General features: G+C 36.6%; 3 protein-coding genes across 4 annotated transcripts; 2 read left to right on the forward strand and 1 right to left on the reverse strand.

Annotated features, from left to right (window-relative positions):
- Window positions 1-5,735: 5,735 nt before the first annotated feature.
- LOC124356554 (mitochondrial basic amino acids transporter) lies at window positions 5,736-19,201 on the forward strand. Its single transcript, XM_046807621.1, has 6 exons — window positions 5,736-5,872; window positions 7,299-7,403; window positions 12,912-12,955; window positions 13,465-13,548; window positions 14,288-14,484; window positions 18,077-19,201. The coding sequence occupies exons 2-6, from the start codon at window positions 7,370-7,372 to the stop codon at window positions 18,909-18,911; spliced, it is 1,194 nt and encodes a 397-aa protein (XP_046663577.1). The 5' UTR covers window positions 5,736-5,872; window positions 7,299-7,369; the 3' UTR covers window positions 18,912-19,201.
- A 4,617-nt stretch (window positions 19,202-23,818) lies between these two features.
- On the forward strand, window positions 23,819-56,868 carry LOC124356555 (glyoxylate reductase/hydroxypyruvate reductase-like). Of its 2 annotated transcripts, XM_046807623.1 has the most exons (11): window positions 23,819-25,513; window positions 26,126-26,139; window positions 30,632-30,712; window positions 32,382-32,518; window positions 32,616-32,805; window positions 33,817-33,983; window positions 35,627-35,791; window positions 37,791-37,916; window positions 41,196-41,314; window positions 41,865-41,900; window positions 56,701-56,868. In XM_046807623.1, exons 1-9 carry the CDS (start codon window positions 25,448-25,450, stop codon window positions 41,312-41,314), a joined length of 1,065 nt encoding a protein of 354 aa, XP_046663579.1. In that variant the 5' UTR covers window positions 23,819-25,447; the 3' UTR covers window positions 41,865-41,900; window positions 56,701-56,868. The 2 variants fall into 2 exon arrangements, with proteins under 2 accessions (XP_046663579.1, XP_046663578.1); XM_046807622.1 differs by lacking the exon at window positions 41,865-41,900.
- LOC124356519 lies at window positions 48,289-115,821 on the reverse strand. The gene is made up of 19 exons (XM_046807573.1): window positions 114,896-115,821; window positions 112,081-112,248; window positions 96,344-98,242; window positions 89,896-90,120; window positions 87,670-87,857; window positions 85,898-86,040; window positions 79,049-79,151; window positions 78,515-78,748; window positions 78,033-78,283; window positions 77,336-77,461; window positions 74,283-74,491; window positions 73,080-73,350; window positions 69,922-70,049; window positions 66,702-66,879; window positions 63,912-64,783; window positions 58,238-58,375; window positions 54,596-55,649; window positions 52,142-53,210; window positions 48,289-51,764 (listed from the first exon to the last, which is right to left on the reverse strand). Exons 1-19 carry the CDS (start codon window positions 115,307-115,309, stop codon window positions 51,668-51,670), a joined length of 7,767 nt encoding a protein of 2,588 aa, XP_046663529.1. The 5' UTR covers window positions 115,310-115,821; the 3' UTR covers window positions 48,289-51,667.
- Between the last annotated feature and the right edge of the window lie 28,358 nt (window positions 115,822-144,179).

Consider the following 144,179-nt stretch of genomic DNA (forward strand, 5'->3'; position numbering starts at 1 on the left):
TCTGGTGTGATCAACCTCTTTAAAGCAAATATAATTATTCATCTGTGATTATGGTCACATTTACAAAGTTTTCAATTGAAGCCATTAAAGTTAAAACATAAAGACAGGTACAGTACTACGAGGGTCATTCAATAATTAAAGAGACAAACAGGTCCAGAGAGGAAAAAATTGATTTTTACAAAACATTACATTTACTACTTTTCAACATAATCCCCTTGAAAAATTTATGCACTTATTACAACAGACCACAAGCTTTTTTATACCAGCTGCAAAGAACTCTTTATCTTGGTCTTTGAGCCAATTTCTCATAAACTTCTTGATGTCCTCGGTATCCTGGAACGTCTTTCCACGCAATGCCTCCTTCAGCGGAGCAAACAAGTGGAAATCATTAGGTGCTAAATCAGGACTGTAAGGGGGATGAGGCAGTACTTCCCAGCCCATTTTGTTGATGGTTTCTTGGGTTAGTTGAGCAGTATGAGGACATGCATTGTCTTGTTGGAGAATCGCCCTCTCCTCTGAGATCCACGACGTTTCTCTCTCATGGCTGGCTTCACTTTATTCAAAAGCATATCCAAGTTACTACTTTGCCAATACTTTGGCTGTTAATTGTGTATGCTGCTCTTCAAGAGAATCACAAAAATCTGAACTTCAGCATCCCAAACACCATCAACATGACTTTTCCTGCTGATGTTTGGGTTTCGAATTTTTTCCTGACAGGTGAGCTGGTGTGCTTCCACTCCGTGCTTTGCCTTTATGATTCTGGCTCATAATAGTGAACCCAAGTTTCATCATATGTTAAAAGTTTGTTGAGGAAGTGCTCACCTTCTCTTTCATAACGTTCCTGTAGCTCTGTGCACACTCTCAACCTTGTTTCCTTGTGTAACCATGTCAACTCCTTTGGGACCCATCTTGCACATGTTTTGTGGTATTTGAACTTGTTTTTAATAATATTATGAACTGTACCCATACTCACATGAACTTTCTCAACTATCATTTCCACAGTGACTCGGCGGTCAGCACGAATTACGTCATCAGTTCGACTTTCCATTGAGGAAGTTGAAACTTCAACTGGTCGGCCAGGACGGTGTTCATCAGTTACTGAGTCTTGGCCATTTTTGAACTGTTCTACCCACTTGTAAAAATTTGCACGATTCAAACAATTTTCACCGTACACTTCAGTCACTCTAGAGAATATATTTACTGGTTTTTCACCTTCAGCAAGTAAAAAAAGGAATAACAGAACGTTGTTCAACTAAAGTGGAATTTCCAATTGAACTTGGCATAATTAAATGTATTTTTGAGGTTATAAAAATATCAATGTTAATCAGGTGATCAAGGCTTTTCCAGTGATGCCAACTTACAGCTATAAAAGTACCAGAAATTACCCTACCAACAGTTTTCTCCTCAGACCTATTTGTCTCTTTAATTATTGAATGACATTCGTATATATGCCCAATACCATCCTGAGGATACCAAGTTAGAGCTGTTGCCATGTGTTTAGCTAGATACCATAGAAGTTGTGCACAAATTATTACATCAAACATATCTTTACAGACTTTTATGTTTACAGGGTTGTAATAATAATTAAACACTTGTATTTTAAAACTAAACCAAATTTGTAAACAATTTTCACGTCTTACTTTGTTTACTGACAGATAGGCCTATAAGAATAATGAACACGTACCTGAGCAGTGCAACATTATCATTGTCAAAAGTTAGGATGAAGTCCAATGAATGCCATATGTTCTAGTGTGAAGTCATATATCTCTACATATCTCTACAAGCATTGTCATGTTGGATCCTAAACATTATTACATGTTTTTGAACTTTATAATCACAGCAATACATTGAAGTACCAAAATCAAGACTAGGGGGGGTAAGCCATGATCGTAACGTTGTAACATTTTATAATAGAAAAGTGAACGAAATTAAATTGTATAGAATTATATCAATGTTTGTATTGTAAATATTGTAGACTTTTATTTTAATTATATGTAGGCTATTTGTGTTTTCTAATACTAATACAATTTTCTTGGGTTTGAAGAAAAGTGGTGAAACTTTCATTTTAACCCAGTCCCGATGCTCATCAAACACAATCCGGCCAAATCTGTTCTTTTTCATTACTTCTGAATAAAATGTAGGTTTATAAAATGGTAAATGTAGGTGAGGTCAGTTGGCTGATCAGTTAAAAAATTAAACTTTAACTGTTGCTACCACTTGTGAAAACATGTGAATTTGTTGACTATATTGCATCACAACAATATTTGTTCCCTATGTCTATTACTGGATCTAATGTGTTTGTTGAGTTACATAATGTAACCTTATTGCTGTTAGGCAAAACTGATAATTATTCGCAAATAATGCTCTAAAACAAGTACCCATTCATTTAGATACAGGCTGAATCGCAAATACCACTAAGTGTTCTTACAGACAAACATTCATTGTATTCTCCTAGTTCAGCGCATCATTAGCATGATAGGATTATGACCCTAACTAATATAATACTATATAAGTTTCAAACATTGTCATTAAAATATATTTTAACAAAGAAGTTTCTAACAATAACTTGCTATCCTAATTATTGTTTATCTTTCCAAACAATAAAGCAAAGTTAAATAAGGGGGACATAAAAAAACCAGTAAAATGTAAGATCTCTCAAATAAGAAGTTAAACAATCACCTTATTTAAGGGTTATAGTTGTCTGAACCTGAGTTTTCTAGGTAATTAACTCGTATATCAAAACCTTCACAAACATGTTATAAAACACATTGCTTGGTTGTTTTTTTGTTTTAACTTTCAATAAGTACTTTGATTTAAACCAGAAATTACTTTGAGTATACTTTAACTGTCAAAAAATGTATTCAGCTTACTAAATTACTATATTATATATTACTTAGCATCTTTACTAATTATAAAATATTACTTACTTTACTAATACATTATACTGACTGGGCACGGGTCATAGAAGCAAACACAGAAACTGGTTTTGAAGCATTCAATGCTGCTGTAAGGTTTGCATATGAGACAGCATGTCCATTTAAACAAATCAAAACAAACCGGAGTAGGCCTAGTTAAAAAAATATTTGGGACTCTGAATGTATGACTCTAAAAAAAGCTTACTCAGAGGCACTTAACAAAGAAATCCTCACAGGAAATGAAAGATATAAAAGGGAAACTGCAATCAAGAAGATAAACTATGACCTCAAACTCAAATCGCTCAAGAAAAGGCAAAATTATGATTTTATTGCACAAGCCGAAAATAAATCAAAGGCTCTGTGGAAAGTAATAATGTAGAGAAGAATGTCAAACCAAGTACTGCACTTTCAGAGAGATATAGACATAGATAAGATATTGACAATAACCTCAATGTACATCCGTGAAGTAATCCTGCATGCTGTACAATCAGACAAAGCCAGGCTGGCGGACCATCACATGGCATGGGAATTTATTCGCACTACACACTCATCGGCTGACCCTCTATCAAAAGAAGCCTTCCTACTGTGATGCGGTTGCCACATGCCCTATAGCAATTACCTAAGAAGAACTTGAAGACTGCATTAATAACATGGCTCCTTGGTCGATCCATATACACAGTCAAGGAGTTCCTGGACTGGAGGAGCCAATAGAACACTACTTGTTATCTTGACTCAACACTGTACTCAATGTATATGTGATTAAACAATGATTTGGTTATATTTTACCATGAACTGACTGACTCCCACACCGACATATTGACAACATTCGATGCACTTCTTAATGAGTTAATATGAAATTTGGAACTTTAGAAAGTATTTTGGGGGCAAAAGGGTTACATTGTATGGGAAATCAAGAGATGAAGTGGTTTTTCAATCCAACTTGAAAAATACTAACATATTACTAAACTGGAACGCTTATAGAAATTATAAACAGGTACTAAATAGTTGATTTTGATATTTCCAATATTTAATGTTTTGTATTGAAGGCTAAAAAACTAACATAATAATACAAAACAATTGTAATATTTAACTCTTATAGTCAATATGAGTATAAAATTAAAAGTGTTTCTTCTTGCATCTGAAAGTACACAACAAATATATTTAAAAAATATTTTATTTACTTTCAAAAAGATATGAAATGCTCTAGTTTTTGGGAAAACGTTGCAACGTTGTGGCCTTGATTATTAATCATTCTGAGGAGATAAATTATCCCTACGGGACGAGTATGAACAGCTGGTGTATGCAATTTTATGCAGTTTGCATACTCACCACCAAAGTCGCAACCATCGCCTCACCCATCAGCCCCCCTCTTCTTGCCCCTCACCTGTACATAAATGTTTGGGGCATGTCAGTGGTAGTCGGAACTGCTCGGCACTATCTATCTGCTCTTTCGCTACAAGCTGTTGACCGTTTCAGGTTTCTGAAACAATATTCTAAACTGCACATGCTGCACTAGTTCTACAACACTCTGCTTGGTGCTAGGTGGCACATGCGTCGGGGGATTTCAAACGAAGACAATTTACAACACTGACAAGTTCATCTTCTCAGAAGGAGTCACAATCAAGGGTTGTGCTTACCAAACCATACAAATGCCAAATACTCTATTTTGCTATATATGCATAATAGGGAAAATTTAATATTTTCAGCACATTCAGTAAACTTCTAATGGAATGTGTTACAAATAGTTTGTTTTCAAACTTGAAAATCTTGTACAAAGGATTGGATTTGTTAAATGCCAACAATTCCACCTGTTAAAAGTTCAAAGGAATCATTATATCTTTAATTACAATAAATTATCCCTTTAATTAAGTAAGTGCTTATATCCAAATTTCCTAGACTGAAAACTTAATACATGTAATAATGTGTATGTAATCTTGGTACATTTATATCGCACAAACTGAGCTAGAACTCTTGGCTTTTAGCTCACTCTTGTACTTTGTTGTTGTTTGTGCAAGGGTGGTGTAGGTTGTAATCATATTGGAAGGTCATTGATGTTCCAGTTGCAAACATCCATTATTTATTTTGTTCAGCGCTAATTCTTTATATTTCACATGACTGCATCATATGTGCATGCGTTATAGTTCATTCACACACTTATTTACTACTGGTTGTTTTTTATACCTATCTCACATTATGTGTTATTGTGGGATTTTGGTGCACCTACTCACACCCCCTTCAATTTACTTATGGTTGTCTATGATATCCACACATATACCAAATCAATGATAAAGAGATTATCAATCCTATAACTTGTAACTTTTAAAAAGCCTGTTATACTAATAAATGTTTTAAGACATTACTATTAAGCTATAAATAAAATAAAACTATATTTAATAATTTTTTGTTTGATTTATTTGTTCAGAGATTATGATTTTATGTCTGACTCAAAAGTGGGATCATAAATTATACATTATGAAGTAGATTATAACATTTTTATAATAAGCGTTATGTAATAAATATCACTCTTTGAATACTTAAATTACTTTTAATATATTGAATTACAATTTTGAAAGTATTTTTTCAATAATTTTAGGCTGGATTCATTTCATTTGAGAAAACCCGTTTTAGGACTCATCCTCAAAGTATTTTGCAATACACCAAAACATTCCACCTATGCTGAAATTCATAAATGGAGCAAATGAATACGTCTCTGTTTACGTTGTATGATGATGACCCCAACTACGTCTTTGATGTATCAGCGAATGGTTACACAGAGAGGCTTGTGTTCTCTGATCGCCACCGAGATAACCGAGCATATATGGTGAGGTCAAAAGATAAGGTATCACATTCAGGACACGTCAGTGTGATGGTCAAGTTTCTTCTCACCGAAGCCGAGTTGTCCGTTCTACACGGCTATAGCTCTCCGGACCAACGCAAGTGACACAGATATCGTGTTTGTAAGTCAGACAGAAACCAGATCTACTCATTTAACTGACTTAAAATATGTGATATTGGTAATGTTTATTGGTACTGTATTAGGGTAATTTTGGATACAATAAAAATAAAATGTTCAGAAAAGAAATCTACTAATAATTTAGGTAATAAAGTTAAGTTAATTAATTTTTTTTATGGTTACATTACAAAAGTGATTAAGTTTTTTTTAAACACCTTTTTTTAATTTCAAAGGGGGCCAAGACTCTCCATCCTGTATTTGCTACTGAGGCACATATCTTTTTATGAAGTGGTACACATAAAATAAATTTGATAACAGTCATTGTTTTTAAGATTTTTACCCTAAAAATAAATTTAAAACACAAAATCAAAATCTGTTATATGATTTTTGAAATAATTTTATTAACAAGTGATAATCAGTTTTACAACCGTCAAACATTTTTTGAACTAGTTGGGTGTAGGGTTGTCAAAAGTATGTTTTCAGGAAAATGCTTCTAATACACTAACTGTTGTCAATTGCTTTGGCTAAGTTACAGGTGGTAGCTCCACTTCTTGGCAGAAACATTAACATCATGTTATATATTATACTAATAACATTCTGATTCTATTTAGCTACTTCAAACGAAGAATCTTATAGCATACGCATTCTGTCTTATCATTCAGCTATCTTTTTTTGTTATAAATAATACAAAAATACTTATGATATGTCTTGGTCAAATACATACAAAAAGTACAATAAGTACATACAGTCAGTAGTCTGTACAATAAATATATGAGTGAGTGTACAAGAATATATTTTTGCCAGGAAATAATGATTGTGGTTTATGATTCCGTTTCCATTCTATTCATCGGCAACAAAAATATTATACTATGTATGTATTAAAAAAGTAACAGCCAAAATGCTAAAGTTTTATTGCCGATTTACTTTTCTATAATGTACAAATTCTCTCGCAGAGCTTCAGTAATACTTTGTTGAAGAAAATGTTTGATATTGCGTTTATAAGGCAAAATAAATTTCAAGATGGTAACCGTAACCGTTTGTGAACATTTAGTCACAGCTGCTGCACAAAACAGAACTATAAGAAACTCAGAACTACTTCCAATTAAAAGTGCATTTTCAATTTGCATTATATTTCAAGATGATAGCCACACATAAAATCTACATATTTTCTGTTCTACCAGAAGTATTATTAAATTTTATCTTTCATCTGTTACCGTATTCACTTAGGAGAATAGTAAAGCATATCCTGAACTTGGTTGTAAGACAATGAAGATGTTCTACACCAAATTGTAAAATATTTTATACCAGTACATTGTATGCAGTGTTCATAAACTATCTGTACTTGCATGATTATAAATGTATTTTTTAAGTTTATTTCTCCTTCATGAACAAAATCTAAGATAAATAATAGCACATTTATGTTGTAACAGAGTACATCAGGACCCTCTGGCAGGAGCGGAGAAGACAAGTTATCCTCACACTCCACGAACTTAACACCATCATGGCTCTGGATTTCTTTGCAGGATGTGTGGGAGGTAAGGGGATAAATTGATCATTTATCAAATGTATAGCATACATAATATGGAAATCCACTTTCTTACAAACTACAGTACATGAGGTCACTATTAGGACATAGAGAACATAGCTTAACACTCAGTAACGTTAAAATTGTAATTGTATTGTAAATTTATCACATAGCTTAACATACTTGTTGTTACTTTACAGATTTCTTAAACAAGGATTTGATTTACTCCTATTCAAAGGTTTCCTCTACAATGTTTTTTTACCTGATAACTTGCAACAGCAAATTGGTTAGCAATTAAAACACTGACTGTGACTGTGACTAGTCAGTCTCACTCAGTGTAGAGCCGCAGTGAAAGTGTTGAACTGTAATCATATCGACAAAGTAACTTTCATACTCATTCCAGTTGAACTATTAATAAATTATACAACCAGTTATTATACAACAACAATAAAAAAAAACAGTACTACTCAATTGTCGCAAACTTTCTCCTGTTCTTTACAAAATATTTCAGTACCTACAGAGGTGTAAAAAATATGAGAACATCGTAAATTTAATATTTGTTTATGATTCATGGTATGTTTTTAGTAACTCAATTAACATAACACGAGCATTTCCACTAGCTCCACGTACTTTTTCTTGAGCCGAGTCCCGAAAAAGGCTTTTAAGAATGTTTCACTTGTCAGAACAAAGCTACTTTTAAGTGTATTGTATTTTTGTATTGAAACATAAAATACTATTGTATTCAGTTCTCAGTTCAACAGTCCTTTTTAATACCTTCCATAAATTGCTGAATGTTTCTTTGACTCAAAACATACAAAGACAAAAAAAATACTATGTAGAGTATTTTTGTGATAACATGTATTTAATAATATTTTGGGAATTAATGTCCAATAATCTTCTTGAATTATATAAAAAAGATCCAATATTCAGTAAGAGAAAACTGTATAATGGAAGAACTGTATTACTTATTTGACATTATCTTAATTTGTTGTTTAGTTGTTGCTGATTGAAAAATTCTGGTAGTAAAGTAACTATTAACTATGGAAGAACTGTATTACTTATTTGACATTATCTTAATTTGTTTAGTTGTTGCTGATTGAAAAATTCTGGTAGTAAAGTAACTATTAACTATGGAAGAACTGTATTACTTATTTGACATTATCTTAATTTGTTTAGTTGTTGCTGATTGAAAAATTCTGGTAGTAAAGTAACTATTAACTATGGAAGAACTGTATTACTTATTTGACATTATCTTAATTTGTTTAGTTGTTGCTGATTGAAAAATTCTGGTAGTAAAGTAACTATTAACTATCTATAATCATTCCTTTCCTGTAAAGAGACAAAAGGATTATTTAAACCAAATAAATTATATTATTGGATTATTTGTCAGCAATCATAGACATATTATGTTGTGTAACTGTTTTGACAAATGAATTATTATTATAAACCCATTTACTTGACCAAAAACCAAGGTAATTCATATGGAATGAAAAGAGTTTTTGAAAACAAAAGTAGAAATTTAAGTTTAGCTCCAGTTCACCTTTCGCTTAGTGCACCGTCTGAAATCTGACACGGTTTCAAATTTGACTCCTGGAATTCGGAGTCATATCTCTTCGGAGAAATAAACTTCTCTTCGGAGAAATAAACTCTTTTATTCAACTATCAAAATTACAAGAATTCTTTTTTAATAACAATTTAATCTTAAACGCTCAAAAGACTAATTACATGTTGTTTACAACAAAACAAAATAGGAAAGATAGCCAAGTCCAAATTCATATTGATACTGAGGTTATATCCCAAGTTCCTAAAACCAAATTCCTAGGTATTTATATTGATAGCCATCTGAGTTGGGATCAGCATATTGACCATGTCTTAACTAAAATTAATTCTGGAATTTATGCTCTAAAAAGGTTGTCTAACTTATGTAATCTAACTGTATTAAAAAGTGTATTTCATGCTCACGTTCAATCGCATGTATCTTACGGAATATGTGTGTATGGAGGTACATCCAACCAAAATCTCCATAAAATTTTAATTTGCCAAAAAAGAGCTGTAAGAGCAATGTTAAATTTACATAATGATGACTCGGTACGACAACATTTCTTTGATTTAAAAATTTTAACAGTTCATAGCCTGTATATTTTAGAATGTATTATTTATGTCAAAATTAATTTAGGAAAATTTTTAACACACAATGATATTCACCATTACGACACACGTAATAAAAATGAAATAGTTTTGGATAATCATAATTTAGAATTGTTTAAGAAGAAAACCACATATAATGGTGTAAAGTTTTTAAATCTTATTCCAAAAGAAATTGGTGAAATAAATGATCAGAAAAAATTCAGGTTATTGCTAAAGAATTTCTTGCTTAAAAATGCTTTTTATACATTTGACGAATTTTATAGCCTAAGAAACAACATGCAACTTAATTAAAATTTTAAAATGTTTTCGACAAGGTATTAAAGCATAGATTTAAACATTTTAAGGTTTTAGATAAAAATTATATATGGAACATACTTAGATATAGTCTGATGAATTGTGACACTATTTATTGTATTTCAATGTACAAATATGAATAAAGATTATTTGAATTTGAATTATCTGTCTGAAGAGATCCAAAGTAATTAGAGATAAAGCTCTAAACGAACTCTTTGCATCGTTTTGATATCAGAGACATAGACTATGAAGTATAGTGTAATCCAGGAGAAAAGCTTTCTCATCAGGTACATAATTAAGTGCTCTACGATGTTTCTGATAAGATCTCAAAACATGGCGGAAGAACTGAGTCTTCTACATATATCATAGCTATGGGTTAATTCAATGTTAATTGTTATTGTTAATTAATGTTAATTCATTGTTGAGTTTTACTACAGTTCACCTTCCACGTTGTGTTCAAAATTCACATTTAATTAGCCCTTCCCACCATACCTATGTTATGTATAGTAGACATTTCTAAAAATATGTCTCTTAATGGAACAAACCTTGAACATATTCTATTTCATATGTTGAGTTTGTAATGTAATACATGGGAATAGTGATACCCATTTAGTACACAATAATTTGTGAGCTAAAAATAATAACAACCATTCTGCCCGTATAAAATCTTAAAAAATAGATTAAACATTTATTGGGAGGTTATTGTATTGAAGAATTCTCATTCTGATTTTTAAATTTTTCTTAGACTTTCAACATATTAATGTAACATTTACAAAAGAAAGAAATACTATGTAGTGAATTTTTATGTTCGCAAAATATCTCAAAATTATTTTCTGTGGATATTAAATCAGTCTCTTGGCTGGTTAAAAGTATGATAATTTTACTGAGTTACATAAAAAATTATCAATAATCAGAAAGAGAAAACTACATTATTGAAATATTATTATTAATTATTTGATAATATTTTCTTAAATAAATTTCCCTAATCTTACCTTTTTTAATCTTATTTTATAATATAGAAAAGATAATATGTTGTAATATATTGTAGCAGTAGATCATATTTTAATGAGAAAACTGAGAGATATTATTTAGAGATTACAGTTTATACAAACATAAGCGTGTTAATTATAAATTAATAACTGTTTTAATGAAGGACAAAACTTATCGATCTTTTGTCAAAAGACTGGTTACTGGAATCTACCACAGACAATGTGTTAAACTGTGATACCTTTCTAGATTCAATATATGTTGTTCACACCTTCACACATAATTGAGGTCAGAGCTAGAAATATTCAAAGGTCTAATACTGTATTGGAGTTCTCTCTGTTAGTGCTGTATTGACTCCCCACATTATTCTGTTTGATAAGATGTCACTCAAGTCTTTATCTCATGCTGCAACCATCTGGATAAAAAGGGAACCATCCTCTCTTTTATACAAAATATCAGCATGAAATGCACTTCAATATAAAATTGCAGATAATTAGAAACTGTAGTTTTCAAATATACTCCACACAAACTCCAAAGCTATTAATTGGTGACATTGAGCAGATAATAATTGCTATTAACTAGATTTCTGATGAATGTGTACAAACATCTCTTTGATGTACTTCTCTAAGACTCAGTAGTTGAGATACATGCAATAGTTGTTAATATCGTGACTGATAACTGTCACAAGAGTCTGTGTGTTGCATAACCAATCATTTATCTTTAACATTTCACAAGAATAATTTTAAACAAAAAGTAACTATTATGTCACATAACCAATGTTATAACATACAATTTACTAAATTTAAAACTAATCAATTGTGCAATACCACATTCAGGCTGAACTAATTGGTTTTATTATGCTTTGGATTATTCTTAGCTTTTAACTTTATTACTGCTAATATACATACGCTATACTTGAGCATGCTTGAAGATGTTATGTAAGTTATGTGTTGTGTGGAGAATGCCTATGGTATGATGACACAAGTACTACAAGTACTTGCTCAGGCTGGGGTGATCTTGAATGATTTCCTCGACCATCACCAAGAAAGGCTAGTAAGTAAGGGTCCTACATAGTGATAATGGTGTCAAAACTTAACATTAAATTGGCATTAAATTTAACTGATCAGTTGAAATTAGGCTGCTTTGGTTGCCAATTCTGAAAAACGAACAAGGAAACCTAAAGTATCAAACAGATTAAAGATTTGTAACTAACCAATGCAAAGCCACGTTATGGTTTTAAGAAGTTCGTCCAGGATGAAAAAATAATAAAAAAGGCCCAGTCTCGTTTCCTCCTTTTTTGTCACCATCTTGTTTCTGCCATGACAATCGCCATTTACTATTGTCCTCTTGTCTCTTTTCAGTTCTATGTGGTTGGTCGGTGAGTGCAGACCTATTGTGACCTGTATTCTGTAGTTTAGTTTTAATAGTTAGCAAGGACGTAGCTAGCGAGGGGTCCGGACTCCCTCAAATTTTTAATTACTTTTTAAGCAAACGATTATTATTATCTAAATAATTCATTATTACTGACATGTACTGCTAAGAGATCGTTCTCAACATTAAAACAGGTCAAGAACCTTTTAAGGAACAAAGTGGGATTAAGCGGTTACTGCACTTGCCTTACTTTCTGTCCACTACACAGCATGGTGGTTATGAGTCCTGAAATAAGCGTGTCACAGCGCTCTGGTATTATTTGTGTACTTTAACTTAGATTTTAGTCATGCTTAGTTTAGTAATTTACCCGAAGAAGAGATCAGATGCAGGTCGTATGCAGACAATTTAACGTAGATTGTAGGTATGTGTTAGGTTAGTTAAACACTTAAGGAAGAGATCAGATTGCAGATCTCGAAATGTAGTGTTACGGATTTTTGGTATTACTTACTGAACAATGGCAAATGTCAGGGAAAATCCTGTTTCCTTCACAATCCTTCCATTGTCAAAAAAAAACTAACAAACTTCAAATGAAGAAGTCTAAATTTAGTTTCGAATCATATCAAAATGTACGGTATGAATTCCATCTAACAAAGGAGATGGCAATGAATGGCCTTCTGGTTATGAACCGATTACTATTCATGTGTTTATTTTCTTTCAGGTTGTGCAGGTGTCATTATTGGCCACCCATTTGATACTGTTAAGGTAAGAATGTATACATTAAAATTTTAATTTAAGTGTTTCTTTTATTCGCTACAGTACATATATATATATATATATATATATATATATATATATATATATATATATATGTACTATATAAAGTTATTTCAGATAGATGTTGGAGATGTATTATTTTATTTATTTGCCAGGAAGCAATTATTTAGTGAAAAATAAGGAATCAATAAAGTGTATATTATAGAGATGTATGTAGAGATGTTACAAAAATAGTATGTCCAATAACCATAAATAAATATATTGTTCTATATAAATATGAAAATATTACTGTTGTTATAAATACTTTATATTTAAATTTATGCTCAAAGAGAAAGACTTATTATACAACAGAGCTAAACTTTAACTGTTTAGTTTTTTAATATTGTTTTAAAATCTTAATTATAGATTTTTCCACAAAATCTTAAATTTAAACCCACTTTTATAATCATTCCACTCACTGATTTCTTCTTACACTAACGGATATGTATGATTTTTAGGTTAAGCTCCAAACTCAAGATTACAGGAATCCAGTATATCGAGGAACGTGGGACTGCTTTACAAAAATATTAAAAGCAGAATCGGTAAGATAAACAAAATTAAAATATGTATTTTTATTAAGTATTCATTTATTTAAATATAAGTATTACTAGTTAAATACTAGTTAAAATTCATTTTAAATGTGAGATAGTATAAAAACACAGTGAAAAATCAAAATAAAAACAACAAAATTAAAATAAATGTTATCAACCTATCTCAATTTAAAGCACAATCTCTTCTGAACTAACTTTACACAATCATTTAAAAATTGTATGTGGTTCTATCATAACTTTTAGCAAAGTTGTTTAATGCATTCAGATCAACCTCAGTCAATAGGATTGTTCCGTGGACTAAGAGGACGTATGTACCAGATTTCAAGTATCTAGGACCCTTCCATCAAGAGTTACTGCACAGATGGAAAGACACATGGACTCTGGCACGATTTTAAGGCCTTGTTGGGTTGATCGTAATTGTTTAAATGAATGACTAAACCAAAAGACACAATAAAAATAGCAATAGGCATGTGACAATTTTCATGTAGACAATAGATAAACTCCTTTATTAGCATATTCTTAGAGAACAGCAATAGTGTCAAAAATACAATATAATTACAATAAAATGTAAAAATACAATAAAACTATTTAATTGTAAAATACAAATGTTTAAAATTAGAATCAGTGTACAATCATTGTACGTTGTCTTCATAATCCCACAGTGATGTAGTTTATAATAAATTCCTCATCAGTCACTCGTACCAACTTACCGTTACATTTCGATATCTAGGTGGCTGGTATCTACCGAGGTGTGTCATCGCCAATGGCGGGTGTGGCACTTGTCAACGCCATCGTGTTTGGAGTCTACGGCAACGTCCAGCGCCAGATGGCTAACCCTGAGGCTTTACAGTCAATATTTCTTGCAGGAGCCTCATCTGGCCTTTTACAAAGTGTCATATCCAGCCCAGTAGAATTGGTTAAAACCAGGTCAGTTCAGATCTTAAATATTGTATTTTTCATTTAAAATTTACTATAGCGATGTAAGTTTTTAACAAGTAATATCAGTTTAATATTAACACCTTGTAACTGGTGTTTTGAAGATTACAATTACACTGATATTTTTATATCTAAAAACAAAAATTTAATATAAACTTCCTCAGTTTATATTAGCCAATATTTTAAACTATTAAGAACATTTACAAGGTATGATCAAAAAATACTGTGAATAATTTTTGTTCAAAAAGTAATAAACTTACATTGAATTTGATTTAATCTCAATGTACTGTCCTTGGCTGGCAATGCAATCAAAACGGCTCATGGCTGTCAAAACATTTTCCTTCAAGCACAGTTGTAATTTTTGGGAAGAGCCACAAGTCGCATGGTGCTAAATCGGGTGAGCATAGCAGATGTAGACAGACAGAAACACTTTTTCAGCCAAAAACTCGCAAATGAGAAGTGCAGTGTGACAAAGCTCATTGTCGTGCTGAAGAAGAAGAAAGCCATTCACCCAATTTTCTGGTCTCTTTCTTCGTATGTTGTTTTGCAAACATTGCAGTACGTCCTTATAAAATTCAGAGCTCACAGTTGTTCACCTTGGAACAAACTCTGATCGCACTATGCCCTCACTATAGAAAAAAAACAATGACCATGACCTTGATGTTCAATTTTGACTGGCATGCCTTTTTAGGGTGATGAGATGCACTGGTTTCCCTTTGGGAATTCTGCATCTTAGACTCAGGGTCATTTCCATAGAGCCAACTTTCGTCTCCAGTTACAATTTTGGCCATGAAGTCCGGATCTACTTGAAGACAATCCTTCAACTCTGTGCAGACTAACACACGATTTTCCTTCTGTTCATTAACCTAGGATCAAATTTTGTGCTCACTTGTCTCATTTGCAAATTATCAGTTAAAATGCTTCGAACAGAACTGTATGATGTGTTAAGATCTTCCAATAGCTCTTGAATAGTAGTTCGCCTGTTTCCACTGTTTGCACATTGTCGTCTGTTTTTGAGTTTAATGAGTCCCAAACACGGCTCGTTTTCAACCAACTCATTTCCGCTTTTAAAACGGTCATACTACTTGTATAAAGTCTTCAGATTTACCACATTATCATTATACACAGATTTTAACATTTCGTGAGCTTCTTTTACATTCTTATCCAACTTAAAATAAAACTAATGCCTTGTTCGAAATCCATGATGTATGACAGACACAACCTCACTCTAGCGGCTCTGGCAGTTGATTAACTAGCTCCAGCGTGTTGAAATAGATTATGCCACTGGGCAAATTACATCATATGGATGTAGTGGCATATAGATAGTGGCATCAGCAGTTGCCACTATAAAAATTCGTTCACCGTATTTTTTTAACACACCTTGTATTGTACATTTTCCTAAGTAATATTTGTGAGAATTTAAACGGCAAAGTTTAAATATCAATATATGTTTGAGTGTTCATTCCAAATACTTCACAGTATATTTAACTAGAACAAAACATTTTTCCCTCAGTAGCCTTATGGATTCATCATAGCCTGATGTTAAAAAAAATGTGATTATGTGTGTGGCTTTTATTTGAACTCTGAATCGTTTCGACATCATAGGCACCTAGATTACAAAATCAAGTGCAATCTAGAAGAGGTGTTCTCATTCTCTCATCAGGTGCACAATCTTCTTTGTTGCCGACTTTTTTTGATCTCTCTATAGATTTTGTTCAAGGAGCCTTCTCACCAAAAGTTATGTTATGTGTAGAAAACTCAAATATTCTGCCATATTTTTGTATTGTGTCTTAAATGTCGTAGTGCACCTCATGAGACAATGACATCACCTCTTCTTCAAAATTACACTTGATTTTGAAGTCTAGGTGTTTTATGTCAAACAATGCAAAGAGTTTGTTTTGAGCTTCTTTGTTGTCAATTTTTTTGGATCTCTACAGAAGGATGTTGGCTCCAGATCTCAGGGTCAAGTCTGTGACAGTGTCAGATCTCAGGGTCACGTCTGTGACAGTATCAGATCTCAGGGTCAAGTCTGTGACAATGTCAGATCTCAGGGTCACGTCTGTGACAGTGTCAGATCTCAGGGTCAAGTCTGTGACAGTGTCAGATCTCAGGGTCACGTCTGTGACAGTATCAGATCTCAGGGTCACGTCTGTGACAGTGTCAGATCTCAGGGTCACGTCTGTGACAGTGTCAGATCTCAGGGTAACGTCTGTGACAGTGTCAGATCTCAGGGGTCAAGTCTGTGACAGTGTCAGATTTCAGAAACTGCACTAAATGGAAGCAGAAATCCATTAATTTTATAAATTTTACATAAAATTATTTGAGTAAAATAAATTTTATGATTCTACCGTTTGACCAACAAAATAATGTCTGGTGCAACAGCAGTAAACCAGAAAGTTACTACATTGACATTCTGACAATCCTACATAAGTAGGTATGAATAAATGTCATAATATGTGAAAAACCACTCATGGATGCTTTGCCAGGACAATGTCCAACTGTTACAGTTCTTCGTCTGTCTGGATGTTTTTGGCCAAACACAACATTCCTATTTTGGACCAATACAAATCAGATTCATTGCCATGATAAGGTACATTGTACAGGCTTAAACATAATACAGTACTGATTTAAAATGTATTAAATATTAGATCCTGGAGAATAATATTAGTGTTTATTTTGAATAAATTCATTAACATTGCGTATTGTATATTCACTTTACGAGTGTATATGTTCACTGAAAGAAAATGTCAAGTTAGCTCTGGAGAAATAGATTGGAGTGTGTTGAAAAACAATTATGCTCATGTACATAGTTTGTGAATTTTCTGACTAAAAACAACTTCCAGCATTATATTACACACAGGGAAACTTGCATGGAGCAGAGTAGATACTGAGAAGCAGTGTATCTTGAAGAGAGATAGTGTAAACGTTGTAGAAAATGATACCAATTTTATCTGCTGCAATCCAACTTTTGTCTAGCCACAGCTTGTATATAGTTGAATACTGATGTTGGACAGTTTCCTTTCCATAGTTTCGGGTACTATGGAAAGGATTAATAACATTAAAATGGAACTGAATCTTCCTATAATTAGAACCGATTATGAGAGTGATGCGAAGAATGTTTAAAGACCAATTGATTAAAGAGCTTATCCATTTAGTCAGAAACAGAATTAATTTTTGAAATCTTGTTCAAAGCATCTATAATATTGTCAGATGCTTTCCTAATCACTATTATTTTAAGAGCATTACTCATTTCAACTCCAAATCCTGCATATAAAATCACATCATGCAACAATAGTATATAGCCTAATTGATTATATGGTTCTTTTTTAATTAAAAATAAATCAGTGGCATAAAAGATAATAGAAAAATAAAAATAGAGTAGGATCTAAAGAATCAGAGTAGTACAAATTACAAAATGTTTTAAATGAGTATATTAAAACTTTTTATAAAAAATAACACAACAAATTCATATTAAATAAGATAAGCGTTTTGTGTTAGTACTGGTTCAAGTACTTTTTTCAAAAACATTACAATTTGAGGAATATTGAAAAGTAAACCATAAAGTATTAACTGATGGTTTCAGAGTCCAAATCTCAAACCAGTACCGAGGTACACTGGATTGCTTCATGAAGACGTACAAGCAGGAAGGCTTCCGAGGGGTGTTCAAGGGACAAAGCATTACAGGGGTACGAGATTTTCTTGGCTACGGACTGTACTTTGCATCATATGAAGTTCTGACAAGAAGGCGACCCGGAGAAGCTCCTGTAGGAACACCGACAATGCTGATGGCAGGTGGAGTAGCAGGAACGGTCTCCTGGATCTTTACCTACCCTCTAGACGTCGTCAAGTCCAGATATCAAGCTGACATAGGGAAGTATACCAGTATTGTCGACTGCCTCATAAAATCCGTCAAGGGTGAAGGAATGATGTGTCTAACTAGAGGGCTCACCCCGACACTCATAAGAGCTTTCCCTACGAACGCGGTCACTTTCACTGTAGTCACATGGATCTTCAGACTGGCCGATCTCGGTACGTGGAGGACAGAAAATCTCAAAGACAGCATTGACTCGATCATTGAGACACTACCAAACGAGCAGAGAATAATGAAGAATCTGGACATAATTGAAGGTTCCTCCTTCGTCAACAATGTTCGAGTAGGCCGACTGATCATGAGTGAGCCTCAGAAGCATTTTCTGGCGTCAGAAGATTTATGGGTCGGTGATGGAAGTGATCTATCTGACGATGTAACAAGTGACGATTTATTTAAACCATCCAAGGGACCTGAAGAATGTGATAATGTACTGAACTCTGAAAACTCTGATGATCCTTCAAATGTAAAACAAAAAATAACTGACAACTGTGAAATAAACAAAGTGATTGTTGAAAATTCTGATGACAATATTAGTGATCCCAGATGACGAATTTGATGATTTCTTAATTAAAGATCAGACTTACAATATCTATATTGTATGAATTTTACAAATTACCTGAAAGTTTATTTATGTATTATATTCAATACTACGTAATGTATTTTTAAGCAATTTCACTGAATGATAAGTAATTTATCTTATTATAACAAAAGTGATATTACACTGATGTCCATACATTATAAGTATTTTTAATAACTGCTATTTAGTTATACATCTTGTCTGTGATTATTAAGGTTGTTGTTATATATTTAATAAAAAGGAAAATAAATCAAACATAATTTATGAACTTTATTATCTGCCTGTGATCTCTGATCACCACTTATACAAAATACATTTGTTTAATTCCTAATATGAACTTACTTCTTTACAATATAAATACTTTTTAGTAGAAGAAACAAAAAAATAATATTTTTACAAATACAAACAATGAAATTTTGATATTAATACTCCAATTATATGATGTATTAAACTCATGAAAGTGGCTGCTTTTGTAATTAATTTTCATTATTCTGTTATATTTGAGCCCTAAACTTTTATTACCTATAGTTACATACATAGCTTCTATTAAAACAACATACCTTATAATACTTTATTTCAATCCCTCAGTAATTTGAAAGTTTATTGAAAAGAGATTCTGATAGTAAATTTGTAATGCTTCTTCAAGGTTTATGAAAAGGAAGAATGATTTGTGAAATATATAAATCAGTTATAGTGACTTGTTAGTTGTATATTTAACGTATTGTAGACTTTTATAAACTAGTTTTCTTATTAATTTATTTTACTACATTCACATCAAAATAAATAGAAATAAACAAGGAAATGAACAGAAAAATTAATGATGGTAAGGATCAACCTATAATACTGACAACTTTTTATTTTGCTTTACTTCCAAACCCAAGACAGGCATACAAATTATTTCACAACTCACAGCTCCTGAAACCCCAGCAGTTTGTTAGTTCTGGGTTTTAAACAACATAATAAAGTTAATAGGGCTCACTCTGAGTCTAGTCTGTGACTCCTTGACAAGTTAAGAACTGAGCCTGTAACTTACTAAGTTACCTCTGTTATATACCGTAACAAGCAGAATGAGACAATAGATTGTGCAAGATGATAAAGTAATTTTACAATCTTCAACACTTTAGTTCTGAGAAATATTCAGCCTCAATAAATTATCAATTTTCATAAGAGCTATCAAAGCTTTGTATATGTAAATTGGTAACTCTCTCTATTTAAGAAGGTACCAAAAAACAGACATATCGTCTCCTCATCAGATTCAATTGGTTTGAGTGTACCCTTCATGAGTGTTGTACAAATGTTCCCAAAAAATACAGTCAATACACTAAAAATTATTGATAATGAAATAGCCATGGCGTTATCATGTCTATCTATAATGTGACCACAATATACTTGTTGCTAATTTTGCATCAAATACATAAATAATATATGGAAACCAATATCATACCACTTGATATCTAAATGTAGTATATAGGGGTACAGTTGATTTTTACAATGGAAAACTGAATATAACTGAAATCTGAGATTCCAAGTGATGCAGAATTAACCTTTAGCATAAAAGTATTAAAGTGTTTGGCATTCGGAGTCTAAACAATTTATTCCTCAACCCACTTAACTACAGATACAAAGTAAAAGTTGTTGTTCTTTACCATAAAAGTATTCCTGTGTTTAGCATTCAGAGTTTAAACAATTTATTCCTCAACCCACTTAACTACAGATACAAAGTAAAAGTTGTTGTTCTTTACCATAAACTGACGACTTGACGACAGTAACTGAAAATACAAGCCAAAAAAACAACCACCATTTTTTAGACCAAACCCAACAGAAAAAGATCAAATTCAAAAACAGGTATATTATAAAACTCAAATCTAAAACAAACCTAAGTAACCTAAAAATACTACACCAAAACATCCGTGGACTAGACAAAAAATTAGACAGACTAAACCACCTTCTTAATGACATTGACCCCAATATACTAGTGCTTACTGAACATGGCCTGAAAAAAATAGAAATAGAGAATACAAAAATTGAAGGGTACTTTCTCATAGCAAGAATACTGCAGAGAAAATCATAAGCTTGGTGGTGTTGCCATATATGCCAAAGAAACCCCTCAAAAACTGCACAACAGCAACTGACATATCCCACCTCTGCCAAGAATTTAACTGTGAAGCAGCCATGGCAGTAATTGAATCCATGGGTAAATACATACACATTCTTGGGGTATATCGATCTCCCAAAGAGAATGTACGAGCCGGTGTAAATGCCTTATCCAACATCTTAGAATATACTCAAGCACACAGTAAATCATCATGCTTGCTGGAGACATAAACATCGACAGGATGAAAACAACCCTAGACAACACTATCCTAGAGATGAACTACACACCCATAACATCCGAAGACTGCCACTTCCTGCAACACGTATCACACATAGCACTGCCACCTCAATTGACTTCATATGCACAAACATAATCGAGGACAACATTGACATACTTGAAACTGGACTTTCTGACCATACTGCTCAAATTATAAAAATATATGACTGGAGAGTAAACATCCCTCCACAGATTCATTCTCAAGAGAAACTTTTGTTATTCTAATACAGACCAGATAAAATCTCTCCTAATGAATAAAAACTGGAATGCTGTCTATAATGGCCCCAGATGCAGAGCAAGCATACAACATCTTTCATAGAACTCTCCAAGCAACGCTAGACATTGCCTGTCCTACTAAAAAAATGTAGTCAAAAACACAAAAGGAAACATGTGTATTATGACAACGAGGCCAAAAGACCTTAAAAATGACTTTCTAAAAGCCCTGCACAAATTTGAGACCACAGGAAATACCCAAGACAAAGAAGATATGGTGGAAAAAAAGAAAAATTATGATAAAAAACTTAGAGAAATAAGAAAAAATGCTAATGCTGACTTCATCAACTCGGCTGACAACAAAAGTAAAGCTCTTTGGAATGTCATAAACAATGAAAGAAGAGGAAAACATCAACTACAGCCAAACATATGTCTCTCAGTGAATGGGAAACATGTGGACAACCCCACACAAACTGCAGACCACTTTAACACCTTCTTACAGAAGTAGCAGAATTGACGCTGAAACAGAATAACTGCTCCCCAGGGGACGCAAATGATAATGAAAATTACGAAACTCCACTTAACTATGTTTGATAAATCTCTATATCTAACCCCAACATGCATCAATGAAGTACGGAACATCATAAATGCCCTAAAATCAAAAATCTTCAAGTGGAGTGGATGAATATTCTTCTAAAATTGTGAAACACTGCTCTGAAGAGCTAATGCCGCCTTTAGTCAGCAATAATTAATAAGTCCTTCAGCCTTGGTGAGTTCCCTACAGCCCTTAAGCTCTCTAAAGTATACCCCAAACATAAAAAAGGTTCAACACTGGAAGTCCAAAATTACCGTCCCATCTCTCTAATCTCAACATTCTCAAAAATCATAGAAAAAATAGCTCTACACAGACTCATGGCTCACCTAAAACAAGAAAATCTGATAACCGAAAAGCAACATGGATTTTTGAAAGGAAAATCAACCAGCTCTGCCATCATCAGCCTTGTTGAACATGTTATTGACCAAATAGACAAAGAACAATACGTATCTGCACTCTTTCTTGACTACAGCAAGGCCATCTTGTTTGATTGCCTGGGCCACGACATCATCTCTAAGAAATTAACATCATTAGGAATCAGAGACACAGCTAACAAATGGTTTGTAAGTTTACCTCACAGGCCGATCTCAAATAGTCGAGCTGCAAACCACCATTTATGGTGTAACTACTTCACATCAATCCAATCCACTACCTGTTACCCGCGGAGTACCGCAAGGATCTGTTTTGGGCCCAGTTCTCTTTGTCTTATTTGTGAATGACTTCCCAGCTTATATACGTGATCACAATACCACTTTTGTGATGTATGCAGACGATACAACATTGTTGATTAAGAATGACTCTGCTGAAGGAGTGTACGAAAGTGCCACACAAGCTCTCTCAGTAAAGCCCTCAATTACTGCAGAAGGAATGATCTAGCCATGAAATCCATCGAAGACAGTTCACATCAACTTCAGCAAGAGGAAGGACCATATCCCTAACCCACTTGATGTATCAAGAAAAGACCATATCAAATTCCTTGGCGTAACTATTGACCACAAACTTACGTGACTAAGCATGTAAACCAGGTTTTGCAAAGAAATCAGCACTGGTATATATGGAGTACGCCGAATAAAATGTATCGGCAACTTGGAGGCAGCAAAAACAGCTTACTATGCTTTGGTGGAAACTCATGTGAGGTATGGACTTGCTGTTTGGGGTGGATCCTCTGCAGGAAACCTGAACAGAGTACTACTCCTGCAGAAAAAAGCTATCCGAACCCTAGCGGAACTCGAACACCAACAAAGCTGCCGACAAGCATTTAAAACCTTGGGAATTATGACAATTACTGCACTCTAACATACAAGAAGTAATTTTGCATGTTGACCAACTGCATGTACAAACAGGAAAAACCCTTCATACACATAACACACGCCATGCAGGAAATTACACACTACCTCTACATCGGACATCACTTTTCGAGGAAAAACCATCCTACATTGGTAGGAAGCTGAGGAACCCTCCTGCCACAAGCTGTGAAAAACCTCAAGGAGCTGCCTTGAAAAGATGTCTTCACAACTTCCTGGTGGACCACCCAATATACACCATCGAAGAATTCACAGAAGTAAACAAGGAAGATTGGAGTCTCTGACATCTTGTATTGATTATTTATTAATATCAATTATGTAATTTGTTAACATTGTGACTCTATTACTGTTCTTGAAGAATATGTTAATAAAGAAATATGACTATGACTATGACTATAAAAGTATTCCGGTGTTTAGCATTCAGAGTTTAAACAATTTATTCCTCAACCCACTTAACTACAGATACAAAGTAAAAGTTGTTGTTCTTTACCATAAAAGTATTCCGGTGTTTAGCATTCAGAGTTTAAACAATTTATTCCTCAACCTACTTAACTACAGATACAAAGTAAAAGTTGTTGTTCTTTACCATAAAAGTATTCCGGTGTTTAGCATTCTGAGTTTAAACAATTTATTCCTCAACCCACTTAACTACAGATACAAAGTAAAAGTTGTTGTTCTTTACCATAAAAGTATTCCGGTGTTTAGCATTCAGAGTTTAAACAATTTATTCCTCAACCCACTTAACTACAGATACAAAGTAAAAGTTGTTGTTCTTTACCATAAAAGTATTCTGGTGTTTAGCACTCTGAGTTTAAACAATTTATTCCTCAACCCACTTAAAGCATGAAACAGTGAAAGAGTCTTATTTCACCAGGCGAATTTATGGCTAGTTAAGTCCTCAAGAAGCTGCTTTAATGATGGAAACAATGGCTAAGAAAAACTTTATAGCGTATCAAGCATAAGCCATATGTTGTGTAAGCCAGAAAAAGAGTACTGGCAGTAGCGTTTATAAAGCTCGTAGATACATCTTTAGCCAGCTGCAGTCATTATTGAAGTGAACCATGATACAACAATAGAGTAAACTCAACTTTTTACAAGCCCACCAACACATTGATGGGAAGGAGAAACAAATCCGCACACATTCACTATTTTGGCCTCTGGGATGTTTAAAGACAGGCAGACGAGCGAAGAAATGTTATCCTGTCAACTGCTGGAGTTTTATAACCTTGTTATCCGATCAAGACAGGGGTAGTAATAGAAGGGTAGTGCCCTAACCTACTTTTTTGGCTCCAAATTAACCTGAAAGACATAAACATAACATAAACATGATACCATTCCCCAGAAATTGACATCTGGAAAATAATTCACCTTCACCCAGGTGATTGTGGAAACTATAATTTATCAACTAGAATAAGAGACAAAGCAATGCACTTTGCCAAATTAAAGACAAGTTTTACAGTGTCAAATCTGCTCCATATGATTTAGAGTTCTCTGAGGATTCCATTTTCAATGCAGCAAACAGCAGAAGATAATCAGCAAAACCTAAAGAATATAGTGGTTGGAGATCCACAATTATTTTCATTTCTTTATTATCTTTTCTTTGGATGAAAGAAGGTAAGGTTTTCTTTGCATTGTGTAAAAGATTCAGTAGTGAACCTAAATATTATACCACAGTTACTTCATCCATAAGGTCATTGTGGTTTTAAAATACTTTTACAAACAAACTTACCTCCCATATATGAATCATCGTCAACTGCAACAAAATTAAATTTTTTTAAATCCCTTATAAACGCATTGTTTAAATTTCAATATCCTACACTACTGTGGAGATACTTCTCGAGTACACAATTTAATTGTAATTTTGTATATTTTAGTATTAAAATTCTAAGATGGAAAACAAATGGAATAATCAATAGTAAATGAATTTTGTTTGAATGAAATGGGTGAACACTACTGCCATGTAATGTTGATTACGTATAATCAATAGATAAGACAAGCTCAATAATTTGTTAATGAATGTCTAATGAGATATACTGTAACATGTAGAAGCTCTGTAGCACTTGTGACATATGTCTATTCAAGAAAAATGGTGAGTTGTGAACTACAGTTTTGCTTTGAAAACTATAACTATTTGTCTTGACGTTATTATGTATTTTGTATCAGCCTAACTAATTGGTGTGAGGGAGGGGGGGTTCTGAGGATAATTATTACTAAGCTTTTTATAATTTCCTAAACACAACAAAATCACAGAACATTTTAAAGTTCCAACTGAAACAGGAAAAACAGTTAGCAAGGAAAACTTATTATTACTGTCTAATTAAATTTAAATAATTAATACCTTGTATAGAGTAATCGTCTATTATAATCCGCTGTGCTAAAATATTTATCTAAAAACAATTTTTGTTAATTTTGAAAGTGTATTCGAAACATTTAATGAAATGGTACCTTTAATTTCAATATCATGAAAATAATGTTGTAACTCAGTACCTACTCGTACATTAAAAGCTAAAAACACAGCAATGATAGTGAAATATATTTCTGTACAATTAGATGTCCAAGGCAACCAGTTGTTTTATTCTTGCATTACTTTTCAAACGTTACTTTAACTTATATTTTTACTGATATTTATTTTATTAAGAATAAGAAATCATTTAATTCGTACTTGTTTATAAAATTATTTAGTTCTTCTTGTTTGTTTCAGAATGATACAAATAGGTAAGTATAAGATATGCCATCTAGTTTGTAAATATATTAAATTTACAGAAATAACTTTAAAAACAAAATCTGGTTAAGGCTGATTTTTCTGAAACTTTCCTCATATTCGGAAAGTTTTCATATAAATTTGTCATAATCGTAATATAATTTCATAATATGCATAAAATGTGTGGGAAAAATATTATGCTTTCGTAATTACGTTAAGTCAATAAGATCTTCTTTGACTAATGCTAGCTACAAAAGCAGAGTACGCTTTTGCTAAAAATCCCTTTTGAATGGCAGGTGCTGTAGGGGTGACCTGCAAGCTAGAAGGCTTTAACCTAAGTCAAAGTCAAAATATCTTTATTTACATAGTCTTCAAGACTAGTAGTGGTGTCAACATGATATAATACATAGTAATACAGTGAAACAATGTAATAGAACTAACGTAAAAATATTACATTTAATTTTTTGTCTTTATAAACATAGTAAAATCCAATTGTAAAATTCGTTCAAGGATAAAACGGTCGTTCTTGCAACCAGGTTTTTAGATGTCTTCTAAAATGAAGTTGTCTGAAGTTGTTCTAATGCAGTTCAATCAGGAGTTTTAATAAACAAAGTATAATAGTGAACTGAACACGGGGTAAGACAACAAAGAAATATACACGTGAATCAGGGTGGATTGGACAAGTCAAAACAGATTAAACTGCGGTCCCAGATATTTCGCTGATAATCAATATTCTATGTTTTCTTGATGAGTAGTTGTGCAAAAAGGTTGATTATGTTTTGAAAAATCTGTAAAATTTGTCTTTTTAAATAAAGGTTATAAACTCCCCCCCCCCCAATTGATACAAATATTCAAGATATATTTTAACTTGCTTTTAACTGAAAGTATACTTGTAGTCAATCAATGTATCATAGTTCAGTTTTGCTTGAATTTGTATTGATATTTTTTTATAATAGCTGATATATAGTAAACCACACATGCTTTGTATTTTTTCGGAATGACAAGTCCGTCTGTGACCCGTGAGAGTTGACAAATATATAATACAGACCTCACTTCCCACGCTTCGGATGAGAGAGACAGCAAGCAATGGCTATGAACGCTTGCCTACCAGTCATTAGTAGTAGTCTTAACATAGTTCTCATCCCTTCCATTGTTTAGTTAGTTTTGCTAGTCATGTATTAGTGACTTGTGTTATTAATGAATACCGATAGTGATAGTACTAACAAAAATAAAATAAAAATACAAAACCTTTAGATTGTGGATTTTACTATTTAGAAATATTATAAATCTTAAAAGTGATTAAATTTTACTTGCTGTTATTATTCCACTTATCCAGTATTGTTTGAACCCAAGTTGTGTAAGATGTATACAAAATTAGATGGTTATCAAAACGTGTTGTATATTTGACTTGTAAAAAATCACTTTTGACTTATAAAACGAGTTTGTTTTATAGAAAATAAATTAATGAACTTTCAAGTTTTTGGTTGTGAACTTCTGATATATCTGAGGTTATGGAATATCCCATTTAATTTGTTTTATGGCATATTTTAATCAAATGTTTACAAAAACTGTAAATCCACAATCAAAGTAAATAAATATTGTGAACTTTCTTATTTTACACACTAGAACATGTTTTGTTTGCATCAAGATCAGGAATAAGATATAAATAAATGATAATAACAAAATGGAATTTGTGATAGTTTTCTAGGTTGCCCTAAAAGGGTTGCAACAGCAACAATCAAGCCTCTGGCATGGTCAAATTTTACTCTAACAATAAGTTTTATGTTCAAAAGTTTTCAATTTATTATAATAGTTATTAATTCTGATGGGCCATTAATATGCAAAATATAAGCATCCTGAAAACATCTATTTCATTGATTACAGTAGTCCCTCAATAATCCGACACAATTCAGACCAGACACGAGTCGGTAACCCCTCGCCCCCTTTAGATCATCCTAGATACGCCCATGAGTGCACAACACCCTGAACAAGCAGGTATAAGCCTAAGCTGAGTTTGTCTTGTCATACAACTTTATTGTTGATTGTTAATAACCATGACTTGGGCAAGTTCATCACCACATACAAGGTCTGTCCGAAAAGTATCCAACCTTCGTTAATATCTTCGCATTGGTGCTATTCTTCATCATCCGGGCCTTGACCTTCTTTGAAGTAGTCTCCATTTGATTGAACCACATGCTCCCAGCGGTGCTTCCACATCTTAAAGCACTTCTTGAACATTTTGGAATGGCCTCGATGTTGTCAAACCACTTTCCTTTGAGCGCCATTTTCAATTTTGGGAACATCCAAAAATCACCGGGAGCTATGTCAGGACTGCACGGAGGCTGGTAAAGCTGTGAAATCTTGTGTTTGACCAAAAATTGCTACACAAGAATTGCGCTGGCACATTATCGTGGTGAAGAAGCCAGTCACCGCTTGACCAGAAACGCTGTCATTTTCTTCTCACAGCACAATGCAATCTTATCAAGACTGCAACATAATATTCTTTGTTGATCGTCTGACCTGTTGGAGTAAATTCGTAGTGCACAATATCCTCTCAATGGAAAATCATAATCAGCATTAACTTCACATAGCTCCGTCTTTGACGTTCCTTATTCTAACTTATTCTTATTGTTCGCCTGGATTCTTCCACTATGAAGGTTTTTGTTTAGTTTTTAGATCGTAACCATAATCCCATGACTCATCACCGGTAATAATCTTCTTGAGAACATTTTCATAATCACTGACCATTTTCAAGTTGTCCATAGTGATTTGATGGTTCACGCCTTGACTCTAGGGCAGGATACGGAATATACAGACCAGGAGTTAACATGGCAGTGCCCCTGGGTAAACATGCTACAGTCTTTCAAGCGGAGGTCATGGCAATAGACTCATGTTCCAGAAGACTCATACAAATGAGGACAAAAGGATTAAAGTACTTAATACTTTCAGATAGTCAGGCTGCACTAAAGGTACTTGATACCTGTTCATTTGACTCAAAATCAGTCTGAGAATGTAAGAATGTTCTAGCTGAGCTGGCAACGAATAACAGTGTAACACTCGGTTGGGTGCCGGGTCATGAGGGCATTCATGGAAATGAAAAAGCAGACATCCTCGCCAAAAAGGGAACGGAGCCCATAATGGTGGGGCCTGAGCCAGGTTGCGGGATAGCTTTCTCCAACAGCAAAAGCTCTGGTCAAAGATTGGGAAAAGAGGATAAGAAACATTAATTGGAGTAGAGCCTCAGGATTATGATTCTACAAAATGTTTATCACTCCTTACGTTAAAGAGTGGACAGCTCTCTTGGATCAGAATAAGGAGGATATAAGACTGATATTAGGGATGTTGACAGGATATGGCCCTCTAAGGAAACATCTTATGAGGGTGGGCCTTAGCCAGACTTACGAATGTAGACCCTGTGGAGAAGAGGAGGAATCAGCAGAGCATATTTGGTTAGATTGTCCTGCCATCATAGAAACTAGGAAAATATTCCTGGGAGCATATCTCCTCAGCTCCAAGGACATCAGAGAACAGGAGCCCTCAAATCTGATCGGTTTATGCAAAAGCCTTGGACTTTGAGAACACAAAATTAAAGTAAGGGAGGCACAAAGGTTCTTTTAGGACTAAGCGTGGGGACAAACTGTCCTTTTCCCTCAGAACAAAAAAAATAATAATTTTGCACACAAGTGAGTTATTCCCAAAATCTTATTTGAAATTTCCCAAACATTGTTTTTTGGTATTGCTAGATTTTATTATATTTTTCGAACAGTCGCAAGTTTAATTTACCTTCAATCGCAAGTTGCCCCACTCAATTTTTTCCAGAGTAGTTTGCAGTGAAGGTCGGCCAGAATGAGGGTCACTGTCAACAGATGTGCAGCCATTTTTAAACTTCCTGTACTATTCTTTTATTTGTGTTGTATCCATTCTTTCATCCCCAAAGGCATTCTGTATCATTTCAATCGTCTTCGTACAATTCTTGCAAAATCTGATACAAATTTGTTGATCAGTTCTTTCTGTCATTTTCAACAGTACACAAATGTGACAAGCAGCAAAAAGATGTGCGATACAAACACACACTGTGCGTGAGCCAAGGTGTTAGGAGCCAGGATCTACGGCATTCAGGTAGTTTGTAAGGGGCTACTAGCTACGCTCATACCCCACAAAGGCCGCTCTGGCACAAAGATATAAACATAGGTTGAGTTCTTTTCGGACAGACCTCGTATTAGTTAGTTTTAAATTTAGGATTTTTGGGACACACGGAAGAGGCACACACATTCCAATCTTCAAAATGTGTGATCTAATTTTGAAATATTTTAAGCAATGCTACTAGTTAAAATCTGTATTAGAACAGAAGATCCAAAGACTTAGTAGCACTATCTGTTATATAATTATAATAGATATATTTGTATGAATTAAATACACAACCTCTCAGCCTTTGCCTAAAAATATACAAACAAATATAATAAGTCAAGTTTTAAATTGGTATAAATAACTAATGTTTTATTACAGTATAAAATACAAGATTCTCATTGCCCACAAGGAGATTCCTAAAAGAGGTCTCCATGTATTTGAAGAAAAACTCAAGAACAGGTAATGGGATATTTCAGTATAACTTGTGTAAGTAGAATTTGTGAAAATATTAATTCACATTATTAAATGGCCTGTACCATCTTATATTGTTTATACTCAAGCTGTTCAACCCCCCATATATTCTTGTAACGGGCTGTGAATATATATCTCTTTAAATCATACCTGACGAAACGTAAGCAAAGAGTTTGTGTTGGTGGTTGTCTTTCTGAATCGCGTTGGGTTGGATATAGGGTTCCTCGGGGATCGGTCCTGGGCCCTTAGCTATTTTTAGTTGTTATGAATGACCTTCCGCACAATGTTCAAGCCAATGTAATAATGTTTGCAGATGATACTACTTTTTTAGTTCTGACTCGAATATAAATAGGCTAACCTATTACATGAATGAATGTATATTAAACGCTGAAAGATTGTTTAACTGTAATCAACTAGTGTTAAATGAGAATAAAACTCAACAAATTTGTTTTACTCTAAAGAAAATTAATGCCACTTCCACTTGTAATACTTATTTTTGTCAAAGTGTAAAGCTTTTGGGCATATATTTGGATTGTAAGCTGTCTGGGGCTGATCATATTATGTGTATGGAAGGCTAAGTAGAGTAGTCTTTTTCCTGAGGCACCTTAAGAAAAATGTTTCCAACCCCTACATGAGACATGCCTACTTTGCTTTTTTCAATAGTATTTTACTCTATGGCTTGCAGCTTTACGGAAATGGTTCAGAGATAAATAGAGTATTAATAATTCAAAAGGAGGCTGTAAGAATCCTTTCTGACTCTGATCAGAGAATCGGTTGTAGGTCCCTGTTTGTCAAATAGTTTATACCCATTGTTTTTAGCCTTTATATTGATTTATGTATTACTTAAGTTAAGTCTAATATTGGTAGCTATGCTTTAAGGAGTCAACTTCGCTCTCAACACAAGAAGTAGCCTTTTAATAAATAAAGATTTTATCAGACTTAGTAAAACACAGTCTAACTCAAATGCTATGTCAGTTACACTTTAATAAATTAGGACCTAGTGCTCATTTTGTTGAAGAAAAAAGATTTAAAAGATTTCGGTTAGTAAAAATCCTTCTTATCCTGTAAATGAGTACCTGATGTGCAACGACACTGAAAATATATTTTAATTTGTTAATGTTTGTTGAAATAAATATTGTTTCTTGTTATTAATTTTAAAACTTTATATTATGTTATTCTTTGCCTTGTTATTGTTTTGAAAAAGTTTTAACTCATATTTTTAAGTAGTTGTTAGTTGATGTATTTCAAATTAGTCCTATATTTTATTATTTTATTTCGTGTGTGTTATCAATGTTATTTTTGTCAAGTTATGTTTCTATTGCATCGGTCACTAAACAAAATAATTGTTGTTTTACTTTTGCTCACTGATTGTATTGTGACTATCACGTATGCACTGTACCTGATGATGTTGATTGACAATCATGGCCTAAAACCTAATAAAGATTCTCTTCATAACAGTAGAGGAAGGTGACTAAAATATTAGTCCCTCCATGGATGTTAGAAATGTGTCTTTATACCATTTAAGGTAATTCTTGATAAATTTAAGCCACTTGATTCATTTGAATATATATATATATATATATATATATATATATATATATATATATATATATATTATATTATATATTTTCGGATGTCCCTAATCTTTTCTTGCTAGATATGAGCTGATACTGAGTGAAACCAAAGGTTCTCCCATCCCCACTCGAGAAACTCTACTGAATGACATCAGAGGCGTAGATGCAGTGTTGTGGTATGGGCACATACGAGTCGATGAAGAAATGATACATGCTGCTGGTATGTATGTACTTTTTTTAAATATTAAATTTGGAACTATTAAATATATAATTCTTGAACTATTCTGTGAACGTTCACAAAAAGACTGACTGTGCAGGTAAACAACTGAAGGTGGTAGGCAGTATGGGGGCAGGTTATGACCATTTAGATGTGGAAACGCTGAGGAAACACAACATCAAAGTGAGTAACACTCCTAATGTGTTGAGTTGTGCTGTGGCTGACATGGCAATCGGCCTGGCACTCGCCGTATCACGCAACATCTTGCAAGGGCACAATGCAATTCTTGGGTAAGTATTATATGTAAATACAGTATGCAATGTGAGTAAGAGAATCCCTTTATTGTACCAGTATAGTGAAGGGTCTATTATTAAAATGAGTCCACTGGAGCTCAAGATTTAATCGTCTAATATAACCTGTATACTCATTTTATATTGAAAATATTTTTAATTTTTTATAACTCTTTAGAGGAAGAAGGGCTTTCAAATTATATGTCGTCATTAGTAAAATTGGCCTAATGATCTCAAAACTCTAAATTGTTTTCGATCAGTTTGAAAAATATCATTGTGTCACGTAATAGACCTTTTGAAGAATGATTCTTAACTCAAAATCTTGTGACTTTTGTGCTCTTTTTATAACAAATACAGAACTAATGTAAACTTAAATCCTTAACAATGCCTGTTCCACGTGAATATTCACGTTAATCATGTTTACACTTACTGTATAGTAAAATAGACACCTGTGAGTGACTGTACATGGTAATTTGATACACTTCTAGCATTACTTTTTCGAATTGTCTGTGCACAACCTGTTTGTGGTATTGTAGAGAAATTTCATCAATAACACAAAGTAATAGTAATAAATCTCTCACAAATCAATAATAATAATAATTATTATTATTATAATCAGAAGTGCCATTATACTAACCAAGTTTTACTTCAATATTAATTCATCAAAAGTTTTAGAAAAACCAAAGGAAGTCATAAAGTACTGTGCATTAAAGAGGCTATTGTATAATTTTATATTTTTATAAAGAGAAAGGCTATTGGTCTGACCCTAGTCTAGAACAATTTCCAGAACAACAAAACCACTATGACAGAAGTCAATGTATTAAATGCCAGGTCACAGTGTTGTCTTAACAATATTGTTGCCTTCATCTAACTATGCTGTCATCTATAAAACCTTTTACAGTTACATGCTCTCAATTGTGACAAACTTAATTTGAGTGATTAAAGATCTATGTTAACTTAAAAAATAAAATGCAATGTGCCACAGACAAGTTTTGATATTGTATGTTTTAGAGACAAGTGGATAGTGAATCACCCTGCTTGGATGTGTGGTCCTGCACTGGAAGGGTGCACAGTTGGAATTGTTGGTTTGGGTGCGATTGGTTCTAAAATAGCTCGCAGGATCAGGACTTTCGATATCAATAAGTTACTTTACAACACTAGACATCAGCGTCCAGAAGGTAAATTAAATTAATTTAAAAATCAGTTTTGAAAAGTTATTGTTGACCTTACTGACTGATGGTTAGTCTTCATGAGAAATAGCAGCTTCCTTTTAATTTAATTTTATCTAAAATCTAGCTTCATGGGCCATCTGCTGTAACTATTTTGATTGGCAGATAAGAATTAGGATAGTCTACGATGAAGTATTTCTGGCTGGTTGAACCTTTATTGGGCACAGAGAAAAGCCAATGCTGTTATTTACATCTGGGCAACTTTATGGGTTGCAAAGTGTAAAAAATTCCAAAGTGTAAATGTTGAGATATTTGTGTAAAGAGATAACTTGTATTCGATAGGTCTAGTTTATTGTGAACAGTGATGGTTAAAGTGGGTGAGTCGCCTAACCATGAGGAAGACCATGTTTGACCGTTAGAGGCTGAAACTGAACAAACTTTACCCCTTCTCCAAGGTGTCATAGCTACCTGCTTTCTCCTCATAGAGGCTTTACCATGAGATCTTGGCAGACTGTGACCCCTCACCTATCCTGAATATCCTGGCACTTCAGAAGCCAAGCAGAAATCATTTAGGTATAAGTACAATCAAAGTTTAAGTCATATTAAATTTTTTTATGATTTAAAAGCTGAATTATTTTTATTTAACGTAATATCATTTTCTGTGTGAACAATATTCTTTCCTCAGTATGGAAACAAAAAAAAATGCATAAGAATTCTCAAGCTGCATCTCTAGATAAGGAAGAATGGCCAGTGCTCTGACTTCCACAACTGATTCTATTTAGTGCGAGGAGTTAATTCTGTTCTGACTTGAAAGAATATTAACTGATTAGAAAAATAACTATAGATGAGCCGCTTTGAAAGAGACCGAAGATTTCTTGCGCACAGGGGAAGGGAGGAGCAGGAGCTCGACCACGCCTACCGCCACCCCCTCTTTCACTGCTCGATCTACTTCCTTTACAAGACACAAGTGGAAACCAAGTGCTTTGCTTCCCTGTGTTGGTGTTTTGGAGGACAGGCTATGTTTTGTTATTCTCATTGTTATGTAATAACAAATATTATTATTTATGTTAAGAATAGTCCATTGCATCTATTTAATATGTTAGTATAATTAAGAAGTATTTTAACAAATGTTTATTGATAACAGCAGTTGTTAGGGTTTGTAAAACAACTGTTATGTAACACATACCCTTGAGTGATATAGTGGCGACTGAGGAGTGGTTGGTGAGGAATGTGGAAAGGGAAGTGAGTCTGCGCTTCTTCTCCCTCTCCACATCACTCTCTCTCTCTCTCTTTCACACTCCCCCCCCCCGCACTATTCACTTAACAGGCCACTTTCAAAACGGCTCATCTATATATGAATAATCATTATCTGTATTTATACCTTATATTAACTCCTCTTACTGCCCTAATTTTATCACTGCATTTCCAGTCTATATATCAAGACACACACATACCCAAAATACAACTACAAGCCCTACAGCTCTGTCTCCAAAACTCTCCAAACATTTTAATTAAGTTCAAAATATGAGAAAAATCAGTACTAATGCAAAATATGAACGATTAATGTCTGTGATGTGCCTGGCTATACAATATTTTGTACTCTAATTGTATTTTGTACCCACCTCATAACACTAAGTAAAACATGTCTATAGCTGCTGATCTGGGAGCAAAGTACGTTTCCTTGGACCAACTGCTTGTGGAGAGTGACTTTGTGTTTCTCACAGTCCCCATCACTCCTGAGACTAAAAACTTGCTCAACTTGGACAAGTTTAAGAAGATGAAATCAACAAGCATCATTGTAAATGTTGCAAGAGGAGGTAATGCCTTTTACAGTACATTTAGTGGCTAACTAGCTGATTTTCTAAAGTAACAATTGTCATTGAAAACTAGCAGGTAACCACTAAGCTAGTAATAAAATGATGTAGTCTATTGAATTGTTATAATTATTGTCAATATTGAAAATCATGTCAAAGCTAAATATTTAAAACATATGGCTGCTAAGTATATTTCGGTTAAAAACAGCAACACTTTTTTTACAAATCCCTACTTGATGTGGATTGTTTAAACTGTGAGAAATGGCATTTCTCCAAAAAAGTTCCATCTCCCTCAAATTTGAAATAAATGGAAAATTAGATAACTACTGTTAAAATGCATGTTTTAATTATGATAATTATGCATACTGAATAGAAGAATTGTAAACGGATTCATTTAAATGATGGGTCGGACAGTTGTCTGCTTTGTAGACCAATTCCGGCTTTTTACTCACTTGTACTTTCATCATTCAGTCTTAGTCTTAGACATTGTGCTCCAAGTCTTGGCTCTCAGAACACTTATGTAAGTTTAAATCTGACACAGCCAATAATGTATTCCTGTTTATTGGCTTAATCCACCTCAGTGTGTTACCTTCGATATAGCACTGGGACCATTTAAATATTTTATGGATTTATCATTATTAAAATTCACGATTTATTTAAAGTTTTACTCAAGTAGGTTTTAAAATGTTTTAAGTGCTTTTACTTATATTACCTGCTTTAATGTAACACATCACAAATTGTGCCTACACAAGGCCCTGACACAATATCACTACTGTACCACAATCACAATCAATATCCTACAAACAGACCTAGCCACTGTGGCCATCTACTTGGTAGCCAGAATGTTATTTTCTTTAGCTGTTCAAATATACTATACATTTTAGTACCTGTAACATAAAAAATACATGTGAACAGATACATGCTCTTAACTTTGAAAATTTGAAGTGGTCTAAATATGTTCTAGCACCACAGTATTTATGGAAGTGGCAGTCATAATTTTTATTAAAAAGCCATTCAATAAGTAGGAAGTAAAATTTATGTATCAGCTAGTCAACCAACCACCTAGTCCACTTTGTTGTACCTTTGATTATATTAGTTGTGGTAACTAATCACAGGTTGTACACAGTTTGTTTTAAAATTTATTTTAGGGAATTTCAGGACATATTCAAGGGATCAAAAAGACTTTTGTAATATCAACACATGTCCAAAAGTTTATTTGGAAATTGTGTTTAGAAAGGTTTAAATCCTGACAACACAAAATTATAAAGTTCTGAAATGATTAAAACCACAACATTTATAAATCGTTGAGAAGCTTTCTGATACAAGAAACTTGATTTTAGTAAAACAAAGTCCTAAGTAAAGTTTTGAGAATTTTTTGGGATATTATAATTTTGGGTGGGGAAGGGGGTGATTTTAAGTGCAGAAGAAAGGTTTCGTTTTCAAAAATTATGGGAAGAACAAATTCAAAAATGATCTCTTTTGAAGTGTTGCTATGACACAACATTCTCAAAATAATTAAATGTGGAATTTTAGGGTCCTTTGCGGAGTGACCAGCTTTGAATAATGCGGGTCAATAGGAGGGTGCCCTCTCCCACCTTCACTCTGGATTTAATTTCCTTTTCCTCTTTATGAATTATGGAAAAAGATATCTGATTGTTCTAGTCTGTAATTCTAAATTTTAGAAAAAAAAATTCCTAGACATCTGCCAAAATTGATTTTAAAATTTAATTTTTATTACAAAGTCACTCACTACTTTGAACAAAAATACCATTTTCTTTCATCTACAAGAGCTGTAATATCAATGGGAGCATTAGTGGACACATCACAAAAGTCTTACTTTAACCTGCACTAAATCATGAATTTCACTTGTTTCAATTTTCAGCTACAGAATCAATTCTTAAACAACAATTGTGAATCAGATGAAATTAAACTTTAATACTTAGAAACTTTGCAAAAATATTCACTCTATTTAAAAGCTAACATAAAACCTTTAACTACACAGAAGTTATTAACCAAGATGACCTGGTGACTGCACTCCAGAGCAAGATGATCGGAGGTGCAGGTCTGGACGTGATGACTCCAGAACCTTTGCCTCCTGACCATCCTCTCACCAAACTGCCTAATGTTGGTAAGTTTTACAACTATTAATATCAATGAAGGGAAATAATAGTTATTTGCGCATAGGGGTTTTGTACTGTGGAGTTGCTTTCAAGATTTATTTTTATTTTAACTATTAGTATGTTTAAATAAAAATACTAACTTTCCATGAGAAAATATTTGTACTTGTATTTATAAACCAGTATAGTCCTTGTTTTTCAACACAAATCTATCTAAATTATACATTCTTTATTTCTAGTTTATTCTATACCTTACTGTATTTGTGTGGTTATATTCTTACGAGTCCTAATATTCTAGGAGCTGAGAACCAATTTTCACTGTATAAATCGATGGAGGAATATTTCCCACGAAAGGAACTGACTATCAGCCGCTTGGTTGAGGTTGGAACAGGACAGTATTATTTGTGTGGTTACATTCCTATGAGTCCTAATATTCTAGGAGCTGAGAACCGATTTTCACTGTATAAATCGATGGAGGAATATTTCTCACGAAAGGAACTGACTATCAGCCGCTTGGTTGAGGTTGGAACAGGACAGTATTATTTGTGAGGTTACATTCCTATGAGTCCTAATATTCTAGGAGCTGAGAACCGATTTTCACTGTATAAATCGATGGAGGAATATTTCCCACGAAAGGAACTGACTATCAGCCACTTGGTTGAGGTTGGAACAGGACAGTATTATTTGTGTGGTTGCATTCCTACGAGTCCTAACATTCTAGGAGCTGAGAACCAATTTTCACTATATAAATCGATGGAGAAATATTTCCCACGAAAGGAACTGATTATCAGCCGCTTGGTTGAGGTTGGAACAGGACAGTATTATTTGTGTGGTTACATTCCTACGAGTCCTAACATCCTAGGAGCTGAGAACCAATTTTCACTATATAAATCGATGGAGAAATATTTCCCACGAAAGGAACTGATTATCAGCCGCTTGGTTGAGGTTGGAACAGGACAGTATTATTTGTGTGGTTACATTCCTACGAGTCCTAACATCCTAGGAGCTGAGAACCTATTTTCACTATATAAATCGATGGAGGAATATTTTCTCACGAAAGGAACTGACTATCAGCCGCTTGGTTGAGGTTGGAACAGGACAGTATTATTTGTGTGGTTACATTCCTATGAGTCCTAACATTCTAGGAGCTGAGAACCAATTTTCACTATATAAATCGATGGAGGAATATTTCCCACGAAAGGAACTGATTATCAGCCCTTTGGTTGAGATTGGAACAGGACAGTATTATTTGTGTGGTTACTTTCCTATGAGTCCTAACATTCTAGGAGCTGAGAACCAATTTTCACTATATAAATCGATGGAGGAATATTTCCCACGAAAGGAACTGATTATCAGCCCCTTGGTTGAGATTGGAACAGGACAGTATTATTTGTGTGGTTACATTCCTATGAGTCCTAACATTCTAGGAGCTGAGAACCAATTTTCACTATATAAATCGATGGAGGAATATTTCCCACATCCCACGAAAGGAACTGATTATCAGCCCCTTGGTTGAGATTGGAACAGGACAGTATTATTTGTGTGGTTACATTCCTACGAGTCCTAACATTCCTAGGAGCTGAGAACTCTCTGACAGAACCAATTTTCACTATAAATCGATAGGGAATATTTCCCACGAAAGGAACTGATTATCAGCCCCTTGGTTGAGGTTGGAACAGGACAGTATTAAGTCCTGATGGCAAATGTTTGACATTTCAAGCCAACGCCAATAACAAACTTTAAACTGTCAAAACGTTTAAAAATATGAAATGATAATCTTTTCAGATAATGTTTTTTCTAGCTTGATACACTTAAAACCGAGTATTAGTCACCTAAATAACAGTTATATTACAGACAAACAACTAGCTAAAGAGGGTGGAAGTCACCACTTAAAGGTTATCTGAAACAGATTTAACACCTGTTAACATGTTTGACAACATATGTGTCAAGCTAAGAAAAATATGATCTTTTGTTAAAAATTTTTATTTTATGTTTTTAACCCTTTTGATATCCTCCAATTTTGACCCCCACCAAAACTGGCGCAGCTGACGATCAACTTTTTGTTTAGGGTAAATCTCTCTACCGATTTCAATAAAACCAGATTTTGTGCTTATACAATGCAGTTGGATCTCGGCTCATAGATTATAAAAGAAATAACAAAAATGGTTTCTTCTTGAGTGGTTGATTGTGTTGTTCCCAAATAACTAAACAGCAGATATCATTTCTTGATGTTACTTTATTGTGAAATAAGTATAACACTGAACAATTATAGCAAAAATACATTTTTTTTATCAATATTTTAATGAATTAAGTTAAGAGGTAACTTCATTATGAAGATGTGTATGCTTAAGTTCGTACTAAAGATTGGCCTAATACTATCAAAGTTACTTAATGAGTTTAAATTAATAAGTAACACCTTAGAACAATTGTGTTGTTTCGGTAGTCCCTCTATAGTCCGGCCCTGTGCCAGTCTGGTCCCTCAGTAATCCGGCCAGTAGACAAAGGCAGGGTGTCATCATAGTCGTCAAGTTCATATCGACAGTGTATTTAACAGCATTATTCTTCTGCTTTTGAATAGTGTACATATAACAGAGTAAACAGAGAAAGCTTGTGAGATATTTTGGTGATTTTTTTTGCTTATTGTGTCGTTCATAATTTAATGATGGTTAGTATTTGTAGTGTGTTAAGTTGATAAATGTTGTACTGTATATTTAATGATAGTTGCACAGTGAGGTTGTACGGTACTGTGACTTTATTTGTGGTTTGAAATATTATCTGATATTTGAATCTGCATTTCATTACAATTTTTTATGAATCAGCAATTGAGCCTTATGAACAAAACTTTCTCAAAGTTGTCAGTGATTTAAAACTTGGTACGGACCAGGTCGTGGTAGACGAAAGTGGACTTTTTGGAGGCTTTTACCTAAAAAACACTTGTGCATAAGGCTGAAGTTAATGCTCCAGGCCAATGAATGACATTTATGCCATGTGCTAACTTTTTATTTTAAGACTTTATTGTGCATCTTTATGGTAAGAATTGACTTGTTGAGTAACAATACATTCTATTACGTTATTTAAACGTGTTTTTCAATTGAACTCCAGTAATTCGGCTTTTTACTAATCCGACACATGTCTGGTCTGAATTGTGTCGGGTTATTGAGGGACTGCTGTACTACTACAGGAAGTGTAACAGATTTATTATTTATTATAAATGAAATAAGAGTTTCTAGAAGCTGCAAAGTTTGAGCAAATGAGTTAAGGTGATGATATGCTGAACTGATTATGTACAGTGCTATCTCCTCACATTTCTGGAGCTACTTTCCGAGCAAGAGAAGCCATGGCCGTGCTAGCAGCAGAGAACATCTGTAACGCTCTCAACGATCAAGAGCTCATCACTCCAATTCTATAAGTATGTAAGGTAGTGTAAAAATGTCCATTATACTCCTGTAAATAGTTTATTTCATGTTTTCAGAGTGAAAATAATGTATAGGCACCGTACTGTAAATAAATGACCTTGTTCAGGAAGAATTTGTAGTGAATAATCAACTGTCAATGCTGCATTATTGGAGTTATCAATAAGTCATCTATTAAACGTTGCCTATAACCTATTAATGGTTTGTGACGTAATACGAGATTTATGATGAGATCAAATAGAATAAGTTACTGATGTAATATTTCACCAAGCATTAGATTTGGGATTATAATATTGCTATAGTATTGTTATTGGCATGAATACTTTTATTGCGGTTCAATATTTTTATACCTGAAACGTTATCTACTATAAGCAATTATTTGTGTAGACTACATACTGCTTCTATACTTTTGTTATTTTTAGAACATCTGTCGATCTGAAAGTTTTAGGGCTGGTTTCTAACATAATTCATAAAAGCATAATCATCTATAATGTTTCTTAGTCTTCCATTGATATTTCTTTAATTTTATTAATTATGCCCTTTCAGGTTTTGAAACAGGACAAATTGTGCTGCATAGGCTTGGTGAGTATGGAGATTCATGGCATTCTTGTAAAATAATTGTGAATAAACAAAAGAATGCCATGACGCACAACTTACTCCCACTTTGCCATAGCTTAAGTATCTTCCTCCTTGTATCCTCATGCAAATATCTTAGAGTTTCGAGATAGGAAAAGTTATTAATTGTCTCACCCATGATAAGAACCCCTAACTAACAAAAATATTTAAAGAAGAAAAAAAACATAAGCATGGCTTTTAAATGGGATTTAACTTTATTACATTTATTAAAAAGTTGGAGACATTTCTCTTCCATTGTTCAGATTGTATCTAAATTATAACTCTAAAATCATAAATAAACAATAATAAACTTTATAACACTTTTGTAGATTTTATTTGTACAATTTACATTTTGGATTCAAAGAATAAATAATCAGGTACTTGTAGGTTAAGGTAAACAAAGGAAATAAATAATTGAAACCAAATTTTCATATGTTTTTAACTACCTTGGTGGCTAAATTTTTGTATTTAATTTTATATGTGATCAATTTATATTGTTTAAAAGTATATCAAAATAATAAATTTTTTGTTAGAAAATCTTGTCATTTAATGATACATTAATAATTTATTTATTTATTTACATTCTGTTGTACATTATCATAGAGATAAGATAATGATTTATCTTATCCCATTCCCACAAGGGTGATGGAAGTCTAGTATGGAAAATGTTGTCAAGTTAATATAAAAGTTAGACTTTCATTGTTATTAGTCCATTCATAAATTCTTTCAGTTGGTAAAACGGATGCTCCAGTAACCAGTTCTTCAGTCTTTCTAAGGTGTTCTGGGAGGGCGTTCCATAACTTTGCTCCTGCGTAGGTAGGTTTCTTCTCTGTCATAGTCTTCCATTTTAGCTTCCATTTCAGTTAATTTAAATTTCAGCTTACTATTTTCTTCTTTGAGGACTTCATTTTCTTCAAGCTCTGGTAATGTGCTTTCCAGGATTATATTGAATTTGGCCTATTTTGCCTGTTGTATAAGCATTTTGGAGTGCTGGCGGAAGATCTTGATTGAGGCTTCATATGATTGTATTGGAGACCATGGTAAGATACATCAGGGTTGTCTGGTGTGTTTTGGATTTTGGATAAAGCTGATTCAGGTTCTTTTAAAGCCTCATTAAAACACTTGTTTTTTGGGTAGTCATCTTTTGGTTTTCCATAAATCTGCTTATTTTCTTGATAGGGGTATATGTCCGAATTTTTGATAGTTGCTGTTGTGTAGTCTCCAAAAAATAATACTTCATATTTGGGCAGTTTTCCTTTGTCAGTCGCTATTACCTCCTATATTGTCTCTGGCCAGTGTGGGTAGCTTTTAATTTTGGCAAAAACGATTTCCCCATTTGATAGAGCAGTATTATTTTTAGCCCCCATATGTAAGCAATTGATAGAGAAGAGATGCAGATTTATCTCTCTTTAGTAAGAATAAATACAGTTTTCTGGAAAGAGTTTGTCTGATTCTCTTTGTTAGAATGGTTAAAGTAAAAACAGTTTTTTAAGAAGAGTTTGCCTGATTCTTCTTTGTTATGAGTTGAAAATTAAACAGTTTTTTGGAAAGAGTTTGGAGATTTGGGTGACTTCTCTGGCCAATGAATAAATAAAATTACAATGTTGAATGGAGATTTGGCTGACTTCTCTGGCCAAATGAATAAATAAAAATACAGTGTTAAATGGAGATTTGGGTGACTTCTCTGTTTGATTACATAAATAAACATACAGTGTTGAATGGAGATTTGTATGACTTCTCTGGTCGATTGAATAAATAAACATACAGTGTTGAATGGAGATTTGTATGACTTCTCTGGTCGATTGAATAAATAAACATACAGTGTTGAATGGAGATTTGGGTGACTTCTCTGGTCGATTGAATAAATAAACATACAGTGTTGAATGGAGATTTGGGTGACTTCTCTGGTCGATTGAATAAATAAACATACAGTGTTGAATGGATATTTGGGTGACTTCTCTGGTCGATTGAATAAATAAAAAAATACAGTGTTGAATGGAGATTTGTGTGACTTCTCTGGTCGATTGAATAAATAAAAATACAGTGTTGAATGGAGATTTGTGTGACTTCTCTGGTCGATTGAATAAATAAACATACAGTGTTGAATGGAGATTTGGGTGACTTCTCTGGTCGATTGAATAAATAAACATACAGTGTTGAATGGAGATTTGGGTGACTTCTCTGTTCGATTGAATAAATAAAAATACAGTGTTGAATGGAGATTTGTATGACTTCTCTGGTCGATTGAATAAATAAACATACAGTGTTGAATGGAGATTTGTGTGACTTCTCTGGTCGATTGAATAAATAAACATACAGTGTTGAATGGAGATTTGTGTGACTTCTCTGGTCGATTGAATAAATAAAAATACAGTGTTGAATGGAGATTTGTGTGACTTCTCTGGTCGATTGAATAAATAAACATACAGTGTTGAATGGAGATTTGTATGACTTCTCTGGTCGATTGAATAAATAAACATACAGTGTTGAATGGAGATTTGGGTGACTTCTCTGGTCGATTGAATAAATAAATAAACATACAGTGTTGAATGGAGATTTGGGTGACTTCTCTATTCGATTGAATAAATAAACATACAGTGTTGAATGGATATTTGGGTGACTTCTCTGTTCGATTGAATAAATAAAAATACAGTGTTGAATGGAGATTTGTATGACTTCTCTGGTCGATTGAATAAATAAACATACAGTGTTGAATGGAGATTTGGGTGACTTCTCTGGTCGATTGAATAAATAAACATACAGTGTTGAATGGAGAGATTTGTGTGACTTCTCTGGTCGATTGAATAAATAAACATACAGTGTTGAATGGAGATTTGGGTGACTTCTCTGGTCGATTGAATAAATAAACATACAGTGTTGAATGGAGATTTGGGTGACTTCTCTGTTCGATTGAATAAATAAACATACAGTGTTGAATGGAGATTTGGGTGACTTCTCTGGTCGATTGAATAAATAAACATACAGTGTTGAATGGAGATTTGTGTGACTTCTCTGGTCGATTGAATAAATAAACATACAGTGTTGAATGGAGATTTGGGTGACTTCTCTGGTCGATTGAATAAATAAACATACAGTGTTGAATGGAGATTTGGGTGACTTCTCTGTTCGATTGAATAAATAAAAATACAGTGTTGAATGGAGATTTGTATGACTTCTCTGGTCGATTGAATAAATAAACATACAGTGTTGAATGGAGATTTGGGTGACTTCTCTGGTCGATTGAATAAATAAAACATACAGTGTTGAATGGAGATTTGGGTGACTTCTCTGGTCGATTGAATAAATAAACATACAGTGTTGAATGGATATTTGGGTGACTTCTCTGTTCGATTGAATAAATAAAAATACAGTGTTGAATGGAGATTTGTATGACTTCTCTGGTCGATTGAATAAATAAACATACAGTGTTGAATGGAGATTTGGGTGACTTCTCTGGTCGATTGAATAAATAAACATACAGTGTTGAATGGAGATTTGTGTGACTTCTCTGGTCGATTGAATAAATAAACATACAGTGTTGAATGGAGATTTGGGTGACTTCTCTGGTCGATTGAATAAATAAACATACAGTGTTGAATGGAGATTTGGGTGACTTCTCTGTTCGATTGAATAAATAAAAATACAGTGTTGAATGGAGATTTGTATGACTTCTCTGGTTGATTGAATAAATAAACATACAGTGTTGAATGGAGATTTGGGTGACTTCTCTGGTCGATTGAATAAATAAACATACAGTGTTGAATGGAGATTTGGGTGACTTCTCTGGTCGATTGAATAAATAAACATACAGTGTTGAATGGAGATTTGGGTGACTTCTCTGTTCGATTGAATAAATAAATAAAAATACAGTGTTGAATGGAGATTTGTATGACTTCTCTGGTCGATTGAATAAATAAACATACAGTGTTGAATGGAGATTTGGGTGACTTCTCTGGTCGATTGAATAAATAAACATACAGTGTTGAATGGAGATTTGGGTGACTTCTCTGGTCGATTGAATAAATAAACATACAGTGTTGAATGGATATTTGGGTGACTTCTCTGGTCGATTGAATAAATAAAAATACAGTGTTGAATGGAGATTTGTGTGACTTCTCTGGTCGATTGAATAAATAAACATACAGTGTTGAATGGAGATTTGGGTGACTTCTCTGGTCGATTGAATAAATAAACATACAGTGTTGAATGGAGATTTGGGTGACTTCTCTGGTCGATTGAATAAATAAACATACAGTGTTGAATGGAGATTTGGGTGACTTCTCTGTTCGATTGAATAAATAAAAATACAGTGTTGAATGGAGATTTCTCTGGTCAGAATAATAAATGCGCAATCAAGTCCCGTGTCAGTAGTATAAGTACAGCAGCTGGCTGTATTGCTGTGGGTCAGCGCTGATAATGCTGACACAGTGTCTGGGTCAGTGGTCTAGTTACAGGTGGCCAAACAGCTGTGTTCCAACACTGTATGAGGTGGAATATCACTGTAGGATTATGACTTGGCAGTGACGTCACTGTTATTGGGTTATGTCATAGATTATATTTAATATTATTTTAAATCTTGATATTTTCTTGAAAGGCTTATAAGTTTTAGAGTGGGTAAAATAGTTGTGTGTTGAAGTTATGTTTGAATCTTGGAGTCTTTAGCTTATCTTAATCTTGACAGTTTACTTGATTGTTATTGTTCAGTTTTAAATTTTTTGATAAAGTTTTGAGGTTTCCATGAAGGTATATTAGCTTATTTACTTACATGAGATCCAAGGTAAGTATTGTGCACAAGTAAATAATATTTTGTTGGATTATTACCACTTAAACGCACACATTTCCTGGAGTTCACTGTACTGTGACTGTAGTCAGTCGGCCATATTGGTTGTGTCCAGTGGTATATAGGACAGTATAATTAATGTAGGACAGTGGGAATAGTAGTAAGTATATCCACTACAGTCTCTATTTTAAATATTGTAAACAAAAACTAATAATTTTTAAATGTTCATACCAACAGTAAAAGTTTTTTTATGTATGAGTCATATAGTTTCATGATAGTGGCCGACACAATTTTTAGGAACATTGGCGTTATGAATAAACTACATAATTAATACATAATACACTTCAAACCAACTGGCTGTAAAATTAGTTCTTTTTTTAATTCATTAGCCAGCCTCATTAAGTAGGAAAATTTAAGATTATAATGTTTTACATTTAAGTAAAACATTTTATTTGTCATCGTTTGTTGATACTTATCTACTAACCTCTTCACAATTTTTAACGTAATATTGTCTTTATAGCGATTGTGTAAACGTATGCTACTGACGCAATACTAGGCATTGCTATATTACATCCCTGATTAATTCTGTTGTCTGCCATAATATTGTGCAAGCATTTCTATGACAACCGCAAGTGGTCTGGCATTTTCTACTCGATGCCAGCACTTCCTTAGTCTTCTGTTATAAGTGTTTGCTGTAGTCGCACAGTGCAGACAGCTGGCACATTTTGTTACTGCATTTCACCTGTCCTGGAGTATTTGATGGTTTTATCTCCAATATTTATTGTACCATGAAAATGTACAACGCACAGAAGATTGGCTTCATTCGGGTGTAATGACCGGGAGTTGGAGAGTGAAATATGAGTTTTTATTGTTGTGGTATTATTGTAATTATTGGTTTTGTATTGATTGGTATATATAGATGTATAGTTATGGATGTAGGATAATCTTGATGATAGTGAAATTGTGAATAAAGTTAGACCATTTTTGACAGTAAATTGTTGTGAAGATGACTAAAATAGTGCATAGCTTTAACCAGGTGTTTGATAGGACGTAAATACATTTCAGGTGTTTCAAGTATTATTTGCTTGGACGTTGAACATTTATAAAGTACTTGATGTGCTTCTGACTAAACATGAAGCTCCATTTAAAGGTTATGACTCCATAAACGTTACTGTAAATAAGAGGAACAAGTTTATGTATATGGTTCCCAAGTTTTTTATACTTAAAGTAAATTAAATCTCTTTTTAATGCCTAAAAGTTTTGCTTGGACATTTTTTTCACACTTAAATACTTTTGTAAAGAAGGATTTACATTAATTTTATTTTTTATTGGCTAGCATTGAAGGGTTCTTTATAGTGAATTTTGTTCCAAGTTTATTGGATATAAATTGTACTAAACCTTTGCAAAACTGCAAAAATAGTCTGGTACTTTTTGATAGACTTACTAATGAAATGGCTGGCACTAAAAGATTTAAAGATCGATACATCAAATTATTATCCAAGTCTCTAACAATGAAAATAGTACAGTTTCCAGGTACCCTATGTTTACGAGACAAAAGGAATTAAATAACTCAAATTATCGAAAGAATTATTTATTCACTGTGTACAATACTTAAATATTAACAACATAGTGTAGTTAAAAAAATTGTAAACATATTTCCAGTTAGATTCAATTTTCAAATTAGATAACAAAATTACTAATACATATAATACAAATACAATCATACAAACAATTCAAATAAGCAGGTACTATATCTAATGGTTTCAAATTACAAATGTAATCAAAGTAGATAGGTAAGAACCAAACAGATTCAATAACATATTGAACAAAAGTAGCAACAGTCAATACACATTAAAAATGATTAGATCTTATTGTCAGAACGATCATATAATATATTTCATATCCATACAGATGATAAGCTTTAATGAAAATAAAAAGAACACAGGAGTGTAAAGCTCCAAGTACTCGTATAGTGTTTATATAATAACTATTAAAAACATTATCCTGGGTAATATATTATTACTGACTAGTTCATTTTACAAAATTACAAACTAAATGAAACCGCATTACAGTATTAGCAACAATAACAAAAATCTGAATGGTTCATTCGATAATTTACAAACAACAGAACACAAAAATCTAAATATACAAAGGTGAGCAACACATATACGAATTTTTAAGTATTTATATACAAAACCTTAACACAGATATATCCTAACTAAGTTAATACATAAATTTATATGTACAGTTGTAAATATTCTCTTTGGGTCCCGATACTAACAAAATCTCCAAAAATCTCCATTTAACAGCCTTAACAACAAGCTATCACACTTTATACAATCTTACATTAACCAATCAACACAATTAATTGTGCTCAAGTTTCATTTGTACAGTCAAAGTTTTCATAAAACTTCAGACTGTGAAAATATATCAAATAAATTAACGTACACTAAGAAAAACCTAAAAGAAATATTAAAATATTTTATTTCAATTTTCAAAATTGAAAATTTATTTATGATTTGAAATAAGTCAAGACAAATTAAGATGAATAAGTAACTTCTCATTTAATTGTCTGTTACAACTTATTTATAAATAAAATAATATAATTTCATATCTTTTATTAATATTCTTACGTTATTTTTAAAATGAATATTCCGCAGGATAAATTTGACACATCAAATTATGCCATATTAAATCTGTATACAAATTATTTGAATTTAAAATCTAAACTGAAATCCAATACTTAGAGCAATTTCTATACTTTAAGAAAGAGCTACAGAAAATGAAATAACCACCGACATTGATTGGTGTTTAAAACATTATAAATTATAAATAAAACTTTTCAACAAAACAGATTTTATACATTTTAAATTGTATTAAAATATTTTAAATAATAGTTGTAACTTAACATTTTAGATTCTATTATATTTGTCTAGTCTTATTCTAAGTAGACAGAATTTGGCATATGATGAAGAATATAATTAATGATTACACATAAATGTTGGTACAATTTCACTTACAGAGGGGCCTACAGCATTGCTAATCTATTAGGCACTCTATATTTATATGGTACAATGTAAGCAGGCAGAACTACACTACCTCGTTATTTAACACTGATAATAATTTATTTATATAACCAAGCTTGCACTGGCTTCTTTTCTTAAGTAACAAGACAATATAATAGGCCTTAAATAACTAATTTTCCTGGATGCAGTCTCATTAAACTGGATACATTCATTTTCTAATGCTGTATTTATTTAAATTGTTATCTAAATATTATACACTTGCACGCTTTTACACAGAATACAGCATTGTAAAATAAATTAGTTGATACAATATTTCAAATGTTTAACTTAATAATAGCAATATTTTGGAGGTTCGGATCAAAGCTGTAACTATTGTAAAGTGATAGTTAGCAACCTCAAGTTAGTTAAGGCTCAAGTGAGTGCATAGATCTGATTGAAAGCTGTCATGTGTCGTCTAAGTAAAAGAGGATATAAATGCAATATCTTTACATTTTTTTCATAAACTTCCTGATTAATTTGTAATGTTTTAATTTGTTAGCAATATATATCCATAACTCCATAACTGATCTAGCAATTACAAAAAAGCTATACAAATATATTGAAAACAAAGTTAAAATTTTGATTTTGATTTACACTCAAAAGCTAAAAACATTTGAAAAAAATCGCATAAAGAAATAAAAATCTGCATCCAGGAATTTATTTTTAAATTTAGTGACATGGAAAAAAAATTAATTAGTTATTAGGTTATGAAGAGAAGCATAAACACCAATACATTATCTGAGGAGAGATATTTCATAGACACTGACCATTTTCTGTATTAATATAAATCGAAATTTGTTTTAAAGAATTGGTCGAAATTTGATTGTCTTTTGTCAGAAAACACTTGGAGCAACTATTTTGTGCAGTAACAATGTGTGTCAGGTCTTACAAATTAAATTGATTTTAACAAGTTGTACAATTATCTGGTAAATGTTCCAAAAGGATATCAAGACGACTAGAAAATTATTAATTTAAAAAGTAATAAGAATTAATACAAAAAAACCTTAAGAAATTCTAAAGCAATCCAACTTTAAAGATCTAAAGAACACAAATAAGAAGTAAATTTGTCAAAATATTCTATCTTGAATGTATTTGTTTTATCAAAATATTATAGTGAATTTTAAGATGAGAAAATAAATGTTAAATTTTCACAAACAAACAGTTTTAATTTCGATACAGCACAATAATATCATACTTTCCAATAATTTTATGGAACTTAACAAAGATTGAAACACACATTGTCAATAAATTTAATTTATAAAAATAGAACAGCAGTTCACAGGTAAGTTGTTGGTGTTTAGTTATTTGAGTAACTTCAGATTAAAACATAAAAATGTACTTCAATTAATGTAACTGAAAGAAACTAGGTTTCGTTCTAAATAAATATTTAGATTAATTTCCTAATAAAAAGTTTAAAATGATTAAATTACTCAGAAAATATAACTAACTTTTCTAATAAAAAAGAACAATGTATCCTAATGAAACAGCCTTATATAGCATACATGAAAAGTTTATTAGAATACAACACATGTACATTGCTAATTTAGTTAATTAATGAATTTAAACTCTATTTAAATTTAATTTTTTAAACATGTTTTATGCGTACACTTCAATTTCTACAGATTCGTCAAAATTATTTCATTAATTTACTATAGTTAAAATTAAACACTTATTTGATTATTGATATTCATGATGGTATAAAATCTTATATATTCAAACAATTAAGCTTACAGCAGTCTTTAAAAGAGATTCAAATATTTCATATAATAGTAGTGATAGCAGTTAACAAAGAACTATACTGTTTAGATTCTCTAATAATATTATTTATTTACTGTTATGTTACAAGGTGAGAAAGGTTTAAAGCTGAATGTATACTCTGTGCTGAAACGTTACTTGATGTCCCTGTTTTCAAACATGGCCGCCATGTCTCGGATACAATAAGACGGTGACTTGGAACTCCCACTGTTCGCTCTTTGACGAATTGTGCTGAAACAGTAAAAATAACTGCTTATAACTTCTTGTCACTATTAATTTAAAGTTTTCTTAAGGCTTTAAAGATTTAACTATCCGCTGCTCATTTACATAAATATTTAACTCACAAGTACAAAAAAGGAATTCGGAAAAGTTGTTTAAATTATTTAATATTTATGAATAATTGTTAAGTTAAACTGAATGTAAACTTATAAAAGTAACCTCGAAAAACGGCAATAACAAAGATCGGGTAGGTGACTCTCGATGTCAGTGACTGTAAGCTGATACACCCACGTCTGTGAGTAGACAGGCTGTGAAAAGTCCCACGTTGAAGCATTAAGTTTATAAGCACAAAAACATAACTATAATGCAATAATAGACCTTTTGTTTACCTTGGTGGTTTGACAAGATCTGTCAAGGAAGTCCTCCTCTCACCCTTGATGACCTCCGTTGACCCCGAAGACGAGGACAGTTGGCTGACCCTTCGTTGGACTAGGCTCTCGTCAGGTGACTTGCACACAACGCCTTCTTGAATATTATTTTCTGCACGCCAAGTCCTTCTCTCTGTCTTGCCGAGCACTTTCGGTGAGAGATTCTCATCTTTTTTCTTCAAAGTTGATATCCCGGTCAGGTTGAGGTCATCAGGCCTTTGCCTCGGTTTGTCACCACCGGTGTTTCTACTGTCTCTTAAACTATCTGAATTTGAACTTAAACTAACTGACCCACTAAATACTATTCTATCAGGTATCCTTTCAATTTCGGATTGACTGCTTTTTGAAGAAGCCACTTCCCACCCCGGTGCTTTCGTTTTAGTCGGAGAGTAAGAAATACTCACGAGCGTTTTACTTGGTGACTTTTTCATTGGTTTATCATTTTTCTGATCGGAAAGTCTACTCTCGAGTTCCTTCTCTCTAGCCATCTGCTCGTTGCTGGATTCCGAACCTTCTCGTTTCCGAGAAGGCGATCGTCGGGTGGTCCACTCCATGCTTTCTAAAGAATCTCCTCCCCCTGAAGTCATAATCTCCTCTGCATTCTCTGTGGCTCGGACATTTGCTTTTGCTTTTAGTCTTCGGATCATCTCTTCATCCTTGTCGTCATTATTGTTGAAGCTGTCGGTCCTATATTTCTTCCTCAGAAACGTTCTTCGCTCTTCCTTGTACTTCTCGATTCGTTCCCGCCGGATTGCCTCAGAGTCCATGGAGTCTATGTTATCTGGTTTTTGTGCTGCCTGGTCCTGGTTCTGGTTGAGGTCAGGAGAGGTCTTGACTCGAGTCAGAGGTGGGTTATCGGAGGGGAAGCTGGAAGCGTCCAGTGAAGTGGTGAGAGTGGGCGTATTGTCCTTGCTGTTTTGACGACTCAATTTTGCCTTCAGACACGGAGGGAGAGAATCCTTGTCGCTACGAGACCACTCAAATCTCGACATCAGCTCTTGAACGTTACGTCCACTAGAGGTTGAGTGTCCTGAAACATACATTGTTATGGTTGGATGACACACGATACACTGCCACTGTAAACAATTGTGATATATATTTGATCTTCTACGCTCCCTCTATTTTGGCTTAATAAACTCCAGATTGCAATATGGAATAATATGTTGGGGCGGGACATGTAAGTATTTGATAGACAAATTAAGAACCACCCAAAATTATGTTTTATGTGTCATGTTAAAAAATTAAAAAGGGAAAGTTCCTTTCCCCTCTACAAAGAAATAAATATTAAAGCTATTCAACATCTTTTTGTGTACAAAGTGCTAAGATTGTTTTTTATTAGAAGTGGGAATATAGGCAATGACAATATACATTATTGTACTAGATATGTAAATGGAAATAATTTTAGACTACCCAAAGTAAATAAATATATTTTCCACCATTATTTTGAGTATTTGGGAGCAAAGTTTTTCACATTCCATTACACATTAAAAATATTCCAAATTAAAACAAGATTTTTGTCAAGTAATTATTCGGCTTACTTTTCAGCACAAGACATTGGTTATTTGAGTACTGTGATGTCATAGGTAATTTGATAGTTTCTTCGTCTTTCTATATCTTGTGTATTAATTCTTATCATTGTTTATTGGTATTTATTGATATTTATTAGTATTTATTGTTAATTATACTTGTATGTAATTTATTTTCTGAATTGTAATATTCCATGAATATTTTTAGTAGATACCCAAATGGCAGCTCAAATTAGACTAAAATGCTACACTCTCATAAATGTGTATTTATTATTTTTTCAATTTAATAACTGGCCACACTACTTGTAAAAGTGGCCAGTCAATTTCCAAAAATGATAATATTTACAATTGTGTTTAAATTGATAGGAAATAAATGCATTTATATCATTTGTAGCAAACGTGATAGAATTATACTTTTTGAAGAGGAAAATGTTCAAGTGGCTAGTGGAAAAGACTGTATACAGCCTAGAAGAATTTATGACCATCAACACCTACTAATAAAAGTTAACAAAAATGTTTTAACTTATACTTTTTAAGATTTGACGCTGTCTCTGTTCTTGATGAATATGAAAATAAAGTCTATAAAAAAAAAAAAAAAGAACTACGAAATTAAACTTTGTACTCTGCAAAATACAGAATGATAGTTGTGTCTGATCAGCAAAAAGAGAATGTTTAAATTGTTCTGTATTGCATATTTAGCCAATTCTCACCAGTTATATCACGTACCAGAAGAAAGCAATACAACTTATTTCAAACCATTAAGTCAAAAATGCAGCTGTTATTGTACACAATGGGTGAAGCCCAAAACAAAAACTTTGTATACATTAATAAAAATATACAATCTTTTAAATTTCTCACTCCCTTACAGAATAACAACACAAGATTTTACCTGTAGTACTACTGGAATTAGCCTCCAACTCTTGTCTCATCTTCCGCTCTCTTACGATGTCTCTCCCAATCTCTGATTCAAACTTGCGTTTGTTCTCGTCCAGACTTTGACCAGCTCTCTGCGAAGGCGACTCTCTTGACGTCTCCATGCTGTCCATCTCACTAAGGCGACAGTTGATCTGCTTGTCAGTGTCTCTGTCACTAGTGGAACTGTTCTCCAGCTTGAGCGATTCAATTTTTTCATGGCCCTCGAGTGATTCTTGCAGAGATTGCGAGTTGGTGTTGTCACAGAACATTTCCACACTCGGTCCTTGTTCTTCATTGAGGGAGTCTTTAGACTTAGAGTTAGAATCTTCAAACTGCATTTCTACACTTCTTCTGACATCTTGTGAGGAGCCTCGGATCAATTTGGAACTGGAGTCCTCAAAGACCATTTCCACATTCCTCGCTTGCTCCTCCAAGAGAAGATCCTGAGCAGATTTAGTCGGTGAGTTGTCATAGATCATTTCTATACTCTGCACACGATCTTCTCTGAGCGATTCTGGCGACTTGGAGTTGGTGTTGTCATAGAGCATTTCAACACTACGACCTGGTTCCTCATAGCTTGTAGATATCGCCTCAACATCGTCCATTGTGGAATTTTCATAGAGGAGGTCTTTGTCACTCCCATTAGTCGAGACGATGTTATTTGTCTCCAAAAATGGGCTGACAGAGACCGATGTTACACTCTCCGTTTGGACGGTAGGGGTGTTAAAGCTCTCTGACGACTCCAGCCTGGCCTCCTCAAACTTCCTGGAGAAGGAGGTGGTCTGATCAAGCCCAGAAGATACGATGTTCACTGAGGAAACTCCGATGCTATCTGAGACTGGGTTGATTCCCTCCGGTGTCTCGTTGTTCATGGGGCTCACAAGAGCAGTCTCCTCCTCCTCCAGTGACGACACATCTTCTCCTGTGAACGGCTCCATGGACTCCTCCAGAAGTTGGTTGATCTCGTGCACTGATCGCTGAAGGTACTTCACCTGTTGGTAGACCAGTGAGTCGGCCAACGACACCGTCTGTAACATTCAACCAATTCTTTTTTGAACTCAAACATAAATTTCATATGTTAAATGCGTCATCGCTAACAAAAATTAACATTAGGGAATTTAAATTAAAAAGGTAGTAGCTCAAAAGGGTAATGAATTGATAAACTCATGTAAATGATTATGATTATTACAATATGACCTAAATTTTTAACAAATAAATAAGTGTCCAAAAAATGGAAAAAAACTTAAATAAAATATACAACAGAAAGGAAAAGAGAATCAAAAGTTCATCTATTGCAAAAATATTTTCTACAGTTACATGTTAATGTTGCTTAAACACTTATACAAATCTGCAGGCAATTATTCTAAAATGAAATGTTTATTATATTTTTATTATCATTATAATGATTCAAGAGATCCATCTTATAACTGTATTGTCGTCTGTCCGTCTGTGCGATAACTCGGCCATATATACCTGAAACTACTAGGTTTCACTTTGTACAGTCAAGAGGTCGAAGGACAACATAAAGTTACACTTTCATTTTTGTTACTCTCTCTGTTGTATATTTTTATTCATTATCAAAACCTTACATATTACATTAATATATTTGAGTATTTTGATCACCAGAGTCGGCTATACCCGTAGTTAACGTTCCTCATAATACAAAGGTCTAGAGTAAGTCATTAAACAGAAATTAGGAATCAGAATGTAGTCCCGAGTGTGTTTACAGTTTCGTACACCCTGCATCATCAAATACAGCTGGTGAGGACTGCCATATAACTGTGATTATATCAAACATAATTCAGGTCACTGTAGCACAGTGCAGACTAAGTTTTGGATAGAATACAATAGGTAGAGTTATTAGAATATTTTAATAGAATACCAATAATCCTGAAGTAAACAATTGTGTCCATACTTTGCAAGTCTGAAAAATTATTGTTACAATTTGCAAACAATGGATTCACTTTAGACAGATGCCCATTAAGATTTTTTTGGAGTTAATTGGTAATAGTGTGGCACTCAACATGATGTACTCTGCTACTTTCATGATTTATCATCCATCCATTTCACCCTGTCCAGGACTAGCGACCGTGGCTCCACTACCAATTGACCGGACTTCTGACCTACGTAACCACAGCCTGCAAGAACTAATCAGTGTAGTTTTGGAAATACACTCTATAGTTCAGAGAAAAATTAACTGTTTTAACATAATATGTTTTAATTAAATTTTTTTTTTTTAAGAATAAACAATTTTAGTTATTTGAATAACACTGTCAAAATAATAATGACAATGCTAAATGTAATTCGTTACATTAACAATGCTTATTTATCTATAAAAAATCTTCTAGTCCCATGGCTAAACAAATAAACTCAACTACAATATTGGATCGCTCGTTTTTTGTTTGTTTGCACATCAAAATGCTTAGAAATATAGTGAAACAACTAATTTATTAACTATGCTCTATGGGAAAAAATTTCATGACCATTACATTGCACAATGATTTTTAGAAAAAAAAAAAACTTACTTTGGAGTCCATGTGTATTCTTGGCAGAATATAGGTCTGTATAATAAGTTTGATATATCCAATATATTTCAAGCTCAGTCTTAACAGTTTGCATATATGATTGAGCAAGGTCATTTGAGAGGTCATATACTGCATTTCTTTCTTTAACATTCGGGAATCCAATACCTTTACAATATTTCAAAATATTTACAATTTTGTAACACACAATAAAGTTAAAATATCTGTTTCAGTTATAAAGCCTACTTTATCCCTATATATTAAAGAAAACGTTTAGATTTCAGACTAAAATACTTGACTTAAAAGGTAATTTCTGCCAAACTTTGCATTTCAGGTGAAATATGTCTGGATACTTTTAGTAGACTATCCAAACAATTATAGGCACAAGAATTAATTTTTAAAAAGCACTACGTTTTGAGTTTTTAAATCAGAATCCTTCCTTATACTAATATGTCTTTCTCCAATGCCAAAACAAGCTTGATATTTTAAAACAGAATTAATATATTTTTCATACAAACTAGTACAATTATGTCTATACAATTAAGTTGCTTCCAGGAAATCCCATCCCTTACTCCAATATCCATCAACTTAAGTTCATCATTTATCATGGAGGATTGTTATTCTTTACTATCTCAATGAGTCAAAATTAAAAAAAAATATATTTATTTTAATTTCAATTCAAACTAAAGCTATGGTCATTGGTCAGACTATAACTTAATCCTTTTGGTCAATGGCTACTCATCTCCAACATAATACTGTATTTATTATATTAATAGATATTATTCTGATAGTCATTAAAAATAACATTCAATTTATAGAATATATTTCACACCCAATTTACTTTCTGTTAAAATTAATGATTTTAATAATATGTACAAGTTTGCAGTATATTTTTGTATTCCAAATTTCAAAAATTGCTATAAAAGTGAGATAATTTATTTTTAATTGACAGAAATCACTCAAGCCTTAAATACACTTTTGAAATGCTCCTATAAATTACGAACAAAATTGGAAAACTTATACCCAGGAAAACAAACTAAACTCAAAAGTTAATAAACTTAACAAAATAACATAACATTTTGAAAACAACTAACCTGGACTTCATAACACAATGAGTTACTTAAATGGAATGCCAGAGATAAACAGATTCTGGTATCGTATGATGAACAATGGAATTTCAAGGCCAAGTCTTCTATCTGCCTTCCGTTTAATGTGTCAAGCTTATCACATAAACATTACTTAATATGTACCCACTCATGGCAACCCATTCCACCATTATAAGCTGATACTGCTTTATGTTTCCGCTGTGGGTATATTACAGAGGACATGCTTTACAAAATGTATTAACATGGTGTATAACAGATGGTTTTATATTCCTAGTAACATTCTATTCACTTTTATATTCTCACAAGAACATTTCATCCCACTAAAAACAAAAATATGATTTTTTAACACTTGACAAAATTGTTTTAAACCTTTATTATTAAATTGTAAAACACTATAAAAATTACAAATCAAATTAATTCTTTTTCAATTGGATATGTAATACATATTGTTATATTTTATAATTGTGTATTACATTTTTTTATTTATTGTATCAACCTATAAATTAATGATTCACTAATGAATTTTTTATTTTAAAATTATATGATATCTTTCAAAACATTCTGCCTTCAGAACAAATTGCAGGCAAGAAAAGAAATCCTGAAAATCCAAGTTCTCATCCTGATGAAGACCTGGACTTTTTTTGAGTGGGTTTTGCAATAGTACAATGTTTTCCTAATACTAGTATTGTGATTTTGCTGTTCCTCTCGTATATCGGACGGCATACGACATTGTAATGATGTTACTTTTACTTCATTCAACTTAGACCAGCCTGTGATGTTCTGATTGGTGATGTGATCGCACAGCATTCTCAGGGTGCACTAACAATAGTTTTACAAAAGATTACTTGTGAACTGATACGTTATATTACAATGAATGAGACATAGAAGGGGTTTAACAGTAGTGAGCACAGAGAGAGACAGAAGTAACATTACATTCCACCATTTCTATCTTCTCTCGGAGTAAACATGTGAAGTTGAAGATTACTATTAATAGGAACTTGTCCAGAGTAACACATATGAGAACAGTAAAAATTATGTTATTAATATTTAGACGACATATTTGATGTCCAATTTGGGTAAAATAAAAGCTTCAGTTTGCCCTTCGACATACATTGTGGAGAATGTATGTTGGAAAGATCTGGGGTAATCTCCTCTTCTCCTTTGCTTCTCCATGGTACGACAAAGGCTAATAACTCTTCATGGAGAATGTAAAGATACATTTTCTCCTTATTTCTCCTTTATCTCATTACAAGTTGCAAAAAGTCCTCATAGTTAGGCAAATATGAAGCTCGAAAAAAAGGAAATTATAATATTTAACTTTTTACTTTTACTTTGCCTTAATAAATACCTTCATCAGAATATTTAAATAAAGTTAAAAATTATTTATTTTTGTCGTGTTTACTAATCATCCAAGGCTTTTTTATGATAAAACTTACAAAGTAAACTTTTGTTTTCAAGAAGAATAACACAAACATGTAGTTTGATGTTCAATATTACATTGGTGAAACTACACATAGCAGAGCACAGCAGCTGCAGCTCTAACATTGTTATGTACCTACCACCTTACTAAAGTTGGTAAAGTTCTAAGTACTGATACAAGTCTTATACCCAACTGAATATTTAACAGTTGAAAACAAACAAGTATGATCTGGTAATCTCTAGGTAACCGATATGTCATTACTGTGTTATTATCTCAATAAGCTTTGACTTCAAGCCCAAAAGAAGACCTAAGCTTTGAAGAATGTCTCTAGAAGTACAGTTTTGAAAAGAATACGTACATTTAACAATTTTAAGATAATTACTATGTGAATATAGAAGATGTAATAGAACATTAGAAAATAGTACCAGAAGCGAGAAGATGTAAACTGTTTTCTATGAATAACAAACTGGAAATGATGAAAAATTAAACATTAAATTTATCAGCAATATGCCATTTTTGTGACAGTAAAACTGTTTGATTGTAACAATTCTCCACACTTCATTCCTGGTTGTGATCATGAGTAAGTTACTTATTAGAAGTCTGTAGATACATTATTTTAAATTAAATTAAGGTATAGTTGTCGAGAATACTGTACAAGTTAAAGCTATTAAATTACCCATTATATTATATTTGAAAACTTAAAAAGTAAATTTTCTATTCAATAAACACCGGAATCATCTTTGCTTATTAATTCATAAATACCTTTACTGAATGAAAAAGTTTCACTTAATTTGTTAACTTATCTTCAGCAACAATTATGAAAAAATTTAATTTGATATAATTATTGCAATAGTTTGTTTGTAGTTCCGAACATGTTTCATAAGTCCTAATAAAAAATTGCTCAGTTAATGATGACTTTGTTGTTAACACATTCACTGCGGGTTACTGTCCGGACAGTTGCACTAGTAACGCTGCAGCGCTCTGTTACTTCACCTGCAAACACAGGACTACTGTCCTGGACAGTTGCACTAGTAACGCTGCAGCGCTCTGTTACTTCACCTGCAAACACAGGACTACTGTCCGGACAGTTGCACTAGTAACGCTGCAGCGCTCTGTTACTTCACCTGCAAACACAGGACTACTGTCTGGACAGTTGCACTAGTAACGCTGCAGCGCTCTGTTACTTCACCTGCAAACACAGGACTACTGTCCGGACAGTTTGCACTAGTAACGCTGCAGCGCTCTGTTACTTCACCTGCAAACACAGGACTACTGTCCGGACAGTTGCACTAGTAACGCTGCAGCGCTCTGTTACTTCACCTGCAAACACAGGACTACTGTCTGGACAGTTGCACTAGTAACGCTGCAGCGCTCTGTTACTTCACCTGCAAACACAGGACTACTGTCCGGACAGTTGCACTAGTAACGCTGCAGCGCTCTGTTACTTCACCTGCAAACACAGGACTACTGTCCGGACAGTTGCACTAGTAACGCTGCAGCGCTCTGTTACTTCACCTGCAAACACAGGACTACTGTCCGGACAGTTTGCACTAGTAACGCTGCAGCGCTCTGTTACTTCACCTGCAAACACAGGACTACTGTCCGGACAGTTGCACTAGTAACGCTGCAGCGCTCTGTTACTTCACCTGCAAACACAGGACTACTGTCCGGACAGTTGCACTAGTAACGCTGCAGCGCTCTGTTACTTCACCTGCAAACACAGGACTACTGTCCGGACAGTTGCACTAGTAACGCTGCAGCGCTCTGTTACTTCACCTGCAAACACAGGACTACTGTCCGGACAGTTGCACTAGTAACGCTGCAGCGCTCTGTTACTTCACCTGCAAACACAGGACTACTGTCCGGACAGTTGCACTAGTAACGCTGCAGCGCTCTGTTACTTCACCTGCAAACACAGGACTACTGTCCGGACAGTTGCACTAGTAACGCTGCAGCGCTCTGTTACTTCACCTGCAAACACAGGACTACTGTCCGGACAGTTGCACTAGTAACGCTGCAGCGCTCTGTTACTTCACCTGCAAACACAGGACTACTGTCCGGACAGTTGCACTAGTAACGCTGCAGCGCTGTTACTTCACCTGCAAACACAGGACTACTGTCCGGACAGTTGCACTAGTAACGCTGCAGCGCTCTGTTACTTCACCTGCAAACACAGGACTACTGTCCGGACAGTTGCACTAGTAACACTGCAGCGCTGTTACTTCACCTGTACTGTCCGGACAGTTGCACTAACACTGCAGCGCTGTTACTTCACCTGCAAACACAGGACTAAAGTCTGGACAGTATCAGTGAAACACATACAAATACATTAAAATGTCCTTGTAAATTAATTTGTGTTATTTTTCATATTACAAGGTAGAAGTTTGCCACACCACAGGATTCACTGAGATTGCATGCAAAATTACAAATCTATAACTTATCTCACTCTCAAAATGTCTTGTGGACTGATAGACAGACAGACATGGAAATCACGCATCACAGAACTCATTCTTGTAGAAATGAACTTTCATGCAAAAATTTAAAGTGTGCATATGAAATCTGTCTAGACATATCTTGCCACATGATACATTGATTTAAAAAAATTTAATTGGGTTTAATAGCAGTGTTTAAATAAATAATAAAAGTCTACACACCAAGTCACTATAAAATTATGTTGTATGTGTTGGGATAATTAGGTTATATTTGTTAATATGTCACATGATTGAATCTCTTTTGGATGTATCGAGTTTGTTTACAAATTTAACAACTCTGCTGTTTCTTGTTACCATCATAGTTACCCATAAGACCAACGTTAAAATATTCATCAACACTCAGCCAAATCCCTTGGCGTAACATGACAATCGTCGAACTCAGTGTTCCTCATACAGAAATGAAGCTTCATGAACAATTTCCAGTCAACAGGTCACTTTGTTTTCACGATATTGTGTTGACAGACAGACAGACAGAAATAAATGAGTGATAGGTTTCTCTAAAGCCTAGCCAACAATAATTTAAACAAAATTTCTCTGTAATTTTTGTGTAGAATAAATATAGCGCAGTTTTGTACAGCGCCGCACTGTTACGCTGAGCAGGATCACTGTCCGAACAGTTGCGTAGCTGACAGGCAGAACAAAGTTCACCTTGAGCATTTCTGTCCTTTAGGACATCACCCATCAGACTGGTATAATATTATGATTTTATATCTAAATTACAAAACAATTTGTATTAGCTTGATTGTGACGATGCCATGCATGTATTAACAGCAATAAAGATTCTGATTCTGGTTTAAAACATGCCTTGCCACAAATGAAAGCTACTGTCTGGTTAGTGCCGTTGATTACTAACATAATATCATCTAATATGATTATTTTATACCATAGTGAATCAAAACACCACCAAATGAATGAAAATCGTGAGCATATGATGGAGCCGCAGTGAATGTGTTAGTTGGAAATTTGGCATGAAATAATACACAACACGGAAAAGACATATTTTAAGTTATAAAGTTACTGAATAAACAAGGAATAGAAATAATCTTCATTTCAGGATTAGCTTACTTCATCACTCAGAATTTCATCAAGTGTTTTATAGAGTAATAATAAATATTAAAAGCAGTAATTTAGTTCAGTTTAAATATTTGAAGGTATAGTACAGTTCATTTAAAATATTTCAAAGTACATACTGTTTATAAGCAATCAAAAGCATATTAAACAAATAAAACAATATCTTAACACATTATCTTTGTTTGTAATTACAATCATTACAATTGTAAATGGGAACAGAATGTAAGAATGCCCACGTGTTACATGTCAGATTGTGTTAGTTTTAGAAATTGCACTAACTCCTCATGCATGAACATTTGGAGCAAAACTGAGTGAAAAGAAAACATCTAATACTATATAAAGTAATACATATAACATTTTCCATAACCTTTTGTGTTTTTACTTTGAAATTCACTATTTTCTTAAAAAGTTAATGTACGGTACAGACTATAAGTAAATATAATGAAAGATTTACTTAAGTCATAAAAAATCACATGAAACAAAAACTTATCATGCAGTTACAAAAGGACCAAGCAAGACAAAACCAAATTACTCATGAAAACACCGAACTAAGAACATGCAGTTAGAAAACTAAAAACAGGAAAAGGAAAAAGACGACCAGGTAGTTAGTTTGTATTAGCATGCTTTAATATAAAATGTACAGAAGTTAAAAGTGAATGCGCTTCAAGTGGTTTCAAACCCAACTGACCTGAACATCTTCGTAGAAATTTTCTTCTGGATTTGCGGTGGTTGGAGGGAGGGAGTGGGGGAGGTTGTGGTTGGAGTCAGGGTGCTTAGAGTCCTCAGGGCTGGAGTCTATGACCAGACACTCGTATTCGTTCTCTTTGTTCACCTCTACAGGGCTGATCAGAGAACCCGATGAGCTGATCCCACCGCACTGCAGGCGTTCACTTATCAAACATTCTTGGGCAGAAATTTCCTCGTAACTCAAGTTCAAGTCTTTCCTCATCACCGGCTCATAAATTTCTGAATCATCTTCTAAAGGTGTCGATACATTCTCGTAAAAATTCATTTCTTTCTTTTCATTATCCACAGACTCATAAATAGAACTCTCTTTAATTTCCTCATACTTCACTTCTTCTTCTTCTTTCATCTTTGAGTCTGACATGACGGCATCCATAATTTCGGTGGCCATGTTGCAATCGATCCTAGTGAAATTCTCTCCATTGAGATTTTCATATTGGATCTCGTTGTTGGCTTGTGTGTACTGCTTTTCGCACAGGCCCAGATCTCCATTTTTCAGAACACCTTGGAAGCTCAGTCGGTCGCGAGCAACATTCTCGTAACGAGGCCGGATTCTTTCGTTGGGAAAGCTGAGGCGATCACGCGGCAGGTTCTCGTAGCCGTGAGAGGGGGAAGGGGTGAGCTTGCGGTATTCAGGGGTGGTGACCTCGCTGAGACTGTCCTCGGTGAGGGGGGTGTAGTGGGGACGAGGGGTGGGGGTGTCTGGGGTGGTCAGACCTGACAGAGTGAGACTCTCGTTCTCCGAGACAGTAGCCTCGGCCAGTGAGGGGCTGCGAGAATCCTCTCCATGCACGTCCACGCGCGCGTCTGCACCTGCTAAAACCAAACTGTTCTACAATGCTACTCGGTGCACTAACAGAAATATTAACTGAACACATCTCAAATAGTTTGAGTGATTTGTGGGGCTAGTGTAAGGATCTCTGCACAAATAGTTTGAGTGATTTGTGGGGCTAGTGTAAGGATCTCTGCACAAATAGTTTGAGTGATTTGTGGGGCTAATGTAAGGATCTCTGCACAAATAGTTTGAGTGATTTGTGGGGCTAGTGTAAGGATCTCTGCACAAATAGTTTGAGTGATTTGTGGGGCTAGTGTAAGGATCTCTGCACAAATAGTTTGAGTGATTTGTGGGGCTAGTGTAAGGATCTCTGCACAAATAGTTTGAGTGATTTGTGGGGCTAGTGTAAGGATCTCTGCACAAATAGTTTGAGTGATTTGTGGGGCTAGTGTAAGGATCTCTGCACAAATAGTTTGAGTGATTTGTGGGGCTAGTGTAAGGATCTCTGCACAAATCATAAAAAGGACTGAATGAAGAAAGTACAGTAATACTGAATTGTATCCACAATCAACAAAACTACATTTTAAATAAAATAGCTATTATCAAGTTTGTTATTTTCAAACTATTTACATTTTGGATGTAGTGTTGCAATTTAAGACAAATGTTTTTACGATTTAAAAATGTTACATGATGATTTTATAAAAATAAAATGCAAACAGAAGAACATAACAAATATTTAAGCAAATCCAGAGTTTTAGATATAATACAAAATTTGTCAACTTGTGCTCCACACAAAATCGTAAAACTCAAGTATTAAATGCTATTTTTGAGTTTCTCTACAGTCCGTTTAGCTACTTATAATTAATATTTAGTGGTTGGCAGTGAACTAACTCAATGTTTGCACATGATTCACATGTGATTGTGTTTACTATCTACTTACATACTCAACATTTCATTCAATTTCATTAGAGATTTTCAACCATTATACACCTTAATATACACATTTAGTAATCAGTACGATGTATTTCCCTTTCAAATTCTTGAAATCACTTTAATTGGTAAAATAGAGCTATTTTTATAACTAACTAAAACATTTTGTTTACTCCAATTGCATGTTAGGTTAAGTTGTGTCTTATTTCTCTTGTGGCAGGGCAAGTTTTTTCTGTGTACTGTGAACAATTTCAAAATGAAACTAACAAAAATATATTGTAAATAACAAAAAAGGTCTTTAGAACATGCCTTCTATATACAACCTAAAAAATAAAGTAACTAGACAGACTAGTGCAATACCATGCTATTCCTATAATAATCCCCCTAGAAAAGGTTTTATAAAACAATACCCAACACAGTTCTGTTATTACACAAGTAACCAGTAAGTGCAGTTCTACTTTAAACAAGTGAATGCCATGAGATATTTGTAACTAATTTGTTTTATTTTTATACAAAGGCCAAATCTTTGAATTCTCGAGTTAATTGATAAAATGACCTTTTCTGAACAATCCCTTTTTTAACATAATAATAAATACATTTATGTTGGAAGTGATTTGTTTTAGCAAATTTGTTTCTACCTTTGCAGAGGGGAGTATTACCAAAATCCAGTTTCCTCAAAGCTCCAAATTTTATTACTTAATTACATGATATAAAATAAATATAACTGAAAACTCTCTTTCAGTTTTATAAGAAGTACAGTTTGTATATTTAAATAGTTTTATTACGGTTTAAAAATGAATATTTTCTTGTTTAAAACAATGTTTTAAATAATAATGGAAAAGAAATGTTTGATCACTACCAGTAAGTTTGAGAAAAAGTAATAATTTACATGAAACCGAAAGAATAAAACGCGTCAGAAGGTAGAAACATGATGCAAGTTATGAGCTATAATACGCTTTTTCGTACCCAAAGCAGAAACAAAGAAACGGTAAAATGCGATGAACACAAATAACAGACAACAGACCTGATCGGGAGAGCCACTATCAATGTATCTCAGTTCTGCGTTTGACAATCTCTCCTCCAGTCTGGATCGCTTACTGCGGTTGGTGGACGAGTTGTTCCCAGTTTTGTGTTTCTTGGGCGACGGATCGGCTGATGAGTCCTCAGCTCGGGCTAGTAGTGGTTGTCTCTTTCCGACCTGCACAGACAGTTACATTAGTACATTCTGCCAACATGAGTGATGCCATGCAGGTGTAACAGCCATAAATAATTTAATTTAAGATGTACAATGAGTTTTACTTCAAAATAGCTTTATGAAAAACTCTATTGGGTATAGTAGAATGGCACAGGTCCAACAAAGTGCACATTCCAAGAGCTCTTTGCAAAAGGACTTTTGTTTAGTACAATATTAATGGCAGCATATTGAAAATCAGTAATAGATAATCTGAGAAATAGCAATAATTTTTGTAAACAAAAGATAATTTAAATTGAAGGAAATACCTTTTTAAAGTTTATTTTTGATCAATTAGTTCATTGATGATTTCATCATCATATTTTTCAATTTAAATTTAGGACTGCTGTAAACATGAATTATACAAAAGAGTTGGACAGCTATAAATTTTAACCAAGGTGGCCAAAATATCATTTGCTGAACACTCACTGAATGTACGGGCGAACAATTTTACGTACTTTCTGGTTAAACTTTTGTCATTGTTCAGAGCATGCTACAAAAAATGCTTAGAAAAGCCCAAAAAATCATTTTAAACTCATAACAGGGACTAGTAGTTGAAAGGACTGACAATATTGCTTCACGACATCAGCACGGGAAAACACTGAAAAATATCGGAGATAGAAAGCGACAGTAAGAAATGCTGTAATTCAAAGAGTGTACAAAAAACAATGGTATTCAACCTACAATATACATGAAACAGTAAAATATAAAAGAGTCTGATCACAAATGCTTGAAAGGGGTAACAATTTCATTAGTTCAATCAATCACTCATGGTTTATTGCAGACATGATACACATGTATAGCAACCGTCAATATTAAAGTATCAAAGCTAAAATTTTGTACATTCTCACCACATCAGGATCACATTCAAACATACAATTCAACATTCATGCAACTTTCATCCATTTGCCAATTTCCCACGTACATCAATGAAGTCAATTTCCTGATTGGGCAGCAGATATTTGCAAACTACAGTTCTGTGTCTACCAGTTCGGTAGTTTCCCCTGCCTCTACTCTCATACGAATGAACGTCTTGGCCTGTAGTCATGCCACATTTAGACATACAAAACAGAGTTGTTTCAAAATATAGAGACTTGGCAGAGTCAACAGCTGCAATTTTTTGAAGGTTTCTACAAGACTCTCTGAAATTCAAACGTGCGATTATTCGTTTCGCTTGCTTTTGCAACTTGAACACTTTCATCAACTGGTTGTTTGCACTGGCACACCGTAGGTAAGGTGTGGGTAAATCAAGCCATAATACGCCGTCATCACAACCTGAATCGGGCAATACTTGACTAATGACCTCAAAATATAAATATCTGAGGATAATTTATAATTTGGTGCAAACACGGTCAATGTGATCATTCCATGTCAACCTTCGATCTAGGTGTATTCCAAAAGATAAAATATACAGTAAGCAAGTAGTAACGAGCCACGCGGACAGATATGCATATGCTTGCTGCTGCCGTTTGGAACAACAACCTAAACCTTGATTGACTTGGTGCATGCCACCAGCCAGACAATGTTATGAGGCGTATTCATAAAGCAAGGGCCGACTGGTTATAGTAAAATATTAGCGCTATGGAACACAGTTTTACTTCAGCAGCGTCTTCTACTGACTCATTGTAAAGCTATATCAGCATTTATTTTGTTTTAGAAGTCAACTGCATGTTCGTGCATGCAAACAATGACCGTGATAATCGTTGATACCGCTAGCTGTGAAGTGTGTTCTGTAATACGATTCTTGTGTGCGAACGGATCATCCGTGCTGAAATCCATCAGGAGTTATACCCAGTTTATGGACCTACAGTTATGAGTGAAGGAAAGGTTAGACAATGGTGCCGTGATTTAAAAAATGGACGAACAGATGTTCCATGATGAAGGGTGGAGTGGCAAGCCCAGTATCCTGACTGATGAAATCGTTTTGCAAGTGAAACAAAAACTGTGATCTGATTGTCGATTGATGATTAATGGCTTGGCTGCACAATTTCCTCAACTTGGACACACTACTGTCTATAATATTGCCACAGACACCTCAGATACCACACAAATTGTGTGCAAGGTGGGAACCAAAATTGCTGATAGACCACCACAAAGATCAAAGAATGTTCAGTTGACAAGAGTTTTTGGGTCGTTACTAATAAGATAGAGAGGATTTGTTTTTTTGCATTGTTACCGAGGACGAGACATAGATATCCATCATCAATCAGAAATTAAACAGCAATCGATGCAGTGGCGACACTCATCTTCACCAAAACAGAAAAAGTTTAACCAGACTATGTACACAAGTCGAAAAACGATGGCTACCATAATTTGGGACATAAAGGGTGTTCTTTTGGTAGATTTTATGGAATGTTGGACAACAATTACAGATGATGTGTATTGTGGAACGGTCAATGTGCGATCCAGAACAAACGCATCTTCACACTGCTGCCAAAACCAAGGGGAAAATTCTAGATATTCATTGGGAAATCTTTGACCACCCAACATCCAGTCCTAACCTTGCACCCAAAGACTATTTCCTCTTCTTGCACTTTAAATGGTGGCTCGGTGAACAACGTTTAAAACCGAAGAGGAACTGAAGAATGGCATTGTCAATGGTTCCACTCTCAGGCGGTGAGTTTCTATGCAGACGGGTTAAAGAAGCTGTAGCAGCGGTGCGAAAAATGTCTATAAGTGAACAGGCGATGTAGAGAATTGAAGAGGTTTGTAGCTAACTAAATGTATCTCTTATGAGTTTATTTTTTCTGTACCAATGGCCCTTACTTGAATGAATATGCCTAGTATAATAAAAACCAGCAAGAAAAGCCGCAATTCGCAGAGACATAAACAAGAAGCGATTGATTTATCCTACAACACTCAATCTAGCTCTCCCAAACCTGTGGACGACACTGCCACGAGGGTAAGCCCACAAGTTTTGAGCAGTCAGTGTGTTAATATCAAATCTCACTGTCAGACAGTGTGCTGTGAGTGTACTTACGCACCGCCACCACTGGTGTGAGTACTTACCTGATTGTCGAGACTGTTGTGACTGCTGAACAGCTGGTTGGTCTCGTCCTCTGAGAATATCCTCATCTCGGACTCCTCGAGGTCAAAGTTGACCTGCAGCTCGCTGAGGTCTAGGGAAAGAGACAGACCTGCAGACATCAGAAACCGAGGACTAAGACCAGAGGCAAAGGTGGAGAGGTGGAGGAAATGTTACAAGAATCACAGTTAGTGGGATATTACACTAGCTTACCTATTTATCTAGCTTATATCATAGAACAAGGCACACACACACACACACACACATGTGTATATACAAACAGGATGAGGCAGACCACCGGTGCAATATGTGTATACCTCTCGCACTTACTAACTTTAATACTTTTCCTTTCTCATTTCCCTCTAATTCAACATCACAGAATCCAATGACATTATTTTCAACTTAGTTAAATTCCAAAAGGACCAAACTGTGAGGGTTGGTGTGGTTTTTGTGGAATTTTCAAATGTAAACATTACATGTGTGACCATGGGAAAACAAATAAAGTTAATCATCTTTAACCATATTTACAGAGTGTAACAAAAAGTTTTAAAATAGCACTTTAAAATTAAATACTGAATTAGCCAAACTAAATATGGAACAGCACAATTTTTTTCCCATACTTATTATGGAGCTATTCTTTAAGTAAAAGTTTGCTAGGGGTCATTAACATACCTTTTCAAAAATAGGTCTAACTTAAAGAATACAAAATAGCAGATCTTTTAAAAATATATAATTATGTTTTTACTGCAGATATTTTGAACAATTACAATAGGCAAAAATTGCAAGTAAAAACTTAGTTTTTACTTTTAAAGGATCTTTTATTTTATGTATAATTTATTGAACATTTCTATTTATAATTTTCAGTTTTAAGCTTTTTCATATTTTTCAAGATTAATGCATTTTTAAATTTGGAAAATATGATAAATATTGCCCCTACCATACTTTAACTTAAAGAATATCAAAATAATAAGCTGGGGGGAAATTTGGTGCTGTTCCATATTTCGTTAAACTAAAACCATACTTAATTTTAAAGGGCTATTTTAAAACATTTTAGTACACTTTGTTAATATATATATATATATATATATTCATACACGAGGTATCAAAAAGTATCCGACCTCGTCGTGTATCGCGGCTTCTGCTGCTAATAATGAGATAAGATTTGTTGCGACAATAGTTCCTACTATGATAAGGAAAGGTACAAAGTCTTATCTTGATCCCCCCGACTGGTTCCCGGAGACGGGTCAGTATGTACTGATAAGTGCGCGTATCGGTTTTCTCTAACTGTGAAGATGATGGAAAAAGTGGAACAACGTTATTGCATTAAATTTTGCGTGAAACTAGGAGAAAAACTAAGTGAGACCATTCGGAAAATTCAGCTAGCATTCGAAAATGAGGCAATGAGTGTTACGCAGATTAAAATGGTATAACCGTTTCAAAAGTGGTCGAACCTCGGCACAAAGTGACGCGCGTTCGGGCCGACCAAAAACAAGTCGAAACTCCGGAAATCATCGAGAAAGCAAAAGTTTTGATCTGTGAAAATCGTCGAATGACTGTGGAGGAAGTAAGTACTGAGTTAGATGTCAGTTTCGGATCAGCTGAAGCAATTTTAACGGATGACTTGGGATTGCGCCGGGTAGCCGCAAAAATTTGTGCCAAAATTGCTGACAGACGAGCAGAAGCAACGGCGATTGGATGTTGCCGAGGACATGCTGCAATGTTGTGAGGATGATGCGGACTTTTTGACATCGATAATAACTGGAGACGAAAGTTGTCTATGGATATGACCCTGAGACCAAATTTCAGTCATCACAATGGCTATTATCCCCAGGATCCTCGGCCAAAAAAAGCAAGGCAAGTTCGAAGCAATGTCAAAGTGATGCTTACTCTTTTTTTCGACCACCGTGGAGTTGTGCACCATGAATATGCCCCTGAGGGTTCAAACTGTGAATGCACAGTACTATTTAAGTGTCCAACGTCGTCTCCGAGATGCGATTCGCCGCAAAAGACCTGACTTGTGGGCGTCTCAAAATTGGCGGCTACACCACGACAATGCGCCAGCTCATTCAAACTTTTTTGGCGAAACACGGCACTCCGCAAGTTCCTCAGCCTCCGTACTCTCCAGATATGGCTCCATGCGATTTTTGGCTCTTCCCCACCTCAAAAAACCATTGAAATGCACCAGATTTGAAAGTCGAGAAGCAATTATGAAAAAAACGACGGCTGATCTCATGGCGATGCCGAAAGTGATTTTCAGTGATTCCAGAAGTGGAAACGTCGCTGGAATCGTTGTGTTGTTTCTCAGGGGTGCTTATTTTGAAGAAAATTAACACCAGCTTTTTTCAGGTAACTTCAGTTTTACGTTGCACCAAAATAGGATACTTTTTTATTGGACCTCGTATATTATAAACAACACAAGATATATAGATTCTATATATATATAGATATATATATAGATTCAGTCATTCTGCTCAAACTTGGTATGGGATTCTTATAATGTTGTTTATTTATGAGGCAAAACATCTGTGATAACAGTGATGTGATTTAACAAATGCAACTGACAGTTCTTGTGATGTTTATTTATGAGACAAAACATCTGTGATAACAGTGATGTGTTGTAACAAAATGCAACTGACAGTTCATGTAATGCTGTCTATGATTTGAATTAATGAAATTGCATGCAAAGCCGCAGATAACTGCTAGTAGTTATTAGGCCACAAGCCTACATTTACTGCATATCATACACTGCAAGAGGGTGATTGAAATAGACATTTTTCTATAAAACCGGCTACATAACATTTTATATTATCTACCATTTCAATGTGTATGTAATGTGGTAGAAATATGTCATAATCTGCATTTATTACTAAACATTATTTTTTCTTTACCTATTTATATTTAGTTTTCTAAATTTGTGAACTTTTTAAAATAAATGAACAGAAATGATAAAACCATTTATATGAGATAAGCGATATGTAGAACGAGAGTGGGTTTCCTGTGTAGTTATGCAGACTAGAACTATTCTTTAACAAAGTTTACAGTTGTTAACTTAGTTGTGATTATACACTTTTACTGTGATTAGTCTTTTACTTGTTTATAACATGTTACGTTATTTAATCTTATGTGTATTTGGACTGCTCACCCTCTTCATCCTCTTCAGGCAGCAGAGCAGCACTCCCAGTGGCAGTGATGGTGGGCCGAGTGTTATCAGCCAGAGTGTCGAAGTAGGAGTCGTGGCTGACACTGCGGTTGTGGCCAGGGGGAACTGTGTGCGGGGGTGCTGGTGGGGAGGGTGGCTCCAGGCAGCCAGAAGATCGTGCGGAGCTCTGCCCCGACGCCAGTGACTCTGCAGACTTCACCGGCCGCAGTCGTCGCCGCCCACTTGTCAGGTCCGATTCTGTCAGTGCCTTCTCCTGCAGATACAATGTCAAAGCTAATATACTTCACACAAATTTATAAGTCATTACATAACCACAACAATCTTTCGAACACAAAACTGTTTATAAAGGACTCTTCTATCTTTGCTAAAGTTGTCAGAAAATTTCTACTGCAATAGCTCTTGGTCAAATAATTAGTAAGAACACCCAGGTCAGCTGTCGTCAAGGCACTGACTGTGTGACACTCGCCCACTCACCATATAATAGTGGCCACATGCAGTGTAAAATATGAATGTGATAGCAAACATAACTTTGGTGTAGTTACAATTAAAAATTAAACTTTCATATAAACTTTGCAATCAGTGTCTCTTCATTTCGTTTAAAAATATAAAGTAAAGTAAATATTTGAATTGGAAAACTTAATCGTTACTCTTTTCGGTATCATACTTATTTTTTCTGTAGAAAATCTATGCTGTTTTGTAGAAAATTTGGTTAATTTTCAATAAATTTTCAAATTTAATTTTAAAAGTTAAACAAAATTTATATAAATAAAGATTTTGTTAAACTACTTTTTACAACAGTTACTGTATTAACTAATTATATTTTGCTAAATACTAAATGTTTTTTAACTTTACTTAATTATTTCAACTTCTGTATGATACAGCTCATGTTTCACTTTATAGACAAAAACATAAACAGAATGATGAATATATGTTGGACGGTTACTGTGAAGTAGCCTTTCTCTGAAACACTTGCAAATTGACAAATAAGAGGATGTTTTAGTAATTTTAATCAGATTACTATCTAACAAACCTGAAGTTAAAACTATCTGCTTGAAATTAAATTTTGCAATATCCACCACAATAAATTCGTTTGCATTTGCAAACTCATCTTTTAACTAGATCAACAGTTCAGTTTTTTTATATATGAAAAATGTAAGTTTACAAGATAGTCTAACGACTACTCACATGACCAAAGACCATGTCTGATGGTATGGAAGTCTTGCGTTGCTCAGCCACCTGAGCTCTGCTCTTGTGGCCCGAGATGGAGCCGCTGTGACGACTGGACTTGCTGAAGAAAGACTTCCAGCCGAGGGGAGATCGCTTGGCACCCGCTCGCTTGCGAGGCAGCTCTATCACAGTGTGGTACTTGGCCGGCAAGCAAGACGGTCCTCCCCCTGCACAACAGCACAATTATTTCTCTCTTAACTCGTTATGTCTACTTATTAAATTTATTTTATTTTTTTTGCATTTAAAGATAATATAAAAATTGAAAAAATTTTGTCATTTTCAAAAGTAACGTTTACAGAGCAGTAAGCCATATTTAGTGAAGAGATTTTACTGTCTTCTAAACTATTAGGCAAATAATAAAATCATTTGACTAATTATTAATTTAGTGCTGATACATTTTATATTGGATCAAATGTAATCAATGAAAATGATGTGATGTGAATGATGTGTTTGTGATTTTATGAATGATGATTCATAATGAATTTTATAAATCAAAAGGTGCGGCTAAAAATTGTAAGAACAACCACTGGTTATTTTAACTCTGGTAATCCTGTACTAAGATTGATTGAGGTCTTCTCAATTAAAGAGTCAATAATTGTTACTTCAACCTTTTTCAATACAATAAATGTATAAGGTTTCCTACAACACGAACAATAGTAATATTGGTTGTAAAGTTAGCAAAAACAAATGGTTATTTGGAATTATTAGAACTTTTTGCTTGCTTATGCTTATGGTTGGGCAACTCCCGAAACTAAATCTTGAGCAGCAATGCCACGCTATGAATATAATGCTTGTTGTTTAAGTTTGCTTTGAGAAAACTGTCCAGGTTATGGTATTTTCAATTATTTAAAAATGGATACATTGCTTTCATTCCATTCAACATTCATGCCTTGGATGCTTCTACATACGTAAAACGGACTTTTTTAATAAGAAACTCTTACTCTTTCAGTTAAGAAGAGTTAACTGTAATTTAATAGATCATAATTAATTATTTAGGCTTCAGCACCAACAACTTAATATGAATAAATATATCTGATTGTTGTATACTGCAAAACTCATTGATCAACAAACTATTCCATAGCTATTGGTCATTTTAAAGAAGCATGACACGGTGAGAGAGAGAGAGAGAGAGAGAGAGAGAGAGAGAAGGACTAAGACACTCACATGTCATACGAGGGGGTACCCAAAAGTAACCGGAATTGTATTGCTGACAGCCGGCAGCGTGTAGTACACATTCCTGCCGCTAGGCGTGTGTTGCGCAACCCATTGCGAGCTCAGTGACCCCAGTTCCGTTGTCCTAGTGCATTCTGTTCGTTCGTAGTGACTGTTTTCGCTAACCCTGTTTTGTTCTTGTTTCGTTTTTTGTCATGGCAAGTTTAAGTGAACAACGTGCAGCTGTGAAATTTTGTTTTTTACTTGGTAAAAATGCTGCAGAAACTATTTTAATGTTGAATACAGTTTACAAAGATGATGCTATGGGGAAAACTCAGGTCTACGAGTGGTTCGCTCGATTTAAAAATGGTGACATGTCGATTGAAGACAAACCTCGTTCTGGACGTCCATCAACCTCTCGAACGGACGAAAATGTTGAGAAAATTCGTGAACTTGTGCTCACCGACCGTCGACAGACAATTGAGGAACTATCAGAGAGTAGTGAGTTAACTTGGAGCTCGGTTCAGCGAATTTTAACAGGAGATTTAGGACTGAAAAGGGTTGCTGCCAAATTTGTTCCTCGACATCTGACTGACCATCAAAAGGCACATCGAGTTGAAACTTGCCGCCTTCTGAAAGAACATCTCAAAAATGATCCCGATTTTCTGGAAAAGGTAATTACTGGTGATGAGTCATGGTGCTATGGTTATGACCCAGAAACGAAGCAACAGTCAAGCCAATGGAAGTCGCCATCTTCACCTCGTCCAAAAAAATGTCGGCAAGTCAAATCAAACATCAAAACCATGTTGATTTGCTTTTTTGATGCTAAAGGCATTGTTCATTCTGAGTTTGTTCCTCCAGGTCAGACTGTCAACTAAACATTTTATTTGGAGATTTTAAGAAGATTGCGCAACAGTGTTCGCCAGAAAAGACCCGATTTGTGGCAGACTGGAGACTGGTTCTTCCACCACGACAACACACCGGCACACACAGCCATCTCAGTTAGGCAGTTTTTAGCCAAAAATGGCATGGTTCCGCTGCCCCAAGCACCTTACTCGCCTGACCTCGCTCCATGCGATTTTATTTTATTTCCACACATGAAAAGAGGCTTGAAAGGTCAACGATTTGACAGCGTTGAAGAGGTTAAGAAAAAAACAAAGCTCGAGCTTGCAGCCATTTCTAAAAATGACTACAAAAAATGTTTTGATCAATGGAAATACCGTTGGGACAAGTGTATTAGCTGTAATGGAGATTATTTTGAAGGAGATAAGGTCGTATTGTAAAAAATTTGATAATATATAATTTTTATAAAATAATTCCGGTTTTTTTTTGGGTACCCCCTCGTATAACTGAAGCATTTGTATGCAAAATGGAAAGGGAATTTGCTCTGATTGGTGTTTTACAGGTTTTTTGTAGTTCTGGTTGGTTTGAATACAGAAATGTATAGTTTCTTTTGATAAAATTACTCATTGACAAACAAAAAGTAAAATGAGAAAAGTAGATGCTCATTTTCTGAGTGTTTTGAAGAAAAGTCCAACAGATTTTTGGACTTTATAATAAAAAATTTCTCACAACTCTAACTTTGCACATCAGAGTTATTGTTTTTTCACCAAACAATAAACAAATTCGTGTGGACCCTTCTCTGAAGTTGACAAATAACTCAGAGCTCCAGGGTGCGTTCTAGTCACTCATCTATTTTCAAGCCATTCTGACAGATAACATCCAGCACTGGCTCTGCAAGGGTTAACTAACGCTTGGCAGGAGCACACCTGGTATGTATTACTCAGTATTAATTTTCTCTGTACCAGAAGGCTTGAATTTTAAATGTTTATAGGTACAAAGTATAGTATATGACTAACCAACTTCTATGTAGTCCTGGTCAGGCTTGCCTGCTGCCAAGGCTCTGCTCTGAGCCTCCTCCAGGGACAGCAGCTTGGTAGGTGTGGAGATAGCCAGGGACTTGGGCCTCACTCGCTTGGGAGTAACTGCAAAACAATGCTATTTCAGTCCAGCTATTACTCACTATCAATGCAGAACTGTAACGATAACTGTCTTGTTTTAATTGCGTGAAATTTAAGTTTCGATTTGTAACAATAAATCAGTGTTTTTTAACTTATAGTAACATGAAACAGTTATGTTTTAAATCAATAGTTGTAGAGGATTGATCATAAATTCAAAAGAACATTCAAAATGTGTAAAAGAGGACAATAGAAGAAAAACATTTTCAAAGTACAGTTATCCAAATCTATGTACACATACTGTCTCAAATGTATTTAAAAATAAGTAAGTAGTTTCTTTAAAGTTATTATTGTTCAACCATACTGTTTACACAGTATATTAGGCTTACTAAAAAAAGACAAATTACTGATATAAATATATTTTTGTGATTAAAAATCTCAGACACTGAAAACATGCTTTGAAATAACATGCTTTAACTGCTAGGAGGACTTTGATTAATATGAAGATAAAGGAAGGAGTTGTGTAGGGTTAGAATATTATATTTGAAGGTTTGCAGATAAAGTACAAAAACACTAAGAACAATGTATTTAAACTGACCTTGAGATGGCAAAGAGGCGGCCAGTGGAAGCGGTGCCGTACAGAATATAAGGTCCGCATACACGATGAGGAACTCTGTGACAACTGCCTGCACCCCTACACCCTGCAGGGCTGCCACCCCGCCCACCTCCAGCTCTTTACATCGCAGGAGGTTCGGTGCCCACACGATTGCGATGTTCCTCGCAGTCATACCTGTCTGCTGACCTTTCTCTGAGACACGAGCCAGGTGCCGCATCAGGTATTCCAGTGTCCTGCACAATTATACAATACAAATAAGAATCTCCAGGGTTCAAGTCTGTGAGTATACACAATGTGTCTAACTGCCAGGAAGACAAAAGTTAACAATTTTCAACCGATATTGTTAAAAGTATTTTAGGCTCTTCACTAAAATTTTACTATTATTACCACATATTTTAGAACAAAAATATCTAAAAACAAGCTGTAAAACTGGAAGAAAAATGAGTTTGAATATTTGGTTATACCTGTAGTGGGGAGGGGGCAGTTTCTCCACGGCCGCTCTCATGTGCAGTAGTCTGTCATCGGTGGCTCGGTCAGCCTGCACAGCTGACACGAAGGCATCGTACAGCTGGTAGGTACAGAGGGGGTTGGGCAGCTCTCGAAAATACATCTTCAGCAGCGATGCCACGCTATGAATGTCCTGCAGGATGGCCTCATCTTCATACAGTGCTGGCACCCGATCCTCATCAAATGTCCTTCTGCCGGAATATCAGAAACATATCCAGTAAATATGTTCATACATCCTTTTACTAAAATTGATAAAAGACACAGATATGTCTTGTTGTGTCATGATATTGGGACTGTTGTAACAATCTGCTATGATACTGGTACGATAACAAGATTTGAAACATTTGACATCATAATGCGCTACAACAACAGAAACACACTTCGATAACTAGTATGTGTGCTATTCTTCTGAAGTCAAATCCTAAAATATAAAAAAAATGTAAAAAAGTAAGAAATTATTGAGAAGCCATGCACTGTAATTGTCACCTCACCTGAGCTTCTGGATGTTGGACGTGACTCCAGACAGCCGGTAGATGCCGTCCACCATGCCGTGACTCTCAATAAACTCTGAACAGCACTTCAGCACCATTGGAACTGCAACATTATACTAACTCTTACTCTAATGTTCTACATTAGAAAACAATAAATATTTAATCATGACAAATTAGTTAAATTTATAGTCAGTGTAGTAGCTAGTTTAAGTTACGACAGGATTTTTCCTAACAAATACTTAAAAGATCTTTTTAAACATAGCAGATTCCAAATCTATACAGCTGGCTTGATAACAAAATAAACATGCTAATTTAATTATACCACATTCGCAGAAGTTGAAAAAATTATACAAGTACATGGACATGCCACGGAACAGCTAAAGCTGGACAGACATTACATAATCCCCAATTTTGGATCAAGGACGTCACTGAGGTGCACGAACTGGTCCATGGAACAGCTAGAGCAGGACTGATATTATATAACCTCCAATTCTGGATCAAAGACATCATTCAGGTGCACGAACTGGTCCATGGAACAGCTAGAGTAGGACTGATATTATATAACCTCCAATTCTGGATCAAAGACATCATTCAGGTGCACGAACTGGTCCATGGAACAGCTAGAGCTGGACTGATATTATATAACCTCCAATTCTGGATCAAAGACATCATTCAGGTGCACGAACTGGTCCATGGAACAGCTAGAGTAGGACTGATATTATATAACCTCCAATTCTGGATCAAAGACATCATTCAGGTGCACGAACTGGTCCATGGAACAGCTAGAGTAGGACTGATATTATATAACCTCCAATTCTGGATCAAAGACATCATTCAGGTGCACGAACTGGTCCATGGAACAGCTAGAGAAGGACTGATATTATATATAACCTCCAATTCTGGATCAAAGACATCATTCAGGTGCACGAACTGGTCCATGGAACAGCTAGAGTAGGACTGATATTATATAACCTCCAATTCTGGATCAAAGACATCATTCAGGTGCACGAACTGGTCCATGGAACAGCTAGAGTAGGACTGATATTATATAACCTCCAATTCTGGATTCAAAGACATCATTCAGGTGCACAAACTGGTCCATGGAACAGCTAGAGCTGGACTGATATTATAATTATAACCTCCAATTCTGGATCAAAGACATCACTCAGGTGCACGAACTGGTCCATGGAACGGCTAGAGTAGGACTGATATTATATAATATCCAATTCTAGATAAAAGATATCTGACTGAGGTGCACGAACTGGTCCATGGAATGGCTATAGCTGGACAGACATTACATAAACCCCAATTCTGGGTCAACGACATCAATAATAAACTTATCAACTTATATTGATCTGGGCCAGGAATACAGAGTCTGTTCAATAAGTAATGGGACTGGTTCCAAAAACCAAAATTTATTGCAGTTCGTCGCGTCTGCCACTTGTCAAAAGCCCGCTTGAAGTCGGTTTCTGGAATACTGTTGAGAACTTTTTTAGTCACCTCTTGAATTGCCTTGATGGAGTCGAACCAATGTCATTTGAGCACCCTGCGTTTTAAAGCTATATGCTATCCCAGCAATAATTAACAATTAACGAATGTATGATTGACACTCACTGTCGTGTCCACTGTTGAGCAAGTGTTCGCCCAGGTCACAGCCGAACACCCGCTCCCTCAGTATCCCAGACTGCTTCAGTCTACATTGTAAAGTTATATCCTATCCCAGCAATAATTAAAACAATTAAAACGATGTATGATTGACACTCCTCACTGTCGTGTCCACTGTTGAGCAAGTGTTCGCCCAGGTCACAGCCGAACACCCGCTCCCTCAGTATCCCAGACTGCTTCAGTCTACCATTGTAAAGCTATATAGCTATCCCAGCAATAATTAACAATTACAACGAATGTATGATTGACACTCACCTGTCGTGTCCACTGTTGAGCAAGTGTTCGCCCAGGTCACAGCCGAACATCCGCTCCCTCAGTATCCCAGACCTGCTTCAGTCTACATTGTAAAGTTATATCCTATCCCAGCAATAATTAACAATTAACGAATGTATGATTGACACTCACTGTCGTGTCCACTGTTGAGCAAGTGTTCGCCCAGGTCACAGCCGAACAACCCCGCTCCTCAGTATCCCAGACTGCTTCAGTCTACATTGTTAAAAGTTATATCCTATCCCAGCAATAATTAACAATTAACGAATGTATGATTGACACTCACTGTAGTGTCCACTGTTGAGCAAGTGTTCGCCCAGGTCACAGCCGAACACCGGCCCGCTCCCTCAGTATCCCAGACTGCTTCAGTCTACATTGTAAAGCTATATGCAATCCCAGCAATAATTAACAATTAAACGAATGTATGATTGACACTCACTGTCGTGTCCACTGTTGAGCAAGTGTTCGCCCAGGTCACAGCCGAACACCCGCTCACCTCAGTATCCCAGACTGCTTCAGTCTACATTGTAAAGCTATATGCTATCCCAGCAATAATTAACAATTAACGAAATGTGATGATTGACACTCACTGGCCGTGTCCACATGTTGAGCAAGTGTTTGTTCGCCCAGGTCACAGCCGAACATCCGCTCCCTCAGTATCCCAGACTGCTTCAGTTCCTACATTGTAAAGTTATATCCTAATCCCAGCAATAAATTAACAATTAACGAATGTATGATTGACACTCACTGTCGTGTCCACTGTTGAGGCAAAGTGTTCGCCCAGGTCACAGCCCCCGAAACATCCGCTCCCTCAGTATCCCCAGACTGCTTCAGTCTACATTGTAAAGTTATATCCTATCCCAGCAATAATTAACAATTAACGAATGTATGATTGACACTCACTGTCGTGTCCACTGTTGAGCAAGTGTTCGCCCAGGTCACAGCCGAAACACGCCGCTCCCTCAGTATCCCAGACTGCTTCAGTCTACATTGTAAAGTTATATCCTATCCCAGCAATAATTTAACAATTAACGAATGTATGATTGACACTCACTGTCGTGTCCACTGTTGAGCAAGTGTTCGCGCCCCAGGTCACAGCCGAACACCCGCTCCCTCAGTATCCCGAGACTGCTTCAGTCTACATTGTAAAGCTATAATGCTTATTCCCAGCAATAATTAACAATTAACGAATGTATGATTGACACTCACTGTCGTGTCCACTGTTGAGCAAGTGTTCGCCCCAGGTCACAGCCGAACACCCGCTCCCTCAGTATCCCAGACTGCTTCAGTCTACATTGTAAAGCTATATGCTATCCCAGCAATAATAACAAATAACGAATGTATGATTGACACTCACTGTCGTGTCCACTGTTGAGCAAGTTTTTTTTTTGTTTTTTTTTTTTTTTTTTTTTTTTTCCCCCCCCCCGCCCAGGTCACAGCCGAAACACCCGCTCCCTCAGTAGCCCAGACTGCTTCAGTCTACATTGTAAAAGTTATATCCTATCCCAAGCAATAATTAACAATTAACGATGTATGATTGACACTCACTGTCGTGTCCACTGTTGAGCAAGTGTTCGCCCAGGTCACAGCCGAACACCCGCTGTCCCTCAGTATCCCAGACTGCTTCAGTTTACATTGTAAAGTTATATGCTATCCCGCAATAATTAACAATTAACGAATGTATGATTGACACTCACTGTCGTGTCCACTGTTGAGCAGGTGTTCGCCCAGGTCACAGAGCCGAACATCCGCTCCCTCAGTATCCCAGACTGCTTCAGTCTACATTGTAAAAGTTATATCCTATCCCAGCAAAAATTAAAAATTAACGAATGTATGATTGACACTCACTGTCGTGTCCACTGTTGAGCAAGTGTTCGCCCAGGTCACAGCCGAACACCCGCTCCCCTCAGTATTCCCAGGACTGCTTCAGTTTTACATTGTAAAGTTTATATGCTATCCCAGCAATAAATTAACAATTAACGATGTATGATTGACACTCACTGTCGTGTCCACTGTTGAGCAAGTGTTCGCCCAGGTCACAGCCGAACACCTCTCACGAAACAAAATCTTCCCCAGTATCCCAGACTGCTTCAGTTTATTACATTGTAAAGTTTATATGCTATCCCAGCAATAATTAACAATTAACGATGTATGATTGACACTCACTGTCGTGTCCACTGTTGAGCAAGTGTTCGCCCAGTCACAGCCGAACACCCGCTCCCTCAGTATCCCAGACTGCTTCAGTTTTACATTGTAAAGTTATATGCTATCGCCATCAATAATTAACAATTAACGATGTATGATTGACACTCACTGTCGTATATTTTGGTCGTGTTTTCACTGTTGAGCAAGTGTTCGCCCAGGTCACAGCCGAACACACCTAGCTCCCCTCAGTATCCCAGACTGCTTCAGTTTACATTGTAAAGTTATATGCTATCCCAAGCAATAATTAACAATTAACGATGTATGATTGACACTCACTGTCGTGTCCACTGTTGAGCAAGTGTTCGCCCAGGTCACAGGCCGAACACCGCTCCCTCAGTATCCCAGACTGCTTCAGTCTACATTGTAAAGTTATATCCTATCCCAGCAATAATTTAACAATTAACGAATGTATGATTGACACTCCACTGTCGTGTCCACTGTTGACAAGTGTTCGCCCAGGTCACAGCCGAACACTCCCCGCTCCCTCAGTATCCCAGACTGCTTCAGTCTACATTGTAAAGTTATATCCTATCCCAGCAATAATTAACAATTAACGTAATGTATGATTGACACTCACTGTCGTGTCCACTGTTGAGCAAGTGTTCGCCCAGGTCACAGCCGAACACCCGCTCCCTCAGGTATCCCAGACTGCTTCAGTTTACATTGTAAAGTTATATGCTATCCCAGCAAAAATTAAAAATTAACGAATGTAATGATTTGACACTCACTGTCGTGTCCACTGTTTGAGCAAGTGTTCGCCCAGGTCACAGCCGAACACTGAAACCGCTCCCTCAGTAATCCAGACTGCTTCAGTCTACATTGTAAAGTTATATCCTATCCCAGCAAAAATTAAAAATTAACGAATGTATGATTGACACTCACTGTCGTGTCCACTGTTGAGCAAGTGTTCGCCCAGGTCACAGCCGAACACCCCGCTCCCCTCAGTATCCCAGACTGCTTCAGTCTCTACATTGTAAAGTTATATCCTATCCCAGGCAAAATAATAACAATTAAACTACGAATGTATGATTGACACTCACTGTCGTGTCCACTGTTGAGCAAGTGTTCGCCCAGGTCACAGCTGCCGAACATCCGCTCCCTCAGTATCCCAGAACTGCTTCAGTCTACATTGTAAAGTTATATCCTATCCCAGCGAATAAATGAACAATTAACGATGTATGATTGACACTCACTGTCGTGTCCACTGTTGAGCAAGTGTTCGCCAGGTCGTACAGCCGAACACCCGCTCCCTTCAGTATCCCAGACTGCTTCAGTCCTACATTGTAAAGTTATATCCTATCCCAGCAATAATTAACAATTAACGAATGTATGATTGACACTCACTGTCGTGTCCACTGTTGAGCAAAGTGTTTCGCCCAGGTCACAGCCGAACACCGCTCGCTCACCACCTCAGTATCCCAGACTGCTTCAGTTTACATTGTAAAGTTATATGCTATCCCAGCAATAATTAAACAATTAACGATGTATGATTGACACTCACTGTCGTGGTCCACTGTTGAGCAAGTGTTCGCTCCAGGTCACAGCCGAACACCCGCTCCCTCAGTATCCCAGACTGCTTCAGTTTACATTGTAAAGTTATATGCTATCCCAGCAATAATTAAACAATTAACGATGTATGATTGACACTCACTGTCGTGTCCACTGTTGAGCAAGTGTTCGCTACACAGGTCCACAGCCGAACACCCGCTCCCTCAGTATCCCAGACTGCTTCAGTTTACATTGTAAAGTTATATGCTATCCCAGCAATAATTAACAATTAACGATGTATGATTGACACTCACTGTCGTGTCCACTGTTCGAGCAAGTGTTCGCCCAGGTCACAGACAGCCGAACACCCGCTCCCTCAGTATCCCAGACTGCTTCAGTCTACATTGTAAAGTTATATCCTATCCCAGCAATAATTAACAATTAACGATTGTATGATTGACACTCACTGTCGTGTTCCACTGTTGAGCAAGTGTTCGCGCCAGGTCACAGGCCGAACACAGCCGCTCCCTCAGTATCCCAGACTGCTTCAGTCTACATTGTAAAGTTATATCCTATCCCAGCAAAAATTAAAAATTAACGAATGTATGATTGGACACTCACTGTCGTGTCCACTGTTTGAGCAAAGTGTTCGCCCAGGTCACAGCCGAACACCCGCTCCCTCAGTATCCCAGACTGCTTCAGTTTACATTGTAAAAGTTATATGCTATCCCAGCAATAATTAACAATTAACGATGTATGATTGACACTCACTGTCGTGTCCACTGTTGAGCAAGTGTTCGCCCAGGTCACAGCCGAACACCCGCTCCCTCAGTTATCCCAGACTGCTTCAGTTTACATTGTAAAGTTATATGCTATCCCAGCAATAATTAACAATTAACGATGTATGATTGACACTCACTGTCGTGTCCACTGTTGAGCAAGTGTTTCGCCCAGGTCACAGCCGAACACCCGCTCACCTCAGTATCCCAGACTGCTTCAGTTTACATTGTAAAGTTATATGCTATCCCAGCAATAATTAAACAATTAACGATGTATGATTGACACTCACTGTCGTGTCCACTGTTGAGCAAGTGTTCGCCCAGGTCACAGTCCGAACACAACCCGCTCCCTCAGTATCCCAGACTGCTTCAGTCTACATTGTAAAGTTATATCCTATCCCAGCAATAATTAACAATTAACGAATGTATGATTGACACTCACTGTCGTGTCCACTGTTGAGCAAGTGTTCGCCCAGGTCACAGCCGAACACCCGCTCCCTCAGTATCCCAGACTGCTTCAGTCTGCGTCGGCTCGGTCGAGAAAGAATGAAGGCTCTGAAGAATGCTATCAGCTTACCGTGCTTCCTGAAGTACAAAAATACTTTACTATGCGTTGACAGTAACCTTTCACAAATCAAAGCATTGGAAGTTTATTTAAAATGTACACAGACTCATACCTTATCACTCCTGATAACATCATTAAATTTGGGAAAACTGACACTGATTAGATCCTTGACTTTAATACTTTCTTTGACACACTTAAATAAAAATTTTGGTGTGGTAATATGAGTTAATCAGAAATCTAGTAAGAATCTTGGGGTAACTTGTTGATGACAAAATATAAGATACACAATATGAGTTTTCATCGATTAAAGTATGAAAAGAATGCAAATTTTAATGAATTAGTAAAATTCCAACAAGAAAAAAAAATTGTTTAGGCTACATTATAATAGAAAACAAACTAATAAATGAATACTTTCTGATATATACTAGCAAAATACTACACCGCCACTTATTGGAACATATTTTCCCTCCTTTATGGACCAAGTACTATATACATGTTACATTAACTCAGGGGAGGAAGAAAACCAAGAATAGTATATTGATGTTGAGTTAAGTCCCAAATCACCTTCCTCTTATTGCAAAGTTTGGAATCTGACGCTGTTACCTGTTAGTTGTGCACCTGATGAGACAATGAGGATATCTCTTCACCAGTTTAGAGGTGTATCTGATGTCGAAACCATGTAACGAATTTTTATTTTCATTGTCGCCGATTTTTTTTATCTCTTCAGGTGAACACAACCCCAGATTTCAAGAGTCAAGTCTGTAACAGCGTCAGATTCCAGGGGCTGCATCAAGAGGAAGGTGAACTGGAGCTAAACTCAACATTCACCTCGAATCAACCCTTCCCACCATAGCTACTTTATATATAGTAATAATGAATCATAACTCAAAATAAATAAACAATATTGTACTTGAGTAAAGTAACTGTTAAAAAATAAATTATTAGAAGGGATACAGTACTATTTATGATAAGCTATCCATTAAATTAGATACTGCATAATGATAGGAATCACTCTTAAATTATTATAGAGTCAAAGGGTTGCTGCTTGTAGAAGAGCATACAAGTATATAAAAACATGTACAAATTTGATTTTCTGTATGTGTGCATTTAATATAAAAGCAAAATGAATCCAAATTACTATGTTTCTATTTGTATAATTAAAGCAAAATAAGTTTTTATATTGGCTTTAATTTTCAGGTTTATTAATATTCCATTACTATTAAATTATGATACACAGACCTTTGCGTCTCATGCACCGGAACTATGGCATTGTCAATCATTGTAAATAACTCAAGAAAAAGAAATTATCTTACAAATATGATTGTAACAGGATTTGGTTTTTACATAGTTTTGGAACCACACTATTGTTTCCAGCCCCTACTTAACAGCTATTAATATCTTTGTATGTAATTCAAATTTCTTGGACACTACGATTTAATCCCACCCCCTGGCAAATAAAGACAAACCTATAATTATAATATAATACCAAGATACAGAGCCCTCTTTTGACTGTGGTATTATGGCTTATTTTTCATATTGGAATTATATTCAATATACAATAGTATTAAACAATTTCATTTTGTGATCTATGGATATTTCTAAATAAAACAACAAACATAACACATTATGATGAGCAATTGCACACTAACCTGAGGACAGGCTTGGTGGGGCCGGAGAGTGTGAGGGACTGGTGGAGATTGAGGTTGCGAGGCAGTTTGTCTGTGATGACAGCGACACAGTGTGATGGGAAAAATCCCACAAGAAATCCCCGCTTGCCCCTCCACCATGCACTTTCTTCCGGGGGTGGCATGTCTATCACCGAGATCATGTCTCCGATCTGGCACAACAACATATACTGTAAGTTTACAATTGTGACAATGACAATGGTAACTTCTTCAGGTGTGTTGGTCACCAAACACTACAAACATTTCCTACTTTGAGTACATTGAGAAGTGGAAATGGAGGGACTTAACACGTAACACATAGATGTGGTAGCTCGAATAAGTAACACAAAGTAGTGAAAATTACCGCATAAATCAACACTGCGGCTGACCAGGTAAACTAAATATTTTATGATGAATAGCTAAATTTACAGCAGTTTACTTAAGTATAAAAACATATAATAGAAATTATATTCATCCTTTTCAGTACAAAGGAAAACTTTTCAGTCCTTGGATCATTTACAACCAGACCTAATCAAGTTTTTTCTTAAGAGGCAAATATTAGATACCCGACAGATATTATTATTAGTGGTGGTTTCTAGGATGCACCTCACAATATGTGTATTGTCCAATTTTAAAATGTACAAATTAGACAAGTTTAATACTAGTCCAATCTTTGTCCAAGTGTAAGAAACCATATACAGTGTGAGATAAAAGTATGGATACACCGTGTTTAGTTTTTGATGGGCAAAGATGGGGGGATGGAACTCGGGACACCTTTTTAGGAAATAGAAGTGAACTTTTTAGTCACTATTACAACTTTGCTCACTTTCCCAAATGGGATTTTCGGGAGGGGGCTCAACATTTGTAAATGTAAAGCCCCATTAAGCAACACCTCATTTGAAACGTCTTGATCAGAGAAGAACAGTGGAAACTAGAGCTTTCTATCTCAATCCAGTACAAAATGGCTCATTGAAATTAATTAAAACTTAATTGAGACAAAACATCAATATCCACATTCAGAGGGTAACTTCAACCATATAACTTTATGAGGGAGGGTTGGTATAGCTTCAATACACAACCACTTTCCTTACAAACTCAAACCTGTTTTACAGTTATTACCTGCTGCATGCCAAGCAAATCTTATCAGTTTTGAGGGAGTCCAGTATCATGTTTAGTTTCTGGTTGGAATTAACAAAGTTAAGACTGTTTTTGTGATACTTTACGTTGAAATGGAGTGTTTAAGTGAACAAGAGCATATTATGATCCTTATGATGGAAGATCCGGATGAGGTCTTATGATGAAGTAAGAAATTTATGTAATGACACTTATCCCAATTAAAACCCTGTATCTAAATCAGCAGTTCAAAAAACAATCCAACGTTTCCAGGAAAAAGGCAGAATTAAAAACCACCCCAAACTTGGAGGATGACCAAAATCAGCTAAAAACGAAGCATTGTCACTTGACGTTTTAGTCTGTTGCAGAAGATCCTCATCCCTCAACAAGAAATTTTTCTCAAATATTAGGTATATCTCAAACATCAGTTTGTAAAATTTTACATGACAGTGGTTATAACATGTACAAAATTAGTTTAGTTCATGAGCTAAGTGAAGACGATTTTGATCGTAGAGTAGAATGTTTTGAAATAATGATGCGGCTTATTGATAATAATACAATTGGATTAAACAACATTGCTTTCTCAGATAAAGCAACTTTCATGTACACAGTAACATTAGCAGACACAATGTTCATTATTGGGCTGATGTTAACCCTTATTGGATGAGAGAGCAATATCCCAGAACCCTGAAAAATTAAACGTTTGGTTTGGCATTGTGAGGAATCACTTTGTTGGGCCCTTGTTTATTAATGGAAACCTTAATGCCGAGGTATACCAGGAAATGTCACAAAAAGCAGGTTTATCCAGCTATCCAAGTAGCAACCAACAACACTGTAATGAAGTTTAGTTCCAGCAGGATGGAGCTCCTCCGCACTATGGCCTGCATGTCCACAAGTATTTAAACAGTATCTTTTCCAAATTGTTGGATAGGCAGAAGAGAAAAGTATCGAGTGGACACCAAGATCACCAGATCTATCTCCACTTGACTACTTTGTCTGGGGTCACATTAAAAACAATATCTATAAAACGAAACCCCAGTGCATTAATGACCTTAGAGACAGAATCCCGTGTGTATCCGTACAGCTACGTGGACTTACATCGAAGGATATCTCGTCGGCAGCAACTGCAGTATACTTCTTGATACTGTAAGCAGCAGCAACAGCAGGCGTGTTGATCGGACAGTTGTCACCTTCTGTGACCAGCAGACGGCGACCACGATTATCCAACTCCAGCCAACTCAGCACCGGCCCACAGTTCATCAGGCTGCCCGCGATTGTAGACAGTCGGTTCACATATGAAGACAACAACTTCTCCACGTTTTCCTGAGGAGAGGGAACAAAATGAAACAGTCTTATCATAAATATATAAATTAACTGCATCAATTTGGCTACCAAAGGAAGGGTAACACAGGATGTGGGATAGCTGCTTGAAAGTGTTCAGGTGTTCTTATACAGACAGTTTGAGTACAAAAGATATAATATATATATATATATATATATATAGAGGGATATAGATTTTATTGTAAACTATACAATAAAATCTCAAAAAGTCCTCTTTATTTCTATAAGGAGTTTGTGTGATTTTGAGAAAGATCTAAACAATTCTGGAGAAACTAAGCCAAAGGGTCAAGTCGTAAGTAGACGGAAGCACATAGCCTATTTAATATGGCCAATATGACTGATAAATAGAAGCTTTCATAAGGACGACCAACAAAAATAATAAGAAAGGATTGTCACTCTTATACAATCATGCAATTGTTATCAACCTTTACTTTAATGGTGTATGCATCAATGGCCTTATAGTTATGATGTATTTTACTGGAAAAGTGAGAAAATATACAAACAGTAAAGAAAGTATAATGTGAAATACAATGAGGTGTGTAATAAATATAAATGAAGGAGAAGTTTCAAAAAATATTTTTACACATTAATTTGTATTACATTTCTTGTAGCGCTTGCAGTTTAATTAAATAAACACATCCTGTTTTAGTGATCAATTTGTTATGTTAATAGATTTATTACCAGAACAACTCAAAGAAAACAATTATAAGGAACACTGCATCAAAAGCAGATTATTTAATTTGTAAAATATATTGAAATGTGTGATTTGAAGGATAACTTTTGCCAAAAAATAAAAACAAGTGATATTTCCTCAACTTAAGAGTAATGAATAAGTGGGTAAGAAATCTTAAGTCTTGTTAATTTTTGTAACCTTTACTCAATGCGGGGAAATCCTTGTAATTATATACACTATTCATGTTCATGTCTGGTTTTGGACATATTTGCATTTGCATTTTTGCATATATTCAATCTGGGGTAACTATGAAATCTGTATGTATAGAAAATTATCAAATATACTTCTGCATATATATATATATATATATATATATATATATATATATATATATATATATATATATATATTATATATATATGCATAAAACTTCTAAGATTATCTTTCTTAATATTTTTTAAATGGTGCATTATGGGGACTCCAGTATGATATAATGAACCCAATTACAATATTATTGAATTAAATAATGAAATATGTACTTGAAGAGCTTAATTTAAATTAATTGTCTATGCAAATAATTCGATATAAACTAAAAACCCTAATAAATTCACCATTGACCAGAATTGCTTTATTAAATTAGACTAGTATTATTACTTTTATCATTTAAAAAAATTGCTATTTAAAATTGTATTAGACAATACCAATATATTAATGAGGCAGATCAACATTAAACAGACAGAACATTTATTTGTTGGGAAATTTTGGCCTAATATACTGCATCTTTTTGTGGAGAGATTTTTAAAATTAAACAAACATGGATATTTTAAGTGATATATTACAGATTGTTCACAGATTGTCCCAAACATAATTTTTTAAGAGAAATAAAAGTAATTTTACTAAGCCTTAAATGCCAAATCATAAAGAACTTTAATATTTTAAAGTATATTAAAATGGGTATAAAATTTTCATAGAAACACATTTTGCAAAACAATTTCCAACCTGTAAATCATATGGTGTTACTTGTTATAGTATTAATAGGAATAAAAAAAAATAATTTAAAACAATAAATTTTCATTTTGGTTAATGTTTACTTTAGCCCTAACCTACATAAACTTAAATCTACTTTTAACAATTTCTTAAAATAGAATATTTTTATTACTGGTAACAGAAATAATTTTCAGGCTGTGCAAACCATATATTCCAAAATAATTGTTGAGGTGTTTTAATTTTAAGTTATATCTCAATTAGTCCTCAACCTTGAGGAGAGTTGTATGTTTTATAATGCCAATTTAAATGGTTCATGCACTTCTACAGTAGCAGACATTGTCAACCATTGCGCTGCTGCGTATAATAGATTAATATTATTAGGCGAGTTTGTAATATTTTTAGTTCTCAAGCATTTGTGACCCGTCTTTGGGATTTTATATTTTACCGTTGCCGTAGTCCTGATGTAGCTGATGGCCAGAGATGGCACCGTTAGTTAGCCCGATCACCTACTACTTACTACTGCCTTTTACGAGATTAAAACAAAAATATTCAGCCTTTTCAAAATTTAATTTTTATTAATTTAATTTAATTTTCAAACATTTACCTTTTGAAAAATAACAAATATTATGAAGTGGCTAAAGTAAACATTTACACCAAAACAGTATTCATGGCTAATATTTTATTAAAAAAGGAAAATTGAAAGAATGCTAACTAGAAATACTACTTAGTTAGATGTGAAAAATATGTTTGGTGTTTATCTGTAATTTGCTGTGAATGGTATATACTTCAAAACATGAATCAGGATGCAGAACAGGTTTTGCAGCACAGATCTTGCAGACATACAGTAGTTCGTTCACGACGAATCCCCTTTTAGCAGAAACGACACACTGAAAGATCTTTGATCTTTTTTCTAAAAATATGATAGCCTAGAAGTCTTTTCTCCTGTGGTCTATTACTTTAGGTAAACGTATCCGTTTTCTTAGGGTAGAATTTAATTCCAATTTATCGCTCTCAAGTGAACGAACCAGATTTTTTTCTGAACTGTGGCTATGTCAGTGTTCTATTCAGCTGTATATCCTTGTATAAAAGATATGAATTGACAATCACCACCTCTAACAACCACAAATCATCTCCATATTTTTGATATGATATAATATAATTGATATGATATGATATAATTGATATGATTTAATGAAATGGTCGCGTTGACCAACTGCGGCCATGTGTTTTGTGTAATCCAAAACAACGTACAGTTTTACAATAGGTGTTCTATATGACATCTTGGTGACCTCTCTTGTTTCTTGTGGTCAACATGTGAACCACACGCTTATCTCTCCAAGATAAAACAAAGATATCATTTTTGTTGGCTACAAATAGTTGTTTGTCATAACTGTATCCGTCAAAAACACTTCATCTGCCAACTCAGGACTTGTAAAATACATACCTTTTAAAGACATACAAACCCGTAGAAGGCTCCTTTAAGTCTCTAATAATGACAGGTTGACACGATGATTTAACAACCTGTGTTTTTTAATAATAGTGAAGAGTTTGGGATTGTTTTACTGTCCCTTGCCGAATTGCCCCTTGGAAGAAATAATACTCTCATCGACAACCACAAAGTCACAAGTTGGATAAAACAGTCTACACTCTTTTTGTATATAATCGAAAATTCGGGTTATTTGTTAAGTCTCACACATATCTTCATTTGTTCTTGAAAATTATTGAAACAAAGATTCCAGTATATGGTAAGAAAAACGTCCTCGGTTTTGGATAAAACATCGCCAGATAAGGAACTTTGTCTGCCCACTTAGTACACCAAGGAACAAAGTAATGTTTGGCAGAAGAAAAAGGACCCATATTTTTAATTACTTATAACATTCTTTCCCATACAAATTCGATCGATTATAAATATTACTGAAAAGGCTCTTGTGTCCTCATACCAATTGCATGAAACTGTAAAACTTGGCCATTACAGGAACTGTGTGAGAGGAGATAAGGCTCAGAGTCACATCAGTCCAGTCGCGTTTCTGGTAATCTTCCAATCAGCCAGAGAAGTCTTGGCCTAACTTGTATGTTCTGTTGGTAAACAGGAGAGGTGACACTTTCACTGATGACATTATATACAGGAACTGTGTGAGAGGAGATAAGGCTCAGAGTCACATCAGTCCAGTCGCGTTTCTGGTAATCTTCCAATCAGCCAGACAAGTCTTGGCCTAACTTGAATGTTCTGTTGGTAAACTGGAGAGGTGACACTTTCACTGATGACATTATATACAGGAACTGTGTGAGAGGAGATAAGGCTCAGAGTCACATCAGTCCAGTCGCGTTTCTGGTAATCTTCCAATCAGCCAGACAAGTCTTGGCCTAACTTGAATGTTCTGTTGGTAAACTGGAGAGGTGACACTTTCACTGATGACATTATATACAGGAACTGTGTGAGAGGAGATAAGGCTCAGAGTCACATCAGTCCAGTCGCGTTTCTGGTAATCTTCCAATCAGCCAGACAAGTCTTGGCCTAACTTGTATGTTCTGTTGGTAAACAGGAGAGGTGACACTTTCACTGATGACATTATATACAGGAACTGTGTGAAGGAGATAAGGCTCAGAGTCACATCAGTCCAGTCCCGTTTCTGGTAATCTTCCGATCAGCCAGACAAGTCTTGGCCTAACTTGAATGTTCTGTTGGTAAACTGGAGAGTGACACTTTCACTGATGACATTATATACAGGAACTGTGTGAGAGGAGATAAGGCTCAGAGTCACATCAGTCCAGTCGCGTTTCTAGTAATCTTCCAATCAGTCAGACAAGTCTTGGCCTAACTTGAATGTTCTGTTGGTAAACTGGAGAGGTGACACTTTCACTGATGACATTATATACAGGAACTGTGTGAGAGGAGATAAGGCTCAGAGTCACATCAGTCCAGTCGCGTTTCTGGTAATCTTCCAATCAGCCAGACAAGTCTTGGCCTAACTTGTATGTTCTGTTGGTAAACTGGAGAGGTGACACTTTCACTCCCAGAGTAGTCTGTTTGTACCTGGGGGGATGGTAAAATGCTGTCTCTTAACTGTCACACTCATCACAATTATGGAAATTATGGAAATTATTATCCTCAGTTCCACTGGCAATCGGTTCTTTCTATATAAATTACGCAATGGAAAATGAGTCTTCCATAACAGATTCTTCTAATTCCGAATCTTTAACTTTCGATATCGTAAAAGGTAGTAAGGCTAAAAAAAAGTCAATTCAATCATTATATAAACGAATATAAAACACTTCTTAGTTGAAACAAAAGATGACGTGACTGTGAATATTCCACAACCACCACAGCACGGACTAAGAGTGCATGGGTAGACGTCATTGGCTGTGTAGAAGACGAGAGTGTGGCCTCCCACAGTTTTTTTGTCCACAATGTTTTATCAGGCCTACGCTCTTGTCATTTCTCTATTATATTCTCATTTATGGGTCTGTATACATTGTTAGCATCTTTTAGTCGTTTTAAAATAATAATTTTGGGACTGCGCACTTCATTGATAATTGATAAATATTGATGTTATTTGGTATCAACGACACCCATACCTTCACCTTACCTATCCAGAATATCCTGTCACCCCGGAAGCAAGCGCTAAGCTCTTTTTTGAATCTAGTTCATGGTAGGTTTCTCAGCTTCTTGTTCTGGGTGAACATAATATTAATAATAACGTCTTTATTTAGCAAGCGTTCTTCAAAGTAAGACTCTGATTTACAAGACAACTTTTGTCATAACTTACAGGTAATTATTACATAAATTACAGGTAATAATAGTTATTCTAAATGATATAAAATTACATAATTATTCTAACTTATAAAATTATATAAATATCTCTTTAACATGATTTTTAAATGTACTATAACTAAGGGTCTTTAAAGCAGGGGGCAAAGCATTGTATATTTCCGGTCCAAAGTAGCTAAAACCTTTCTTGCCAATTTCTAGGCGGACCCTAGGCAAATGAAGTAGGCTGTCCTGCCGAGTACTGCGAGAATTTATTTCATGCCTGAAAATAAGTTTTTTCCTGAGATGTCCTGAGATTATGTTTTTCATTCCAATGTGTAACATAAAATTGTAACATTGAAAGGTTTAAAATAGATACTTGAAACTGAAAAACAAAATATTTTGAAAGTTTTGTTTCAAGTTAATAACCTCACATAAAATTAACCTTTTTCTGTATGTACTGCAAGGGATACTTATTGCTAGTACAATAAGCCTATAAGTTTAATAGGGTTTGACAACTGAAACTGATGTTATCAATGTATTTCTTCATATCAAAATTTCTTCATTTCGTAGATACAGCGGTGGAGCTGCTGGTCCAGCATGCGGAAGTTGCGATCTCGTATGTGAGTGAGAGATAGACAGACGTTATACTGTACCTGTGAGTCCGGCGGTGCCTCGGGAAGTTCGACCAGATTGCTGAACTTGCAGTCGTAGATACAGTGGTGGAGCTGCTGGTCCAGCATGCGGAAGTTGCGATCTCGTATGTGAGTGAGAGATAGACAGACGTTATACTGTACCTGTGAGTCCGGCGGTGCCTCGGGAAGTTCGACCAGATTGCTGAACTTGCGGTCGTAGATACAGTGGTGGAGCTGCTGGTCCAGCATGCGGAAGTTGCGATCTCGTATGTGAGTGAGAGATAGACAGACGTTATACTGTACCTGTGAATCCGGCGGTGCCTCGGGAAGTTCGACCAGATTGCTGAACTTGCAGTCGTAGATACAGCGGTGGAGCTGCTGGTCCAGCATGCGGAAGTTGCGATCTCGTATGTGAGTGAGAGATAGACAGACGTTATACTGTACCTGTGAGTCCGGCGGTGCCTCGGGAAGTTCGACCAGATTGCTGAACTTGCAGTCGTAGATACAGCGGTGGAGCTGCTGGTCCAGCATGCGGAAGTTGCGATCTCGTATGTGAGTGAGAGATAGACAGACGTTATACTGTACCTGTGAGTCCGGCGGTGCCTCGGGAAGTTCGACCAGATTGCTGAACTTGCGGTCGTAGATACAGCGGTGGAGCTGCTGGTCCAGCATGCGGAAGTTGCGATCTCGTATGTGAGTGAGAGATAGACAGACGTTATACTGTACCTGTGAGTCCGGCGGTGCCTCGGGAAGTTCGACCAGATTGCTGAACTTGCGGTCGTAGATACAGTGGTGGAGCTGCTGGTCCAGCATGCGGAAGTTGCGATCTCGTATGTGAGTGAGAGATAGACAGACGTTATACTGTACCTGTGAGTCCGGCGGTGCCTCGGGAAGTTCGACCAGATTGCTGAACTTGCGGTCGTAGATACAGCGGTGGAGCTGCTGGTCCAGCATGCGGAAGTTGCGATCTCGTATGTGAGTGAGAGATAGACAGACGTTATACTGTACCTGTGATTCCGGCGGTGCCTCGGGAAGTTCGACCAGATTGCTGAACTTGCAGTCGTAGATACAGCGGTGGAGCTGCTGGTCCAGCATGCGGAAGTTGCGATCTCGTATGTGAGTGAGAGATAGACAGACGTTATACTGTACCTGTGAGTCCGGCGGTGCCTCGGGAAGTTCGACCAGATTGCTGAACTTGCGGTCGTAGATACAGCGGTGGAGCTGCTGGTCCAGCATGCGGAAGTTGCGATCTCGTATGTGAGTGAGAGATAGACAGACGTTATACTGTACCTGTGAGTCCGGCGGTGCCTCGGGAAGTTCGACCAGATTGCTGAACTTGCGGTCGTAGATACAGCGGTGGAGCTGCTGGTCCAGCATGCGGAAGTTGCGATCTCGTATGTGAGTGAGAGATAGACAGACGTTATACTGTACCTGTGAGTCCGGCGGTGCCTCGGGAAGTTCGACCAGATTGCTGAACTTGCGGTCGTAGATACAGCGGTGGAGCTGCTGGTCCAGCATGCGGAAGTTGCGATCTCGTATGTGAGTGAGAGATAGACAGACGTTATACTGTACCTGTGAGTCCGGCGGTGCCTCGGGAAGTTCGACCAGATTGCTGAACTTGCGGTCGTAGATACAGCGGTGGAGCTGCTGGTCCAGCATGCGGAAGTTGCGATCTCGTATGTGAGTGAGAGATAGACAGACGTTATACTGTACCTGTGAGTCCGGCGGTGCCTCGGGAAGTTCGACCAGATTGCTGAACTTGCGGTCGTAGATACAGCGGTGGAGCTGCTGGTCCAGCATGCGGAAGTTGCGATCTCGTATGTGAGTGAGAGATAGACAGACGTTATACTGTACCTGTGAGTCCGGCGGTGCCTCGGGAAGTTCGACCAGATTGCTGAACTTGCGGTCGTAGATACAGCGGTGGAGCTGCTGGTCCAGCATGCGGAAGTTGTCGTAGGTCCGCCGCAACAGCCATGTCTGAGCCCCGCTGGTCACACGGACTGTCACTGCCTTGTCTGTCTCCGAGGCTGCTCGAAGTGACTCCTCGTCGCACACCGACACCTACACCAACACACATTCTCTCTCCAGTCACGTGCTTACAAGTGACAATGTTTTGCACCTAACATTAGACAAACAAAGTCATCTCATTTAAATCATTTGTTATATAAATCGTGGTGTGATGCTCTTCAAAACTGTTTAACTCGATTGTCTACAAATGCGTTCAGAAATATATTATGCTCATTGATGGTATTCATAAATTGACCATAAAATAACACAATTACACATTACATTTCTGTGATATAGAATGTACGGACAAACTATAAACATGTGCCAACATAAACAGTGAGAGCTGTCACTGACTGGTGGTTACATACACGAGAGGCTGTAGTATGATTTGTAGTGAAAGGCTAATGGCTATATCCTACGACAACTAGACCTCAACATGAACAGTGAGAGCTATCACTGACTGGTGGTTATATACACGAGAGTCAGTAGTGTGGTTTGTAGTGAAAGGCTAATGGCTATATCCTACGACAACTAGACCTCAACATAAACAGTGACAGCTATCACTGACTGGTGGTTATATACACGAGAGTCAGTAGTGTGGTTTGTAGTGACAGGCTAATGGCTATATCCTACGACAACTAGACCTCAACATAAACAGTGACAGCTATCACTGACTGGTGGTTATATACACGAGAGTCAGTAGTATGGTTTGTAGTGAAAGGCTAATGGCTATATCCTACGACAACTAGACCTCAACATAAACAGTGACAGCTATCACTGACTGGTGGTTATATACACGAGAGTCAGTAGTGTGGTTTGTAGTGAAAGGCTAATGGCTATATCCTACGACAACTAGACCTCAACATAAACAGTGACAGCTATCACTGACTGGTGGTTATATACACGAGAGTCAGTAGTGTGGTTTGTAGTGAAAGGCTAATGGCTATATCCTACGACAACTAGACCTCAACATAAACAGTGACAGCTATCACTGACTGGTGGTTATATACACGAGAGTCAGTAGTATGGTTTGTAGTGAAAGGCTAATGGCTATATCCTACGACAACTAGACCTCAACATAAACAGTGACAGCTATCACTGACTGGTGGTTATATACACGAGAGTCAGTAGTATGTTTTGTAGTGAAAGGCTAATGGCTATATCCTACGACAACTAGACCTCAACATAAACAGTGACAGCTATCACTGACTGGTGGTTATATACACGAGAGTCAGTAGTATGGTTTGTAGTGAAAGGCTAATGGCTATATCCTACGACAACTAGACCTCAACATAAACAGTGAGAGCTATCACTGACTGGTGGTTATATACACGAGAGTCTGTAGTATGATTTGTAGTGACAGTGCTAATGGCTATATCCTACTGCAACTAGATCTCAACATAAACAGTGAGAGCTATCACTGACTGGTGGTTATATACACGAGAGCCAGTTGCATGGTTTGTAGTGACAGGCTAATGGCTATATCCTACTGCAAATAGACCTCAACATAAACAGTCAGAGCTATCACTGACTGGTGGTTATATACACGAGAGTCAGTAGTGTGGTTTGTTAGTGATAGGCTAATGGCTATATCATACGACAACTAGACCTCAACATGAACAGTGACAGCTATCACCGACTGGTGGTTATATACACGAGATTCAGTAGTATGGTTTGTAGTGAAAGGCTAATGGCTATATCCTACGACAACTAACCTCAACATAAACAGTGACAGCTATCACTGACTGGTGGTTATATACACGAGAGTCAGTAGTATGGTTTGTAGTGAAAGGCTAATGGCTATATCCTACTGCAACTAGACCTCAACATAAACAGTGAGAGCTATCACTGACACTCAGTGGTTATATACACGAGAGTCAGTAGTGTGGTTTGTAGTGAAAAGCTAATGGCTATATCCTACGACAACTAGACCTCAACATAAACAAGTGAGAGCTATCACTGACTGGTGGTTATATACACGAGAGTCAGTAGTGTGGTTTGTAGTGAAAGGCTAATGGCTATATCCTACGACAACTAGACCTCAACATAAACAGTGACAGCTATCACTGACTGGTGGTTATATACACGAGAGTCAGTAGTGGTTTGTAGTGACAGGCTAATGGCTATATCCTACTGACAACTAGACCTCAACATAAACAGTGACAGCTATCACTGACTGGTGGTTATATACACGAGAGTCAGTAGTGTGGTTTGTTGTGAAAGGCTAATGGCTATATCCTACTGCAACTAGACCTCAACATAAACAGTGAGAGCTATCACTGACTGGTGGTTATATACACGAGAGCCAGTATGCGTGGTTTGTAGTGACAGGCTAATGGCTATATCCTACTGCAACTAGACCTCAACATAAACAGTGAGAGCTATCACTGACACTCAGTTCTATACACGAGAGTCAGTAGTGTGGTTTGTAGTGAAAGGCTAATGGCTATATCCTACTGCAACTAGACCTCAACATAAACAGTGAGAGCTATCACTGACTGGTGGTTATATACACGAGAGACCCATAGTTGCGTGGTTTGTGTTGTGACAGGCTAATGGCTATATCCTACTGCAAAACTAGACTCAACATAAACAGTGAGAGCTACTTCACTGACTGGTGGTTATATACACGAGAGCCAGTAGTTGCGTGGTTTGTAGTGACAGGGTAATACAGCTATATCCTACGACAACTAGACCTCAACATAAACAGTGAGAGCTATCACTGACTGGTGGTGATATACACGAGAGTCAGTAGTGTGGTTTGTAGTGAAAGGCTAATACAGCTATATCTACAACGACAACTAGACCTCAACATAATAAACAGTGCGAGAGCTATCACTGACTGGTGGTTATATACACGAGAGTCAGTAGTGTGGTTTGATAGTGAAAGGCTTAATACTCAGCTATATCCTATACGACAACTAAAACCTCAACATAAACAGTGAGAGCTATCACTGACTGGTGGTTACATACACGAGAGTCTGTAGTATGGTTTGTAGTGAAAGGTAATACAGCTATATCCTACTGACAACTAGACCTTCAACATAAACAGTGAGGAGCTATCATGGGACTGGTGGTTATATACACTAGAGCAGTCTCTGTAGTATGATTTTGTAGTGACACCCCCCCCCCCCCCCCCTGGCTGCTAATGGCTATATCCTACTGCAACTAGACCTCAACATAAACAGCGAGAGCTATCACTGACTGGTGGTTATATACACGGAGAGTCAGTTGCGTGGTTTGTTAGTGACAGGGCTAATGGCTATATCCTACTGCAACTAGACCTCAACATAAACAGTCATAGAGCTATCACTGACTGGTGGTTATATACACGAGAGTCAGTAGTGTGGTTTGTTTGTGACACGGCTAATGGCTATCATCCTACAACATACTAGACCACAACATAAACAGTAAAGAGCTATCACTGACTGGTGGTTATATACACGAGAGCCAGTTGCGTGGTATGGTAGTGACAGGCTAATGGCTATATCCTACTGCACACTAGTACCTTAAACATAACCAGACAAAACAGTGAGAGCTATCACTGACACTCAGTTCTATTACACGTGAGTCAGTAGTGTGGTATGTAGTGACAGGCTAATGGCTATATCCTACTGCAACTAGACCTCAACATAAACAGTGAGAGCTATCCACTGACACTCAGTGGTTATCTATACACGTGAGTCAGTTAGTGTTGTGGTTTGTAGTGACAGGGCTAATGGCTTTATCCTACTGGCAACTAGACCTCAACATAAAACAGTCAGGAGCTATCACTGTACTGGTGGTTATATACACACGAGAAGAGGCCAGTAGTGCATGGTTTGTAGTTGTGACAGGCTAATGGCTAATATATCCTACTGCAAAACTAGACCTCAACATAAACAGTGAGAGCTATCACTGGACTGGTGGTTATTTACACGAGAGCCAGCTGTGCATTGTTTGTAGTGAAAGGCTAATGGCTATAATCCTACTGCAAACTAGACCTCAACATTAAACAGTGAGAGCTATCACTGGACTGTGGTTATATACACGAAGAGTCAGTAGTGTGGTTTGTTAGTGAAAGGCTAATACAGCTATATCCTATACGACAACTAGTACCTCAACATAAACAGTGAGAGCTATCACTGACTGGTGGTTATATACTCGAGACGAGAGTGTAGTGTTGGTTTGTAGTGGGGAAAGGCTAATACAGCTATATCCTACAACAACAAAACCTCAACATAAATCAGTGAGAGCATATCACTGTTCTGGTGGTTATATACACGAGAGCTGTAGTTTGCGTGGTTATGTTAGTGACAGGCTAATGGCTCTATATCCCCTACTGCAACTAGACCTCAACATAAAACAGTGAGATGTATCACTGACTGGTGGTTATATACACGAGAGGCCCAGTAGTGCGTGGTTTGTAGTGACAGGCTAATGGCTATATCCTATCTGCAACTTAGACCACAACATAAACAGTAAGAAGAGCTATCACTGACTGGTGGTTATATACACGAGAGTCAAGTAGTGTGGTAGTTTGTTGTGACAGGCTAATGGCTACAATCCTACGACAACTAGACCACAACATAAACAGTAAGAGCTATCACTGACTGGGTGGTTCATATATACACGCGAGTCAGTTAAGTGCGTGGTTTAGTAGTGACAGGCTAATGGCTATATCCCTACTGCAACTAGACCTTAACATAAAACAGTGAGAGCTATCACTGACACTCCAGGTTCTATACACGTGAGTCAGTAGTGTGGTATGTAGTGACAGGATAATGGCTATATCCTACTGCAACTAGACCTCAACATAAACAGTTGCGAGCTATCACTGACACTCAGTTTTCTATACACGTGAGTCAGTAGTATTGTGGTTTGTAGTGACAGGCTACTTAAATGGCTATATCACTACTTGCAACTATGACCCTCAAACATAAAACAGTCAGAGCTATCACTGACACTGGTGGGTCTATATACACGTGAGTCAGTAGTGGGGGTTTGTAGTGATAGGCTAATGGCTATATCATACTGCAACTAGACTCAACATAAACAGTCAGAGCTATCACTGACTGGTGGTTATATACTACGAGATGCCAGTAGTGTGGTTTGTTGTGACAGGCTAATGGCTACATCATTACGACAACTAGACCTCAACATAAACAGTAAGAGCTATCACTGACACTGGTGGTTATATACACGAGAGCCAGTTGCGTGGTTTTGTAGTGGACAGGCTAATGGCTATATCCTACTGCAACTAGACCTCTAACATAAACAGTGAGAGTATAAAATCACTGACACTCAGTTCTATACACGTGAGTCAGTAGTGTGGTATGTAGTGACAGGCTAATTGGCTATATCCAACTGCATAACTAGACCTCAACATAAACAGTGAGAGCTATCACTGCCATTTGGGTTGGTACTATGTATACACGAGTGAGTCAGTAGTGTTGGTTTGTAGTGACAGGCTAATACTGGCTATATCCTACTGCAACTAGACCTCAACATAAACAATGAGAGCTATCTCCTGACTGGTGGTTATATACACGTAGAGTCGCAGTAGTGAGCTGGTTTGTAGTGAAAGGCTAATACAGCTATATCCTACGACAACCTAGACCTCAACATAAACAGTGAGAGCTATCACTGACTGGTGGTTATATACACGAGAGTCAGTAGTGCGTGGTTTGTAGTGACAGGCTAATGGCTATATCCTACTGCAACTAGACCTCAACATAAACAGTCCCAGAGCTATCACTGACTGGTCGGTTATATACACGAGAGTCAGTAGTGTGGTTTGGTTGTGACAGGCTAATGGCTATATCCTACTGCAACTAGACCTCAACATAAACAGCGAGAGCTATCACTGGACACTGGTGGGTATATAGCACGAGAGCCCAGTTGCGTGGTGTAGTCAGTAGTGTGTTGTACTATTTCCAGGGCCATCTCTGGCTAATGGCTATATATTCCTACTGCAACTAGACCTCAACATAAACATTGAGAGCTATCACTGACAACTCAGGTGGTCTACTATTACACGTGAGTCAGTAGTTGTGGTTTGTATGTGACAGGGCTAATGGGCTATATCCTACTGCAAACTAGACCTCACACATAAACAAGTGAGAGCTATCACTGACTGGTGGTTATATACACGAGAGTCAGTAGTGTGGTTGTTAGTGACAGGGCTAATGGTGCTATATCCTACTGCAACCTAGAACCTCAACATAAACAGTTGAGTGAGAGCTATCACTCTGGGACTGGTGGTTATATACACGTGAGCCAGTTGCGTGGTTTGTAGTGACAGGGGTAATACGGCTATATCCTACTGCAACTAGGACCCTTCAACATAAAACAGTGAGAGCTATCCCACTGCGACTGGTGGTTAGTTATATACACGAGAGTCAGTAGTGAGGTTTGTAGTGAAAGGTCTAATACAGCTATATCCTAACACGACAACTAGACTCCTCAACATAAACAGTGAGGGGCAGAGCTATCACTGACGTGGTGGTTACATACACGAGAGTCAGTAGTGTGGTTTGTAGTGAAAGGCTAATACAGCTATATCCTACAACAACTAAAACCTCAACATAAACAGTGAGAGCTATCACTGACTGGTGGTTACATACCACGAGAGTCAGTAGTGTGGTTTGTAGTGACAGGCTAATACAGCTATATCCTACTGACAACTAGACCTCAACATAAACAGTGAGAGCTATCACTGACTGGTGGTTATATACACGAGAGCCTGTTGCGTGCGGAATGAGTTTTGTAGTGACAGGCTAATGGCTATATCCTACTGCAACTAGACCTCAACATAAACAGTGAGAGCTATCACTGACTGGTGGTTATATACACGAGAGTCGTAGTTGTCGTGGTTTGTAAGTGACAGGCTAATGGCTATCATCCTACTGCAACTAGACCTCAACATAAACAGTCAGAGCTATCCACTGACTGGTGGTTATATACACGAGAGTCAGTATTGCGTGGTTTGTTGTGACAGGCTAATGGCTACAATCATACGACATACTAGACCTCACTATCAGATAAAACAGTAAGAGCTATCACTGACACTGGTGGTTATATTACACGTTGAGTTCAGTAGTTGCCGTGGTATTTGTAGTGACAGGCTAATGGCTATATCCTACTGCAACTAGACCTCAAACATAAACAGGTAGAGAGCTATCACTGACACTCAGTTCTAGTACACGTGAGTCAGTAGTGTGAGTATGTAGTGCAGGCTAATGGCTATATCTACTGCACACTAGACCTCCAAACATAAAACAGTGAGAGCTATCACTGACACTCAGTTCTATACACGAGAGTCAGTAGTTGTGGATGTAGTGACAGGCTATTACAATGGCTATATCCTACTGCAACTAGACCTCAACATAAACAATGAGATGAAAGCTATCTCTGACTGGTGGTTATATACACGAGAGTCAAGTTGCGTGGTTTGTAGTGAAAGGCTAATAACAGCTATAATCCTACTGACAACTAGAACCTCAACATAAACAGTGAGAGCTAGTCTTCACTGTTGACTGGAGGTTATATACACGAGAGTCCAGTTGCGTTTGGGGTTTGTAGTGACAGGCTAATGGCTATATCCTACTGGCAACTAGCACATCAACATAAACAGTCAGAGCTATCACTGACTGGTGGTTTATATACACGAGAGTCAAGTAAGTGTGGTTTGTTGTGACAGGCTAATGGCTATATCCTTACTGCAACTAGACCTCAACATAAAACAGCGAGAGCTATCACTGACTGGTGGTTATATAACACGAGAGCCAGTTGCATTGTTTGTAGTGAGACAGGCTAATACAGGCTATATCCTACGACAACTAGACCTCAACATAAACAGTGAGAGCTATCACTGACTGGTGGTTATATACACGATAGTCAGTAGTGTGGTTTGTAGTGAAAGGCTAATACAGCTATATCTTACAACAACAATAGACCTCAACATAAACAGTGAGAGCTATCACTGACATGGTGGTTAGTAATACACGAGAGTCAGTAGTGTATGGTTTGTTGTGAAAGGCTAAATACAGCTATATCCTACGACAACTAAAACCTCAACATAAACAGTGAGAGCTATCACTGACTGGTGGTTACATACACGAGAGTCTGTAGTATTGGTTTGTAGTGAAAGGCTAATACAGCTATATCCTACGACAACTAGACCTCAACATAAACAGTGAAGAAGCTATCATCACTGACTGGTGGTTATATACTCGAGAGGCTGTAGTATGATTGTAGATAGTGACAGGCTAATGGCTATTAATTCCTACTGCAACTAGACCTCAACATAAACAGTGAGAGCTATCACTGACTGGTGGTTAATACACGAGAGCCAGTTGCGTGGTTTGTAAGTGAAGGCTAATGGCTATATCCATACTGGCAACTAGACCTCAACATAAACAGTCAGAGCTATCACTGACTGGTGGTTATATACACGAGAGCCAGTGGGGGGGGGGGGTGGGGGCCGCGTTGGTTTGTTGTGGACAGGCTAATGGCTACATTCCATACTGCAACTAGACCTCAACATAAACAGTAAGAGCTATCACTGACTGGTGGTTATATACACGTGAGCCAGTTGCGTGGGTTTGTAGTGACAGGCTAATGGCTATATCCTACTGCAAACTAGACCTTAACATAAACAGTGAGAGCTATCACTGACACTCAGTTCTATACACGTGAGTCAGTAGTGTGGTATGTAGTGACAGGCTAATGGCTATATCCTACTGCAACTAGACCTCAACATAAACAGTGAGAGCTATCACTGACACTCAGTTGGTTATATACACGATGAGTCAGTAGTGTGGTTTGTAGTGACAGGCTAATGGCTATATCCTACTGCAACTAGACCTCAACATAAACAGGTGAGAGCTATCTCTGACTGGTGGTTATATTACACGAGAGTCAGTAGTTGTGGTTTGTAGTGACTAGGCTAATACAGCTATATCCTACGACAACTAGACCTCAACATAAACAGTGCAGAGCTATCACTGACTGGTGGTTATATACACGCGAGAGTCAGTTTGCGTGGTTTGTAGTGACAGGCTAATGGCTATTATCCTACTGCCAACTAGGACCTCAAAACATAAACAGGTCAGAGCTATCACTGACTGGTGGTTATATACACGAGAGTCCAGTCAGTGTGGTTTGTAGTGACAGGCTAATGGCTATTATCCTACTGACAACTAGACCTCAACATAAACAGAGCGAGAGTGACTATCACTGACTGGTGGTTATATCAACACGAGAGCCAGTTGCGTGGTTTGTCTTGACAGGCTAATTGGCTATATCCTACTGCAACTAGAACCTCAACATAAAACAGTGAGAAATGAGAGCTATCACTGGACACTCAGTGGTTATATACACGAGAGCACAGTTGCGTGGTTTGTAGTGACAGTCGCTAATGGCTATATCCTACTGCAACTAGACCTCAACATAAACAGTTGAGAGCTATCAACTGTGACACTCGGTTGGTTATATACACGTGAGTCCAGTAGTGTGGTTTGTAGTGAAAGCTAATACAGCTATATCCTACTGCAACTAGACCTCAACATAAACAATGAGAGCTATCACTGGACTGAGTGGTTATATACACGAGAGTCAGTAGTGTGGTTTTGTAGTGAAAGGCTAATACAGCTATATCCTACTACAACAGAAACCTCAACATGTAAAACAGTGGAAGAGCTATCACTGACTGTGGTAGGTTATATACACGAGAGTCGTTAGTGTGGTTTGTAGTGAAAGGCTGATACAGTATATCTACGAAGCAACATAAACAGGAGATATCACTGACGAACATCACGAACAGTGAGAGCCTATCACTGACAACTATACACAGTGAGAGCTATCACTGACTGGTGGTTATATACACGAGATTTAGTAGTATGGTTTGTAGTGAAAGGCTAATGGCTACATATTAAGAACTAAAAGACAAGTCCTCTACCTTTTATATAGAATTTATATTTTCTAAAATGGGATTCCAGGATACTTACATATCACATATATATTACTTTAAAATATGGTTGTGTATTTGTATTACTTAATGTATTTGAATTTATATTTAAATTATTTTAATTTCAAACCATGACATCGTTGAAAAACATATTGGAATCTAAATTGACATGTAGTTTCATAGAGCATAGATTTAACTGTGTATACAACTACACAAATATTGAAGCATGAAATTAGTAATTGTGTTTTGTTTACCGCGGCTGAGCGGTTGACGTCAACTGCCTGTATTTGCGCGTAGAAGCAGAAGACGCTCGATAGAACAAAATATCAACTTCAAGTTAAATATTATTAACAAAGCAAGATATTTAATTAGTCCGACTGCGTAATTCTGAGTTTTCATACACAAAGTGAGACTGAAAATACGTTATACCAATCGGATAGTACCTATCATAATAATATTAATAAACGTACACATATATAAATCGACGAAAGATAAACATTTTTTTGGCGATTTGATGTCATCACACTAGAGATAGCAAACACACTACTATTGCCACATCAGACATCGGTTTGTATTATAGTTTTAGACTAACTGTTACAGGCATCGACCTGCGATCTGACAGGCGAGGTACGGTATAGCCTAAATACCATTTTTTTATCTTGAACAAAACGCCTTTTATTTATCAGTTTATTTTAGAAGCAAGTACGCTGAATCTTAACAAATAAATCTGAACATTTTTAGTAAGAAAAGCATCGAACATTGCAACATAAAAATTGGAATAAAGTGTTCAATGAAAGAGATGTTGAAAGACAAATCATGTATTTTTTATAGCCAAAGTTGTTTATTAAAAAAGTTAGAAGTTAGCACACGTGAACTTCAAGATGCTTATATTTTACATAGGAATAGCCAACCAGAAAGAATATTTATTACAAATTAAAGAAGGTTGAACGTAAAACTTATTGCTAGAGTAAAGTTTGACCACGCTAGCTAGGGGCTTGGCTGTTGCTGTTGGCAACCCTTTGAGGGCAGCCTAGGAAATTATCACCAATTCTATTTTTTTATTATTATTTATTTATATTTATTCCTGTAATTGATGTAAAAAAAACATTAAATAGTGTGTAAAATAAAACAAAAAATTATGAACTTCGTCAGATATTATTTAAATAATCACGAAATTTGTTTGCTTTGATTGTGGACTTACAGTTTTGTGAACATTTGATTAAAATATGTTATAAAATAAATCAAATGGGTTATTTCTTAACCTGAGATATATAAGAAGTTCACCACCAAAGTATTGAAAGTTCATTATTTTATTTTTATGGGTAGATCAACTATAAAACACGTTTTGATAAACATCTAATTTTGTATGCGTCTTACACAATTTTGGTTGAAACAATATCGGAGAAGTTTAAAAGTAATAGCGAGCAAAATTTAATAACTTTTCTGAATTATAATATTTCTATATGGTAAAATCATTAATCTAGAGGTTTTGTACTTGTATTTTATTTTTGTTAGTACTACCAACATCGGAATTCATTAATAACACAAGTCACTAATACTGACTAGCGCCAACAACTAAAGCGATGATAACTGCATTAAGACTATTACAAATTAACCGTTCAAAGAGAGGTGTTCATGGCCATTGCTGGCTTTCTCTCTCGCCCGAAGCGAGGGAAGTGAGTCTGTATTACAATTGTCAACCCCCACGGGTCACAGACACTCGTCATTCCGCCCATTTACTATATGTCAGCTGTCATAGTTAAAATGTCGAAACAACTTAAAACAAAATTGAATTATGATACACTGTTCGTCTGCGGGTATACTTTGAATATTTGTATCACTGGGGAGTATTCAAATTGCTTTCGATTTCACACCCATTAATCGCCATACAATATAAATAGTGTGAGTAGGGTAAAGGAACTGCACCAAATCACATAAGCACGTGGTTTATGATAGATTAAATAAAAACGTAAACAATTATGGCAATGTGTACATAAATTACGTTGACAAATTTAAATATTGAATACTGTAAAGAACGTCAACTATAATGGTCATTAATAGTATTTGATTTGTCTCAATTGATATTTCAGAATACCGTCAGCCAATTAAAAACTAGATACCGTAGCTAGCGCTCCTTTCGGTGTAGTATCCAACTACCCCCGCCGACGAGGAAGGCCTGCCCTTGTACTTGGGTGGGTTTAAAATCCACAAAGGTATATTTTCAGTGTAAGAATTGTAATTGATACAACATATGTACGGGATATGAAATAAGTATACCTTAAATCGTTGTACCAAATATGTTTAATGCGTATCCCAACGTAATTGAATGAATAAGGGCGTAAGATGTTTGAGGATTGATATTGTTCTTAAAGGTCTAAACTCTAGATGGCCTCTAGTACATTCATGCTATTGATCTCAGTAAAATTTGTAAGTTTCACTGATATTTGTCACCTTGTCCGCATACATGTTTCTATGTGTAGCCTACACTGGAGTATATTTAGATCAAGCCATTAGCCTTTTTTAGAAATTATATTTTATGACCTATAATGTATGCATCCATACGCAAAGAAAAAAAGTTGAAAAATGAAATATTTTTAAATATATAAACTAAACTTTATTTTATTTTACACGGGTTTTTGTTATCACAAAATAGTACAGTATTTATCATTAACTCTTAAAACAACGTTTCAGACTATAACTAATAAACTCATTCGAAAGTTTATTTTAGAGAGTTAAACGTAAAAAAAGTGATACGATTTTGTTTTAACTTTTTAACGAAATATTACTTTAAGAATTAGTCACTAATTCTACATATCGATCATCTGACATGGGACTAAAAATAAACATCTATTTTGGCGTATTATTATCCATAGCTTATTTTATACATCTGCAATGAATAGGTATTTCAATTATATCGCTCTTATAAATTCTTTGATGTCTTTTAGCATTTTCGTCCGAGCCATCAGGTCCTAGTGGAAGTCCACCAATATGTTGTTACATTTGACCTATAATCTTGCTTAGTTATTTATACATGTTATCTTATAAATTTAGAACATACGTCCATACTTACACTAATTAAACTCATATTCCAGATAAATCGTATTCAAACATAGTAGTACACGAGTATAATTAACATTATCAATGTATAATTGACCGAAGGAAACCCGGAATCATAAGATAGAAGTTGAATTCATTATGATAAGAGCAACCTATAAACTCAACATTGTAATAATATGCTTTACCATGTGCAGTATTAGTCTTGAGGTGATTGAAAGCTTAATAAATGTTGGTTAAGACTAAACGTGCCGAGATTAGTTCCAAACTGAACCACAACGAGTAGCACGAGAATGAAGCAATTTATTTCTCTGTTTTTTATATATATTTTTTTTCTTTAATTATCAACCAAGTTTAGTTTTTAAAACTGATTTGTAAACTAGATGATCGTAGAATTTTAATTATAGAAGCAAACAAAGTTATTTAATTTATAATAACAAAACTATTGTACATAATTTATATTTAAAATTATAAAATGAACATTTGCAGGTATTCATGTTCTGTACCATTAATTTTTAATTTTAAAATGTTTACTATTAAAACCGGTTGAATACTTCGATTAGAATCCTTGTTTTGTGATTGCCGGTATTTATCCGGTTTTACATGGCTGCCCGCCGAGTCCTGCCACCTGACTGCTAATAACTTCCATTGTACACCTATCCAAGAACCTGGACTCTATCCCATTATAGCAATTATATTAGACTATCATGAGTAGATAAGTTCTGCCACAACGATATTTGTGTGAATAGTCTAGTGGTAAGGACATGTGGCGCCGATTATAAGAAACCTCTAGTTACAGATGTTTTATATTTTTAATCGAGCGTTAATTGTGTTGTTTGAGTCGCTGACCATTATCAATATATCTACAGTTATCGAGACAACACAGTACCTGGATAGGTCCTAGCTCGACATGCTCGTAGTGGAAGTGTGCACACTCCTCCAGCTTGGGGAAGCGGGACAGACCCTCAGGAGAGACACCTGTGAGGTGATGTATCCGCACACTGCCGCCTCCCACTGCTGACCGCACTTCACCCTCACCGCACAGCCCGCCTCCACTCTGCAACAGAATGTAACAAAACTATAGACAGTGTCACACCACAATATAACATTTTAGTTTTGTTGGCTCAGAATCATGCGCACGTGTTACACATTGTGTTCTGAAGCACCCACACGATTTTTCCAACTCATTATCGTACATTAATTTATTTACATGATTCTAACATTGTTACACAAGCTTTTCTAACAAAAATACGTCCCTGGATGAATATTCTGGATGGATTATATTTTCCAGTAGAACCTAAACTGGGTACAGCAAAAAACCGATCTGTCACTTCCATCCGAACAAACCCACGGATGTCCAGGAGTGGCACATGACTAACCGCAAATGTCGAAATATTGGGACCAGGGTAGATCGATAGGTCTAGTCTACTGTGGAAAGTACCACTGTTCTGGAGAGTGGGTGTAGAGCTACCTTGGTGACTACTGAACAGCGCTAGACTCCCTTTCTTCCACCCCAACAACCGACCTTACCAATCCTGGAAATCCTATTACTCCGGAAGCATGAGCAAAGGTCCTTTTTAGAACCAAGTGGTGAAATGTGGTGTATCCAAAGCTTCTAGTTCTAAGAGAAAAAATGGTTTTTTTCAAGTTGTTCAGGAAATTTTCAAGATTAGTAATGTAAAGTTTTAAGAAATATTCACCAAGTACTTTCGAGTAGACTTAAATTGCGGACTTTGTTATACTGTATAGCCTAATGCTTTAATGTTTATAGATTTGTACGACCGCGATAAGCAAATTTATTATAACGACTAACCTCTGAGAGGTCAAGATTTTGAGAAGTTCGACATGACCTATTGCCCGATTAGCCTGAACTAGAGTGCGTCATTGAATTCAAGACTATGCGTATGGAACTGATGGTTAGTTTTTGCTCGGTAATTATTCTGATGGACAACGAAGCATTGTTTTGTCAAACTCTATGAAGTGGCTTAACTATGTTTTCCTAAACTAAGTGAAATTTTTCACTTTTAGTTATTTGTTTTGAGGTGAACTCACACCAATACCTAATATCTTTAATTACAGTAACTGTGAAGATCCAACAGTTTCTGGGTGTGATTCTCCACACTTCACCTTTCTCAACAGCACGGTGTACGAAGTTGAAATATTACAAACAAAATGAGACATGTATAGGAAGTGTTTTAAATGGGACTTAACATACATATGTGTTACAATGATTACGTGCTTCCTAAAAAATGTGAGTTTACTACAATTAATTTCTCTTATTTTGATCGGTCAGAATGAATACGATACTCTAAAGTTGGAATTTATAGAGTGGCTTCTCTCTTACACTATTAGACTATAATTATATGCAATAAAGCCGGGATTTATAAATTCTATTTGGTACCTAATTGGAAAAATATATACTTTGAATTAGTTTAAAGTGTTTAATTGTTAGACTCATTGGAAAATTGACTCACAGATATATATTTATTTTAATATATCTCATCTTAATCTCATCTTCTGGTAATTTAAATAATTAACTTATTTCTTAAAATAAAAAGCTAGCTTCCAAATCCGTGATTATTATTGAATTATCTAGTAAACGTAAATGGCTCATCAATCTGGTTAATTTATTGGACTGTCCACGTTTGTTCGCTGTGCTCCTTAAAAAGTGAATTTTATACATGCATATCTTAGATTTGCCCAAGACTCAGGAAATGAGTATTAATATTTTTTTACCAGTTGTAATGTTTAAGCAAAACTACTATTGCTCCAAAACCTAATGATAAATAATTGTTGGATGAAGATTTTTGACATTTCGCGAGAAATATAAACTAATGAAAAAATGGATGAAGTATGTTTAGATTTTAGGCAATCAAGATAAGTTCTGTTGTTTTTATGAGGACTAATCTCTCAAGTATAGTATATATCTATATGAGGTAAACTGCCTTGAAGGTATAGGCAGACCATTCAGCATCAATAATCATTTCTACTTCCACTTGATAAGTTCCAGATCATCAATACAGAAGAAGACTAAAATATATTTAACTAACACGATAAATAAGTTAAATGATCTATTATGATAGCTGAAGCCTTACTATAAGGTAGGAATTCTCTAGTCAAAACCCGGACAATAAAAGTAATACGTTCAGGTTTGAAATTGGACCTTACATATATCAACAAATTGATCGACTGATGTTTAATTGTACGTTACACGTGTAAGACCATCATCAAGAGATGTTTAAATTTCATGTGATACGTGAATGACTATTACACGTTTGAAATTGTATAGAATGTAGAATCAAATTGAGATTTCCCTAACTAAAATCACGGAGAACAACAGTTAATAATGTAACACTGCGCTTAAAGGCTTATTATATGTTTCTACACTAATATTTTGATCACTGGTAAACGTAAGATCTCTCTGAATCAAATTTTTCAACACTTCCAAATCTCAAGTTACTAGGATGCTATCAAATTAACTAAATAGTCTTTGAATGTTTTTCACACCAACGAGAGGGAATCCTCCAAGCCTATTGTTACTGTTTATGTCTGTCTTGCAGTCACTTTAATAGGCTCCCAATAATTGGTTAAATGTCACACAGCACTGGTACTAATTATGCACGATTGAACTTCCAAATACATCAAAACATCAAGACATTAAATGTATTATTAAAAAAAAAACACGTTTGTCAAGTGAAACAAACCTCCGAATACTCAGGACCAAACACCCACTCCGCCCTCCAAGTCGCAGATATGATGTAACACCTCTCTACGCGGCAGCCTCCACGGAGCTCGTCGGTAAACTGCAGACGCCTGGTAGAAAACACGTTGTCTGCCCTCCTCGCCCTCAGACTACCCAACTTGGTGACGAACTTCAAGATGTGTTTCACTTGTCTGCCGCTGGATGAGTTGCCCGAGAGCTCTGGGCTGGTCGCGCACCGCTGGGGCCTGTGTCCGTGTCTGTTTGGAGGGAACCCTACAACCTCTTGAGGCAGACTTTTACTTCTACGGACTTTATTCCGTTTTGTGTTTTTACGAGTTCCATCCGTAGACCACTGAATCTTCCACTCGTCACCACATTCCGACACAACAGGTTCCAGTCTTTCATGCATCTTCATACCAAAAGCGTCGGTGATCCTCCAGCAATTCTACAAACTTGATTCAGCTTTTTTAAGTAGAGCTAGAGGTTTTTTTATTTTTATAATTAACTATTATTTTCAGGAATAACTTACACTGACTATATTTACAATGTACACAAGTCAAGATTGGGTTCAAAATTCTTAATTGTATTATCAAAAAAGGTATGTGATTTAAGTGATTTCAACTAGCCTAAAATCACTTTTCCGAACGGTTTTTAATGTCAAAGTTATTATTATTAATTTGTATTCAACTAAAAAAATGTACACACACACACACACAGACACGAAACAGTTTTAACGGTAACTCACGAGTTACACAACAGTTGTAATTGTTATTCAAGAGGCGGCTGCAACACAACAATTCACTTAAGAGTCTCCTGTTGACCGGCACCAATCACACGCCTAATTAGACTACCGGACTGTAGACCGTGTCAGATGGTCTGCTCGCGACACACTGGCTCTCGGAGAACAGTTCAGATGCTATGTCCGATACGACTGTTCAATCGCCAGCGATAGGATTGATGATTCCGGCGATAAGGCTCACTAAACTAACAACTTTTCGTCCACTGTTTCTCGTTTCCTGTCATTTGTTCAGAATGCTGACAGCTCATAGACTATTTCCACTATAATGACTCAAGTCTATTTTCTACCCATTACCAGTGTACACTTTGGATCAGACGTTTCAATGTTTGAATAACTTATGATTTGTTTTCTTCAAGATTTGTGAAGGCCACGAGTACCGACTGACAAAGGAGAGTTTCAATGTGACAGTGTGGCCGTTCCTGGAACACCAGGATGAGTATTCGAGTGGTCGGCAAAGTCCAAGGTCCGAACCGGTACAGTGGAGACGTCTTCACTTCACTTCACAAGGTCGTTGTTGTAGAAATTCCACAAACCTCAAGTTGAGTATATTTGATCAAATATGATGTCAGTATAAGTTTGCTAGCATAACCTCAGTTAAGACTGCACTCACTGGGATAAAAAACTAATTTTATTTTTCGTACAAGACATTAAAAAAAAAACATAAATGCAAATTTTCAGTGTTTAATTGCTAGATTTACACAATACTGGCATTCTGATCATTAACGCATTTTAAAACATTTAGAGGTCCACAAAATAGAATAAGAAAATGACATAAAACATAACAGTTCGACACACTACTCGATAAACAATTGTTTTACAGGCAACATTGTCCCGTTTTGTTATGTCATCCGTGTAAACAAATCCAAAATATAACGAATCATCGCTAACAGACATCAAAGTAATGGTATTACAAACTAAACAATCGCATATGTTTTTATTACAATTGAGAAAAAATATACGTTTATCTTGTGCAGACATAAACTCGCCAAAAAATTATATTAGATCTCACTTCAATGTCAGATCAATATTCAATACATATATTCCACCTGGAATTGAAGTGGAGTTTATGTAAGGTCGCCTACAGATTACACTTGTAATGCTCACCTGCGCTAAGAATGTTGTTTCGTTGTTGCGGATATTTTCTTGTCTATATGTATCACTTCCTACGTAAACTTCATTGAAGTGGAGTTTATTGTAAGGTCGCCTACATATTACACTTGTAATGCTCACCTGCGCTAAGAATGTTGTTTCGTTGTTGCGGATATTTTCTTGTCTATATGTATCGCTTCCTACGTAAACTTCATTGAAGTGGAGTTTATTGTAAGGTCGCCTACATATTACACTTGTAATGCTCACCTGCGCTAAGAATGTTGTTTCGTTGTTGCGGATATTTTCTTGTCTATATGTATCACTTCCTACGTAAACTTCATTGAAGTGGAGTTTATTGTAAGGTCGCCTACAGATTACACTTGTAATGCTCACCTACGTTAAGAATGTTGTTTCGTTGTTGCGGATATTTTCTTGTCTATATGTATCACTTCCTACGTAAACTTCATTGAAGTGGAGTTTATTGTAAGGTCGCCTACAGATTACACTTGTAATGCTCACCTACGCTAAGAATGTTGTTTCGTTGTTGCGGATATTTTCTTGTCTATATGTATCACTTCCTACGTAAACTTCATTGAAGTGGAGTTTATTGTAAGGTCGCCTACAGATTACACTTGTAATGCTCACCTACGTTAAGAATGTTGTTTCGTTGTTGCGGATATTTTCTTGTCTATATGTATCGCTTCCTACGTAAACTTCATTGAAGTGGAGTTTATTATAAGGTCGCCTACATATTACACTTGTAATGCTCACCTGCGCTAAGAATGTTGTTTCGTTGTTGCGGATATTTTCTTGTCTATATGTATCACTTCCTACGTACACTTCATTGAAGTGGAGTTTATTGTAAGGTCGCCTACATATTACACTTGTAATGCTCACCTGCGCTAAGAATGTTGTTTCGTTGTTGCGGATATTTTCTTGTCGATATGTATCGCTTCCTACGTAACTTCGATAGACAAATTCAGGTTAATATTTAAAGGCTACGGCTATCAAATGGTGACAGTATAAATGACAGGAAGCGTGTAATGAAGGGTGCCATTTAGCTTTTAGAGAGGCTTGATAAACACGGGTTTGATTGCGCTCTTTACAATATCGATAGACTTGTATGTTTAGCTCCAACTATACAAGTTACACTCTAGATTGGAGATATAACAATTACAATTAACAATAACACTAATAGTTTTAAATTATGAAACATTAATTTGGAATAATCGTCAAATTGAAGTTCAGTGTCAGATCACAAATACTGGGTGAAGTGCGCATGTTTGCAGGGTCAATAGAAGATGTGAATACACGCTGTCCCAAATTTTTTGTTTCCAGGAATATTGAGAATTTGTGAAACGCCTCCTTGTAGGCAACACATAGTGTTCCATTTGAGATTCGGCCAGAAAAACATAAAGCTACCGAAACTAAATGCCATTTCATGCTAATAAGAATGTAAAAAAATAATATTATTTAAAAGAAGTGGGAGAAATGCTCCAACTCTTAAAAATATAAAACAGGCGATGTTACAAAGACCTCAGCTTTGCATCGATACAAACGGGGAATTTTTGAACATTTGCTTGTACTGTAATACTAATTTTATTTTTGATTCTCATTCTCATTATGTGGTTCTTTTATGTGTTATTACAAAGGAAATAATGTTTTGTTTCAGCAGCTATGCGTTGGCCGACTCTCAAAGGGAACACAATGTGTTGTCTACAAATTCTGAAACTTCTCGAAAACGTAACATTTGCGACCCCTTGTGTACTGAACAAAAAATGTTTCTTTCGCAACTTATATCTATTATGAAAAAATACCCATTTTTATCGAAATCACCTGGTATATCATTTCCATTTGCATGTAAGTGTTTCTTCCTTTGTTTAAAGTTTGTTATTTACGATGGAAGGTTTGATAGGATAACAGGATTTCGGACATGTGCTATTATTATACGTTACAAATGGTATAATACAACGTTTCTGCGATTGGAATCTACCCTTTACGTCAGGTGGGGGCTACTAGGGGCTACTAATACATACAAAAATAAAGAACAGAAAGAAGAAAAATGTTCAAACATACCCGAAAGCTACTTGGAGTACAGTCCAGTAGTGTGGTTGTGCTATTTAATCCTCGTACTCGTGACTTGTGCTTGGAACTTGCATCCTGTGCAGTGACAAATCCTGGACTGTACTCCAAGCAGCTTTCGGGTATGTTTGAACATTTTTCTTCTTTCTGTTCTTTATTTTTGTATGTATTAGTAGCCCCTAGTAGCCCCCACCTGACGTAAAGGGTAGATTCCAATCCTAGAAACGATGTGTTAAACCTTTTATAACGTATAACGATGGCAAATGTCCAAATCCTCTTATCCTTTCAAGTGTTTTATAGTTTTACGTACACCGTACACCTCCGACAATGCGATGTATCCTACAGTTCACTAATAAAAATTACATAACTGGAACCTAGAAACGATGTGTTAAACCTTTTATAACGTATAACGATGGCAAATGTCCAAATCCTCTTATCCTTTCAAGTGTTTTATAGTTTTACGTACACCGTACACCTCCGACAATGCGATGTATCCTACAGTTCACTAATAAAAATTACATAACTGGAACCTAGAAACGATGTGTTAAACCTTTTATAACGTATAACGATGGCAAATGTCCAAATCCTCTTATCCTTTCAAGTGTTTTATAGTTTTACGTACACCGTACACCTCCGACAATGCGATGTATCCTACAGTTCACTAATAAAAATTACATAACGGGAACCTAGAAACGATGTGTTAAACCTTTTATAACGTATAACGATGGCAAATGTCCAAATCCTCTTATCCTTTCAAGTGTTTTATAGTTTTACGTACACCGTACACCTCCGACAATGCGATGTATCCTACAGTGTCACTAATAAAAATTACATAACGGGAACCTAGAAACGATGTGTTAAACCTTTTATAACGTATAACGATGGCAAATGTCCAAATCCTCTTATCCTTTCAAGTGTTTTATAGTTTTACGTACACCGTACACCTCCGACAATGCGATGTATCCTACAGTGTACTAATAAAAATTACATAACTGGAACCTAGAAACGATGTGTTAAACCTTTTATAACGTATAACGATGGCAAATGTCCAAATCCTCTTATCCTTTCAAGTGTTTTATAGTTTTACGTACACCGTACACCTCCGACAATGCGATGTATCCTACAGTGTACTAATAAAAATTACATAACTGGAACCTACGAGTTCGTATAACGATAATGTAAAAATTACATACAACAATGCGATGTATCCTACAGCCTAGAAACGATGTGTTAAACCTTTTATAACGTATAACGATGGCAAATTTTATGTATCCTACAGTGCTTTTATAACGTATAACGATGGCAAATGTCCAAATCCTCTTATCCTTTCAAGTGTTTTATAGTTTTACGTACACCGTACACCTCCGACAATGCGATGTATCCTACAGTTCACTAATAAAAATTACATAACTGGAAGCGTTGTCCACGGCTTGCGAGCAAAGCACTGAAGATATAGACTGCGGTAAGTACTGTAGTAAGGGCGAGGCCGGCGCCATAAATATGAATCTGGGGTTACGGTAAGGGACGAGCCTTCTTGTCTGGACTCAGGGACCGTGTTTCATACTTGACACCGTGCTCTCACATTCAGCGCATGTATCGTGTAGTGCGAGTTTACTGTAGGCTACAAGTCTCACCGTGTAGTGCGAGTTTACTGTAGGCTACAAGTCTCACCGTGTAGTGCGAGTTTACTGTAGGCTACAAGTCTCACCGTGTAGTGCGAGTTTACTGTAGGCTACAAGTCTCACATCAACGTGAACGTGTATACGCGTACATTCTCTATCTCACTTTATCGTATCAAACTAGATGAAACTTGATGAAAGCTAGTCGACACACGATGAGAACTGACTACGCGTGGTTATTACTTGGGAGAAGCGCTACTGAATCCTCTCAACGAGCCAATGAAACACGATCAATCGTTTTATTTGGAACACAAACTTCTGCTCCACAACACCAAATGACAGAGCTTACACGGAATGCTGTTCTGAAATACAAAAATAAGTAAGTTTTAGTCTACCTGAAATTATTTCAAATAATTGCAACACAAGTTGTAATACAACGTTCAAACATTCTAATCTGATGATTTTTACACACGTAGAATGTTTTCCTTCAAACACGTCGTTGCATAATTAATGTCAGTATTTGTAAGAAAGCTTATCATGAATATTTCATTATTGAAAACGTGTGTAATCAAAATAGAAATGAATAGTTGTATTTAACACACTGACTGTTACCGCAGTGAAGGTGTTAATAACGTACTCTGTAGCCTGAGATGTACCATAGTCTAAATATTAACTCGTATTGTTTAACTATTTAAGATTCATTTATACAAGACAAGTTGACACCTTGTCCTTGTAACCCATGGCTGCACACACACTATATATCGTGTACTATTGTTGTATATTGTATAAGGTCTCTGAGGTCATACTACTACTGTGTTGAGACACAGTTTAATTTCCTTTGTCAGCAGAACTCTGTGTCTCGCCGACAACACCAGCACATCATCTATCCATAAATATGCTACACTACTCCCGGCGGAGACAATGGAGTGTATGGAGGGGAAGGGGGGGAGGGCAGCAGCTGATTAGACTTTGTAATCAGCTGTTCCAGTGAAGAGGTTTTTAGCTGCACCTACTTTTATCTTGGGAATAAGCTTGAACTGTGATAATAATTAATTAAGAATTAGGTTCAAATTTACAATGTAGATGTGTCTCCTGTGAATTTTGATGAAACGCCATTTTAGTGAATAAGAAAAATACTCATCTTTAAATGTACTCTCTATATATATATATATTTTTTTTTTAGATTTTGCAGCTCGTTTCAATGGGAACGGCTTACATAGATCGAAATTTCTTTACGATCGTGGTAAATTGTCCAGTGTTTTTACATCCAGCGTACTGACAACAATTGTTCTGTAATAAACAAAACAATGAAAATGAATGTTCTTGGGGCAATTGAAAAGATTTCAATTTAATAACATTTTTTCAATATATGCGAAACAATATCTGCTTATAATATCGTTATATTTTTTTAATGATTAACATTTTTCCAATATAACATTTAAATTTTAAGAGGCTTTTCGAAATCATAGATTTTATTGTCAGGCTATTCCACAAACAAATAAGTATTTACAAGTTTCTAAATAATAAATATTAAAATAACTGTAATAACAGTAAATGATTAGGAAATACGGTTAACAGTTTAAAATGAATGAAAATAAATATAAAGAATGTGATAAACTGTACGTTAACCAAACAAAAAGAAACATGAAAACCTATTTAAAAGAACACATGTTACATATAAAATATGGAGGAAATGTACAAATCTGATATTGCGAAACACTGCATTGAAGCTGAACAATTTATCTCCGATAAAAATTTACGATTATTAAAAGAACTTGCAAATACAACACAATTCAATGCTTGGGCAACATTATATTTGAATATTAATCAAGAAAAAGGTATAGATAGTGATGACAGAACGACTGTAAATTATATTCTACTTTCTTCTCAATTACTTATAAAATAAAGTGTAACTCTATTTACTGTTTTATACTAGCTAACCTTATTTCCAAATGTTTTACCATTATGTTACATAGTATATTCACTGTTTTGAAACCGATAAATCTCGTAGTTATTTATGGAGTCGCCTCACGATGGACTCTTTGATTTAGAAAGGCGTAGTAAAAATTAAAAGATTAACAGAAAAACGTTTACTCATTACTAGTGGTAAAAAAAACATTAGAAGAATTAAATGATTTGAATGATGGTTACCCGTAAGGCCAATTGCCGCTAACGCTATGCCAAGTAATACTCTAATGATTAATACCAGCCTTTCTGTCCAGTATTGTCGACCAAAAATCAATTTACAAAAGGAGTGTAAAATATGTTCTAAGTTTGATACAAACAATTTATATTGTACTATGAAATTCAGTTGTACTATCCATCAAAATTGTCTGTGAAATTTCATATGAAATATTTTATGTATTTTAAGTGTTCCGGTGGGTTACTAAATTCGAAAAATAAATTCCGTTGCTTTAAAAATAACATGAAGGCCTCTTAGAAATCTTTGTATCGTCCTTGATGGCGTCAGATATCACGAGGAAAAGCCGAAATAAAATACTTTTATTCTATACAGTATTCCATGTCATCCCGTGTTTGAATCACTCCAAGAGATCTGTTTTATCCGCTTTATCCAAGGATAAGTGATATTTGACATTTGTCTCCGATGCTATAACCTGCAGGATACTCAAATTCCCTCGCTTATAATACAAAACATTGAGTGTAGTGTTCAGCGAGTCTCCTTTTAATTAGTGTTAAATCTGCGGGCAATAGAGATTCTAACGTAGAGACGCGAAAACTACTGTTTTCGTGTTCGCATTACTAACAGTGTTGTATACAAGTTATTGAGAGCTGTACAACGCCTCAAAGATACAATGGCTCAAGGTTGACGGCCGGGAATAGTGTGTTTGTTTACGTCTGTAGAGACGGCGGTAATGAGCTGAGATGACTAATCCACGTCGGGAGTCGGATCTCCTCCCACCACCACCCACCCACACACGATTCTTGAGGTATCATTTCTTGTAGAAATTACTTAAGTTCTAATGTTGTATACAAGTTATTGAGAGCTGTACAACGCCTCAAAGATACAATGGCTCAAGGTTGACGGCCGGGAATAGTGTGTTTGTTTACGTCTGTAGAGACGGCGGTAATGAGCTGAGATGACTAATCCACGTCGGAGTCGGATCTCCTCCCACCACCACCCACCCACACGATTCTTGAGGTATCATTTCTTGTAGAAATTACTTAAGTTTCTAATGTTGTATACAAGTTATTGAGAGCTGTACAACGCCTCAAAGATACAAATGGCTCAAGGTTGATGGCCGGGAATAGTGTGTTTGTTTACGTCTGTAGAGACGGCGGTAAATGAGCTGAGATGACTAATCCACGTCGGAGTCGGATCTCCTCCACCACCACCCACCCACCACGATTCTTGAGGTATCATTTCTTGTAGAAAAATTACTTAAGTTCTAATGTTGTATACAAGTTATTGAGAGCTGTTACAACGCCTCAAAGATACAATGCTCAAGGTTGACGGCCGGAAATAGTGTGTTTGTTTACGTCTGTAGAGACGGCGGTAATGAACTGAGATGACTAATCCACGTCGGAGTCGGATCTCCTCCCCACCACCCCCACCCACACGATTCTTGAGGTATCATTTCTTGTAGAAATTACTTAAGTTCTAATGTTGTATACAAGTTATTGAGAGCTGTACAACGCCTCAAAGATACAATGGCTCAAGGTTGACGGCCAGGGAATAGTGTGTTTGTTTACGTCTGTAGAGACGGCGGTAATGAGCTGAGATGACTAATCCACGTCGGAGTCGGATCTCCTCCCACCACCACCCACCCACACGATTCTTGAGGTATCATTTTCTTGTAGAAATTACTTAAGTTTCTAATGTTGTATACAAGTTATTGAGAGCTGTACAACGCCTCAAAGATACAATGGCTCAAGGTGTGACGGCCCGGGAATAGTGTGTTTGTTTACGTCTGTACAGACGGCGGTAATGAGCTGAGATGACTAATCCACGTCGGAGTCGGATCTCCTCCCACCACCACCCACCCACACGATTCTTGAGGTATCATTTCTTGTAGAAATTACTTAAGTTCTAATGTTGTATACAAGTTATTGAGAGCTGTACAACGCCTCAAAGATACAATGGCTCAAGGTTGACGGCCCGGGAATAGTGTGTTTGTTTACGTCTGTAGAGACGGCGGTTAATTGAGCTGGAGATGACTAATCCACGTCGGAGTCGGATCTCCTCCCACCACCACCCACCCACACGATTCTTGAGGTATCATTTCTTGTAGAAATTACTTAAGTTCTAATGCTGTATACAAGTTATTGAGAGCTGTACAACGCCTCAAAGATACAATGGCTCAAGGTTGACGGCCGGGAATAGTGTGTTTGTTTACGTCTAGTAGAGACGGCGGTAATGAGCTGAGATGACTAATCCACGTCGGAGTCGGATCTCCTCCCACCACCACCCACCCACCACACGATTCTTGAGGTATCATTTCTTTGTAGAAAATACTTAAGTTCTAATGTTGTATACAAGTTATTGAGAGCTGTACAACGCCTCAAAGAAACAATGGCTCAAGGTTGACGGCCGGGAATAGTGTGTTTGTTTACGTCTGTACAGACGGCGGTAATGAGCTGAGATGACTAATCCACGTCGGAGTCGGATCTCCTCCCACCACCACCCACCCACACGATTCTTGAGGTATAATTTCTTGTAGAAATGATTTAAGTTCTAATGTTGTATACAAGTTATTGAGAGCTGTACAACGCCTCAAAGATACAATGGCTCAAGGTTGACGGCCGGGAATAGTGTGTTTTGTTTACGTCTGTAGAGACGGCGGTAATGAGCTGAGATGACTAATCCACGTCGGAGTCGGATCTCCCCCCACCACCACCCACCCACACGATTCTCGAGGTATCATTTCTTTGTAGAAATTACTTAAGTTCTAATGTTGTATACACGTTATTGAGAGCTGTACAACGCCTCAAAGATACAATGGCTCAAGGTTGACGGCCGGGAATAGTGTGTTTGTTTACGTCTGTAGAGACGGCGGTAATGAGCTGAGATGACTAATCCACGTCGGAGTCGGATCTCCTCCCACCACCACCCACCCACACGATTGCTGAGGTATCACTTAAGTTCTAGTCAAGTACCTTATGTAGAAAAATATCTCTAAGGCTAGTCTTCACTTTGGGAGAAACTAACTCCAAAGATGAGACACACACGTTTTGTTCGCTCTTCTCAGAACCCGTAACGTAACTAAACCGAGTTGTGTCACTTAATATAAATAATTAATTATTTGATTTAGTTCTTCATTGATTTTTTAAAATCAAACATTCACTTATTGGATTTTTTATATTTAATATAATGAAGTAGATTATTACCTACTTTGTACATTTGTAATTTACAAACTGGCCTGACCTGACCAAATGTTTGTAAATAAGTATTGTAAATCTGTGTTTAACCTGGTAGATGTGGCAACAGCGTTTTAGTCAATCTGTACCTTCAGTATTCCCAATCATTGTGCATAGCACTTCGCCTGCCATAAGTTTTCCGTTTTGTAGCTAAATCGATTGATTGACGTCTTCTTTGTATTCTACTTGAATATTTCTCACAAATGTGTGTCAAGGATTTAGCCAATAGTTAGCCAAAAATGATTCCCATTTTTTATATAAATAATATTCAGTCTAGTATTTTAAAGTGTGAAACATATTGCACGTTACTCTGAAATGTTAATAAAACACGATAAACTGATGTATGTGTGTGTATGCGAGTGTAACGGACGGATAAGAACTATGCATACAGGCGGCGATAAATAGCATTGGTCACACCAACAATAGAATTGTGAATCTGTCGACTAACTACAGTAGAGAGCTTAACAGACAAATAGGGGTGTAGGAGTTAGAGGGTAGTCGTTATTGTGAGGATTAATTCATTGTGAACGATGGCGTCAATTTATGTTCATTTACTCCGTCACGCGAGGGTAATGGGGTTCTTTACAAAATTAACAGAAGAAAGATTAATGGCAATTGTTTTATTTGTGATAAACGTCAGGTCATTAAAATTATATTCTGCTCTATTCATTAGAAAAGTCATGGAAATCAGGCCAAAAATTTACCAAAATTGAAATTTAAAACTGTGTGCACCTTCAATTTGGGAATGGGGTTTGTTTCTTTGTGGTTCGAGACTAGGGCATGAGAACGATACACACCACGGTTGATAGACGAGAACGATACAATTACGTAATAGAGGAAAATCAATAAACGAGCAATAACCGTATAAAAGGCAGGGACAGGAGAAACTCAACTTACGGAGGAGAACATTTACAACCACTTCCTTCGTTTTCCACTACAGTCATCACCATGTAATTCTATTTGTAACCTACAGTGAAGGGAAACGCTCCATTGGCTTCGGGTGGGAGGGAACTTCCTGTGTGGTTGCCGGAAAACAGTTCTCCTATTATATCGTTGCGAAACGGGAAGAAAAAAACCAACGGCTACAACTACAACTACAAAAGAAATTGTTACTAGTTCTAACGGACCGACAGATTTATACACCGGCCAAAGAAAACTTCAACCTGCGGTATCTCGCCCTGTCTGTCCACGTTTACACTGGAAGCTTGTGCGTTAACAAAGAGACTCGCCTCGCCCGAGTGCCGCACCGCTGTGTCGAGTGGCTGAGCTTTAGCGAAGTGTATCACTCGTGGGGCTGTCTCTCTGCACGTTATCTAGAGAACCAACATATATATATATATATATATATATATATATATATATATATATATAATATATATATATATATATATAGACTTGTAATCGTGAATGAAGCATCATTTCTATATGAGATCGAAGATTTGGCTCATACGTTACTACATATTTTTACATTGCTCCAACGGGTAACCGTGATAGCAGAATCAATAAATTTGAAACTACCTCAATACATCCATAAGAGATTCAAACGAGACATGTTAAACACATGTGGCCTAACTATCCCAACATACACAACTTCATTTTATAGTGACTTGATATTTAGACCTTTTTATGGCTGTATATACATGTAAGCCGACCATCACTAATCGTTTTAACACTATATCAGAATTTTGTACCTTTTTGTACCACAAAAATAAAATTTTGTACCAATCACGGAAAAAAGATATTAACCATTTAAAAGTCGGTAAGATTTTGGGTTATAATTCGTAAGAGAGTGTTTAAGAAAATACAAAGCAGTCTTCAGTAAAATGTTAAAATAAATAGTAGCCAATTTCAAATTATAATGGACCAATTAAAAACCTCCTACACAAAAATTAAACTAAATCATCTTAAACTGCAAATAATATCACCAGTAACAATAAACAAAAACATTAGTCACGGCTAGCATTGCGGTGAGTCTGTCACGCGCCTGCAACTAATCAGCTGCAACCCAGCAGTGCACGGGCAACGGCTCGTCCAGTTCCCTTCCATCATGGTAAGCAATACTTATACATTTTCCTGAGCCGTTTTTTGACTTGTACATAAATAAAAATTGGTGGTACAAAATTTGTACAAAAATATGGTGTAGTTTATTTTTATTTGCGGGAGAGTTTTTTTTTTCAAAACGTAGACCTGTGAGCCGAATTGGTACATTTTATTTTTGTGGTACAAAAAAGTACAAAATTCTGATATAGTTTTTTAAAACAATTAGAAATGAAATGAAATGAAAAAATAAAATGAAATGAAATGAAAAATGTCTTTATTTACAGAGGCGAAGTTTGGACTTAAAAGTCCTCTCTACCACTTAACCTCCTAATTAGAGATAGTCGGCTCACAGGTCTATACAGCCCTTTTGTATTTCAACACTGATATGAAACCCAATCAATATAGATTAATGTACACTTATATATGAAAAAAACTGAATGTATCATGTGGCAAGATATGTCGAAAAAGAATTCACAAGTATATTTTAAATTTGGCACGAAACTTATGTTCTACAAGAATGAATACTATAACGCGACATTTTTGTGTCAACTTATTTTTTCTATGATTGTCTTTCTGTCAATCTCTCCGCAGGACATACAGAAAATTAAATCAGCGACATTTTAAATGTTGTATGTTACCTCATCGAATCCTGTCGCTGGTGTTGGAGCTTTAATAATACAATTTGTCCCGTTCCTTTTTGATATTTTAAGTTAATGACATAAAACCCCTATTGGACAGTCTAACCTACCGGCTCTTCACAACTGGCTACACTCGTATATACAATTAGAACTTGGCGGTTCTGGTACGTACCGCGATAAATAGGTGCCCTTTAAATGCCATCAGAGACAATACAGGCATGGGCCTCACAGGAGGCGAGGGGGGAGGGGAGGGGGCAAGGACGTTGCTTTGTCCCCTCTACTACAAGAAGTGTGAGCGGGTCAGTTCAAACTAAACATCCAGTGATCACCCAAAATTGTTACAAATCATGTAGGGTACGAAACTTTCTCTAATAAAAGTCAACCAATTATTTTATCTTTAAAAGTATGTTTTAATTACCTGACGAAGAAAGCAGACCAATTCGAAAAAACAATAGCACCTGAACAATGGTCTCAAAGAACCATCAGTCTGTTTAAGACAAACTACAGCTACGAGCGCTGATAGCCATCATCATAGCACGTAATTTGTCAACATTACAGCAGGACAGATGTCCTCAAACACAACTTATTGTCACATCAGCGATGCTCCTAATCAATCAATTTCATAAATTTATCCTCGAGGCGTTATCTGTCCGTTCGATACATAGCGGTCTCTAGAATGTCTGTCAGACAGCGGCGTTACCACACCTGTTACTACTCCTACATCTCACAACCTACCCCAGTTATAACGATGTAAGGTCAGTAATACAACCCTAGCCCGTAGTCCGCCGGGAGTTGGGATGTTATCTGTCCGTTCGATACATAGCGGTCTCTAGAATGTCTGTCAGACAGCGGCGTTACCACACCTGTTACTACTCCTACATCTCACAACCTACCCCAGTTATAACGATGTAAGGTCAGTAATACAACCCTAGCCCGTAGTCCGCCGGGAGTTGGGATGTTATCTGTCCGTTCGATACATAGCGGTCTCTAGAATGTCTGTCAGACAGCGGCGTTACCACACCTGTTACTACTCCTACATCTCACAACCTACCCCAGTTATAACGATGTAAGGTCAGTTATACAACCCTAGCCCGTAGTCCGCCGGGAGTTGGGATGTTATCTGTCCGTTCGATACATAGCGGTCTCTAGAATGTTTGTCAGACAGCGGCGTTACCACACCTGTTACTACTCCTACATCTCACAACCTACCCCAGTTATAACGATGTAAGGTCAGTAATACAACCCTAGCCCGTAGTCCGCCGGGAGTTGGGATGTTATCTGTCCGTTCGATACATAGCGGTCTCTAGAATGTCTGTCAGACAGCGGCGTTACCACACCTGTTACTACTCCTACATCTCACAACCTACCCCAGTTATAACGATGTAAGGTCAGTAATACAACCCTAGCCCGTAGTCCGCCGGGAGTTGGGATGTTATCTGTCCGTTCGATACATAGCGGTCTCTAGAATGTCTGTCAGACAGCGGCGTTACCACACCTGTTACTACTCCTACATCTCACAACCTACCCCAGTTATAACGATGTAAGGTCAGTAATACAACCCTAGCCCGTAGTCCGCCGGGAGTTGGGATGTTATCTGTCCGTTCGATACATAGCGGTCTCTAGAATGTCTGTCAGACAGCGGCGTTACCACACCTGTTACTACTCCTACATCTCACAACCTACCCCAGTTATAACGATGTAAGGTCAGTAATACAACCCTAGCCCGTAGTCCGCCGGGAGTTGGGATGTTATCTGTCCGTTCGATACATAGCGGTCTCTAGAATGTCTGTCAGACAGCGGCGTTACCACACCTGTTACTACTCCTACATCTCACAACCTACCCCAGTTATAACGATGTAAGGTCAGTAATACAACCCTAGCCCGTAGTCCGCCGGGAGTTGGGATGTTATCTGTCCGTTCGATACATAGCGGTCTCTAGAATGTTTGTCAGACAGCGGCGTTACCACACCTGTTACTACTCCTACATCTCACAACCTACCCCAGTTATAACGATGTAAGGTCAGTAATACAACCCTAGCCCGTAGTCCGCCGGGAGTTGGGATGTTATCTGTCCGTTCGATACATAGCGGTCTCTAGAATGTCTGTCAGACAGCGGCGTTACCACACCTGTTACTACTCCTACATCTCACAACCTACCCCAGTTATAACGATGTAAGGTCAGTAATACAACCCTAGCCCGTAGTCCGCCGGGAGTTGGGATGTTATCTGTCCGTTCGATACATAGCGGTCTCTAGAATGTCTGTCAGACAGCGGCGTTACCACACCTGTTACTACTCCTACATCTCACAACCTACCCCAGTTATAACGATGTAAGGTCAGTAATACAACCCTAGCCCGTAGTCCGCCGGGAGTTGGGATGTTATCTGTCCGTTCGATACATAGCGGTCTCTAGAATGTCTGTCAGACAGCGGCGTTACCACACCTGTTACTACTCCTACATCTCACAACCTACCCCAGTTATAACGATGTAAGGTCAGTAATACAACCCTAGCCCGTAGTCCGCCGGGAGTTGGGATGTTATCTGTCCGTTCGATACATAGCGGTCTCTAGAATGTCTGTCAGACAGCGGCGTTACCACACCTGTTACTACTCCTACATCTCACAACCTACCCCAGTTATAACGATGTAAGGTCAGTTATACAACCCTAGCCCGTAGTCCGCCGGGAGTTGGGATGTTATCTGTCCGTTCGATACATAGCGGTCTCTAGAATGTCTGTCAGACAGCGGCGTTACCACACCTGTTACTACTCCTACATCTCACAACCTACCCCAGTTATAACGATGTAAGGTCAGTAATACAACCCTAGCCCGTAGTCCGCCGGGAGTTGGGATGTTATCTGTCCGTTCGATACATAGCGGTCTCTAGAATGTCTGTCAGACAGCGGCGTTACCACACCTGTTACTACTCCTACATCTCACAACCTACCCCAGTTATAACGATGTAAGGTCAGTAATACAACCCTAGCCCGTAGTCCGCCGGGAGTTGGGATGTTATCTGTCCGTTCGATACATAGCGGTCTCTAGAATGTCTGTCAGACAGCGGCGTTACCACACCTGTTACTACTCCTACATCTCACAACCTACCCCAGTTATAACGATGTAAGGTCAGTAATACAACCCTAGCCCGTAGTCCGCCGGGAGTTGGGATGTTATCTGTCCGTTCGATACATAGCGGTCTCTAGAATGTCTGTCAGACAGCGGCGTTACCACACCTGTTACTACTCCTACATCTCACAACCTACCCCAGTTATAACGATGTAAGGTCAGTAATACAACCCTAGCCCGTAGTCCGCCGGGAGTTGGGATGTTATCTGTCCGTTCGATACATAGCGGTCTCTAGAATGTTTGTCAGACAGCGGCGTTACCACACCTGTTACTACTCCTACATCTCACAACCAAACTAAGAATACCCCAGTTATAACGATGTAAGGTCAGTAATACAACCCTAGCCCGTAGTCCGCCGGGAGTTGGGATGTTATCTGTCCGTTCGATACATAGCGGTCTCTAGAATGTCTGTCAGACAGCGGCGTTACCACACCTGTTACTACTCCTACATCTCACAACCTACCCCAGTTATAACGATGTAAGGTCAGTAATACAACCCTAGCCCGTAGTCCGCCGGGAGTTGGGATGTTATCTGTCCGTTCGATACATAGCGGTCTCTAGAATGTCTGTCAGACAGCGGCGTTACCACACCTGTTACTACTCCTACATCTCACAACCTACCCCAGTTATAACGATGTAAGGTCAGTAATACAACCCTAGCCCGTAGTCCGCCGGGAGTTGGGATGTTATCTGTCCGTTCGATACATAGCGGTCTCTAGAATGTCTGTCAGACAGCGGCGTTACCACACCTGTTACTACTCCTACATCTCACAACCTACCCCAGTTATAACGATGTAAGGTCAGTAATACAACCCTAGCCCGTAGTCCGCCGGGAGTTGGGATGTTATCTGTCCGTTCGATACATAGCGGTCTCTAGAATGTCTGTCAGACAGCGGCGTTACCACACCTGTTACTACTCCTACATCTCACAACCTACCCCAGTTATAACGATGTAAGGTCAGTAATACAACCCTAGCCCGTAGTCCGCCGGGAGTTGGGATGTTATCTGTCCGTTCGATACATAGCGGTCTCTAGAATGTTTGTCAGACAGCGGCGTTACCACACCTGTTACTACTCCTACATCTCACAACCTACCCCAGTTATAACGATGTAAGGTCAGTAATACAACCCTAGCCCGTAGTCCGCCGGGAGTTGGGATGTTATCTGTCCGTTCGATACATAGCGGTCTCTAGAATGTCTGTCAGACAGCGGCGTTACCACACCTGTTACTACTCCTACATCTCACAACCTACCCCAGTTATAACGATGTAAGGTCAGTAATACAACCCTAGCCCGTAGTCCGCCGGGAGTTGGGATGTTATCTGTCCGTTCGATACATAGCGGTCTCTAGAATGTCTGTCAGACAGCGGCGTTACCACACCTGTTACTACTCCTACATCTCACAACCTACCCCAGTTATAACGATGTAAGGTCAGTAATACAACCCTAGCCCGTAGTCCGCCGGGAGTTGGGATGTTATCTGTCCGTTCGATACATAGCGGTCTCTAGAATGTCTGTCAGACAGCGGCGTTACCACACCTGTTACTACTCCTACATCTCACAACCTACCCCAGTTATAACGATGTAAGGTCAGTAATACAACCCTAGCCCGTAGTCCGCCGGGAGAAGGAGGAGGGATGTGTTGGGATGTTTGCTGTTTGTTTGTCTGTAGCAATCAAGAGCAGCAACTGCGCCTCTGTTTGCCCGGGACGGCTGGAGGTGGGGACGGTTTTAATCAAACTCTATGGCCCGCGCTAAACGAGCTTTGCTGGTTTTGATTTCGACCCGCGGTCCACAAACATTACACCTGTTCGGTAGACTAGATACACCCTCACTTGAGTACCCGTCACACACGGCGTGTTGTTTCTGTCAATATCTTGGAGCACACATTACAATGTGTTGTACCTCACTCCGCGAAGCCCGCCATCAAAGGCTCCGTGTGCAACCGACTAAATGAATGGAAAAGAGAAAAAGCGAGAGAATGGAGCTCGGCTGTGTGTACTGAGGCGGTAAACGTCATCACGTGACACCAATCACAACATTAAAGTTTGTGATTTGGTAGGCCTGTGGTGGGAGATCTGACACAGCCTCAACAATACACTACAAGTTCGTGATAGATTTGCTAATATACACTACGCTGAGGCTGCTTGGTTAACAAGCGGAGTTTCAATAACTGTTTTATCTAAATCTCTTTATTTCGCTGTCTTGATATTGAAAATCGACATTCTAAGTAGAGTATAAGGAACTGCTTCTTAAGGTACCCAAAATGTGCTGACCTGCTGTAAACTTTTAAATCGATAGTTCAAATATGGGTTTAGTCAATGTAAAGTCCGTCAATCTTCACTACCAGAGATGGTAGAGAAGTATATTTAAAGTTTATTTTGTTAGTTTTGAACAAATTAAAGCAAGCACACAAATAGTGAATAAGTAACCTAAATGGCCACTATCACCTGTAACGGTGATGGACACAACGACACCGAGTGAAACATTACACCACCGCCGCGTCTCGTCAGTAGGGTTCAGTTCAAGCGCATGAAACCACATGTTCTCGTGAGGGAACACAATTTCCTACAGTGACAATTCTATTAGAAGGATTTACTTTTTAAAACATTCAGAAATGTGCGGCTATGTACACTTACGTTGAACGTCACAATCTATGTACAGTAGGCCTATGTCACACTATAAGACTGGGAATACATGTACGGTAATCGAATAACAAAATCATAAATCCACATTGAAAATAGCAAACAACTCATACATTGAATGATAATAGGTCATAAATGCCATTAAAAACATCGTAACTTATTTTATTACAAGAATGGGATATATTGACAGATGTTATTTTTTTGCTTATATTTATTTAATTAATATTTTATTCAAGGAATTTAAATTATTACGGTTTAATCAACTATGTAGAAAGTAAATAAATACCTTAAGCATTAATCGCCTGGACTAACATTTTTATGGCAGTTAGAAATGAAATTTCTAATAATACAAGTACCTGCCAATCTTGAGTAGGCTCTATATTATACACATTTTATTATTGATTTTAAATTATGTTTTACTGCTGTATTTAAGAAATCTTTAGTAAATTACAAGATCTATGGGAAATTACCATTCGCACTCTGCTTTTATTCATATTCAGTGAAATTAGAAATTTAAAATGGCATTAATTCATTAATAATGAAACACTCTTTAATGTTTCTAAATAAATACTTATAATTTTAACCCTAACTTCATGACTGCAGACAAAGGTTAACATCGGTGTAGAATATTAAACTTTTAAAAATAACAATATTTTCATACCGTTGATTGTTCCATCACTGCACGTAGACTACTAAGACAGAGTAGTGTTCGCCTGTATACAGTAGATATACAACACCTACTAAGAACACCGTATTGCAGGAGAGGGATGTGTTGATTGTTCCATCACTGCACGTAGACTACTAAGACAGAGTAGTGTTCGCCTGTATACAGTAGATATACAACACCTACTAAGAACACCGTATTGCAGGAGAGGGATGTGTTGATTGTTCCATCACTGCACGTAGACTACTAAGACAGAGTAGTGTTCGCCTGTATACAGTAGATATACAACACCTACTAAGAACACCGTATTGCAGGAGAGGGATGTGTTGATTGTTCCATCACTGCACGTAGACTACTAAGACAGAGTAGTGTTCGCCTGTATACAGTAGATATACAACACCTACTAAGAACACCGTATTGCAGGAGAGGGATGTGTTGATTGTTCCATCACTGCACGTAGACTACTAAGACAGAGTAGTGTTCGCCTGTATACAGTAGATATACAACACCTACTAAGAACACCGTATTGCAGGAGAGGGATGTGTTGATTGTTCCATCACTGCACGTAGACTACTAAGACAGAGTAGTGTTCGCCTGTATACAGTAGATATACAACACCTACTAAGAACACCGTATTGCAGGAGAGGGATGTGTTGATTGTTCCATCACTGCACGTAGACTACTAAGACAGAGTAGTGTTCGCCTGTATACAGTAGATATACAACACCTACTAAGAACACCGTATTGCAGGAGAGGGATGTGTTGATTGTTCCATCACTGCACGTAGACTACTAAGACAGAGTAGTGTTCGCCTGTATACAGTAGATATACAACACCTACTAAGAACACCGTATTGCAGGAGAGGGATGTGTTGATTGTTCCATCACTGCACGTAGACTACTAAGACAGAGTAGTGTTCGCCTGTATACAGTAGATATACAACACCTACTAAGAACACCGTATTGCAGGAGAGGGATGTGTTGATTGTTCCATCACTGCACGTAGACTACTAAGACAGAGTAGTGTTCGCCTGTATACAGTAGATATACAACACCTACTAAGAACACCGTATTGCAGGAGAGGGATGTGTTGATTGTTCCATCACTGCACGTAGACTACTAAGACAGAGTAGTGTTCGCCTGTATACAGTAGATATACAACACCTACTAAGAACACCGTATTGCAGGAGAGGGATGTGTTGATTGTTCCATCACTGCACGTAGACTACTAAGACAGAGTAGTGTTCGCCTGTATACAGTAGATATACAACACCTACTAAGAACACCGTATTGCAGGAGAGGGATGTGTTGATTGTTCCATCACTGCACGTAGACTACTAAGACAGAGTAGTGTTCGCCTGTATACAGTAGATATACAACACCTACTAAGAACACCGTATTGCAGGAGAGGGATGTGTTGATTGTTCCATCACTGCACGTAGACTACTAAGACAGAGTAGTGTTCGCCTGTATACAGTAGATATACAACACCTACTAAGAACACCGTATTGCAGGAGAGGGATGTGTTGATTGTTCCATCACTGCACGTAGACTACTAAGACAGAGTAGTGTTCGCCTGTATACAGTAGATATACAACACCTACTAAGAACACCGTATTGCAGGAGAGGGATGTGTTGATTGTTCCATCACTGCACGTAGACTACTAAGACAGAGTAGTGTTCGCCTGTATACAGTAGATATACAACACCTACTAAGAACACCGTATTGCAGGAGAGGGATGTGTTGATTGTTCCATCACTGCACGTAGACTACTAAGACAGAGTAGTGTTCGCCTGTATACAGTAGATATACAACACCTACTAAGAACACCGTATTGCAGGAGAGGGATGTGTTGATTGTTCCATCACTGCACGTAGACTACTAAGACAGAGTAGTGTTCGCCTGTATACAGTAGATATACAACACCTACTAAGAACACCGTATTGCAGGAGAGGGATGTGTTGATTGTTCCATCACTGCACGTAGACTACTAAGACAGAGTAGTGTTCGCCTGTATACAGTAGATATACAACACCTACTAAGAACACCGTATTGCAGGAGAGGGATGTGTTGATTGTTCCATCACTGCACGTAGACTACTAAGACAGAGTAGTGTTCGCCTGTATACAGTAGATATACAACACCTACTAAGAACACCGTATTGCAGGAGAGGGATGTGTTGATTGTTCCATCACTGCACGTAGACTACTAAGACAGAGTAGTGTTCGCCTGTATACAGTAGATATACAACACCTACTAAGAACACCGTATTGCAGGAGAGGGATGTGTTGATTGTTCCATCACTGCACGTAGACTACTAAGACAGAGTAGTGTTCGCCTGTATACAGTAGATATACAACACCTACTAAGAACACCGTATTGCAGGAGAGGGATGTGTTGATTGTTCCATCACTGCACGTAGACTACTAAGACAGAGTAGTGTTCGCCTGTATACAGTAGATATACAACACCTACTAAGAACACCGTATTGCAGGAGAGGGATGTGTTGATTGTTCCATCACTGCACGTAGACTACTAAGACAGAGTAGTGTTCGCCTGTATACAGTAGATATACAACACCTACTAAGAACACCGTATTGCAGGAGAGGGATGTGTTGATTGTTCCATCACTGCACGTAGACTACTAAGACAGAGTAGTGTTCGCCTGTATACAGTAGATATACAACACCTACTAAGAACACCGTATTGCAGGAGAGGGATGTGTTGATTGTTCCATCACTGCACGTAGACTACTAAGACAGAGTAGTGTTCGCCTGTATACAGTAGATATACAACACCTACTAAGAACACCGTATTGCAGGAGAGGGATGTGTTGATTGTTCCATCACTGCACGTAGACTACTAAGACAGAGTAGTGTTCGCCTGTATACAGTAGATATACAACACCTACTAAGAACACCGTATTGCAGGAGAGGGATGTGTTGATTGTTCCATCACTGCACGTAGACTACTAAGACAGAGTAGTGTTCGCCTGTATACAGTAGATATACAACACCTACTAAGAACACCGTATTGCAGGAGAGGGATGTGTTGATTGTTCCATCACTGCACGTAGACTACTAAGACAGAGTAGTGTTCGCCTGTATACAGTAGATATACAACACCTACTAAGAACACCGTATTGCAGGAGAGGGATGTGTTGATTGTTCCATCACTGCACGTAGACTACTAAGACAGAGTAGTGTTCGCCTGTATACAGTAGATATACAACACCTACTAAGAACACCGTATTGCAGGAGAGGGATGTGTTGATTGTTCCATCACTGCACGTAGACTACTAAGACAGAGTAGTGTTCGCCTGTATACAGTAGATATACAACACCTACTAAGAACACCGTATTGCAGGAGAGGGATGTGTTGATTGTTCCATCACTGCACGTAGACTACTAAGACAGAGTAGTGTTCGCCTGTATACAGTAGATATACAACACCTACTAAGAACACCGTATTGCAGGAGAGGGATGTGTTGATTGTTCCATCACTGCACGTAGACTACTAAGACAGAGTAGTGTTCGCCTGTATACAGTAGATATACAACACCTACTAAGAACACCGTATTGCAGGAGAGGGATGTGTTGATTGTTCCATCACTGCACGTAGACTACTAAGACAGAGTAGTGTTCGCCTGTATACAGTAGATATACAACACCTACTAAGAACACCGTATTGCAGGAGAGGGATGTGTTGATTGTTCCATCACTGCACGTAGACTACTAAGACAGAGTAGTGTTCGCCTGTATACAGTAGATATACAACACCTACTAAGAACACCGTATTGCAGGAGAGGGATGTGTTGATTGTTCCATCACTGCACGTAGACTACTAAGACAGAGTAGTGTTCGCCTGTATACAGTAGATCAACACCTACTAAGAACACCGTATTGAAGGAGAGGGATGTGTTTATTGAGTGGACATATACTACAACTGTACACATATTCTGCCCGAGATGTACAAAGTGATTGTGGTCCAGAGGTCAAATCTTCTAATTTATCAATTTTGTCCTTCATGTTCAAAAACTGTCGTTACTTGTTGCAACTTGTCCGTTTTTAATCAAAGTTGCAACATACAAGGAACAAAACATTTATTTAATCCGAACAATGTATTATTTTACTATAGTCAAACAGGTGTTCAGATCGTATTCAATGTAATAATACATTAGATCAGTTTAAATGTAATGATGACTTGGCCGCGCATGTTTTAATTTAATATTAAGAATGTCCTTGATGAGCAAGAAGCAGCAGTGTCTGTACACAGTATGTGGCTTCTAGGTAAGGTAAGGTGAGATAATATTTGTATTGATCATTAGACATAACATGTAATTGATCGCGTCAGTATACTTAACCTACACGCAACAGTTTATTATAATAAAATTAATACAATATATTAGTGATCCAAAGTATAGGTAGCCTACTATTTTAGCACTAAAAACTACCCCACTGATGTCAGATGAATAAAAATCTGACAAGTCATAAAATGACCTACCAGCCACTTACTTATAAATAACTTTTTTAAACTTACTTCATATAACACTCTAAGCAGTTAAAGGCAATTTATTGAATAGATTTATTCTAACGACCACATATGAAGATTGAATTTTAGAAAGTCTTGTGAAAGGTTTGCTGATCAGGTTAGCGCCCCGAGTATTGTGAATATGAATGTGCTTATTTAGTTTCAGGTTATAAAAGTTATTTTTAACATGGATCAATCAGTAAAAATTTAAAGATTGATAACCGTTAAAATGGTTTGTTTATTTTTTAAATCAGCTTACAATTATGTACCCGCTATAATTCTCATGGCTTTTTTCTGAGACATTTTAAACATTTATCAATACCAGATGCATTGCCCCACAAGAGCAGACCATAACTAATGATGCTCTGAAACAGTGCAAAGTAATCCGTTCTTAGCGTATCTTTGGAAACATAAAGGTTTAGTTTTCGCAATAAATATACCACTATGATCACCTTTTAAATAACATAATCAACATGCACATGCAAAGACAGGGTAGGAACAAGAAAAATCTCTTATAATTTTACACTTTCAGTGGTGTTTTTTTTCAAAATTGCTTTATTCAGAGTAAATACCATGAGTTGGGTCTTTGTGTTCATAAATAATATTTTAGCTTTATACCAGTCATCAGTTTGATTTAAAATAATTTTAAAAACATTAAAAACTAAACAAATCCAGATTGAGTTGTAAAAGTAACGTCGTCAGCAAACATAACTAATATGAAATTGACATTGACATCTAAATCGTTAACTAAGACTAAAACCAGAAGTGAGCCCAGAACGGACCCCTGTGGTACCCCGTGACAAATCTCAGCATAATTAGAGTAGGTATTATCGCTAAATACTGTATGGAAACGATTACTGAGATAGGAATTAAAAAGGGAATTTTTTATACCAATTATTCCATAAAACTTTTTTGACAGAATACCTCAGACGACACAGTCTAACGCCCTAGAAATATCACATAATGTGGCACCTGTAGGTGAACCTAGCTCAAACTTGAAAATTATGTGGGACACAAGTCCCTCGACCGCGTCGATCGTGGATACTCTACACCTTAAGACGATACATTGTCATACGTAAACATCAATGCTGCAAACTGCATATGAAATTGTATTAAAAATATAGATTGAATAAATTATTTTTTATTTATTGATATAGCTGTAAAAAAACACTTGGCAGATATTTATTATAATCAGGTTGTTCTTTACAGCACAGAGCTTATCGTGCATGATATTAAAATGACGTTCTGACAACATAACAATCTTAGCTTAATATATTTTTGACGAGACAGCAAATGTTGTCTGTAACCCATTAATAAATAATGGACAATAACTTAACGTTTCAGAGCGTTCCCTTGTTTAAAATATACAATAAATAATGGAAAATATACAATGTAATAATATAAGAAGACACGCTAAGGGTGGAGTGTTACCAATGTGGAGACGTTTCGTCTCGTTGAAGCAAGATAGCGCTAGTGTCGGTCAATAGGTCATGCTAGGAACGGCGAACGGTTTAACAATAACTCTGGCGCGATGCCGCTAGATTCCACTAGTCACGCCGGACAACTTGCGTGCCTCCTCCGTGTACGAAGGAACAAACAGGTTTAGTGTTCCAGTCAAATTGAATATCCGCTACAAACTGAGAACAATAGGTCATGCTAGGAACGGCGAACAGTTTAACAATAACTCTGGCGCGATGCCGCTAGATTCCCACTATATAGTCACGCCGGACAACTTGCGTGCCTCCTCTGTGTACGAAGGAACAAACAGGTTTAGTGTTCCAGTCAAATTGAATATCCGCTACAAACTGAGAACAATAGGTCATGCTAGGAACGGCGAACGGTTTAACAATAACTCTGGCGCGATGCCGCTAGATTCCACTAGTCACGCCGGACAACTTGCGTGCCTCCTCCGTGTACGAAGGAACAAACAGGTTTAGTGTTCCAGTCAAATTGAATATCCGCTACAAACTGAGAACAATAGGTCATGCTAGGAACGGCGAACGGTTTAACAATAACTCTGGCGCGATGCCGCTAGATCCCACTAATAGTCACGCCGGACAACTTGCGTGCCTCCTCCGTGTACGAAGGAACAAACAGGTTTAGTGTTCCAGTCAAATTGAATATCCGCTACAAACTGAGAACAATAGGTCATGCTAGGAACGGCGAACGGTTTAACAATAACTCTGGCGCGATGCCGCTAGATTCCACTATATAGTCACGCCGGACAACTTGCGTGCCTCCTCCGTGTACGAAGGAACAAACAGGTTTAGTGTTCCAGTCAAATTGAATATCCGCTACAAACTGAGAACAATAGGTCATGCTAGGAACGGCGAACGGTTTAACAATAACTCTGGCGCGATGCCGCTAGATTCCACTAGTCACGCCGGACAACTTGCGTGCCTCCTCCGTGTACGAAGGAACAAACAGGTTTAGTGTTCCAGTCAAATTGAATATCCGCTACAAACTGAGAAGAACAATAGACCATAGCAATTATAGTACAATTAGCCGTACAAATGTTAACAATAAAGAGGTTGTGGCGCGTGCAGATTTTAATTTTAGATTAAACATGGACACACAAATTGTGCAGCGCTTCGACAAAGGCAGTGGTGGGGGGGGGTGTAGTGAGGGGGGGAGGTGCTACGACGCTGTCAAAATGTAAAACTACTCCCCTCCCCACCCAGGCAGTTCTCCCCCAAACAACCCTCACCGCATCGGAGCTTTCTATTGTGACGATTCCACTTCCAATATTGCTCTTTGGACAATCCTTCACACAAAACCTTCTCAGTAGCACACTTAACTAAGGAAGGAGCTTATTCGTTTTCGTTCGGTCGAGGCACTACCACTGTAGTGTTCGGACAGTTGGCCATGTGTACACAAGTTTAGCGAGGGAGCCTCAGCAACGAGTTACAGACCTTTACATCAAAATACTTTTGACCCAACTCTGATCTAAGTTCCTCACGTCTCGCCCTGTTAGAGAGACTATCTTAACTCCAAACGATGCGAATAAAACATTCAGCTCTTAATTGACCATATTACGTAAGCTATTAACTATAGCTTCGATGTCCAATTTGGCTAAAAAATAGAAGTTTCTGGTTTAGAAAACAGACGGATCAGTAACAGTAAAGGTGGTAAAATGTTTCACCTCAAAGTGCACACAGTCACGGAACAACAAGTGTACAAGGCTGAGGTTGAATGAAAGTGTACCAGGACAGAGCGGAGAAGCACTTGTACAATATTATAGCGGTCTCGAATGGAAAGTGCTGCTAATCAACCTCAATAGCTCATAGAAATGAACGTTCACTACCCTATAAAGAGGCTATTTCCGCCATTATATCCCACCAACCACTGAAGAACTGAAGATAGTGAGTGTGCCACCGACTATAGGCGGGCTCCTGTAGAGAGAGGACTGTCGGCATTGTCTGGTCGCTGTGATATTGCTCCCTGCAGTCCTGTGCTGCCATTGTTCTCGTCACCCAGCATCCATGAAAACTTAACTAACAATTATGCAACAGGAGACTATCGGGACAATGTCTACTTTTAATGCTTATACCGCTACAATAATGTTTTGTATTATATACTGTTGAAATAAGCCTCTTGTTAAATTCAAGCCACAAATTAATCGCTTGTCCTGTGGTAGTCATAATAAATGTAAGGCCAGTGGTCAATTTGAACAGAAGAAGAGAAATCGCGTATCAAATTTTCTCACATGTGTTTGGTTTTCCATAGAAATATCTGCACTTATGCTTATTCAATTGATATAATTTTGTTATGTATAACTCCAAAGTACGTAGAAGCTGATAATGTAATTCACGCCATACACTTAATAACATTTTGTTGCCTAGGTTTGAAACGTTTGTTGACTACATGTCGATAAAATGGGCAGTCAATAAATTGGAAAATTATTGTTAAACTAAAGTAAGACGTCTTATTTTACCAGGCGAAATTATGGCTAAGAAGCCCTCTCTAACGCTTAACCTGGGACCAACGGCTTAAAGATGACTTCCGAACCACCACCAATGATCGGGCAGGCGGGCTGCTTGCAAGGATAGAATCGCTTAGCGGTCATCCATCCAAGCAGCAGCCACATTCGACGTTGCTTGATCCGGTTATCTTGCAATAACCCCTGTACCCCCTAAACTGCGCCATTGGCCCTTAAAGAACAAGGTTAAATGTAACATGAATAACTACAACACGAAGGTTTGAACAATTATATCAGTCCTTATTTTTAATTAAACAAAATATTAGGTCACTTGAGAAGAGGATATGACGGACCTTGGAAATAAACACGACAGTGCAAAACAAAATAACACATAAGTTGCAAGCCAAAAATATTTCTAAGTTGAATAAAAGTATATCAAAATCACACTACGTAAAAAGATGAAAGTTGAATATGAATATTCGGGTGTTGGAGAACAAAAATATGAAAGTTAGTTTACTAAGTTCAGTACTTTGATGAAAAATATGAAAAAATTACACGTTTTAAGACCTTGGAACACATAATTTTAAAGTTTGGTATGAAATACACAACATTAGTAAACACATCAGAAAAATACTTGATGGACGCTAGCGAATTATCTCAAGTAGATTCTTCGGAAAATTGAATTCAATACACTGTTTTTATTTGGGGGAGTCTGAAACATAGTAGGGGAAAACGTGTATGGCATATTATTAACTATA

The sequence above is a fragment of the Homalodisca vitripennis genome, chromosome 3 (assembly GCF_021130785.1).
Source record: "Homalodisca vitripennis isolate AUS2020 chromosome 3, UT_GWSS_2.1, whole genome shotgun sequence".
Taxonomy (NCBI): domain Eukaryota; kingdom Metazoa; phylum Arthropoda; class Insecta; order Hemiptera; family Cicadellidae; genus Homalodisca; species Homalodisca vitripennis.

What these genes read in the sequence shown, in the direction of transcription:
- LOC124356554 (XM_046807621.1), top strand. Translation starts at nt 7,370, where the DNA reads ATGGCTCTGGATTTCTTTGCAGGATGTGTGGGAG. An exon ending in AAATATTAAAAGCAGAATCG is followed by an intron (nt 13,549 to 14,287) that starts GTAAGATAAACA and finishes TTCGATATCTAG; the next exon opens with GTGGCTGGTATCTACCGAGG. An exon ending in GTAGAATTGGTTAAAACCAG is followed by an intron (nt 14,485 to 18,076) that starts GTCAGTTCAGAT and finishes TGATGGTTTCAG; the next exon opens with AGTCCAAATCTCAAACCAGT.
- LOC124356555 (XM_046807623.1), top strand. Translation starts at nt 25,448, where the DNA reads ATGAGATATACTGTAACATGTAGAAGCTCTGTAGCACTTGTGACATAT. An exon ending in GAAGAAAAACTCAAGAACAG is followed by an intron (nt 30,713 to 32,381) that starts GTAATGGGATAT and finishes TTTTCTTGCTAG; the next exon opens with ATATGAGCTGATACTGAGTG. An exon ending in AGAAATGATACATGCTGCTG is followed by an intron (nt 32,519 to 32,615) that starts GTATGTATGTAC and finishes CTGACTGTGCAG; the next exon opens with GTAAACAACTGAAGGTGGTA.
- LOC124356519 (XM_046807573.1), bottom strand. Translation starts at nt 115,309, where the DNA reads ATGAAGATGCATGAAAGACTGGAACCTGTTGTGTCGGAATGTGGTGAC. An exon ending in TCGAGCTAGGACCTATCCAG is followed by an intron (nt 98,243 to 112,080) that starts GTACTGTGTTGT and finishes GTGTTGGTGTAG; the next exon opens with GTGTCGGTGTGCGACGAGGA. An exon ending in ACAACAGTCTCGACAATCAG is followed by an intron (nt 66,880 to 69,921) that starts GTAAGTACTCAC and finishes CTGTCTGTGCAG; the next exon opens with GTCGGAAAGAGACAACCACT.